Here is a 144,179-nt window from a genome sequence, read left to right as displayed (position 1 = left end):
GATCCAGAAGGAACACCCTATTGATGCACAAAGGAAAGAAAGAATTCAAGTTCAATAAAATGCGCTACAAAAATGTTAAACCAATCACAAATCTCACACTCCAAGTCCAAATTTCTACCAACAATGGCAAGACCAAAGATAAAAACAAAATCCAAAAACACTTGGGATTAGTGGATGAAATTCAGAATTCACATCTCAAAGCTTTCTATGAATGGTGGAAATTATTGAATGCAATACAAACGATGAGCACGTGTTGTACTCTCTTACCACATTCATAGACAAATCCATTGAGTTGTTTGAGCAATATCTACATGGTCATTTCACTACATGTATGCCATTAAAAGAAGCCTTTTGGATGATGTTCCAAAACAAGTTTAGCAAGGAATTGCTGAGATATGTGGTGCCTTGGGCACAAGATAGGGCAAGGTATGATTAGAAGATGGAAGCAACACTAGGCTACCACATGTATGAGGAGGCTTTATCTTGCATGTGAGCAAGAATCTCAAAGCTCTCATCAAAAAGCTCATGAGGTCATTTCTTGCATAGTCAGGAAGATAATGAATGTTGGACTATGGTGGAGTACATTGTATAGCATGTAACCAACATTGCAAAAGATGTGGCATGGTGGACTATGGTGGAGTACATTGTGTAGCATGTAACCAAGCATTGCAAAGGATGTGGTATATGACAACAAGTGGGCATACCATAGGTTGAATATCAATGGCACTTAATTGCACATACCTGTGGGAACCCATTCAAAAGCAATAACTAAATTTTGTAGAAATCAAAAGTCACCACACATCTAGGAGGAAACAAGTCAATCAGAGTGGCAAATGTCTATATCACCAAATGGACAAAAGGAGGGAAAACATACAAAGAAGAACAAGAATTTTGTACAAAAATGTCCTACATAGTCAAGATGCCCTATTGAAATCATATTATACCAAGGCATTCAATCGGATGATAAAAATAATGAGGAATGAGTTTCTAATTTAGCATAGGAAGTCTATCACTTCCTATCCAAGGGGACATGGTGAAGAAATAATTTACTTAAGGACGTCCTTGTAGTAAGACAAGAATGAAAATTTCAATGACTAGCATCATAAGCTAAAGTCATGCTATGATCCTATCGGTCAATATTCAAGGTTACCACAAGGCCCACGCCTTCCAACTAGCATTCAATTAAAGAGGTGGTAGTTGATAATGTATATCAAATAAAAAGCTTAAGTAAAAAAAGATCAGCATATTACGGAATATGATACTACACCTACACGCAATAGATTTCTTCCCCTTTTTTAAAGTGTAAGAACTTGTTGAAAAAGTATGCTATTGCATTTTTTTATAATATGGAGTTTTTTATTGAGACCCAAAACAAACATTTTTAGTCTTTAAACCAAAACTAGCGATACAAGCTTTTTATCAAAGCACGCTAACTTTTCTGAAATAGTTCTAGCTATGAGACAAAGTCAAACATGTGCCAAGGTTTCATGCATATATTCTTTGCATATTTTACTAGGTGTGGATACTTTAAACTGTCATAATGCATTTAACTAAAACAATAAAAGTGAGTTTTCTATGCATTTAAGCAAGGTCTTTTAAAGGAAAAAAAGATATTTTAATATATTATAATAAGAGCATTTTTACATGAAGCACCTATTAAATTCAACCTCAACCTGAGGGAATATTCAAGTGATCATCAAAGCAAAAAACTATAGAGATAGTGTGCCCATGACTACCAAAGTCCAAAGGGGATAGGTAATGGGCACACACTCTCTATGTTTTTTGCACACTAAACTCAGTAGGCATAGGGATAGGTAACAAGTTAGGAGCATTAACCCAACTAAATTCCTTAGCATAGTTCAAGGCTGTACTACGCTGCCAATGGATATTGTGATCCCAGAGTGCCAATCTTCCTTTATTAAGTCTACAACCTGATTTGACAATCTAAAATGTCTTCTGATCTCAGTCCAAGTCATCCATCTAAGTCGATCACTTACCCATAATGGGCCCCAAGATTGTAAACTATTTTTGAACTAGAGACTAGCTATGGTAGACTTAACACTGGATAGAGGGGAATTTCTATGAATTACAAAATCCCAAATGGAATCTAGACTTGCAAAGGCCCCTTTACGAGAAAAAACAAGATGACATTTAGCTGTCTCAAAAGCAATCCAAAGTCATTTCCACAACTGGCTTCCTTTAGTCGAGCAAGGTTCAAAACACCAAACTACAAATTGAGTTGGATAATTCTTCCATTTCAAGGCCCTTAAGGTCTAACATGCTGAAAGTTCCTAGCCAGTAACTGACCCCAATCCAAGTGACGATGCGGTAACATTTTTAAAGATCCAAGTAGCATCTAATTTTTTTGTAGCCTCCTTAATATTGATGACCCCTAAGCCTCCCTCTTTTTTGGGTCTAATGCAAAAATCCCATCTTACCTTGGAGAATTTTTTGTTGCCACCCTAAAGGAAAGATCTACAATTACTGATGAATTTGTCTAGACCATCTTAGAAGGGTTCCAGTAAGATAAATAGAAAATCACTATAGGATAAATAATGTGGTTCAAGACCATTTTCCTTCCTGTAAGGTTGGCTTGAAACCCTCTCCCTCTGTCAAATTTCTTACTAAAGCTCTCCAAAACCCACTCCCACCTATCTTTCATAGAAATGCTAATCATGGGAATGCCTTGTAATCTAAAAATATTCTCTTAAGGGATTCTTTAATAGCCTAGCTAGTTAAGTACGTCTTGGATTTCACCAAACAAAGTGGCATAACCTAGTTTTAGATGATTTTTTTGGGATCTTGAGGCTTTTGTAGAAAATACCAAGGCATCGAGAACTCCCTTAACATCTTGAGGGGTGCCTTAGAGAATCAACTACAATAGCAAAAAGCAGAGGTGCAATTGGGCATCCTTGTCTTATTGAATCCTCAAGAGAAAAGGTTTGTCATAACCCCATTTACACACTTTTGCTAAAGTATTTGTCAGAAGAATGTAGGAGACAAAGATTGTCCCTAAGCCCATATCTTGTAGTGACTTTACAAGGAAATCCCAATCAAGCCTATTATAGGCCTTATCAAAATTCACCTTTAAAAAATAGATATCTTGACTTGTTTCTTTAGAATATTCACACCCTTCCCATAAATTAACAATAGCCTCCAAAAGGTGCCTCCCCTTAATGAACCCCTTTTGTTTTTTTAAGATCCATGAGTCCATTCATCCTTGGATCCTTAAAGCAAGTGCTTTGGCAAAGGTTTTCTTAGCTACAATTCAACATTTTGAGAGGTCTCTAGTTCTTGATAATATCCTTTATGTCTTCTTTAGGTGTGTCCCTCCATTTATTTGAGTAGTAAGTTGTTTGTTCTAAATACATTCCCACCAAATTTTAAGCAACTTGGGGCCAACAACTTCTCATAAAACCTTATAGAATTCAATAGGTAGGTTATCCTTACCAAGATTTTTCCACCTTTTATAGCAAAGACTACCTCTTTGAGCTCTTTAAGGGCAAAGGGGCTTCTAGAAAAAAAATTGCATAAATTTTTTCCTGAGCTTTTGGCATGTCCTTTTGGCTAGACTAAGATCCTTAGTAGCCTGAATGTTGTCTAAGAGGAGAGCCTGAATGTTGTCCAGATCTTGAAAGTGTTGTCTAATAAAATAAAGGTTTTTTTCTTCATTACTACCAAAAGATTTATCATCCTTGGCACACAAAGGAATCTCTTCATTGTCTCTCCTTTGATAAGCTTAAAATTTTCTTTTGTCGGTCTATCCATTGTACATGATCACCATCCACTAAAATATCTTAGCATCTTGTATCCTAATATGCTCTAATCTCTTGAGCTCCTTCTTAGTCTACAAAAGGGCATTTACATTTCCTTGTCTAGCCTACAAGTCAAGATCTTCAATGGTGCATGCAACTTTGTCCATTCTCTGTGCTCTAATTTTGGATCTATTCTTCCTTGCATTTTTAATAAGTTTCCTCTACTACTTTTTGCCAACTCTCTGTAGCAGACGTTCTTGCATCCCAAGTAGGTTCCACACTACAAGAAGTTGCCTCTAAATGTTATTTAAAGAAAAGATAGAGGGGTCAACTTTAAACCAAGAGGCAGACTTCCTTCTTGTCCCAAAATTGCAAGCCAAAAGCAATGCTTTATGATCTAAAATAGCAAGGGAAGAAAAGGTATGAGTAGTGATCTTAGTCTTACACAACAAATCCTGTAACACATATGCTCTATCTAGTCTTACTTCCCTCCTTAAATTCCCAATTTGTCTATTTGACCATGTAAAGAGAGTGTAAAGATCCCTTGAGTGTTAGGCTTAACCAAATGCAAAGTGTCCTTAATTGCTTCCCAACTCAAGAGTTCTAGTCCTCTAATAATATTACCTTTGCCAAGCCATTTATCTAATTTGGACTCTACCACTTAAAATCACCAAGAATAAAGGCATTCCCATTTGGAATATTTAAAGCATCCTAGGATCTCTTTCTGTCTTGAGATCCAGAAGGAACACAAACTGAAACAACTATGAAATGTGTCCCCTTTCCTGAGCTTTTAAGTGCAATCCATCTGTTCTCATTGTCAACCATCTCCCACTTTGTTTATAGTGAGATAGGATCCCAATAGCAGTACCCCGTTTACCTTTAATGTGCATCATAAAAAACCATTCTCTTCTCTTATCCATGAATTTGAGTATAGAAGCAAGGGTTTGGTTTACAACTTTTACCTTTTGCAAAGACAAAAAAGTTGAAGATACAGAATTCTCTCTAAGCCAACTGGTAATGATATCCCCTCTGGAGGGATCAATCAGCCCACACACGTTACCATTCTTTTTAGACCCCCTTTTTGGTACTAGGGTATTAGCCTCTGCCGTACTATCCTTAGCATTTGACAATCTCCTCTTATTGTGCATCACAGCAAGAGCTTTATTATGATCCTTTTCAACATGGTGTATGGCAGGCATTTCTTCCTCTAAATTCTCATCATTACCTCAACTTGCATGTCATCAATTTATTTATCTCTCTTCAAACTGTCTAGACTAGCCTTCATCCAACTCATCATTTGGTTTTTCTTTTATCAGCACATCTGTCTCAATATCATCAAGTGTATCAAAATAATTCTTTGAAATAATGGGGAGATCTCCTTTAGGACCTCTATTTGCAAGGCTCAATAAACGCTAGGAGTTTATATTAGCCTCTTGGTTTTTAAGAGGGTGAGCTGTCTCTTTAGTTTCAACAACGTAGGCACCTGGTAGTAGAAGGATTACTAGGAGGACATTTATTCTTTGCCTCCTTTTGAGGGAAATTTTTGACACTGTGACTTAATAAGCCACACAAAAAACAATAAAAGTTCTTATAGAAAAGTTGTTGCTCTCTAAAAATATCACTCCTTCTATTTAAAATAACTGAAGTACTTGGGAGCTCTTCAGCGAAGTCCAGATGCACACAAACTTGTGGATTCCCTTGATTTGAGAGTGAAAGAGGAAGGTAACATCATTCCACCCACACGAGAAGTATGGTGTAGAGTTGCTTATCTAGGCTAAAATTGGGCATCCACCTCTCTTGATATAACAGCTGACTACAGATCGTCTAGAGTCTCTGATGTAATACTCTTGCAGTCATGTCCACTTTTTTCAAAGAGGAATACCAAGTAACTCCTATCAGAGGAACCTCACATTTGTAATAGTAACACCTTTCTTGAACTACTTATTCCTTACCCAAGCTTCCAAAATATCAATAGGTGGGCATGCACTGGGAAGGAATCCTACAAGTGCATGCGTGTCAACTCGATAGATTCATCCAAATGCTCCTTATCAATAATAGCTACTATTTTCTAGATTCAGATGTCTCTCCTGTAGCACCTTAGCTCTCTCCAAAAAGTTGGCATGTATCTTCTTGTGCTCTGCTTCCTCTCTTTGTTAAATGCTAGATTGCCCCACTAGCTCCCTCCGTGGGTGTTAGGACATTCTCTAAACTACCCTTTTTGATTGGCTATGGAGTCTTCTACTCCCGCCTTTGTTCCTTGAATTGTGATATTTTAGGATGCTCCGAATCATCATCAGATTTTCCTATATGTATCAAGAGGGCCTAGACTTAAAGCTTTGGGATTCTTGATGTGCTAGGGCCTACTGAATGACCAACTACAAGATAGCCCATCCACCCGTTGGTGACTTCCTGGTAAGAGCACCAGCTTATGATGAGGGGGGACCCTCTTCCACCAGCTCCTCTTTGAAATTGAAGTAAGGCTCCTCTTTTAGCACCAACAGCATGCATGAAGTTTCTAGGTCCATGAGGCTTAGAAAAGCCAAAAGCCTATGCCAAGCACTAAGAGGAGTTGTCACCTTGGGAAGGCAGTCTGATGGAAAAGTAGATAAGTCCTTTTGTGTTCCAAATTAAAAGGTACATATAGAAGATGTAGAGTCCTGTGCAAATCCTTGCGAGGTATAAAGGTCACATCAAGATCTAATTCTATCTTTTCATGAGTACTGGATCCATCTAAGATTGCATGATTGACATTTGAGGCAAAGAAGGGAGAATATGGGCTATCCCATCCGATTCCTCCTCCAGCCCTCACCTCTCACTCCATTCCCTATCTTGCATTATAGATTTCATAGCAAGACTTTCTTAAAAAATGTTTTATTAGAGCTATAATGGAGATTATTAGCTACTACGAAGCATCATGATAGCATATAGATTCATTTCTATAGACATGCATATTGATTGCCTATGCTTTTTCAGGATCTATATAGGATGCATGCCTATTTTGATTGCCCAATGGAAGCTCTTGATATTGAAAGGATGGGTTTAATGTGTAGCACAATACTTTGTGTAGAATGCTTATTTGTATATTAGGAAGTAGAATAGATGTATGCAAATTCAAATAATAGAAAGTGCATTATTTATTAAGAGGCTTCAACAGTGATTAGGCAAAAGATGTGTTCCATTCATTGCTTCATCATCTGTGTAAGACAGTACAACTAGCATTGTCATACTCAACACACTCGTATCCTTGTCTATATTTGCACCCTCAGACAACTAGCCATGTGCATCACCCACTCAATATAATACCTATCAACTATCAACACTCTATCAATCATCAACCCTTGCACAACTTGCAAAACTAGTAGACTAATATTACCACTCGTTCTTTTAATACTCTCTCTCCTTGTAGGAATACTTAATGTGTACCCCATGCTAAGCATTTTCCCTTTGATGAATCCCAACCATCACTAAAGAATCTCCTAGAGAGTAATTATTGTTGAAAGTATTGGCATGACTTTGACTGCCTCGTTCGTAGTGCTCCATCTTTATCACCTTCAATTATTCATTGTATGCCACTCCAAATAATTTAAATGTCATCCCATGGCTTGCTTCACCCCTCATTTTCTTCATCTACTTCTTTGCTTTGTTGTGGGAGGGGAGAGAGACATGACTTGACTAACTATATATACTAGATTACTTGTAAAGAATGAATATAAACAAACCCTTTAGGATTAGCATTGGGTTTTTTTTTCATTTTTCCATTTTATCACTCTCATGTATTAGTGCTTATAAAACATGATGTTGAGATGAATATTCAACACCTTCTCGCAAGATCAACATCATGAAGTAGGCCTTCTCTTAAGATTAAAATTATGGGTTTGAAGTAGGACTTATTATTATTGTTTTGGATGTCCCTTGAATGGGAATTTCCTAATCCTCTGAGTCAAACCAAGAGCCTGTCGATGCTTCTCAAAAAGCTATTTTCCAATTGGTTTGGTAAAATTATCTCCAAATATTATATTTTCTTGCAATGTGAATTTTAATACGCTTTTCTTTTTCTTTTGTCGATCTCAAGTTCTATTCCATATGTGTAGCTATAATCTTGCATTATTGCATGTGCTTCAATAGAGTGTGCACATATTTGTATTGACTCATGAAGGTGTTTTTTGAAATCTCTTCAGAATTATATGCCTATACAATACTTCATGACTTCAAGGTCCTTCATGCCTAACTCTTATATTAGATCTTACTTCAGTTTGCTAGTGAATTATTCATTCCTTCCTATGACTATTAGATCATTGACATACAATAGTGTAATGGTGATATTTCCCCTAGAATTTTGTGGTAGAGGGTATGATTTGCATGAGACTTCTTGTATCCAAGGATAGCTAAAATTGTCAATTCTACTATACCAGTTTTTGGTTGCTTGTTTCAAACTATAGAGACTCTTCTTTAGTCTGCATACTTAATTTGATTTCCATTTTCAACACATCTTGAGATTGGTGCATGTAAACCTCTTATCAAAATATCCATTCAAAAATGCATTCTTAACATGTAGTTGAAACATATTGCATTTGCTAAATGGATTCCAATGAAACCAAATATTTGATAGAATCCATTTTAGCTATTGGATCATAGGTTTCTTCATAGTCTTATCCATACTGTTATGCAAATCCTTTTGCAAAGCAAGTCTTACTTTATATCTCAATGCTACCATCTAGATTGCACTTAAGCTTGTAAAGTCATTTGTTTGGAATTGCCTTCTTTCTTGGTAACAGAATATGCAATGCATCCAAAAACTCTAAGATGGTCAATTTTTGGCTTGTAACTAGTTATAATAGTGTTTTACCATGTACAAGTTCCGTAAGTAGATTGTTCAACAAGACTTCTACCCAATACTAAGTTGAAATATATTTTTCATTAAGCATTGCTCCCACTCTTATTTGCTGTAGTATTATGTAAATTATTTTTGGATTCATGATCCTTGCAAAATCGATATATTATGTAGACATATATTCACCTCCTCTATTTGATTAGAGGATATATGCATGTTTGGTTTTCTACTATGGCTTAGTTCCTGAAATTTGTCGAAGACTTTTAACTTGATTTAAAAAAATAGACCCAATGGATCAATGCACGATTGGGTGTAGCCAATCATGGAACTATTTTAGGGGCAATTTTGAGGCCGCATCATAACACGCTAGTGGGCGAGATTCTAAATTTCGGGCAAACTCATGCTCGCTAAAGTTTTTCCAATCATAACAATTGCCACACTAGCGTAATAATGAGAGGAAATCTATCAAAACTTGCTATTCAGAACACCACACAGCTCGACACTTGTCACTACATGAGCAATTCTACCCTCCTTCACACAGTCTCTGTGCTACATCTTTGTGCATCAGACAGTCCTCAGTCTGTTCTATCATCTACTCACAACTCACCACTTGTCATCTACCTTTGTAGCTCGCCACCTATCATCCCTGTAGCTCGCGACCTGTCATCTACTTGGCAGCTCACCACATGTCATCTATGCGCATCTTTTCCATGTTGATCTAGATTTGCAGCCATTGTGCTGAGAAGGTGGTGACATTGGCTTGGAGCTACCATCGCGCTAGTTCTTGGAATTATTTTAGTGGTGGTTGTAGCTACTCCTAAACCAAAGAAAATGTATTTACCTTAATTGGCTTGGTCACACGAGAGCTGCATTAGAGTCCCATTATTGTTCATATATTTTGCATTGAGGAGTTTCCTTTCATGTCGATATGGCCCTTGAGGGGTCCCTTTTAGAGCAAGGGCCATATAGACATGCCACATATGTCCAATGTCATGTCGATTTATTCCATGCCCTAAGGGGACCCCTCAAGGGCCATATAAACAATTGCATTTTTAAATAGCTTAATTTATGTTCCAAATGTGCTATCGGGTAGGTTTAAAACTAGCCGTGTGGTTGGAATAACATGTTGTTATAGTATAATGAGAGTGCAATTAATAGCTAAAACCTGTGGCTAAAAGTTAATCTTTAACCAAGGAAAATGTATTTCCTTATGCAAACACCACACTAGTTTTATTTTAGTGCAAGCTGCAGTTAATCCTAAACCAAAGAAAATGTATTTCCTTGCAACCACCACACTAGTTCTTGGAACTATTTTAGTGCTACTTACAACAATTAATCCTAAATCCAAGGAAAATGTATTTCCTTGTGCACTAATTGCTTGTTCAATGACTACAACCCACAAAACGATCACTACTAAACCAACAAAATGGCCACTATCAGGCAACGATAGCTACCAGTAATGACTGTGATAATAGTATTATTTATATTTAAGTCGAAAGAAAAGAGATGACATTTGATGAGGTTAACAACTCTGACATTGCTGAGAGCATAAATTGAACAAGGGAGATTACATCCAAAGACAGTTTTTAACTACTCAGGAATTAGTAAGAGCCTCATCAAGCAATTACTACTAAGAGCCTCATTAATCAAAAATTGAACAAAAGCGATTACATTTATATCCAAAGGCAGGTTATAATAGGTCAACAATTCTAGAGAGCCTCATCGAGAAAAAATTGAACAAAAGAGATTACACCTACATCGAAAGATAGTTAATAAGAACGCAACAATGCTGAGAGCCTCATTGAGCAAAGATTGATCAAAAGAGATTATAACCAAAGATAATTTTCACGATAATAAAGTTGAAACAAAAATTGAACAAAAGAGATTATATCCAAAGATAATTTTTACCATAGTAAAGTTGAAACAAAAGATCACATTTGGTGAGGATAACCACTCATCCATTGGTGAGAGCCCAAAAGATTACATTCGGCAAGGATAACCTCTCAACCATTGCTGAGAGCCTCATTGAGTAAAAGTTGCAAAGAGGATATTTATACAACTCAATATTGCCAAGAGACTGAGACTTGTTAATAGATAACAATACATTACTGTATTCACAGAAGCCAGCTTGCTGCATTTGAATTTTTGGGGAGTCAATGGAGGAGATGATGGAGAGGCAAATGGAGAGGCTAAAGACTATGCAAACAATTGCAGGAGTTAAAATCTAGGGCCCAGGCCATCAAAAATACAAGAGAACTTTGCCCTAAAATTCCTTAGCCCTTCATCAGCATCTCTAGGAAATCCATAGAACACAGCCACAAAGAGGCCAGCTGCATGCATGCCATCCAAGGTGACTACCTAGAGTTGTTGGGGGAGGTGATGGAGACTGCAAAGACTATGCACAAGAGTAGGCATTTCAATTCCTATCAAATGCAACACAATGACTTATATGATAGAAACCATACAAGATTGGATCACGTTGAATCGAGGGGGGGTAATATTATTGTCTTTGGTTCCTAGCAAGGTGATGATGAAGAGGTGAACAGAATGGGTGAACACTAGTGGAGTGGATGAGCAAATGAGACCTAGTGGAGGGAACATGGAGCAAAGTTGTAGAGCAGGGGTGGATGAGAGCTAGAAGAGGAAGCATGCAACAAAGTAGTAGAGAAGGGGTGCACAAGAGCTAGAAGCACAGAGCATGGAGGGAAGTAGCCGTATAGCATTCTCCATGCTCGAGGCCACTATAAAATAGTAACAGTGGTGCTCTACTTAATCATCCAAATAATAATGAGCGACCTTAAATTAATCAAAACTCAAGCCACCGTAGTGGCTTGAGGATTAACTACACATATGCAAACCCGGTGGTGCCATCCAAATAATCATGATCCATCTTCAGAACTTCTATCAACTTGGTGAAGTTGGAGAGATAATGCAAATTGAGCTTTAAAAGATTGTGTAAGGAGCTCTTGTATGTCATGATTTCAAGATTAGGGGAGGAATGACATGTCATTATTTTAAGACTGGGGAAGGAAAGATTGTGTGAGTGGGATAAAAGATTGTGTGATAAGCTCTCCACTTTGCAGAGTGGGAGAAAAGATAGTGTGAGAGATGCTCTTGACTATATAGAGATGGAGGAGCAAGATGACACATTTGGGAGCTCGGTGTGTCCAAGGGAATCCATTGTGAGAGGGGGATAGAAGTCGCAATAGAGAAAGATCGAGAGGTAAGTATGAAGGGGGTCAAAAATGGCGGAGTGATTATAGTCTAGATGAAACAATGAAGACAAAATAGTGAAAGGAGTAAAAAATGGTGAATGAAATGGAATAGTGGAGGCTTAAGTAGAGTAAAGTCCATCACAGTGGCTGGCTCAAGCAAGGGCCACCGCGGTGGCTGGATGAGGTTCGAATTGGTGGCTAAACCATAAGTCTTTTTTGCAAAAAAATTGACTGCTTGAATTTTGGATGGCTTGCATGCAATTAAGTAGAGTGTAGGTAATTACTGGCCATCATGGTGGCCCATGATGCCAGCTTTGTTAGGCATGGTAGCTCCTTCATGATTATTTGGATGGGTAATTTTATTGGCCACTCAAATTTTTATTAATCTAATGTGGCTCATGGTAGCAATGAGATGGCACCACCGGGCTTGCATGCAATTGAATTACCACTTAATTACTAGTCACTAGTATGGTGACTCCTTCATGTGGCACCACTAGGCTTGCATGCGATCTAAGGGTGTCTACAGACTACGACTGCCCATGCCCACCCATGGTGTATTGAATGCATTTGCAACATGGGTGGGAACATCTTGCCCATCCATGATCCATGGGTTGCGCCCAAGGTGCACTAGTTTGTAAACACCCTTATTAGTGACCAGCATGGTGGCTCCTTCATGATTATTTGGATGCAATTAATTACCAATTGGTTACCAATCACCAGTATGGTGGCTCCTTCATCATTATTTGGACGGGATTGTATGCGATTTTATCTCCCCATTCAAAAGTGATGTTTTTTATTACTTTTAATGTAATCAATTACCAGTCACACCATGGTGCATGGTGGCATGAGATTAAATAGTAGATCATGATTATATAATTGGATGGGCTTGCATGTGATTATTTTTAGGGGGGGAAAATCAATCTTATTTAGTTAATTGCTAGTCACCGCGGTGCCCTCACCTTTAATGAGAAGGCCAAATTTTACTCTAGCCTTCCAAACTTTAGAAATGACTGGCTTATTTTGAAGCCCAAATTTTTTTAAGACCTTCTCATGAAGCTTTGCATGGCAAAGAAGTCAAGATTAACATCAATGAAAGCTTGGAGGCACTATGCATTCTTGGAGGCAATACGCAAGCACAATTCTTGGAGAAGTTGTGGAAGAGAAAGGATATTTTAGGTGTATACCTTAGCACTCAAATTATTTCTAATGGTGGAGTAAAGGTTATAAGCTAGCCAATAGATATTCAAGATGTGTTGAAATAGAAAAGGCATTACTTTCTTGATATGAGAGGAACCATGAAGTAGCAGTAGAGCAATTGCATGAACGTACGGTCTCTTTCTCAAAGTCTATCTCTAGGAGTGTGATTACTAACTTATCGAATTACAAGGATGGAAATATAAATTTTCATATTAGACAATCGAAGTTGCTATGTAGCTGATGGGGACTTCCTCAAATCAATTTTTGAGCAATACGATAGGAAGATGACTTTTCTACATATGAAAGCCACCGATGCTGCAAAGATAGCGCTATGTGAGAGAATGCTCAAGGGGGGGTAGAAGCCAAGGTGGAGGAGGCAAAAGCAAAGGCCTTGCAGGCACAAGAGCAAGCTGAGTCCCCTCAAAAAATAGCTAAGATGGAAAGCCATAGAAGAGAAGAAGTAGAGAAGCACATCAAGCTATTGTATCAACATCTTGATGAAGTTAGAATGCATGGGGACAACGTGGAGCAAGAGCTAGCAAGGATGAACTTTTCCTTGAAGACTAGAGTGCTGAAAAGGAGGCTCTTTACCAATGGCTCTACAACATGCGTAAGGCATTGAACATTGATAAAGATGGATTGATGCAAGAGGTGCAAGAGAACTCAAAGCCAAGAAGGATGCAAATCAAGCAGAGAGCAGCCACGTTGGAGAAGACAAAGAGAATGTGGAATTTTAGTGAGATGTGTACAATTCCCCAAAAATTGGAATATAGTAGGGCTCTATGTGAGCTTGCTGCAGCTATTGAAATTTTTAAGAATCAATCCTCTGTCTTGACTAAAATTCAACATAGAGTGGATCTCTTGGAAGAGGCCTATGGAGACACGGCTAAACAATTTCACTTGCTTCAAGCATAGTTGATAGAATCAGATAGGGCTATTGTAGCAAGTGAACAACAAGTGGAGGTGTAAAGGATAACATCGACACCCTTAGGATGAGGCAGGAAGGAAAGAAACAACTACAAGGTCACACTATGGTATTGACAACCCACAATATTTAAATTGTATGACTATCCTCTCGAAATGTAGTAGGGTCATACATGCATGGTCTACCATGGGCACATCATAGACAAGTGCATAATCCAGGGGCCCAAGTGCGGCCACCCTCTACATGTGTTTTGCTTTGGGATTTTTGTGGATGTAACCTTGAAATGCAGAGGACCTGATTGTAATTTGCCACAACTACCTAGGTCGTGGAAACATCAATTGTGCCTACTTGTTGTTGCAGCTATCCGCAGTAGCCCAGCAGTAAGAAAATAGATGCTACAAGAGCATTCACCACTTAGGCTTACATGACAAAAATAAAGGGCCTTGAAGGGGGCTTGAAGGGAAGAACCAACCCCTTGAAAGAAAGTGGCCTGAAGGGAAGAAGCCCAAGCTTGAGCCTTAGGAAGAAGGGTCGATCCTCCCATCAAGGACATAGCCCAAAGAGCCCAAAGCGACATGATGAAGGGAGCTCAAAGCAAAAAGATAAAATGTGGAAGTAGTCCCCAGAAGGAAAGGAGCAAGAAGAACCAATTTTCCCATCAAGGGGCTAAAAGACCTCCAAAGCAAAAAGATGTAGGTAAAAGACCCCAATGTATGAGACGTATCTATTCAATTATTCATGAAACCACTCTTTAATTATTGCCAGAGTTGTCAAAAGTTTATAGCCATTCAAATAAAGTTTCATTCATACAAGAATCTGTTTTAGGATCGCAACTAGCACAATGGTAGTACAGGATAAGTGGCCTCACAAGTTTCCTTTATACAAGTTGTCAAAAGTTTGCAGCCAATCAAATACAAGTTTCCTTTATATAAGCAAGTTGTTTTAGGATAACAACTAGTAGAATGGTAGTACAAGATAAGTGGTCTCACAAGTTTCCTTTATACAAGCTATTTTAGGATTGCAACCAGCATGGTGGTAGTACAGTGGTCACTAGTGCAGTAGTTGGTTACATACAATATATGGGCCCTCAAGAGGTTTCCTTTATGGGCAAGGGCCATATCGACATGTTCCCCTAAAGAGGACCCCTCAAGGGACATATTGACAATTGCATTTATACCAGTTGTTTTAGGATTGCAACCATGCGGTCATTGGTTGCACACGAAACATCATCTATGATTAACTACCACCAGCGCGGTGGTTTCCTTCAATTATTGCAAGATGAATGGCATACAATTCATTCATTTAGGATTTGTGGCTACTAGCCCATTGGTTTTACAAAGATAAGTGGAATACATTTCTCTCATTTGGGATTATTAAAATAAGTGTGGGGTTGTTTGGGATTTACTATTTAGGATATACTAAAACAAACGCGGTGGGTTTGGGATTTACTTAAAACAAGTGCATTAGTTGTAAAATAAGCATGGTGGGGATTTACTACTTGGAATTTACATAAAACAAGCATGGTGGGTTTGGGATTTACTAAAAACAAGCACGATGGTTGTAAAACAAGCAAGGTGGGTTTAGGATTTACTAAACACAAGCCGACTATAAATACATTTTTCATTTTTCTAGGATAAGTGGAATATATTTTCCTTGGTTAACTACACCCACCCAATGAGAATACATTTTCTTGTATTGTTTTAGTCATCCATTACTCCAAGACACCCCATGATGTGCTCATGCATGTCTAAATCCATTTTGAAGACACTCTTGCCCTTCTTTCATCTAAGCACAGCTTGCAGGTAGAATTTAATAGCTCTTGCTAGATGATTGTACACCAATTTTATCCTAGATGATTTTTTATACCATAGATAGCTCCTACTATTACATCCCACTTCTCATAGCTTGTTCCCCAATGATTTCTAAATGCTTCCTCAACCTTGTGCTTGGGTTTGGTACACTGCAACACAAAGTATGGGTCATCCTCCTCGTTCTCCCTAGAGTCAACAAAATTGCAAAGCTATCCCCCACTTCCAAACAACCAGTGAGGTCATCAGAACACTCCCCAAACTGTGGTGAGTCATTGTTTGTCTCTCCATTATTTGTCACTCCATTTTCACGTATAGGGAAAACTTGAGTTTCCTCCCATCTCTTCACAATTGTCATGATCCCTTGTGATGCACACATTGCAGAAACAAGAAAGTTTTCTTGTTTTGAGTAGGTGGTTATTTGAAAAGTCCCATATGTTGTGCAAACTATGAGTTCCTTTAATGTCCTCACAATCATGCCTACTTCTCCTTTGCATTCATTCACTTTCACTTCATGAAACACTCTATGCACTACACTATTCCTAAGGCTTTGTTTACTATATATTGATTGTTCCCCTATAGACAAGTTGGCTATGAGCCATGTTACATCATCATGGGCATCATTGAACTTTTCTTGAGGGCATGTTAATTTGTGTCTAAACAGAGCTCGCTTAAAACACCGCATCCATCATGTTCCCTCTTACCATGGCTAGACCCAAAGAAATTCCACATCATGTTTAGATCGGTTAAGGATTTAATCCTTGAGACAAAGTAGAATCCAAGGACTAATTTAAATTGAGAGGAAGCACCATTTGACCACACCCAATATTGTTTTACATTTTCTTATACATGGGGATCATCATTCTTTAGCCATTCCCAATGCAATAAAAAGCATGCTGCACAAATAAGGTGTCATGTTCCCTATCACCCAAAATGTAGAAATGGTATGTGCGTTGCACTAACCTAGACTTTGAGTTAGCAAGCAAATTGGCATCAGTCGTACAAGATGAAGTATGTGATATGCACTAGAATTATTATCTAATTGTACCACCAGTGAGCACTTTGTATTTCATCTTGTTCTTGAAATGAGTAATTTTTGGCAAAATCTATGACATAGACAATAGTGTCATGGGAAAAACTGGCAAGGAACTTTCTGAACTGCTTATCTTGCCAGCTGGCCATGAAATTGTGAAGAACATATTTTGGGATGGGTTGATCCAAGTGCTCTTATACAATAGTAGCCACCTCTTTTTCTCAAATCCTTTAAGATTAACATGCTCAAATCTCCTCCAATTAATAACATCTTTGACATTGTGCACATAAGCCATTTTTTCTTTGTGCCAGAGGATACCAACATAGCTAATGTTTTCTCTTTACAACTAGTTGATCTAGTCTGTGCCCCCCTTTTACTTTTTTTAGCCATTTCTCATGTTAGAGAGCATTGTCTCTTCCCAATGTGTTGGTAGGGTTGTTACTCTATGAATTTTATGGTGCAGACTTGAGACTGGTATTTACCTAAATGGTGTGATGTTGCCTCGAATGCTCCCACCAATTGTGAGACCACAGCTCATGTTCTTTGCTCCAATGGCAATGATCAAATGCAGGCATCTGAAATTGCTTCTTTCTACTTCTCTACAAGGAGTCTTCTTTCTTCTCATAGTTTCTCCCTCCGCAAACTTTGCAAAAGTGTCTTTTGTTGTTATTTTGATATCGTGCCATTTCTTTCCTCGCCTCACAATCTTTTTCTTGTGCATTGACCAAGCTTTTGAGGATTCCTATCTCACAACCTCTGTCTACTTCTCTTGCAAGCCATGATAAGCTACATCTTGCCATTGACACTATGGAGACGGTCAATGAACTACCACCAAAACAGAGACTAGCTAACTTATGAGGTGAGCAAAGAATAGAAGACAATTTACCCAAGTAAAGAAGATAATGCCAAACCAAAAGAACGAGGTCACATCGAGTTTGGTATCACTGGGATATCAAATCGAGAGGCAGAGACTTATCATTTCGATCAGAGAGCAGGCTTCGGGGACTCGAATTGTGATGTGGAGCTGAGACAGATTTAGACCAGGGAGCACTTTACTCATTTTCCCTTTTGTTCTGTCATTCCTGTTTTGTCAGAAATAGATTAGGCTTTTGTGGTTGTAGCAGTGTTTGCAGTTTACGATGCTATAGCAGGGACAGATTATGCCTGTGCATGTACCTGTGTGTTTCAGTTAGAGTTAGTTTGCAGGAATTTCCCTAGTATAGGGAAAAGTGGGATTTGGATATATGCTTTGCATGGGGAAGGTTATAGGGTGATAGGACGAGGATGTACTTTAATATTCAAAGATTTGCAAGCTGCAAGGTGAAATTTTTCAAAAGTGCATGGGGATAGCAAAATTTTTAGCCGTTGAGATTTCCCCCCTCTAGCAATGCACATCTACAAAATTAGATATACCAGTTGCCCTCAAGCAAGTGCGATGTGGCCCAAATTGCTTCAAATACAAATAGTCCAAAGTGCATGCTATCAGGCTTGATGCTATATATTATGAAATTCAATGACCTTTGACATGCTTATGAGCCATATAGCAAGGAATTGTATGTAAAAAGAACCAATACAAAATTTTAAAGAGTTTTAGATTTATTAAAAGATCTTTGCACATGCACAAATTATACATTTTTAACTTCTTCCATTATAGGGTGAATATAGATACAAATATCACCAACTATCAATGTTTTAAGACCATCATGTAGTAGTCACACTAGTTTGGCTTCTAGTTTTTCAATTGGTTTTGGTTTTCAACAAATCAAGAAGAACTTATGGAGCGTGCCCTTGAATGGGTTTGCATAATTTAGCATAACATTGGAGGCCCCTTAAACCACATCTAATATGCTAAATTAGGTGTGTCCTTTGGTGAGGAGAAGCTCAATTTTGAATGATTACTTGGTTGCATGTATGTACATAACAAAATTTTGATGTTTGTGGTGGATAAATTGTTATATCCTATACTCTTATGGATGCATTCTTCACATGCAACATACCACTTTAATGCTTTAAGGTCTCATTCCAAATCTTTATTCCGTATTTTTGGTCTCATGTTCAAGATCAATATGTGTACTACAACCTTGAGACAAATTTTATGAATTCCATTGAGCAATGCATAAGTTATGGGTCAAGCAAGAAACCTATATACAAAAAATTCCCTTAACCTCACCAAAAATGACCACCCAAGCAATTATCAACCCCAATTTTATCTCCTATGCTCACAAATGAATGTACATAATAAAGTGATCCATTTACAGTTTTGGTTTATGCATAACCCATACATCAAAGTGTGTCAAGTCAAGAGTATCTCTTGCTCTTGTTGTCCTTCCATCAAGTTGGTTCTTGCTTGCTTTTCCAAACAACATGCTTCACAAATCTTTCCAAGAAATTTGAGTCTCAAAAATCCAATTACCATGTTCTTATGTCTGAGTTGTGTTAAACTTTCAAAGTTAATATGGTCGAAAATGAAACATGATGTCTAGTCTACTGTTACCTGTGGCAAATCACGCAAGAGTTGTAGTAGATATTCCAACATGAGGTTGAATCTTGTCGCATGCAATTTTTTTCCCAAATAGATATTCTTAGGCTAAAAAATGAAGTGTGAAAGAGCATGATATGTGAGAATAATTAAAACATGAATACCTTTATGTGGCTTTGAAACTTGTGCTATACCTCTTATAGATGGTTACAAAGCCCCCAAAAAACATAATGGCCTATTGTATGAGCTTCAATCAACTCTTTTCACTCTCTTTGTCATTTAGAAATACTCACAATTGCTCAAAAAATAACACATAAGCTCAAAAAACGAAATTTCTCTCACAAAACTCTCATAGTAGCATATAGCTTCATTTACACTCACAATGAGGCTCCAAAAGAAGTTCTCATAAGCTCTTATTGAGATCTAATACCATGATAAAATATGAAGATGGAGTTGGAAGTATATAAGAATCAACTCACACACTAACAGGAAACATGTAGCAGTAGGGAGGGACACCACTTAACTAACTATATAGTAGTTTAGTTGTAAGGAATGAGTATATACAAATCCTTTAAAGTTAGGGTTTATAATGCTTTTTTCTTTTCAGCACTCTTATATATGAGTACTTATCACATTATAATACAAAATGTTTCAAGATGTATCTTCAACAAACCCCAGGGTCATTATCTTGAGGAAGGCCTACTTCATGATGTTGCTTTTATTAGGGAAGGTGTTGGAGATTCATGTTAATATCATGTGTTATAATCTGAATAAGCATTAGTAATCTAGTGTATATTTAGTGAAGTGGTGTCCCTCCCTACTCCTCCACATTTCATGATAGATGTGTGAGTTGGTTCTTTTATGCTTCCAACTCCATCTTCATATTTTATCATCCCTTTGGTTTGGGGGTTTCCATTTTCCAAGTGAAAACCCTCGAGCCACAAGCGGAAAAAAGGTGGGAGGGGTGAAAATATATAGTCTCAAGTCATTTTTGGGGAGCAAAAAAATCCAAACTTTTTCAAGGAATATGTAAGTACATATGAAATGTTGATGAATAGAGATAGATATAAATATACCTTTATATAATGTCCAAGTGGTGACTTATTTTGTGACTTTCTAATATCCTTTTTTTTCTTTCACCATTGGATAGATCATGAAATTTTGAGCAAATATCCTCTTTATAGTTCCTCAGGCTAAGCTAAGAAAAATATATAACCCCTTTTTAATATACCCTCCAAGTGTATTCTACCAGAGCAATATAGTTTAAAGAGCTTGCCCCAACCCTATTCTGCCAGCATAATACCCTTGGAGGACCTACAAAAATAAGGGGTCATAATTTTTGCTCCTTGTGAGGAGCTATAAATAAAAAAAAAAGACCAGAATTTCATGATCTATGCAATGTTGGGCTTAAAATTATAGTTTTGAAAGGTATAAATTGGGAATTTTAAGATGTAGCTAAGAGTTACAACTTCTCCCTAATTCATATTATGGTAGGAAGGAGTTCAATAGGGACCACATTTCCTTAAAAGTAGTTAGGTTTGGAGAATTGGGAATATTTTGGAAATTTTTAAAGGTTGCATGATGGCAACTGAAATAAAGATAAAAAATTTTGCACAAAAGTGTAAAAAGAGCACAATGGAAAAAAGCATGTACAAAGTTGTACAACTTGAATGTCACTTCCCCCTCTTAAATTGCAATTGGCAAAGACCAAGCTGATGTTGAAAGTGTGCAAACATATCAAGGGAAAGTGGCCTAGTGAAGATATCTGTGACATGCTCTTGTGTCGGACAATGTACTAAGTCAATTTCTTCATTGTGAACTTTCTTGTAGATGAAGTGATAATGCACTTCAATGTGGTTTTTTTTGCATGAAACACTAGGTTCTTTGCCAATTGGATGCTGCCCATATTATTTGAAAAGAGCATAGTAGGGTCTCCAAAAAGGATCTCATTCTCTGAAAGAAGCCATTTGAACCAAATTGCTTCACATGCTACATTGGTGGATTCTCTATGCTCTGCTTTGGTGGAAGACAATGCCACTATTGGTTGCTTCTTGCTTTGCCAAGACAAGGCTATGGAGCCAAGATTGAACAATATCTACTAGTGGATCTTCTGTCATTTACACTTCCTTCCCAATCACCATTTGTGTATCCATGGAAGTGTAAGTCGGATGACCTCGCATAGTGTAGTCCACGATCCCATGTACCCTGAAGGTATCTAAGTACTCTCTTTGTTGCAACAAGGAGGTGAGTCTTCTTGGGATTCTACATGAATTGACAAAGCACACCAACTACATATGAGATGTTAGGTCTGGTGATGGTCAAGTAGATCAACCTGCCAATGAGTTGCCTGTATTGAAGAGGATCTAAAGCTGGAGAAGTGTCAAGTGGTGACAAGTTGATATTGCATTCCATAGGAGTAGGGAGTGGCTTGTAGTCATGTAGGTGAAACTGCTTAAGTACCTTCTGAGCGTACTTGCCCTGAGAAAGTGTAATTCTTGCATCATTTCTCCATATTTCTATCTATCATGGAGTTCTCCCATTTTCTTCATGTCAGACTCTGAGGTAAGCTGACTGTTTGCTTATGAGATGAGATGTCCATTGGAGCCAGCGATTATCAAGTCATCAACATAAAGCACTACAAGAAGGATGTCTTTCGTGGTCTTTTTTATGTAAAGAGATGGATCTGAATTTGATGGGTTGAAAACTAGATGTCAGAAAGTGATGATGAATCCTTACATTCCACGAGGAGCTTGTTCCAAATCATAGAGTTATTTTTTTAACTTGCAAACCTTATGTTCCATCCCGCTAAGAGCATATCCTAGAGGTTGTACCATGTAGATTTTCTCATCAGAAAACCATTGAGGAAGGCATTCTTCACATCCATCTGATGGATGGGCCAATCAAAGTGGGTTGCAAGAGTTATGGATGTCTTGATGGTAGTCATTTTTGCAATTAGTGCAAAGGTCTCCTCATAATCTATACCATACTCTTGGGCATATCCTTTGGCTACCAACTTGGTCTTGTATTTGTAAGCCTCACCATCTAAGTTGAGTTTGACTTGGTAAACCCATTTATATCCTGTGGGATTCTTTTGTGCAGGAAGATCTGTCAACGTCCAAGTTTGATTCTTGATAAGAGTATTATACTCTTCATCCATTGCATGTTGCCACTCAAGGACTTGCACTGCATCTTTGAAGGAGGTTGGCTCATCAAATTCCATCACATTGGCCATGAATGCATAGTTGCTCTTATAGATCAACCTCTGAGGTGCCTTTTGATCATGAAGAGATCTTATGAGATTGGAAGTAGAACTCTTAGGGATCTCAATAATGATTGGGGTAGTGGCTGGGTCCACTTTGTCAAGGACCTTCTCTTTGCCTTTACTCTGAGAATGGTCACTATGGACTGCATACTATCTGACTCTGTAGGCAAAGAAATCTAATGTACCATTGGCACTACTAGAGGAGGTAGAGTAGAAACTATAGTCCATCTGTCAAAGTATGATGAAGCCTTATCAATGATAACATCGCTGGATATATAACTTCTCCTTGACTAGATCATGGAGCCGGTATGCCTTCGACTATGTAGCATATCCAAGGAAAAAGCACTTAATTGACTTGACATCAAGTTTAGTCCTAAGTGCATTGGGAACATGAGGATAAGAAACAGAGCCAAATAATTTCATGTGAACAATAGATGGCTTAGATCTTGTGAATGCCTTTTCTAGTGTCATGTTTTGCAATGAAGCAGTGGGGCTCTTGTTCATCAAGTACATAACTGTATCACATGCCTCGGCCCTTGAATACTATCTCAAAAATTTCTTCTTATAAAGCATGCATCTAGATGACTCTACAATCACCTTGTCCTTTTGTTCAACAACCCCATTTTGCTAAGGGGTATATTGAAATTGAGCTGATGTGTGATGCCATCATGTTTGCAAAAGGCATTGAACTCTATGGACTTGTATTCACCTCCATTGTCACAACAGAGGACCTTTAGGTACTTGCTAGTCTACTTTTCTACCAAGGCTTTGAAGTCTTTAAAAGTGTTGAATGCAGCATACTTTTATTTCAAGAAGTAGATCCAAGTATTCCATGAGTAATCATCTATGAATGTGATGAAGTACAAAGCTTATGAAAGTGATGAAGTACAAAGCCTTGCCAAGAGATTGTGTAGAAGTCAAACCCCATAGATTAGAATGCATGATTTGAAGGACAGCGGTACTTTGAGTTAATGATGTTGGAAAGGGCTGTTTGTGTTACTTACCCATGTAGCAAGCCTCACATACATCTTAGTACAACTGTGGAATCCCTTGTACCATGTTTGTATTTTTTAGGGATATAAGGCTTCTAAAGTTGAGGTGGCCATACCTCTTGTGCCATAATGTACTCAAATAGGCATCCGGACTCTAATGATGAGCTACTAAGGCTCTCTGGATCAGAATGGCAAAAGAAATCTTGAGCATTCTTCCAATCTTAACACCCTAAGCAATGATGGATCCAAGACTCGTGAGCTCCCTCACGGTGCATCCATACTTGTTGAAGACGACTTCCATATTACTTTCAATCATATGTCCACCTTGCAGTAGCCAAAGAATCATGGCACCAAGGGGAGGTGTTGAGAGTTGTGGTGCCATGAGCACATGTAGAGCAAAGGTATGAGTAAAGGGCAAGCTGCCACATGGCATGGAGGAGATATCCCACATGTGAGCAAGCATATGGATGTAAGCACCCTCACCTATAAAAGGGAGGTTCATTTGAAGTAATATCAATCAAGCACTTTGCACTATCTCAAGATTCTCTTTATGAGTCCAAGCTAATCTATCTTGGAACCTAATTGGCTTAAGGTACATGTCATGAGCACTCTCTTCATCATGTTTGCACTTAGGTTGCATCCTCCTTAGATTAGTGTTGTGTTAGGATGTTGTCTCAGTGCCAAGGAGAGTACAATCCTCACTTTGTCAGTTCCTTGTACATTAGGAGGTGCTCATGTCTAAATTTTATAGATATATTGTATAGACATTGTCTATTGTGCTTGCTATTTGTCTGAATATCAAGCTTATGTTGCATATTTTGCTAGGCCAAAAAATTTATGCAATCACAAACAAGAATTGCATGCTAAAGTAACTTAAGGATTTAATCATATTAAACTAATATTTCACAATCATAATATTGACTTTCAACACACATATAGGGATTTTTTCAAATGTGATGATTTTATGCTTTTGTAAAATTGTCTATTTGGATATGGATATATGGATTGAACTATGGCTTTACAAGACGGTGTGCAAATGGTGAACCTAACCTACTTCCATCTCTAGAGTTCACTCCCATACAAGGACCGTAATAACTTATTTTGATTGTGGTCCCTTATAGTGTGAATGTTGTCTCATTGCATAATGATGTGAAAGTGGTGACCCTAACCCTACTTCCAACTTTAGAGTTCACTCCCATGTAGGGTTTGTTTGCTTGCACTCCCCTATAGTGAAAAGCTTGTCTCTTTACTTATGTCACAATTGAGTTAGGTCAAGTAATCATTTTAAGAAGGGATTTTAAAATGTTAGGGTCTCATGCTTGCTCCTTACTTTAGGTCTTGTTGGTTGTATTCAGTATTCTACATAAATGGAAAGGCATGTTACAACATAGTAACTACATTTTAGAGGCTAGTAATGCAATGGAAGGCATACTAAGGGAGTTTAATATCGTACAATGGGGGTCAATGTAATTTGTATTTAGAGACTCTTGGGGCCAAGATTGAGGGGCATGATGTGTTGATTGGAGCCTAGTATAATGGTGAGAGAGTTCTGGCCTCTCTATTTTGAAGACAAGATTACAATTCAAGGGACAAAGAGACTTGTTGGATTTTCAACATTTCCAATATTTAATACGTACAAATTTACTTACATCAAGGCTTGTACCAAATTGCACATGCTTATTTTCCTTATGAAGCAAAGAACTCAAGATTTGAAATTTGTATTGAATTTTTAATGCCAAGGTTGTAATATGATGACGAATGGCTAGTGGTGTCATTGAAGTGGAAAATGATACCAAAACCTTAAGAATGGAAAATTCAACTAAAAGAATAAATATATTCACAAAAACATACTTTAAGGATTCTATACCTCCAATGGAGACGGGTTTTAGGGGGGCATTAATGTGTGAGCATGCAATCCACAACATTCCTTGTAGGTTGTGGGTTATACAAATTATATGATATCCATGTGGTGAAAGGGCATGCTATGATTATGATGTTGTTTTGGGGGCTTAATATAAGTGTGGTGAGTGGCATCAACTTTCAAAAAATATATGTGGTCTAACTATTTGAAGTACATAATTGCGGATGGAAGCCCCATGCACTTGGTAATATAGCAATATGGTATATAGTCCATGAGGCTACAAGCGCAAGGGAGATTGTGGGTATCAAACTTGATATAATCACAAGGTAGATTACATGCCTTGTCCATAGTTTAGTATGTACAAAATCATTGCTAGTTAGAGATAAGTTTTTTGTCTTCCACGTGTACTAAAGGAAACCTCCTCTTCACAAATGACATGAGAGAGTAGACTATCATTATATATTCTTATGGGTCATCAACCATGTGGGTAGCCTACACATATAAACAAATTACAATAGGCATTTGTGTATTGAATGTCATACTATAAAGCACCATATCTCATAGTTCATGTTGATGTTTTGGTTTTAGTTATACTTTTACTACTATATGAAAATATTTATTATCCTAATTGGTGTTTGAATTTATGATGTGAAGAAGCCCAACAATTGATATCCATCTCCCTCTAGAATGAAGCTGGCTATTGACTCAAATGGACATGATTGAGAGCTTCCAAGGAGTTACCATGGAACCATGCCTTCTATCACACCATGGAGAGTGCATTGACATCTATGACAAAAGAACAAAGTCACTCCAAGTGATAGTTATATGGATCCACATAAACAAATCCTAGTGTTGATGGCCTACAAGGTCCCAATGAAGACAATGAATCACTAGTGCCTACAAATGCAAACTACAATGGATATAGAGCTTGGCTATAAGGCCAAGGCAATGTCACACGTAAGAACAAGGATATGGACTCTTAGATCTCTTGTGTGAAATGTGATGGAATTTGTTTATTGTTTGTGTGAGTTCTAAGTGTCTCTATAGACTCTTAGTAGATCTCTTGTGTGAAATGTGATTTTTGTTCTTGTTTGTGTGAGTTATATGATTAGAGATTAAAAGATCTCTTGACTGAATAGTTGTTTTTTGTAACTTAATAGAGTTCTTAGGATCTCATTTGAGTTCTTAAGATTCCTAAGATAGGCTAATTATTGAATAGTCCTTATAGAGTTCTAAGGATCTCATTTTTGAATTCTTAAGATCTCCAAGATAAGCTAAATTGTGCAATGTGAATAATGATTTTTGTAGTTTCATAGAGTTCATAAGATCTCATTTTTGAGTTCTTAAGATCTCTAAGATAGGTTATGTAAATTATGTTTTTCTGTAGTTTGATAGACTTCTTAGGATTTTGTTTTTTTTAGTTCTTAAAATCTCCATTAGCTTATGTCTTTGAATTTGACATTCTTACACTTAATATTGAAAGAAAACATTCTTCTTTCAATACTATGTGAATGAATATTTTGCAAGCTTGTGAATATATGGTAAATACTTAAATTTTAGATAATCATAACTTGCATTCTTACACTTATTATTGAGAGTATTTTATTCTCTCAATATTATGTGAACGAATGTGCTGTATATTTATAAAATTGGAGCTCTTGAACTTAGTTTTGGAATAATATATATGTATTCTTTCATTTTTATGTGGATGAACTTTTAACTAGTGCATTCTTACACTTACTCTTTAGATAATATATTTCTTGTCTGAATTGGATGTGAATGAATGCGTAAGTATTTGCAATCCTAAGTAGAGTTCTTATACTTGTAATTGAAAGAATAAATATGTATTCTTTCAATTGTATGTGGATGAACTTTCAAGTAATAATATTCTTACACTTATTTTGAATGAATATTCTATATTCTTTCAAAAGTATGTGAATGAATAGATATATTTAAAGTAATAGCATTCTTGCACTTACTTTTGAATGAATATTCTCTATTCTTTTAATAGTATGTGAATGAATGGATACATGTTTAAAATTTTAATATTCTTTAAGTGTATTTTTTATATTCTTCCAATAGTGTACTTTGAATGTATGTGTGATAATTTACATTCTTATATTTTCTTAAAAGAATACATATAGTTTTTAAATTGGTTGTACAATCTTTTATCAAATTGATTTCTTACATGTGCGTTTTAATATGTATGCTTTATGAATAGATAATGAATTAAAGTATAACAATTTCTATTATTATCCTTGAAACTTATGATTTGTATTTATGTTTTGTTTGTTACTCTTAAGTATGGCACGCGGTAAAATCTAGTCATATTGTATGGAAATACAAAAAGTGCATGCCTCAATCTTGTACTTACAGTGTAAATCTTGTGGGCATAAGTTTACTGCTAGCAGCTCTACTTGCATCAAGCAACATTTCTTAGGGATTGGCATGAATGTTGAAGCTTGTACATGTCCTCCATCCAATGTATTTCCCTTATGCAAGTCATTAGAAAATTTAAAGGGAGCAGCTACTCCTAATTTAATAAGAAGTGTTGGAAGTGTTTCTGTGGTGAGTACTTAGGTTGATGAAAATGAGGAAGTGGGAGAGCCTTCTAATATGGGAGATGCTATGGATATCTATTAACAAGTGGATCATATGTGCATCATGATGCCTTGAATATGAGTCAAGTTAAAAAGAGAAAAAAGGCAGGACAAACATTCAGAAAGGATGGCTTGCAAAGGCAACAAGTGCTTGAAGAGCATTTGAGATGAATGAAAGCATTCATAAAGAATGGTATTGTATTCAATGTTATGAGACGAGACATTTCGTAATATGTTAAAGTCATGCACAAGGCCACGATTTGTCTTGCTAGATTATAATAAAATGAGAATGGTCCATCTTGACAAAGTTAAAAAAACAATGGCGAAATGCATTTAAAAAAAGATTCTAGGTTTTATTCAAATATATGGATGTATTCTTGCTTTTGGTGGGTGGATGAGCAAGCAAATTAGGCCCTTGATAAATGTACTATGCATTAACCCAAAGGGAACAATGTTTTAAGAGAGTATTGATACTTCTCTAAAAGAAAACCTTACATGTATAAAGTGTATGAAAGAGCAATTGCTAAGATTAGTGGTAGCAAAAGTGTATGAAAGAGCAATTCCTACGATTAGTGGTAGCAATAATGTTACTACATTAGTAACAAATAATGCATCAATTATAATATTGTAGGTGAGATGATCAAGAAAAAGTATCCCATGTTAACATGGGTGCCATGTGTGCTCAGCAATTCCTAAGATTAGTGGTAGCAATAATGTTACTACATTAGTAACAAATAATGCATCAATTATAATATTGTAGGTGAGATGATCAAGAAAAAGTATCCCATGTTAACATGGGTGCCATGTGTGCTCATACTCTCAACTTGTTTTTTTGAAAGATATTGGGCAATTGTCATTTGTACAACGAGTGCTATAGGATGCTAATGAGCTAGTTAATTTCATAAAATTCCATAAGTACCTAGATGCTATATTTAGAGAGTACTCAGCGAAGCAACTATAGCAATTCTATCCAACTACATTTGCCACATATTTTTTTGTGCTCGCAAATTGTTGAAAAGTTACGACTGGCTTTACTCAAGACTATTGCAGACAAACGATGGGCAAATTGGCTAGAGAAAAAGAGACAGTACACAATCTTGACAACAAATGTGCACACCTTGTATAGCCAGGTGCATTTTGGAGGATCATTGAAGTAGAGCCATTTGTGCTCGTGTTAAGGATGGTTGATGCAGGTGCCTTTGTTATGGGTAAAGTGTACTGGAAAATGTCCGAAGCAATTCAGTTGGTTAAAGATTCCATGCGCTACTCAGCCAAGGAGAAGCAAGAGCTCGTATAGTTAGCCAATAAGCGATGGAAGCAAAGGCACACCTCTTTGCATGGAGATGCATTTGTACTACATCCACAATATCAGATGCATGCCCAATCTCAAAATCCGGAAGTCATAAATAACTTTTGAGCTGTTTGTAGAAAGTTGCTCCAAGGAGAACAAGGTAAATTAGCCTACCAGCAAAAAGAAAAATACATGGACTGTGAAGGTTCACTTGGATATCCTTGGCATCTTGATGCTATCAAGGCCACCGCTGCATGTACTTGGTGGAAGGAATATGGTGGAGAGAAGTTAGAGTTGCAGCATGTTGCCACATGGGTGCTCTCTGTTGCTGCATCATCTAATGCATGTGAGCTGAATTGGAGTGCATACAATTTCATCCATCTAAAGAGACGCAATCGATAAAAACCATAAGAAACTCGTGGACATTGAAAGGGTTTATTGCAGCTAGGGCAACAAGTGGATCAAATGCTTTGAGAATTGGTGATGAATGATTAACTATGGAGGTTGTTGTTGCTAAGGGCGCCTTCAGTGGAGAAAGAGGGTGAGTTTGAGCTACTCAGTGACAATAGTGACATGGAAGAGACTAGTGATATTGTACCTCTGCTAACTGCAATTTAGAATACAATGCCCATGTACATGTGAAGGGTTGGTGGATTCAAGAATTTTGGTGCATGCGAGGTGATGGGTATGAAAATATGCTCGTTTTGATGCATGCGAGGGGATGGAAACAAGAATATGTTAAGTAACTAAAGAGTGCATATGCTCGTATGCATCTTGACTTTGTACATATCTTGTGTTACCATGCATACGAATATGATAATTTATTAAAGAGTGTATTGTTTGTATCAAATTTTATTGCATATGAGGGGATGGATATGAGAATATGTTGAGTGATAGTGCATATGCTCTTATCCATCTTGTCACTCCATGTACCTTGTATTGCAATGCCTTCTTTGACTCAAATTTGACTATGTATTATGTACTGTTTTACTTAGTTGATGCCAATTTTTGATTAACTATGGTTATGCCATGCCATTTTTCAAGAGTTGGAGATCTATAATTGCTTATTGCATCATGCATGATCAAGAGAGATACAGTTAGAGAAAGTATACGAATTTAAAACTTATACACATTTGAAACTTAAATATAATGTTGCAGTTTCATGTTCCCATAGAGAACTTGGGATTTCAAAGAGTGCCATGAAAATAGTAAACGTCACATTACATCTATTTGAAATAACTTTATATTCAACATGATATTTACATTACAACCAAAAAGTCAATACAATGGTTAAAGATCTCAATACAATGTTTCTCAAAGAACATGCTTCTTAAGGTGCATCCGTAAAATTGGGATTGCATCTTGGCTATCTACAGTGCATTGGGTGCTAGCTAGTACATCTTGGCTTTCTAAGTTCATCAACGAAGTAACATTGAACGAGTTAAATGCCTTGTCTGTGTTTATATATCCAAAAACCACTCTGTATCTGGCAAGCCCAGCTTCCAACCTCTGGACATCTGCACATAGGGTCTCTATCTCTTTGTCCTAGTCTATAATTTGAGCCTACATATATTCGAAGATAACGCTTTATTGATGGAGAGGTAGGCCAGTTGTGGCTAGGTTGATAAGATCATCGTGTGCTTGTGGAGTTAGCACATGAGGTCTTTACAACACTGCTACTCTATTCTTAGATCTTGCCCTCTTTTGCTGAGCTAGTCGTTCCTGTCCTGTTCCTGATGGATGGTGTTTATTGGTCCAATCAATACGTTAGTGCAATATGTCATGGACATACACCTATTGAATAAAGTGTACAAGAATGTGCTAATTGTTGGGCATGTTCCCTTCTACCTTAATAAAGAATTGCAATAGAATCTGAGCAAGCGTTTTGTGTCTCAGCACAAGCTTCGGTTGCATGTACATGTTGTATGCATTTCCGGATCAAATAAACAATGTGTTTCTTATGAACTTAGATGGGAAAAGGTTGACCACTTCGTGAAGGCCAAGTGTGCCCCTTGTCATGGTATTGTCATCCATGGGTCCCACTGTGAACCATCCAAGAGACTCCTAGCTTGATTGGAAGCAACCCTAAACATTTGTGCAGATGCAAGCTACATCATACAACTCTCGATAGAGAGATGAGTGCCAGACTAAGCATTTGTGCAGACGCAAGCTACATCATGCAACTCTCAATAAAGAGCTTAGTGCTAGCTTGAGATTGGAAGAGTCTGAGTGCATCACACAACTCTCATAAGAGAGATGATTGCTAGACTGAGATTAAAACAATATCTAAACATCAGACTCAAACTGCATCACACAACTCTAAACTGAGTTACAAACCTATCTAAACATCACCCGTGTTTCAAGGGTAAACTCAATATCAAGGCATCGTGATAGGATTGCTTATTCCTTGCTACCAAAGATGTCACCTAAAACTAAAAGTTTGGTGTTAGTAGTGATGGCCATATTGCATGCGAGGAGTATTCTATACTATGCATAACATAGTGTGCCTACTACTTAGGAGGTGTGATGATGAAGAATAAGTGCAAAATTTTCATGTGGAATTAGTGGTTCATGTTGTTCAACTAAAAAGGCCAAGCAATTGCAATTGCTTGGATCAAATCTCTAGAGTGCCATGACCTTGGTTGTAGCCAATTAACCCAAAAAAAGGTGAAAGCATATGCTAAAAGACATGTGTGAAGGGGGAAGGGAAAGAGGAGGAGCACATGAACATGTTATTGGGTTGCAACACCCCCATCAAGGAGATTAATTTTGTCAGAAGATAAGGTTGAAGTACATGGGTTAAGTCGTGACACCAAGGACACCTTTAATTGTGACCTAAGCACTACAATCCCAAGGCTCCTCTCATTGTAAATTTCCATTTGTGTGCATGAAGGGTAAGAGTATAATATAAATAAGAATTGTGTGTGTGTGTATTGAGGGGGGGGTAGACTATTGCTCTCACTCTAAAGTCTACCCCTCTATGTGACTCTTTAGGTGAGTGAAGAACGAGGGATAACTAAGTGAGGGGCTTCTTGTGTAGGCCTCTAAGCCCCTCTATAAGTGTTTGTCTATATGAAATACGTGGATTGTTGAGGTTGATCCTCTTCAAAATCTTTGCCTAAGCTAGTCCCTTAGTTAGCTCTTTAATCGATCACCATTGTGCATATACTTGCTTTATGTGATTGTAGTGTGAGTAAAGGTCAAGAGAGTGTGAGAGATTCTTGGAAGGGTGGGGATGGCTATTGAGATTGAGAGGAATATCGTCTCAGAGAGAGAGAGAGAGAGAGAGGGGGGGGGGGGGCGGGGGTAATTTCATGGACACAATTCCAAGGAGCCAAATATGACTCACCCTAAGTTGATCCGAGGATCAAAACACACAACATACACATCGACTAGATCACAACACAAACCAACAAGTTTGCTCTAATGATGAGCAGCATAAATGATGGTCATGAGTACACAATGGGAGACGAGGGATTTTACTTCGTGAAAACAATTCCAAGGAGCCAGATATGACTTAAAATCGATTTGAGGATGGAATACACAATACACACAACGACAAGATCACAAGAGAGAGGTGCATGTGTATATACATATACCCTTACATAAGCATGTACATGCATGATGTGCACATTGTACGTGAAACCTGTGTGCTTGTGCATGCGCGCGCGCACACACACACACACACTTTGCACATGCTAATAACAAGATATCCTAGGCTAGCCAATGGGGTTCTAACTTGGTGATTGTGTGTGTGAGAGAGAGATTTCACAAAAAAAAAAGTGTCTGTGTGCGCGTGCGTGAGAGGCCAAGTGCAGGTGGCACCGGGAGAGGAAAAAAAAAGGTATCCTCTAAAAGCAACACATAGTTCTTTCACTCTGTGTGTGTGTGTATTGATCATCTTGTGGCTATAGGATCACTTCATGGCTTGGAATTGGATGCTCATCGCAGCATGGTTGCTCAAGCTTATGCTGATGATTCTTTCTTTACCCCTAAGAATACGCCCCATGATCTTGGTGCCTTGATGCAGGCCCTCTCCTGTTTATGGTTTGGTAGCTAGTCTTCATGTTAATTTTTAGAAGTCTAAGCTGCTCCCTTTGCATTCCAAAGATTGGCATAGTCTATTATGGCCCGGGGATATCATTTCACCCACTCAGTTTGTTCGTCATCTTGGTTACCCTTTGGGGTGGGAACTCACTCGCTGACAACAAACTGATTGGGTTTTGGCTAAGCTTCCGAAAAAGCTCGAGTATTGGAAATTAGCAACCTGGCCTTTGCATGTTCGTCTTCGAATAGTGCAGTCCATCCTTGTGGCATATATTCAATTTTACTTGCCATTGATCGTGTTCACTAAGGCAGATCTTACATCTTTCATGTCTATATTTATGGAAATCTTCTGGCGATCCCAACATGGCAAAAAAAGTCTCAGGTTGCTTTCGATGCAACACATTTGTTCTCCCAAGATGCATGGTGGATTGAACATCACGGATATTCATGTGCATATTCTTACCCATAGGGGGAAAATGTTACTGCAATTTCTGCAAGGTGATTAGCCTTGGGCTCTTATGATTAGGACTCTGGTCACTCATATCAGTATTTCTGCGTTTGGTCATTGGCAACTCGATCATTGGGATTTCTTTTTTGGCTGCATTGATGGCACTTTGCTTAGCTGCCCTTTTGTCTCTTGCTTGCTTCTTGATTGGAAGCATGTTCTTTCTCATTTGGAATGGAATGGATGGCAATCTTTGCTTGGGAATTCTTTGAGAGCTGAAAGCATTCACTGGTCGAAAGTCTTTCAGCCTCCCTTGGCTTTACAGGAACCTCGACGTTCCTACTTTGTCTCGTTTAAAGGCATCGCCTAGGTTGCTGATGTTATAGATGATGCTGGTACTGTGCTCCCCTTTTCTCTAGCAGCCACTACATATGGATTGGGCTCTCATTATCGTCCTTTGTGGCGACAAATTACTTCTATGCTTTCGCCTTTTGTTCCGATTCCTCCTTTGGAACTCCAGGACCGGTTGGAAGATTGGACTTTGACTTCTCTAGGGTCCTCTTCTCGTCCTTTGAGGCTATCTCAGATTACTGTACCTGCATTGTATAAAATCCTTTTGCCTCAACCTTGGGTTTCAGAGAGAGGTGATTCTGTTTGGCGAATGCATCGCCCAGCCAAGTGGTGGAGAAAAAGATTACAGCAACTTTGGGCCTATAAAGTACCGCTTCGGCAACATGTTTTCTTTTGGTGAGTTCTTTTGGGAGTGTTTCCATCTGGACAGCTATTAGCTCATCGACACATTGCTCTTGCACTTTGCCATAGATGTTTTGCTTCTTCGGAGACTGTGCCTCACTTGTTTTGGCATTGTTCGTGCTCTCGTGAGTTTTTTGATCTGCTTCAACAGTGCCTGCGAGCGAGATTCCCATCTGTTCTGTTTGAGAAGTTCTTCTGGCTATTTGGGTTTCATCCATCCAGACTGGAGTTTTATCTTTTCTCCGTTTGGGTTCGCTACTGGACACTATGGACTTTATGGACATTTAGGAATTGTAAAGTCTTTGGTGATCCTATTTTCTCTCTGTTTGGCTTTTTTAGGCGTTCTCTGCAGCAATCTTTCTTTGATTGCTTGTAGACCTGCTCCATAGATCATGAGGTCATTTTGGCATATACTGAAATTTTCACTGGATGTAATTGTAGCACCTTATTTTGAGGTTGCTACTCATATAATATAATCAATCAAAGATTTCACAAAAAAAAAAAAAGCGTGTGTGTGTGTGTGTGTGTGTGTCTCTCTCTCTCTCTCTCCCTCCCTCCTTTTATATCTATACTGTGTCCCTCTAACAAACGTCTTACACAACACGCTGTTTATTGAACTTGCATCATTCCTTGAATCGATCCACCGATCCCTCCATCCTAGCAAGGAGCTGTCTCATGTCTTCCTGACCCCGAACTCCATGGCGTCTTGGTTTCGCGCAGCAGAAGGTACGATCAGCAGCGCATTGGAAAAGACAGCAGAGTGAAATTGTAACTTACAACTGAGATCTATATGATCTAACTGTACATTTTTTTCATTTGTACAATCTTGCTGCATAACTCCGACGATCTCGCATTCATGAAACTGTGAGAATTCGAAGCAGAATTTACGCTTATTTGCAATCTTAGAAGAGCTGAATAACGGATACCCGTTATACAAGGGCAGTATCTTATGGAAGCTCAGCAACGCCGGCCACTTTCCAAGGGGCAGGCTTTCTAAGCCAAATGTGCATTCCTCCCTCATACTGCCTGTTGGAGGAAAGACATGGCCCGTCCAGCGTCTTTTTTGTACGAACCACTATCCGGTCATCTTACAAGCACGTATATATGTCTTCAACGTGATGATTCATGGAGGCACCCCATGCTATCGAGCGTCAGTTAGATGGTCGCTGCCACTTGGAGGGTGACTTCATGGACCAGCTACCGCTGTGTGGGTCAGGTGGAGTGTGGACGAAACAGAGTGCGTACCAAGTGATACATACCGTGCCATCTTAAATCAAAACCTAGAGTATGAGATGCGGATGTTTGGACCAGATTTGAAGGATGCCTTTGGCATGGGGTAGCCGATGGAGTACATTCTTCGAGCAGTGGATTTTGGCGTATTCTGGAGAATGATGACCATCGCCACACGAGGAAAGTGTGGGAGAATAAGCCCTCACACGAGGAGAGCAAAGGAGGGAGTCACATGGGCAGCACGCTGCACATTGGCTGCTATTTGGGCAGCATGCATGGATCCTTCATGGGTTTATCCTTATTGTATTAATTAAAGAGCTACCCATTAGGGCCGATCTGTCCTATGGACAGACATGGTGTTCAGCCATCACCGTCTCCCTCCTGTACTCATTCTTATAATGCCCCGCATTTTGACACTTGCCCCTTTTATAGGTCTTGGTTCCACTGCTTGGACCTTGAGCACTGTGGCTAGCATTGCCATCATTACCTCTCCTTGCATTCGAGTTATGAGCATTTTTTACGAAACTTGCCTGTTCCTTTTCCAATTCCATATGAGCAGAGGTCATTGCCTGGACCGCCCTTCATGTGTTGCATAAATTAATCTTCTTGATAGAACAAGCGAAGCATTTCCTGCATTGTAGGCATCTTGACATTAGCTGCCACTTTGTATGATGGTTCCAAACAGTTCGAAGTGATTGGCATAATATCTTTGTCTTTTGTTTTGCATAGACAGGTTCATGGCTTGTTTGAGCTTGATGAGAGTGATGTTAGAAACTAGATGGTCATCTCTTTGTGAGCCCCAATATGAGGAGAGCATGGGGGAGGTGGACCAAGGGCTGCCACATGGGCGGCACATTTGGCTGTTGTGTGGGCAGCAAACTTACCCAAAACAAAGAAGATAGAGGACTACCATATGAACTGCACATTGGCTGTCATGTGGGCAGCATATATTCACAGAGAAAAGGAGGCTGCCACATGGGCAGCACATAGGCTGCCATTTTGAGCAGGTGTATGGCCAGGATTGGGCCTGGAAAAGACCCCAACAAGGTGGCCACTGGCAGACTGCCACACGGCCAGGCAGGACCATCAGGGCGGCCAAAAGGCTCCATGTGGGGCTGAAGCCACAGACTAGCAGGTCGACTCACAAGACTGGGCGAGTTGGCCTGTCTGGGTCAGGTATTTCGGAAGGCCTTTGGGCCTATAAAAGCAGCATTTGGAGCAGCAAAGAAAGGGGCTGAGAGATGCAGACAAAGAGCTCAAAGGAGTCATCATCTTAGGCTGTCTACCAGGTCAGCCTTCACGGCTGACCAAGTCGGGTCGATTGACCTGACCAAGCAGGTCGGTCATTCCTTGAGGTAGCATCCTTTTCAGTCCATTCATTAGATGAATGCTGATCAGTGATCAGTTCGCGTCATCTCTCAGCCCCATTGGGACATAGCCATAGTTTTAGCAGCTCCTGGCTCTGGGCATCACTGAGGTTCTTCGAGAGGCATTTATATACATAGTTCCAGATTCCAGGAGGGTGAGAGGGCTTTTACCCTCAGCAGTTATCACTCCAGCAGGAGGCAGGTGTATACCGGCTCTCTCACAGCAGTCATGCAGACAGTAGTTCCTAGGGGCACATGTGAGTATTTTGGAGTTTCCGGGCTTTCAGTTTTGGTTGCCTAGCCTCAGTGACTTCGTCATCACCCCAGCAGTTCATGGAGTATCACCAACAGCTCTATGTGGGTGGTTCTTCCACATGGGGAGCAGTTGGTAGCCAATTTCATACCACTAGCCTTCCGGAGCGCAGTGCCTCCGCATCAACAGCCCAGCAGTCCTCAGCAATTCATGAGGACAGCATGCAGCGCATATTTCAGGAGCCTATCAGAATGCCATACCACCCCTTGATCAGGAGTTTGCAGTAGTTGCGTGGTGGGATGATTTGGCCACAGCAGTTCGGTTTCCAGTCCTTCATGGCATACCTGTCATTTGGAGTTTTTATTGAGCGACTGTGTTATCATATCAGAGCATTTTTTCTTCAGCCTTTTGGACCAATGCCAAATCAGTCCCAGTGCCAAACTGTTATCCCCATTTCTTTGGGAGGACAGTCAAGTTTTGAGCAACAGTTGGTGGTCATCATGATCACATTCACTTGGTAGATTCACTCAATCCTTTAGCAACTACCATCATCCAGAATTTAAGCAGGAGGGAATGTCACATGCACCTTTGCACGAGTGCATTGTGACACATAGTCAGACCCAAGATATTTTGTTGTATGCTGTGACCCCTTGAGCAGGAGGGAATGTCACATGTACCCCTACACGGGTGCATTGTGACACATATGCCATGACCCTTTTGTGAGCCCAAGTCCAAGGACAAGTCAGGCACAAGCCACGTGGGTCCATTCTTATTTCCCAAATTTGCAGGCCACCGTGGAGCAGTTCGGGTCGCCAGGGCAAAACGTTGCGAGGTATCCACCTAGCAACAAGTTCAGAAGAGGGGAATGTCCGATGCACCAGTGCCAGACACAATTGGCAGTGACAACTGGTGACATAGTCACCATCTCGCACCATCCCAATGCAGCTTATTCGCAGGGTTTTTGGGGCATTCCAAGAGCCCATTGGCAGGCCCACCAGGTCACCAAGGATCAGCCTTTGTGGCTGACCAAGTCGTGTCAATTGACCCGACCAAGGGTCTAGTTAGTCAAACCACCAGCCAGTCGGCTGGTTTTCCAGTCCTATAAGGGGCTATTTACCCCTCTGTTGGGCAGCCTCCAGCAACATTTCCAGCCCTTGTCCAGCCCTCAGCCCACCCCCAAGTGCGCCGTACAGCAGTCCATCAGCGGTACCAAATCGCAATCCAAGGGGAGGTTTTCTACAGCACTTCAGCCGGGAGTTGGCCAGCACAAGCAATGAGGTTCGGGGTTCTTTTTCAGCAGTGTAGCTCCATCTCCCACAGTCAGAGTTAGGGGAGTCTTATCGGCTCAGTTTTGTATGCCGATTTGGCACTCATGTACAACAGTAGTCAGTGCATTTATGCCAGCATTATAAATAAAGCAGTGTACTATAGTTAGGAAGATCTTTGGTGTCTCTCATGCTTGAGTCCTCCTTTGCATTTCCGCATAGTGGAGGTCAAAGTTCCAAGGCAAACACTACCTTACCTGTGGCTGTCTGGGAGGAGCAGCCTGAAGGTGTGTTTGTGGCGCACGATGACCAGGTCCCCATAACTTTCTAGGGAGCATGCAGGCCAAGTGTTTCAGAAGTGCCATAAAGATAGGAGAACAGTGATTTGTGTTTACGGAGGTCCACATCTAGCTAGCACTTTGCTGGTAGAGTGTGGCACACTGAACATATCTATTTTGTATTGTGTCCATCTTGGACAGAAATATATATTTGCTGGTTCTACATCTCTCTAGAGCATTATCCACTTACTTGCCGCACATGTTCTTGGGATTAGGCTTTTGATATATTGTTTTGCTCTAACAAGTGAGTCACTCTTGTATCTCATCCTCAAAGAGTGAAGCTATCCTTTGACTTGCAAAACCCTTTTTGCATTGTTCACCTCGAAGTTCTTTCTTAATATTTACAAAGCTTTTGTTGAAGTCTTTGCACTCGTTATATGGTTAATGACAAAAAATCTGATATTTGTAGTTAATATTATCTCGCCCTAGATTGGCCAATGAAATGGTGCCTTATGTATAGGGCTTTGACACTGTCCTGGTCGGCCAGTAGGGCAGCAAAAGCCCAGTTGGCTAGCAGGCTGGCAAGCCAATCAATCAGATTGGCAGATGTGGATCTGATGGGCCATTAGGGCAGCAAGGTAAAAAACGCTTTGTGCCCTCGATATAGCCATCGTTGGGGGGCCAAGAGGCATTAAGTCAAGCCATTTTGCAGGGTGCATTTTAGACACAACAGAGGTCAGAAAGCTTCAACATTGCATGACTCATGCTTGCTTTGGAACATGTCTTGGACTGGTCTTACTATCTTTGACTGATTTGCCCTCTCCCTCCTTCATCCATTCTCATAATGCCCCATTTTGACACTTGCCTTTTGTAGGTCTTGGTTCCACTGCTTGAACCTTGAGCATTGTGGCTTGCATTGCGACCATTACCTGTCCTTTGCATGCGAGTTTTGAGCTTATGAAACTTTCTTTACAAAGCTTGTCTGTACCTTTACCACGTCCATTGGATGCAAGAGCTTGATCATTGCCTTGACCACCCTTCATGTGTTGCATGAGTTAATCTTCTTGATAGAGCAAGGGAAGCATCGTAGGCATCTTGACATAAGGGGCCATGTGGAAGTAGAGATGAACCCTTTGTATGATGGTTCCAAACACTTTGAAGTGATTAGCATAAGATCCTTTCCTTTGTTTTCACACGGATGGGTTCATGATTTGTTTGAGCTTGATGAGAGTGAGTCACCCTGCTATGCTCAGAGATGGAAGACACCTGAGCAGATAAAGGTCCGCCAGCTGATGAAGAACTATCTGTGGGTACTGCAGAAGAATAGTCCACCATGCTGTGCTCTAGGATGGAAGACCCTTGAGCGGATGATGGACTCACATTGGTAATTGTGGATGAGGAGAGGAACTGTGAGCAGGCCATGAGAAACTGTTGGTGCTGTAAAAGCATCTGCTCTCGATCTCGCCTGCGCTGGACCTCGTATGCTGCCAAGTGAACACAATGTCTGGATCAATGTGCGGCCGCCTCAAAGCATTCTTGTTTCACCAGAAGCCATAAAACGGTCCGATGTCGTTGCATCCTTCTTTGTCTTCTTTTGTTGCTCGGGCTGCTGAGAAAAGAGCCGAATCTGCTCAAGGAGATGATCTTGCTCCTTGAATTCTTGCCTAAGAGCTGCTCTATTGGATGGGTCCATGATGGAAGATTGGTAGACCCATCAATTGCTGCAACAATGACTGCCAGAGGAAAATAAATTTCCCCGCTAATTTTGGTTCGCAAGGTGTAAAATTCATACGAGTGAAGACGGGAATGCGCCATGAAGGGATGGAGGGAGAGGCTAATGGAGTATGGTACTACCACTAGTCCAAGGTAGGGACAAAATACAAAATTAGAAAATATCCTAAGCATGCTCCCTCCTCTGCCAACTGAATCCCCATTACTAAGCTTTGCTGCCAAGACTCCCCCCAACCTTATTCAGATCAGAAGGAACCATACCGCTCTGATACCAATGTAACATGTGGGTACTAGCTGTTCGAAAATCAGATGAACATACAAGGAAGAACTCAAGCATGTAAGACACCAGACATCTACCTAACTATAGTACACTGCTTTATTTATACATGATTGCCCAATCGGCATGCTGAGACCAACTACGACATGCAGGAGATGCAGTTATGCTGCAGATATGGGGCACCCAACCCGCCCATAGGATGGCTGAAAGGGGCAGTTAGAGGCTGGGAGTTGGATGCTGAAATGAGGGGCAAGCCCCCCTTTATATAGGGGCTGGAAAGGCCCATTTTGGCCGACCCAACCAGCGAACTGGCCAACCAGCCAGTCGGCTGGTTGGCTGGGCTGGTCGGCTGTTTGCTCAGCCCTAGGGGCCAACCTGGAGGGGATTGAGTGTGCCTATAAAAGGTGCCTCCCCAGCCCACTTTCCATGCGTGCTGCTGCCCTTTGCTCAGCCCTAGGGGCCAACCTGGAGGGGGTTGAGGGTGCCTATATAAGGTGCCTCCCCCAGCCCACTTTCCATGCGTGCTGCTGCCCTTTGGAAGCCCCAAAATCTGCCAAATCTGCTGCATAGGGAGCTGCAATTGGCTGACAAGGCAGCCAGTTCTGCCCCCTTTGCTTGACCCTGGTGCATGTGACATTAAATATTAAGGAACAACTTTGAGCAATGCAAGTAGAGTTTTGCGAGTCAAAGGAAACATGAGATATCGACAGTAGCTACATGCAGTGCCTCAGAGTCTTCCACCGATGGGGGTAGTGCAGCCATTTCTATAGCCAACTCTCAGGGGTCTTCCATCCTTGGGGCCAGCTCAGCTCGGTCAGCATGTGCAGATGATGAGCCTATTGGGTCTAACACCCATGGGGATCATCCAGCTTCAGCAGCTTATTCTCTTGGGGTTCCCACCCGAGGGGATCATTCAGCTCGTACAGTTACGTCGGTCTTTTACTCGTCCATCAGCTTTATCATTTCCAGTTAGTTCTTCTGGGTCTTGCACCCTGGGAGCTCAGTCAGCTGGATCAGCTTTAGCAGGGGAGCAGATGCTTCTCATAGCTATGAGTGATGGGTCTTCCATCCTTGGAGACAGCTCAGACCGATCAGCAATTGCCATAGATGAGCCTCTTGCGTCCACCACTCCCCACTATTAGTTCTCTTGGGGCTTCCACCCAAGGGGACACCACAGATGCAGCAGATAGGTGTGATGGGTCTTCCACCCTTGGAGCTCAGTTGGCCACATCAGTTTTAGTCAGCATGACTCACATTTCACCTTCTCATCTGGAGTGTTTAGGACTAGTGGACCTAGTTTCTAGTCCTATTGGCTTGATGCTCAGCAGGAGAGGGCGTCTTAGGAGTTTGCAAGACCAATGTTAACGCCTAGCAGGAGGGAGTATCCTCATAGCTGGAGTAGCAGGTGTAGGTATCAACAGTACGGAGGTTGACGAGTCGTCCGCAGTCCGTGAGGATAGTAATGAAGTTCTCTCTGCAGTTCCCCTCCCTCAGTTCTTTAGGGAGGCAGCAGTTGTAATACTAGTCAGTAGAGAGGTTGACGACGCCTTCCCATTATCGCATACAGTGTCCTCTCCATCTGATCGCGAGCCACCAACAGTAGCAGTGACTAGTGTCTACACTGGCAGTTCCCTTGGTGATGACAGCAGTTTGGTCGATTCATCATAGGTGTGCTCACCAGCCTTTGTTGGTATGCATTTAAATTTTACAAGATTATGCCCACACTTGCTAGCACTAGCACTACGTGCGGGGATTCTCCAAATAAGCCCACCTCATGGGAACAATAAGGGCTTGATGGTCACCACTTTTGTTTCCATGCTCATCGTGGAGCAACACTTGGATGATTTCTATGCAGTATTTTAGGTCTCAGAGTATATACAGTAGTTCTGGAAACTCAAAACAATATACATGCGTATGCCAAAAGACAAATGTTCCTACTTAGCTTAGCACAAAGTCTTCTGTAGCATCTAAGTCAAGTTTACAAACTAAAATTTACTTATCTAAGCTTCCAGAGAAAGGACTTTATGAACAATCTATTCCATCATACATTCTAAAATTTATGTTACTCACCTTGATTATCATTTTCAGGAAAGCATGGAAGGGCACCTTTAATAATGAATTGCAATATTAGTAACAATTCATATTTACATTTTTCTTTTCCTGTCGTATAGAGGATCATGTATGGACCTCATCATAGCAAAAGCATTGCTTTTTCGTAGTCCTCATAATGGTTACAAGCTGGGTCAACGTAGCTCTCTCCCCCCCGCGCCCCCCCTCTCTTCAAACAGCAGAAAGGAACCTTCTATTAATGCTTGAGAGAAAAGCCAACATACAAATCAGCTATCTGTGTGGTGCTGATCGTGGAAGAAAGTATAAGAAAAAATGTTGACTGTTGTCCAACCTGTTTCTAGTGAGCCCAGCTCAAAGCCAGGGAATCTCAAAAGCAGGGGCTAACAACCGAGGTGGATACCTTGATCCGTGAATGTGTAGAATACATCTGCATGCCAAGCCTTGCAGAAGCGTGCATGCCTGTCAGTGGTTATCTGAGAACCCATCGTCCCTCGCTTCCATATGGCACACAAGGTATAGACAATATCCTACCAATGGCATCAAGGGTGGCTGCTGAAGGTACCTACAAGCCTCCCATCACAAAACTACAACAATTGATCCAGATGTTTCACGCAATAATACTGGGCACCGTCGCCCAAAACAGTCCTCGGGTGAGGGTACAGGCCGCTTGTTGCAGTAAGGAGGAATTGCATCCTGCACTCAATCTGAAAGACCCTCTGTCCTACAATCCTGTTGGCTCGCAAAACCATCTCTATAAAAAAGGCTAGCAACCAGGCTGTCATGCCCTAGGTGAAGTCTTGTTGCATCCTCTATGTCCGAGACACGATCTAGACAGCCCCCTGCTAGATCCTTTGTGCTGCAGGACAGCTCTACAGGCAGTGTGAATATCGTCTCAAGGTCCCTATCTGCACAATACTGGCAACTCCCACCCACTCGCCACAAGCCAATGGGCAGTTCCTTGTGGCCACAATCTTCCGTAGATGGAGGCTAGTCCACAGGCAAGATCAAAATCTGATAATGACCTCTTGGGGAACCTGCTGCTCTACCCAATGGCAGTCTCTCGAAGGGGTCCACGTGGCTGCATCTAGTTGTAGACGATGGCTGATGCATATGGTGTAAGAGGAGAAGGGCACCTCTGTAACCCTCTTTGAGTGCCCTGCTCTAGACCCACTCACCCGAATTCAACTAACCTCTCATAGGGGGCAAGCCACCACCGAGACTGGTCCAGCCCCAAAGTTAATAATGTTGGATCAAAGACAACTCACTACCCTGATCTGTGGCATATACAGACCCCATCCAACTTTGGGCTAGCTCATTGGTCCAAAACAGTGTCTCCTTGTAGAGGGCATTTAATTTGCCTCTTTCCACACCTTAGTATCAAATAGAAAGTACTTCTAGTATCAATTAAAAAATACTTTTTTTGTAGTGTATGTTCTACCATCTATGTGCATAATACATTGTAAGTTGTAGTTTGTACATAACATCTTTGGGCTCCAACCTTTGGAGTTTGATGTGCATCTTTGGCACCATCTCTCTTCTCATAAGTCACATCAAGGATCTCAAGAGCATGCACAAGCTCCTCTTCACCATCTAGCAAGTCCACATTCGTGATGAGCTTGGTTGTCCTAGAATCTCATTTTGCATAATTCCTTGTGCTCGGGATTCCACTTCGCATTGCACCTGAAGCATAAATTGGCCCTCTTCCAACTGTCCATGATGGCCGTAGTATATGCCTTTTGAAGTCTGATTTTCTGATCTATGGTTTCCTGGCTGCAAATTCGGCACCTGGTAGGAGATACAGCTTGTCATAAGGCGTTCTCCTCCCTGATACTCTCGGATTCGTGGGATATAGCTTGACACAAGACATTCTACAACCTGCCTACTGTCAAAGACTTGGGAAATAGGGCTGTTCCCCCTTCCTCTCATGTCATTCGAGCATTCTGGGCATTTCTCATAGTCAATGCGTTTCCATAAGTGTTGCCCCTAGATTGCTATTATTTACTTGCATACTTAGGCTCAAACACCCCAACAAGCTTGGCAGCTCGCTCTAATAGTTTGAGGCTCATGGGCCCTCACATCAGATGCCAAGGAAGGGAATAAATCAAGGCCATGGTTGACACGTACGATCACGTTTGATGCGTACCGTTCGATATTAGTGCGGTACTAAACGAACTAAAAAATCTTAGGCGTACGTCCGTCCGATGGTATGTTCAATACCCAAAAAAAAAGACTAAGATTTTAGAGTTTTGGAGTACGTACTTGTACAAGCTTTAAAACTTGTACAAACATGTAATATAGGTGCTTGATGGAGATAAAGAGGGAGAGAGATGAAGATGCTTGATGCAGCTTGAGCCTCATCACTTGTTGGAGATGGAGAAGGGAGAGTCGAGACTCAGAGTCGGAGGTAGATGCTTAGTGTGAGATCATAGTGAGGAGAGAGGGGGTTTATATGGAACCTTGCCATTTGGGAGGCCCAAAATCAGTTTGGCAGAACCACCACGAATAACAAAACCAGTCATCCAAAACAATTGAACGCAAATTTATTTAAAAAAAAAATTAAAAAAAAAGAACATAACGTACGGATCGTACGGAATAGAACGGAACGTTCCGTACGTTGAACGAGGGCAACCATGATGACGGCAACTTTCCTGGTCAGTGTTCTGTATGTCCTGATGATTGGGTAGAGAATCAAACCAGCTTGATCTCAAGCTGTATAGGAGGACTGTTACAGATAACGTTTCAGTCTTCTTTGTGAACATTCTCTTTTTGATCTCAATGCTGAGGATATAGCATGCCATTTTATACAGTTGGTGTGTATGTCCTGTGCTATGCCTGCTTGTCGATTCCTGCCTGGCTTCACACAGACTTTTTACAGTATTAAAGAATGCTTTCTGGCTGTCTCTTTGATCACTTTGGCTGGTTGCATTGATGAATATGCAGAATTCCTCTAGAATAGTTTTGCTCAATCATTTAAGTTTACTGAGTGTTTATGCCATCAACCATAATCTGCTTTTATGTGAATCTGTAGAGCTATTTGAGGTGGTTGATCGAAGAGCTAAGCAGGTTACAGATGACCTACTAGTGGGGCAGAGTACTGGTCAGTGCTCAGCGCAGCTGTCTTTGTTATCTAACATTTTTAAAGGCTGGTTCATTTCTTTCTTTTGGTTTATTGTTCCCTAATGTTTGCACTGGGAAGTATTCAATAGATCACTAGTGATACCTATTCGTGTTTCTTTACAGCTACAGATTTAGGTGTTCTCGGGAGAGTACTTGCCACAAGTCCTTTGGCTAAGGTAGCTTTTCTTTTTTTTCTTACAAGTATTTGAAATGCTTGAACTTTTAATGTTTCTTGGGCTCTTAGATAACAATTCTGGTTAGGTATCCATCTGTTTTTCTGACATTGTACCTAAATTTTTTCCATGATTCAGGGACAAAATGGTTCTCTAAAGATTTCAACAGGGTCATCTGTTTCTCCAACGCAAGCCAATGGCATTGGTAGCGATATTTTCAGAACTAGATCTCTTGAAAGTTCCACAGGAATTTCTGATAGGATAGATGCAATGGTTTCAGCCAAGGATGAGATCGATTTGGCATTAAAAAATTCAAACCATGATTCATTACCACCCTTTGAAGGCAAATCTCCAGACCACTCACTGAATATTGAATCTAGGACCTCTAGTTCTCAAAGTACAACAGCTGTAATTCCTGAATCAAACGTCATGATATTAGGGGATAAAAATGGTATAGATGCAGATGATGCTAGTTCCCACACATTCTTGAATGGGAGCGTGAATCTAAATGATACACTTTTCAACTCTATTGATGGTAACTCTTTAGAATTTGAAGCAGTCAAGACTAGGCTTGTAACAGAAAATGGAGCAGTGACCATGGAACTGGTCACTGAAAACGTCCCCAATCAGCAAAATATTATAGAAAAAAATGCTGAAGAGCCTGTAGAAGACAAGGTACAGGTCTTGGAGAAGGTTGTGGATGTTTTGTCACCCATTTCTGAACGTCAGGGGTCACTTGATGATTTAGGACAAAAGGAAAGTATCAAAGTTGAGGAACAACTTGATGAGGTATATTTTTACCAAATTTAGATTTTTTTTCTGAGATTTTCCGTACTTTAAACAACTGTGCTTGCATTGAAACTTTTGATTTGCAGGCCCAGGGATTACTTAAGACTGCTGTTTCTTCGGGCCAGTCTAAAGAAGCCAGACTAGTGCGGGTATTCGTCAGCACCGTAGATTTTCCTGGTTCATGAGATTGCGAACATCTATATCAATAAATGGACTTTCGCAAGCTCATTAAAGTTATCAATAAAGTTTAGTGTCTGGTGGAGAGTTTCTAGTGCTTCAGTCTATATATTAAGCTACTTTTTAGAAGCTGCATGGGGTTTCAGGGAAGCTACATGTACTTGGTTTTATCATGTGTGTTATTCTTCATTTGGCTGTGTGTAATCTCGGTCACCCCTTTCAAGCTATATTGTCATGCTGCTTAAAGCAGTTGTCTCATTGGAATGCTTCTCATTGTGAGACGATGCTCATATTCCCAAAGGTTTTTGCCTGACAACTGCAGACTAGATATTATTTTGAAGTAAGATTAGAGTCGCTCTTGGACCTGCAATTCTTCTTTACCCAGCTGTAGGAGAGCTGAAAACAAGATGGGGAAAAGCTGTAACATTGAGTCATAGTGAGGAGTTGTAGTTTGTCTTACATTTGCTTGCAGAATTCTCAGTGTAAAGCTGCAGGCTTTTATGTTGAAACTGAATGGGCTGAGAGCTTGCTTCTGACAAAAGGATCTGAATGGGCTGAGAGCTTACTTGTGATTACACTGCGATTTAGGCTTCCGATCGGATTAATTAGAAAGGTTTCCGGGTGTTTGAAAATGTGAAAACATTGGTCTGGCGTTTTGATATTGGAGTCCAAATTAATTAAGTGGAAAGGAAATCATGCTTCTAAATGGTCAAAAATGAAATAAAATCACTTTTTTACAGCTTTAAACTTTCCATCTCAGCTTTAAACTTTTTTGAAAACCCAGACAATTGAAATGCACATGGATGTTTGCCTTGTGCCATAGAGAATGGATGATCATACTAGTAAATATAGATCATAGAGCATATCAATATACAAAATACAAGAAAAGGAGGCCATGCTTGTAGCCTCAGGCCTTTATAGCCTTCAATACAAAATAGGAAAAACTTGACTCGACAGTTATGTACATGATATAGGGAAAACAGAGAGTAAACCCTAAAGATTTGAAGGTGGAATAGTGATAGAGGCCTCCCCCTTGTCATCCTCCTGAGCCTCACCATCATGGTCCTGGGCTTCATCATCATCCTCATGCTTAGGGCATCCTTTGTTGCATCACTGTCATCATTCTCTTCAGGTCAAATCCAATGTGTGGTTCAGGAGTGCACTGCACCCTAAATTCTTAAGCAAACGCAAGTTTGCATTAACAAATACAAGGTCATTTGTCTTTTGAATCCCAAGTGTATTACATAATGGTTGACATCTCAATGGATGGAACACGATTGCCCATCTCAACAGTAGTGGCTTTATTGATGAAAGTAACGACATGATTGAAAATCTTAATGTAAGGTTTCACCCAATCCAACTTTCCAATGTTGTTCAGGATATCATTCAGCCAATGTGCTGTGCAAGGAGTGAAAGTAATGTGAGAGTACTTATCCTCAAGAATCTTCCTTGCTGACCTGTTGGAGTTCTCACCATCGGAAACAAACTAAATAACATTGTGTGCACCCACATACTCAATGGCCTCCATTCACACATTGGCCAATCTCTTGGCCATTCATACATTAGCCAATCTCTTGGGTGACTTTCCCTCCTCTGAATTGCGAACAGCTTTAATGAAATAGCTGGCCCTCTACAGTATGCAATAATGCCTTGAATAGAGTGGCTCCTAGTGTCACTTCATCCATCTTTCATTGATACCACATCTCAGCATATGTCTTTGATGGGACTCAAAGTCTGCTCTATAGTGGGTTTCTCTGTGTTTAAAATTGTTGTGCGCAGGGCCTCACATAAGGGAGGAGTGTATGATGGTCTGAATGCTATAATCTGCTTCAACTATATTAATCAAGTAAGGTAATCAAGTAAGGATTGTGTGCTTGTCCTGTAGGTAGCCACTGCTGCATCTATCTATGCCCTTCTCCCAGGATGCCATGATGCCACAAGGTTGGTGTGTACGAGTCTGGGGGCTTGTGTGGTAGCCCCACCTATAGGTGTGGAAGCTACACTCCCAAACAACGAGGTAGAAGGTCTTGAGGAAATAGAAGCAAGTGTGCTACCATACATGGAAGAACCTGCTGCACTTCGGGTTGGCGGTGCTTGACCTCAAGGATTAGAAATCAGAGATCGCGTTGCAAAATTGTCCAATCTCTCTACAAGTGCCTTCAAATGTGCGAGGTCTGTTGCTGGCATTGAAGGGAAGGGGTGATGCTGTGTCCTCTCGCTGCCAGCATGCACTCGGTCTGCGCCTCCACTCTTTGTTGCCTTACAAAAGCAGCAGGTCCTGCTTCTTCCTTCGCCTTGTCATACTTGGCGAGGAAACGACCTCCTCCTACCAAGGAGACTTACGGTCAGCCTCAACGCCACAAGGAGTAGCCATTGAGTAAAATGAAAGAGAGGAAGAGAGAAAGGAGGGAGCTACAAAAAAATGTAGCAAAAGGGAAGAGAGGGGCTGGAAAATTTGCACCTGAGAGGGAGAGAATTGTGAAAGAGAAAGGGACTGAGGGAGGGGCTGAGAGCCTAGAGAAGGTGCTCTTGCCTCATTTTACAAAAGCTTTTATAATATGCCATATGATACTTTGCCAAAAGGGCAGCTCCTGTTGTGAATCTCTTGAAAAAAGATGCACAACTTTGGTTAGAGAGGGACATGCCTGCTTCGAAGATTTGAAGAATGCCAGTTTGGTATTTGCATGTGCAGAATTTTCTAGACCACTCGAAGATTTGGAGAATGCCAGTTTGGTATTTGCATGTGCGGAATTTTCTAGACCACTGATTTTGGAGATAGATGCCAATGGCAAGGAGGTTGGAGTGGTGGTCATTTATCCCATTTGTATGTGCGAAATGTTGGCAATTCTACATGTACTGTGAAGAAATAGCATCTATCTGTATATGAAGCATGCTTGAGGTCAAGGTTGACACTTGAGCTTGTCATTGATCCAATTTATCTCTTAAGAGTGAAAGGAGGTTGGCCTTAGTGCTGCTCTATGACTTCACATTGGTTAGATATACATGAGAAACCATCATTACCGATGCCTTATCATAGACATGCGCATACATGCTATCTGCTGTCTCTGCTATCCGTACATGGCACACTGGATAGTATATGCAGATTTCTGCGACAGCAGCTATATTTTCAGATTTGCAATGCGCCTAGTGCTAGAATTGTATTGAGTTTGAGTTGTGCAAAGGACTTCTGTGGTTTAAAGAGAGATTATTTAGCTTTGAGCTTCCACATATAGGACATTGGTGTTGCAAGCGATGTATTTGGCTTCCCTGAAAGGACATGGGTGGTACAAAACCTTATGACTGATGTTAAGTAGGGATTTCTTTTGTAAAGGTCTTTAGAGAGAGGTTTTCAAACAAGACCCAAAATGCCTACCCTGTCAGCCTAACAAAGTGAATAACAAGTTCCTAACTGTTTTGTTGCAGATCTATCAATTCCTAAAGGCAAATGAATACACATAACCATGGATTTCTTCACAGGGTTGCTTCTTACAAACAAGGGATGGGATAGTATCTATGTGGTGGTTCATAGGCTCACCAAGTAAGCACATTTTTTTCTCATCAAGACACGATATTCAGCATCTTCAGGTTGTTTGGCCGTAAATAATGATGTGTTTAAGCACCATGGATTCTATAGGAAAATTTCAATGAAAGAATACCAAGTTTTTGGTTTAAGCGCCATGGGCTTCTATAGGATACCGAATCTTTGGTTTAAGTACCATGGGCTTGTATAAGAATGTTTCAGTGAAAGAATACCAAATCCTTGGTTTAAGAACCATGGGCTTCTTTTGGTTTAAGCACCATGGCTTCTATAAGAAATTTTCAGCAAAAGGATACCTAATCCTTGGGCTGCTTTCGACAGGAGTTGTATGCAGCTCTTGGCTCTCTTACCTTTGGACAGATGGCCAGTCTGAGAAAGCGAAGGTAAGGTGGACTTGTACCTATGGCACTTGTGCCATTACGGCTATAAGTCTTTAGGATATGTGGCTTGCAAAATTTTGCTACAATAGCGCCATGGAAGGAGATTTGAGGTCATGTATTGATGAGTTTGTCCATAGTGGACATCGCTGGTAAAATTATCAAGTACTCAATGATCTAGAGAAAGAAAAGCTCCCTGCAATTGACCATAAAGAACACGTGGGATGCTCACACAACCAAAGAAGGATACTGGTGAGAACATGAGGTACTTGGTTGTAAAAGGAGGTTTTGTGCACTGGAGGACCCCAAGCATACGTATGCCTCTTTGAAGGCGAACATCGGAATTAAATTGTCCTAATGGTACTAATACTATTTGTAGTCTTGGAGGGAAATTGCTGAAATCTCATGTGGGCATCCATCCATGGAGAAGGAGGATCCTCTAATTTGAGGGATTGGTTCCTTGGGAATTGAGTCTACACCAAACATCTGTGACCAATGTAATTTAATAAGCTAGTTAGGGGCACTTTTCCCTCTTTAAGAGGTTTTTCCCCCTAACCGCAGTTAGGTCACTAACTATGGTTAGTGACTACTAAGGTTTTGTCACTAGGACAAAACCTTATCTCTCACGCTTTGAGTTGTACTCTTTACACTCTTTTATTGCAACTCAGCTCTCAAGCTCTCACTCTCTTGCTCTCTCTCTCTCTCTCTCCCCAATATCTCACATTTGGTATCAGAGCAGGCTGATCCTGCTCCCTACTCCTTCCTTGTTGAGCTCTTGCCTTCAGTCCAAGCTGCTTGTGCCCGTACAATTCGTGCTTCTGCTGCTTCATCCTGCCGTCCGTACCTGCTCGAAGTTTGACCCGTACCTGCTCGAAGCAGTCAAACGACTGTCCGTACAGTCCGTACGACTGTACGGAATCCGTACCCTGCGCCACTCGCCTGTACCTGCCCGTACTCAGCCATACCCACCGTACCTGTGCATTCCATACCGGTCGTACCCTCTGCATCGTTGTCCGTACGTTCGCTGTACATTCTGTACAGCTTTTGCGTATAAGTCGTCCGTACCAGCACGTACCTCTTTCGTACTGTACCCGCAGGTGTCGATCTTCCGTACTAGCTCGCCCGTATTGGATCTGTGTTTTCGTACCGCACGTGTGGCGCCGTACATTTGCAGTCCTCCGTACTCGTTGGATGCTGCTTGCCGTACAGTACGTACGGTTGTTCACACATCTTCCGTACATTTCCGTACAAACTGCGGTACAGACGGACTGACAGTTTCGTACTATCTGTCCGTACAGTTTGCAGGTGATCTTAGGCAGGCACATCTTGCAGACAGCCATTGTTTGGCTCAGTTTTTTGGAAGAATTTGGGGCATCCTGTTTGTTGCAGACATTGCAATCAATTTGTAGATTCGGAGCTACACTTGGAGCAAACATTGCAGATTTGGTCTGAAATTTGGGGCTTTCTGCTGAAATTGCAAAATTTGGGGCTTTCTGAGCTTATGCCCCTCTCTGGTTGCAATTTCAAGCTCGAAATTTGGGGCTTTTGATTCTGCAGTACAATTTCTTGAAGAAATTTGGGGATTTTGTAATTACACTGCAATTTCGCAGTGAAATTTGGGGCTTTTGCAGACAGAGCGCAATTCTTACAACATTTGGGGCTTTTGATCAATTTGCCCCTTTCTGGTTGCAATTTCGGGCCTATTTTGAGGCTTTTGTGTTGGGAGAGCAATTTTTGGAGATTTCAGTTCATACTGCCTTTCTTGAAATGTTTTGCAGCACTTTTGGCAGATTCTGGAGAGTTTTTGATGCTTGGACAGATTGCTGACAGTGCAAGTGCAGAAATCTGAGTTGCATTTACAGCCAGTGCTTGGCTGTGTTTTTTGGGAGTTGTGCATTTCATTCCCAGTAAGGGAATTCAGTTTTGTGTCTGCTTAAATCTCTTTCTCAGATATGGCCCAGCAAAATCAGAATGACTTCCAGTTCGGTGGTCTTTCACAGGAAGACAAGTTGGATGGTACCAACTACTCCCTTTGGAGTTTTATGATACGCAATATTCTGATTTCTCGCAATTTATGGGATTATGTGAATGGGGGTGAGATCTGACCAGCAGGTATGGCACCTAATACCCCTCCTCAGCAAGGAGGTGGAAGAGGTCGTGCACAGGGTGCAGCTGCAGAACAAGTTGTTGGTGCAGCTATAGCCACTACTCCAGAGCAGAAGAGATGGGATTCACGGGATGCCTTAGCTTTGTCATGCATCTCTCTTTCAGTGAAAAGATTTATCATTCCGCATATCCGGTCGTGTAAGACCTCGAAGGCAGCGTGGGATATTTTAGAAAGCATGTATGCAGCCCGGAATGATGCAAGGGTATCTTTCTTGAAAAGAGAGTTAAGTAATACACATATGGAAGAGGGTGACTCCATGTCAGTCCACCTCACAAAGCTACATGATCTCAGAGAGCAATTATTGAACATAGATGAGATTATTCCTGATTCAGAGATGATTACTACCACTCTGAACTCTCTTCCTGAGTCTTATCTCAGCTTTCATACCTCGTTGAACTTATCATTGAGGGGGGGTGCAAATCCTCTCACTTTTCATGAGTTGATAGGACTTCTGCTTCAGGAAGAGGAGACCAGGAAAAACTTGGTTTCACGTGCAGGTGAACAAGCCATGCTCTCAAAGTTTAAATAAAAAACAAAGGGACAGGCAAAGACATCAGTAAATCAGCCTTTCAGTGGGTCAAGACAGCCTTCACAAAAGGCTAAAAATGATGCAAGTAAGCCCAAGAAGAAAGGTTTTTGTCATTACTACAAAAAGCCAGGTCATCACATTGCAAAATGCAAGAAAAGGCTTGCAAAAGAGAAGAAAAACAGCTCCGGTATGGCTGTTTCAGATTCAGCTCCTCATGCATCTAACAGTGGGGATGCTGTAGCCAACTTTGTTGGACAGGATTATGCCTTTTTATCTTGCATTTTAGATTCTAGGCTGGCTGCTCCAGATGCTCGGGATAGTACAACCACTTGTAATGATGATACGTATGCATTTTTGACTTGCAGTTATGACTCTTCTAAGGATGCATCTGCTTTCAGTGTCAATGAAACACTGAACACTTGGTATTTTGACAGCGGTGCATCCAAGCATATCACTTCTAGGAAGTGTCTTTTTACTTCCTTGCATCCACCTCCCGTTGGTAAGAAAGTCACTTGTGCCAATAACTCATCATATTCAGTACGTGGTACAGGAGATGTTGAGCTTACTGCCATTGATGGCTCAGTTTTCAGACTTTCAGATGTCTTATATGTGCCTGGTATCACCAAAAATCTTCTTTCAGTGTCCACTCTTAACAGAGCTGGATTTCAGGTCATCTTTGAGGATGACAAATGTGCTGTCCGAGACAAGGAAGATGATTATGCCTTAAGATTATCTGGTACTCTGCTGCGTTGGCTTTTTCAGCTTGATCTTTTTGAGAAAAGAGCAGCCCATGCTCTTGCAGTTTCTACCCCTACTGCTGCCATGCAGAATGCAGAATTATGGCATGCCCGATATGGCCACATGCATTACAACAGCTTGATGACACTTCAAAAGCATTCTATGGTTGATGCATTGCCACCTCTTGAGATACCTCCTCCACATGCCTGTGAAGGGTGTATTTTAGGCAAGATGCATAGATTCCCCTTCAAAAAGGATGGTTCAGTTAAAGCTGTCTGCAAATTCCATCATTGGGTGGTCATCTCTACTTTGTTACCTTTATTGATGATTACTCCAATTTCACTTGGGTCTTTGGGCTGAAGCGCAAATCAGAAGTGTTCATGGTGTTTAAACACTTTTCAGCCATGATTGAAAACAAAATCGGACTCAAGATACAGACATTGCGCACAGATAGAGGTGGGGAATACGTGTCTGCAGATTTTGATGCTTTTCTGAAAAGCAAGGGTATTGTGCATCAGCTCACAGTGAGGCTGACCCCTCAGCAAAATGGCAAAGGTGAGAGGAAAAATAGAACTCTCATGGAAATGGACAGATGTATGCTGAAAAGCAAACACCTGCCTCACAAATTCTGGCTTGAAGGTTTGATGTGTGCCAATTACATTTTAAATCGGGCTCCCACTAAGGCTTTAAAAACAAAAACTCCCTATGAGGTCTGGAATGGGAGAAAGCCTTCAGTGGATCATTTCCGAGTCTTTGGATGCCTTGCTTATGCTCATGTGCCAGTTGAATTCAGGCACAAGTTGTCAGATAAGGCCATTAAGTGCATATTTGTTGGGTACAGTGCAGAAAGTAAGGGGTACCGTCTCTACAATCCTGCTACACGCAAGATCATTGTCAGTAGAGATGTGATATTTGCAGAAAATTCAGCTCATACTCAGGCTGAATTTCAAATGTCTTCTTCAGAGGATGTCTTTGAGGGGTTGCTACCCATTGCCTTGGGTTCCCCTGCTGATATTTCTGATGCAAATCAGAATTTACAGCCACCTCCCGATGCTTTAGTTCCGCCACAGGATGTCTTGCCACCTCCACAGGCAGTGGAACAGGTGGTGCAGCAAGAAATTGCAGACATACATGCAGCAAAAACAGTCCCAAACTGGCTGTTACAGACTCTCAGGGAGAGTAAAATTGATGCTCCATTACCTGGCAGGACTCGCAGTGCAGCAAGGCACATGGAAGGTGCTAATTCAGTGGAATCAGCATATGCAGGTACTCTTCTTGATGAGGAGGAGCCTGCCACATTCGAAGAGGCAAAGGACAATGTGCATTGGATGAATGCCATGCACGATGAGTTGCAGTCCATTGAAAAAAATCAGACTTGGGATGTTGTAGACTTGCCACCAGGTAAACATGCCATTGGCACACGATGGGTTTTCAAGGTCAAACGGAAGCCAGATGGCTCCATTGACAGATACAAGGCAAGGCTGGTTGCTAAAGGCTATGCTCAGAAAAAGGGCATAGATTATGAGGAGACATTCGCTCCTACAACCCGAATGACCACCATCCGATCAGTTATTGCAATGGCTGCACATTTTGAGTGGAATGTTCATCAGTTGGACATAAAAACAACCTTCTTAAATGGAGACTTGCTGGAAGAGGTGTATGTCAAACAACCTCTAGGATTTGAAATTACAGCAAATGCACTTCAGGTATGCAAGCTAAACAAAGCTTTGTATGGGTTGAAACAGGCCCCTCGTGCATGGTATGCCAAGATTCATGCCTTTTTGACCAGCAAGGGGCTGCACAATAGTCCTACTGAGAGCACCCTCTACATCAAGATGGATGGGGGGGAAATTTTAGTCATCCTTCTTTATGTCGATGACTTACTGCTCACAGGGTCCAATGAAGACAAAATTGCAGATTTCAAAGCTGATTTGCAGACCAACTTTGACATGTCAGATTTGGGGCTGCTTCACTTTTATTTGGGGATCCAGTTCTCTCATGAGACACGTGGCACTATTATGTCTCAGTCCAAGTATGTGCAGAAACTCTTGGACAGATTTAACGTGCATGATTGTAAGCCCATAGCCACTCCCATGGAGCCGGGGCTGAAACTCACAATGCATGATGCAGGAGAATTAGTTGATGCCACACTTTACAGTCAGGCTGTTGGATGCCTCATATATCTCTGCAACACTAGACCTGATATTCAGTTTGTAGTATCTCAGGTGAGCAGGTACATGCACAGCCCAAAAACTATGCATTGGCAGGCAGTTAAGCGCATCTTCCGTTATTTGCAGGGCACGAAGTCTTTTGGCTTGCTATTTCCCAGGGAGGGTGACTTGCAGATGCATGCCTACAGTGATTCAGATTGGGCTGGTGATTATGACACTAGGCAGTCCACTAGTGGCAATTGTTCTTTTTGGGTAAATCTTGCATTTCCTGGCTGAGCAAGAAACAATCTACAGTGGCTACCTCATCATGTGAAGCTGAGTACAGGGCAGCTTTCACAGCAACAGTTGAATGTGTCTGGCTGCGACGTCTATTTGCTGATCTTCATCTGTCTTTGGAGGGTCCTTCTCCAATTCTCACTGATAGTCGGAGTGTCATTGCAGTGGCAAAGAATCCAGTGTTTCATGCTCGCACGAAGCACATTGAGGTTCACTATCACTACGTCAGAGAGAAGTTGCATGCAGGAGAGATCAGTATGATCTTTGTGTCCACACATGACAACGTTGCAGATATTTTCACCAAAGCACTACCACGTGAAAAGTTTGAGGCATTTCGTAGTGCCCTGAACTTATATCCGTTTGGTGATTGATCAGCCTTGTACATGACATTGGCACTGCAGGGGGGTGTTAGAATTATAGATATAATTCAGCAGTGACCAATGTAATTTAATAAGCTAGTTAGGGACACTTTTCCCTCTTTAAGAGGTTTTTCCCCCTAACCGCAGTTAGTTCATTAACTATGGTTAGTGACTACTAAGGTTTTGCCACTAGGACAAAACCTTATCTCTCACTCTTTGAGTTGTACTCTTTACACTCTTCTATTGCAACTCAGCTCTCAAGCTTTCAGCTCTGAAGCTCTCACTCTCTTGCTCTCTCTCTCTCTCCCCAATATCTCATAACATCTTAGTATCAAGTGGAAGACCCTACCTGATGCCAATAATTCTTGGCAATCAGAGAGAGTTACGCAAGAACAGCCGCAGCTTCTGGCTAGATAATGGACACATGCCAAAAACCATGAGCTAATAATTTTGAACAAGTCATCAATTGCACATTTGCTGTAACGAAAGTTTTGGAAGTTAGTTAGGGAGGGCTGATGGGGGGACTATGTTTGTCAAACCCTACTCATTTTTCATTAGCTTTTAGTGTGATTAGGGCTGATGGGGGGACTATGTATGTCCACTCCTACTCATTTTTCATTAGCTTTTACTGTGATTTGATTTTTAGTCTGCAAATTCTGTGGCTCTCCTCTCATAAGTGTTTACTCTCTTCCTCCTCTCACTCCCTCGACCAAACACCTCTTCTTCAAATCTTCCCTTAGTGCTTGCTTACACAATCCTATACTATATCCAAAGTTTGCTGTCATGAAATGCTAGGATATTTATTGTGAGCAAAGATGTCTTCATGAGTTTGAGATATGTCTGATCAAAAAATAGATTGGTTGGCTTCTGAATACTTCACAAAATTTGGATTAGCCTATTGATTTCCAACTACAGGTAGATGTTGCCACAACTGATGGCTTGGACAAAGTTCCCAAGAAAGAGCACCATAGTTCTTCCTCACAGACATATCCCACATTCTTCGATCTCACCTCTGTGAACTCCACATTCTCTCGCGGCCCTCCCTCCCTCACCTACGCTCTTCCGACACAGTATTTTGCTGGTTCAAAGTCCTGTCAAGTTTTTTAAATCCAGGAGCTCCACCCCTTTGCGACTGTTCTTCAAACATGGTATTCTGTTGATGCCAAGTCCTATAGGGCTTTTCATTCTTACTAACTCTTCACTGGGGAAAAAAAATGTTTGGATCATTTCAACGTGAGTAGAGCCCCTCCGTCGATGCTGGAACTCCCTTATTGCGTTGTGACAATTGCAAGACGTGTCAGGTCTTTCTTATTTGTTGTTTCATTCAAATCATCACAAGGCCCCTCCGTCGATCCTGAAACTCCCTTATTGGGTTGTGATGTTTCCGAGACTGGTCTGTTTGTAGTTCAGAACATTACAATGCATTGTGATTATAAGGCCTCTCCGTCGTATTAGTGCCCTCCATCCATTCCATGTGATGATTTCAAGACCTCTTGGCTTTTTTAGCACTACCCTGCAGGCAGTGCTCTCCTTACACTTTTCTCAAAAAGTGTCCCTCTAGTTATTTTAGGCCACCTTTTACACTTTTTATTCTAGTGACATCTCTCTCTCTCTCCCCCTCCCTCTTTCGTCCGCCCTTCCCAAATCAACTCTTCCCCCCCCCCCCCCCCCCTCCTCTCTCTCTCTCTCTCTCTCTCTCTTCCCAAATCAACTCGTCTCTCTAAGGGCAGTGCTCACGAGTACTTGTACTTGGTTGTCTTATTCACTTTTTTGTTTGGATCATCACAACACGATTAGGTCCTCTCCATTAGTGTTGGACAAAGTTCCAAAGAAAGAGGGCAGCATAGTTCTTTCATCCCTCAGTTTCACTTGTTGGGTCTTCCTCTAATGAGCTAGTGATTGGCTCTTGCTACTGGCAATACTTGGTGGTGCATCATGGTGGTCTTTCAAGGTGGTCTTTACTAACCATATATGCATAGTGCATCCTCATATAACCATTGTATGTCAACCGATGTCTCACCCTTTTTGATCTCCTCAAGGGTTGTAGATTTGCCACTTGCTTTCTTGCATGTGGTGGCACATACTTTGCAGCATGCTGGTATCTTGTACTTTGAGAAGCTGTAAGACTTAAAAATTTTCTAACTCATAATGGGGAAAGATGGAGGATGCAATGTGAAGAGCCTTCAATATGGAGGGTAATAGGAATAAAAAATCTTGCTCTTCTTGTGAATTGTGTGTTGATCTCCACTATTATAGGGGCACATTTTTGACATGCCAAAGAATTGGCTGCTTCCCATATGGTTTACCAAACTTAGTACCATGCAGATGGCAGTGTGGATGTATACAAGGGCAGCTGGTTACCAGGGCTGGAGAAGGGCACAAATTTTGATGAGACTGTTGCCCTTGTGCTAAAGGTGACAATCATCGGATGGTTTTATCCTTGGCTGATCATTATGGGTGGCAGGTCTACCTGATGGATGTCGAGCAAGTATTTCTTATCGAAGAGTTGAAAGAGGAGGTGTACCTTGGGCATTTTAGTGGGTGTGAGGTTAGGAAGACAAAGTTTGCAACATGAAAAGTCATTTTACGACTTGAAGCATGCCTATTGCACTATGCGTTCAGATGTATTCTCTTACAGAATAATGAGTTTCAGCCCACTCTCTTTTTCCAGGAATAGACATTAAGTTCTGACTTGAAGCACGCTCCACATGCCTATTGCACTATGACTTCAGACGTATTCTCTTACAGAATAGTGACTTTCAGCCCACTCACTTTTTCCAGGAATAGACATTAAGTTAGAATACTCATGTTGTATTGGGGCAGCATTACCAATGATGAGCAGAAAATTGCAGCAGCCAAATAACAATTGAGCCATGCTTTTGAGATGAAAGATTTGAATCTCGTACATTATTTTGTTGGAATGAAAGTTTGGTGGAAAGAGGATAGCATTATCAATGACACAATTTAAAGTGCACGTAAGCAAGGACTCCTTCACTCCTATTGAAATAGGGTTCAATGTCATATTGAGATGACAATGAGATAGTAGATCACAGGTAGTTGGGTTGCAGCGTTATTTGTGATGCGACGACAAGTTATGCTGTGGGGGAAATGAGTTGGAACTAGCAAACCCAAATCAGAAGGCAACCAAGGTGATGAATTCGTTTGAAAGGCACTATGCATTTTCATTTTGATCAAATTCTCATGGTTTTTGCAATTGTGATGGTGCCAGTAATAATTGATAAGAGACAGTCTAAGTATTGGATTATTGTGGCCATACACAGAACCATACTACTCCCAACAGGAGCTATGACCAAGAATTCTGTCTTCTGTGCTGACCAACTATATTGAAGTTGCAGAATGAGGATCTTGAGATTTTTTCTGTCCCATTGAGGACAATGTAGTTGATATCTTCATTAAAGGCTCACCGAAGAAAAGGTTACGAGTTTATGTTTGGGCTTGAAGCGAATGGAACACCATCTCATTGATGGTGATTTGTTAGATATCAATAAGATGTTGGTCTCGCTTTGCTGTAGTGGTTAGGAGGCAGTTATTGATCACTGGCTCTTGCTGTGTTAATTCTATTGGATGATGTCGTTTTTATTGCATTGTATTCCCTATGAAGGAGTAGTACTTGCCAAATTTGAGTTATGTCCTAATCAGGGTTTCCACAGTAGTGTTTGGACACATATGCATATTTATGGTTTCAGCTTTAGTTGGGCTCATTTATGTTGCACTCTTTGATTTCTCTAAAGTACAATCGCCCCATTGTTAGCCATTCATGATTGTTTTACTCATGCACTTCTTGTAGTAAGAAATGATGATGGAAGTATTTCTTACATTGTATTTCAATACTTCAAGCTATCCAGATGCTCAGTGGGAACGCAGTTGTAGAATGCCATGTATTTTGGGAACTATGATTTTATAAAGCTGCTTATGTCTTGAGAGGTATTAGTTCATGCATCAAATAAAAAATTGGGAATTACCGAGTGGCAATGTTATCTTTCCATTTCAAGGAGTTTAGGGAATGAACTTTTATGCCCATATTCTTTGTGCCTTGTCTTTGGGAAGGTCTTAATGCTTGAAGCAAAAATAAACAGTTTTTGTAGAATGGAGTGCAGTTTCAGACTGAGGCTGCTTGTTCCTGCATGGCCCTGCCTATCATAATTGATTTCAGTTGCGACAGAACATAATTTTTGCAAACTTGATTCATGAGATACTTATTTCATTTGCTAATGTTTTATCTTGAAATTTTATGAATGAAGGTATGCGCTGGACTTTCATCCAGACTACAAGAGTACAAAACTGAAAATGCTCAGCTGGAGGCACTGATTCAGAAAGAGGTCAATCCTTGCTCTGGTCCTTCTTACCATCATTAAAGACCTCTTCAAAGCTCAACAGTTTGACTCAAGTTTTGGGTGGGTGTTCGTTTATCAGAGAGAGGAGAATTCTACAATTGAAATGAAAATCCAGCAGATGCAGTTGGAGCTTGCATCAGCCAAGGCAACGACAAGTTCAGTAGAGAGTGAGATGTCTGCTGCATTGGCTTCTAAGAATGCAGAAATAGAAGTACTGATGAGTTCTTTGGAAGCTATGAAAAAACAGGCTACTCTTGCAGAGGGAAAAGTTGCAGCCCTGCAGGTCTGTACTGTCATTGGTTAGCTTTCTCGTCATGATGTTAAGTCTAGTTTATGTAATCCGGAATTTTCATCTGAAATCTGTTCTTTTTGTACTTATCATGTTTCATTGTATGGGCTCACTGTGTGCCTGTTTTATGGGCGTAAGGGGATTTCTGGGGAACATTAGTGCTCATGGGATGATTAAAATTTTCATCAGGCCAATGTGGAAGCCATGGCAAGGAGTCGAGATATGACAGAGAGTGGAATGATTCAGGTTTTGCAGAGTCATCTGTGCAATCAGTTTTTTCTATCTTTTGAGATCGCTTGTAGCAAATATTGCTTTATTTCTGTTGAGGTTGGTGTTGTATTGCATCCTTTTTTCTATAAGAGCTGTTTATCTTGATATGAGCTATATCGATTGTTGTCACACATAGACACTGAGGGATGAATTGGAAGCTGCCGAACGGAGAGCAGAGGAGGAATATATATCTCATAATGCCACACGAAAGGTATCAAAATCATGGCCTTTTTGGGGTGGCTGCGGTCTTTAATACCAATATTATTTTGTTGGAGCCTTGCCAACTTTTGTTCATTCGTCTTAGTCAATAGCTCTTTGCAGGCTGCAGTACAAAGGGAGACAGAGTTGGAGCAACGTGTGGCTGATGTGACATCAGCATTGACGAGGATGCAGGTAGTTCAAGATTTGCTTTCATATCCTGGCATTAGTGCAGACTGCTTGAGAATGGTATCAGGGGAAAATGTAGATTTAGTTATTAATATTGGTTGCAAAATCTGTTAAGGCAGAGGATTGATATGTAGTAACTGCCCCAAGATCAGCAGAGTGGATTGCCTTGAGGTATTAGAAGCAAGGCATTTTCTTGTTTGGTGGTCACAATGTAGTTAAGCTGATCAGAGCATTCTAGGCCAGGAGGCTTTTAGATCCCTTTTTGTTGGTGGTTAAGCTGGGATAAGGCAAGTTGTGGTAAGCCTACCTGCCAGTGGTTTTTGTCACAAGCCATCTCCATTAGAGGCTTAAGCTTTACATCATAAACCTTACTAGATACAGCCTAGTATCTATTGTGATGAGGATCATTGATTAGTACTTTTACATGTTTTCCAAATGAGAGCAATGCTGTGCTTGTTATTTTAGCAAGCTCTCTTGAAGGCAGGTCATATAGTTAGTTTGTTAAAGGTGTGAAGTCCCTGAATTCGATTATTCACAAAGGAAACAGACAACTTAAAACTTACAATAGACACTGCTTAGTTTCTTGTTAGAAGAGAAATCTCCAAGATTGGGAGAAAACCGCATCCAAGCGAGGAGTGGAGAATATTGCCTTGCCACCCTTGTGCTCTATCTCCAAGGTCACAAAGTCAATCACATTCACAATGTTAATCTCAGTCAAAATCACAATCAGAACTTACTCATAGTAAAGATAAGATAATCAGAATGAGAACCTTACTCATAGTAAAGATAAGATAATCACAATCAAAATCCTAGTGAGAAACTGCTTGCTAAGTCCTCCGCCCTGCAAACCTTAGCCTACAAAGGTTTTCTTAGGTTAGACTAACATGGGTTAGTTAGGTTAGGATTAGATTAGCCGGTTGGGTTAGGTTAGTTAGCTCTGCTTAGTTAGATTGGGTTTAGTTAGTTTTGGCTAGGTTAGGTTAAGCTAACCAAGGTTGAGTTATTTAAGACTTGGGTTGTTACACTAACTAGGGGTGACTTTACGCTCACCCCTAGTTAGTTTTGGCTAGCTTATGTTAAGCTAACCAAGGTTGAGTTATTTAAGACTTGGGTTGTTACACTAACTAGGGTTGACTTTATGGTCCCAAGTGTGTCAGTTGTCCTTAGGTTAGAGAAGTGTCTGCCTTAGGTGACTTAGGACCACCCCCCACCCCCCCAAAAAAAGAAGTAGCAAAAAGTCAAAATTTCAGCCTCTTTTTAGGGGTCTTTCACAGCCCCGTTTGGAGCCATTTCGACTCCATTTTGAATCAATTGTCCTCTCGAGCTTCGCCATCGGCCTTTTTAGTGGTTCTATACACACTATACCAAGTGCTCATTATAGCAGAGTTTTCCTTTCTTGCATTCGAGCTTCTCTCTCCTGGACAGCCACCATGGCACCCGAGCGTATCCCTCGGGAACCATCGCTTGATAGTGATGAGGCTGCTTAGCATGAGCAATTGCCTTCCACCAATGGGTGCATCCACTGGTGGTACAGAGATCGCTACAAGTCATCCTCTTGCTCTTGTATCCCGAGAAGCAAAGGCAGTGCAGACACAATTTTTGGATGCCCTTGCTTCTATGCTCTAGGGTGCTTTCCCCCAGATGGGACAGGAGTTCAGCCAACATCTTACCAAGCAATTGCCTTCCACCAATGGGTGCATCCATTGGTGGTACAGAGATCGCTACAAGTCATCCTCTTGCTCTTGTATCCCGAGAAGCAAAGGCAGTGTAGACACAATTTTTGGATGCCCTTGCTTCTATGCTCTAGGGTGCTTTCCCTTAGATGGGACAGGAGTTCAGCCAACATCTTACCATGGCATGGCTATGCAGGATATGGCTCTTGCCCAGATGGGACAACAGCTCGAGCAGCAGATTGGCTAGGCTATGCAAGACAAGGGCAAGCAGCCCGCACCCCAGCAAGGGGACCACTTAGACTGTCAAGATGTTTTTTTTGCTCCACGCAGGGGTTTTATGGCCGATGCCTGTTGTGCCTATGAGCATCACTCTTCTGGACCATTGCATGTACCCCAGCATCAGGATTATTTGGACTTGGATGATGCATTCTCTGTGCCGCAGAGCACCTTCTCAGGCCATCTTTTAGCTCAGAGTTTTCTGCATCTATGCAGGCCGAACCGTCTCTTTTGGGCCAACCCGTTGGTATGCATCCGGTTAGTGCTCCTTTCACAGCACCATCGAGTATGCCTGGAGCTGGTTTTGGTTTATATGGCAGCCCACACCCATGGGAGAGAGGTCAATCCTCTTCTCAGTCCTTTGGCATGCCATCATTTCAGAGAGATGCATTTGGTAGAGAGACCTAGCCAAGGGTTCATGCACCTATCGCTCCACAGTGAGCACATAAAGCCAGACGCAGCCAGTGCATCAGATGGCAGCAGCTACTACGCAACAGGGGGTTAGTGGTGGGCAGCATGCCACTTTTGATGAGATGCTAGCAAATTCCTTGCGTTCATATAAGGCCCTACCTGAGGCCATCAAACTTGAGATGTGTTTCTCCGATCATGTGAACCTCGAGCGTGATGATGCCCACACTTCTAGAGGTTACGCACACAGGAATTATGCAGCCAAGGATGTCAAGGACAAACTCATAGTGCATAATTTTAAAGGGGACACTTGCACACCTAATGAGCTGGAGGAGTGGCTTACGAAGCTGGAAGATGATTTTTGCTCCTACCCAAAGCAGGATGAGGAACGCATAATCTTTTTGGGTATGCACATGTAGGACTATGCACATACTTGGTGGCGGTATATGAGGGATTCACCTCAAAGGCCAACCGTATGGAGGGGTTTTAAAGCAATGATGGTTATTACCTTCGTATCCCCACTCATCTTGGATCAATACTTGGCTGAATTCTATGTATTGCCACAGACTGGTACATGCCAAGAGTATTTGCAAGGCTTTTGGAGACTTTCCTTATTTGTATAGGACTTATTTGTATAGGACGTTTCCGAGAAAGGGAAGTTGCTGCGTTTCATCCAGGGATTGAGTCCTTCCCTGGCTGCAGATGTGAAGGCCATAGCCATCAAACTATTGAGAGGGTAGCCCAGCTTGTAGAAGTGTTTGAGCCCAAATATGCCAGCACGTATAAAATGGCAGCGGGCAGAGCATACGGGACTGCAAATGAGGCTGACAAGAAGCCTAATGTGACTGATTGGCATGATAGGGAATCAACAGCAGCACCATTTCCGAGGTTTCCCATTGTCACAGGTAGCAAAATGCCATATGTTTACAGGACATCTGATGCTAAGCCAGGAGCTAAGCCAAGTGCTGGTAATAATGAAAAAGAAGAATTTAAACAACGCACTAGGGCTATTATGGACAGCAGAAAGCGGGCAAACTTATGCTTCACGTGTGGTGAGAAGTGGACTCTTGAGCATCGGGAAGTTTGCAAAATGCGCAACAGTGGTACTGCAAAACTCAGTATGATTATTGAGATATCGGATGATGATGCTTCTGAGACCTTAGATGCCACTCATGATGATTCAGAGGGTGCACATGTCGTGGAAGAAGCTCAAGATACTGGAGCCACCAAGGGGGTTGATTTCCCCTTTGGTCCCGGTGGTGCTATTGAACATAATATGCATGGTATACAATCAAATGACAATCAGCCCACCTGTGGCATGTGAGGCCGTTGGCCTATAGTCTTCCATGTGAAGCATCAGGTTGCTATGCCTTTTCAGGCGCGAGAGGATGCAAATGGAAATGCTCATGTGGATGAGGAGGAGATCTATTGGGATGCACAGCAAACAATTTATGCTCTCTCTTTTCATGCCTTGTTGGGTGCCAAAAGTGCTGAAACTATCAGATTGAATTGGAAAATTAATAGCAAGACTGTTCACATGCTTGTGCACAGTGGTAGCACTCATAGTTTCATCAATTCTAAGACCTTATGGGCTGAGAGTAGAGGTGGCAAATGGACAGTATTTGATCAGTAAAATTTTGTTGCCAAGATGCAAGGATCAAGCTCTTTGAGGATTATGATTTTGCTGGGGATCTCTTGGCACTGGACTTGGGCCTAATAGATCTGTCTTGGGCTGCGATTGGTTAAAATCAGCATGGATTTAAATGCCCTATCACTCAGCTTTGTGCACAAGGGTAGAACTGTCTTGGGCTGCGATTGGTTTAAATCTTTTGGTAAAATCAGCATGGATTTATATGCCCTATCACTCAGCTTTGTGCACAAGGGTAGAACTGTAGCATTGCATGGCATTGCCACTCCTAAATTGTAAGTCATTTCAGCAAGGCAGTTGGCAAGAGAGCTCAGGAAGGAGCCTGCCCTCTATGCATTGAATGTGTCAGTATCTCAGGGGGGTAGCATTCCTCGTGTTGAGGATTGTGATATGCAGCAATTGCTCTCGGAGTTTGCTGATATGCCATGCCAATTGCCTCCCAAGAGAGATGTGGATCATGCCGTTGTTCTAGAGCCTGGCAGTAAGCCCATAAACAAAGCCCCGTACTGTCTTTCTAAGGTTGAGCTGGAGGAAGCAGTAGTACAGGTGCAGGAATTGCTTGAGAAGGACTTTGTCTTTTAGAGTACTTCTCCTTTTGCCACCCCAGTGCTTCTGGTGAAGAAGAAAGATGGATCATACTGCATGTGCATTGATTACAGGGATCTAAACAAGGCCACTATCAAGAATAGGTTTCCAATGCCCAGGATAGATGAAACCAGCCTCAATAACGTAAAGGGTGGTAGGATCCACTTAATTACAGCATACACAGTAATTTGACAAATAAATATGCACCACATATTAAATCACAGGGGAGCTAGAGCGCTTCTACTCTGAAACAAGGACACCGATTGGCCCCAAATGTTGGCGCCCCTTGTGGTATTTATTTAACATTCATTTAAAGCCAAGCGGATGGCTACAAAGGTCTCTGCAAAGCTGCACCGCATGCAAAACAACGCCCGTAGACTCCCCGTCCAGCCCACCCTGTAATTCCCTGCTCAACTCCAAACGGTGAATGGCATCCAATTACTAGACAACCTCTTGTTCTCCAACCAGCCAGATACGGCTGAACAACTGCAAGACAAAGCCTTCGACAGCCAAACTCTGGTGCAATCAATCGACAAAGCACTCCCAAACATGTTATATTGTGAGTAGACATGGCATTTGGGTGGATCCCGCAAAGGTGAAATGCATCAAAGATTGGCCACAGCCACAAAATCCTACCCAGTTGAGAGGATTTTTAGGTCTGGCTTCCTTCTACAGGTGCTTTATTCACAAATTTACCAAGAACGCACCACCTCTTACTGACCTCTTGAAGAAGGATCGGTGGTCAAAGGAAGCACAACGCAGCTTTGAAGAACTGAAATTTGCTCTCACTCATGCACCTGTGTTGGTATGCCTTGATTTTTCACATCCTTTCATTGTGGAGGCAGATGCCAGTGGCAAAGAATTGGGGGCTGTTTTGAGGCAGAACACGAGGCTGTTTTGAGGCAGAACACGAGCTAATAGCCTTTGAAAGCAAAAAGTTTGATGCCAAAGAACTCAATTACCATGTTTATGACCAGGAGATGTTGGCTATCTTGCATGCTTTCAAGAAATGGCACCACGATCTGTACGGGAGTAAAATTAAGGTGAAAATAGATCGGACACTCAGATTCTTCCTCACCTAGCCAAATTTGTCATATAAGCAGAAGAGGTGGTTGGCGGCAGTTTAATCCTATGATTTTGACATTGAGTACAGAAAAGAAAAGGAGAATGTGGTTGCAAATGCCTTGTCCAGGATGTAGGCTTGCAATTTGTTTGCTATCTCTACCATCTATCAGGAGTGGATTCATGGCATTCAAGAAGAGTATATGCAGAAATTTAAGGCAGCTCCTATATTTTCAGATTTGCAGAAGCCTTCTAGTCAAGGTCATCCAGAATTCAAATTGCATAATGGCCTGTTGTGGTTCCAGGACAAGATTGATTTAGTGCCAGACTCAAAATATAGATAGTTGGTTTTGCAAGAAATGCACTCCTCTCCCATGGCTGTACATGCAGGTGTCACTAAAACATATGAAAGAATCAAGCAGAGCTTTACCTGGGAAGGCATGTGGCGGGATGTGGTTAAATACGTCCCTGAATGCTTGCCTTGCCAACAGAATAAAGTGGACATCAAATTACCCGCAGGTCTCTTGCAGCCATTATCCATTTTAGAAGACAAATGGACACACATAGCAATGGATTTCATCATAGGATTGCCTTCTACAGCGAGGGGATGGGACAGCATCTATGTTGTGGTGGATAGAACGACAAAACAAGCCCATTTCATACCCACTAAGACCCGGTATTCAGCACACAAGTTGCTTGGCAATAAGCATCATGGTTTCCCTCAGGAAATTGTCAGTGACAGAGATGCAAAATTTACGGGTCACTTTTGATAGGAGTTATTTACAGTAGTGGGTACTTTACTCACACCTAGCACTGCATACCATCTTGAGATTGATGGACAGTCGGAAAGCGTGAACAAATGGGTGGAGGAATATTTGAGGCACTTTTGTCATGATACTCAGAAGTCTTGGGATAAATGGTTGGCACTTGCTGAATTTTGCTACAATAGTACCAAGCATCTCTCCATTGGCATGAGCCCGTTTTAGGCAATGTACGGATGCAAGGTCGGGATGCCTTCTTCAATTTTGCTGATATGGCTGTGAAAAATCGGCAAGCACGGAATGACTTGGAGAGGATGGATGTCCTTTTGCAGTTGGCTAAAAAGAATATGCAGGATGCCCAAGCCAAGCAGAAGAAATATGCAGATGAACGCAGGAGATATTTGTCTTTCAAAGAGGGAGATTATGTGCATTTGCGTTTCCATAAGAACCATTATGCCTCGCTGAAGGGTAATACCAACACAAAGCTTGCTAATAGGTATTACTTTCCTTACAGGATCATCGAGAAGGTTGGAGAGGTAGCATATCAGTTGGAGCTACCCAGTACCTCCAAGATCCATGATGTTTTCCGTGTCCTTGCTGAAACCACATGTGGGACAGCATGTCCATGTTCTTCCTGAGTTACCACCTATGGATCAGTAGGGCTTCATCCTCTATGTTCCGGAGCGCATCATGGGTTTCAGAGACCATGTACTCCGAAACAAGGTCTGCATAGAGTATCTTATCAAGTGGCGGGGACTCTCTGAGGATGAAAATTCATGGCAGCCAGAAAGCATTGTCTAGGACCACCCCCATCTCTTACCGGGCTGATTAGTAGTTGTTGTTTGCTGCACTTTTTGGACAGCCATGCTGTGAAATTTCGAGGGCAAAATCATATGGGAAGGGATGTCTGTAATGAGGGGGGAAAAAGGGCAATTTATAGGACCTTTAGAGGCCTCTTAGGTGGGAAATGTGGAGGGACTATATAAGTCCCCATCCACCCCTTATTGTACACTTTTGATGTGACATCTAATCCTATCTACTCCCACCTCTTTCCTCCTACGTGCTGCCTACACTCTCTCTCCCAATCTCTCTCTATCTCTCTTCCCCTCACCCCTTTTTCTCTCTCTTCCTCTCCCTTTACCCCTGTCCCTCCTATGTCTCTTTCCTCCTCCTCCCTTACCTTCTTCCCCGTTTCTGCCATCTTTGGTCCTTCACCAAATGTTCCCCTTTCCCCTTCACTACAAATATAACCTCTTGATCTCTATGCCTAGAAAGCAATGCAGATGATCCATGAAAAGTAGATATGGGAAAGGATGTTTACATGTTCTCAATCTCATGGTCTCACATTTATCTGTGTAAATTTCCCACACACTCATGGTAAGAGGACTATTTAATTACTATTGGTGATTTCAATGATGCAGAGGGCCAGGGAACGGTGAATCAAGCATGGATAGATCATTACCATTTTGTAATTAATGGCCTTCTTGCCAAAGGTAACATCGGTGCCTTAGGGTATTTCAAGTGTCAACTCTATTACTTGACTTTGAAGGCGGGACTTATCTCTTCTTTACTTAATTCTTGAGGATGAAGCATTTAGCCATATGCAACAATCTATCTTTTGGATTTGCCTAAGGCGCTTGAAGATGCCTATCAAGACGGCTAGGCTCTGAGATCATGTAAGATGGCCGTTGTGGCTGTAGTCACATTTTTACTAAAGTCTACCATGCAAGGGTGCAAGATGTTTTTTTGGATACCATCCGAAATTGCGAATATGAAGAGGAAGTTGCTCTATGAGTGCTGCATGACCTTGGGCACTGATGACGACATAAGTGTTGCTTTGCTTGCTAAGTATGTCTTCCTTTTGCTTTTCATAAAAGTTTATGTTTACCTCTTTTTTCTTCTCTTTAATTTTCTCTTTTATTGTCTTTGTAGATTTTTGATCTTTAGAACAACAAAAATTCTAAATTTGTATGATTGGACTTATTCTAGTCTTACAAAGGTATATGTTTATTCATTAGTTCTTTTGGGTGCTTCTCACCCTTATGCATGGGTCAGTTCCAGGAATTAATACGTAACTATTGTTGATTTAGATTCAATAACACACATGACATGAGGGTTTGGGTGGCTTAGAGCACCGTCATCTTAACTAAATATGAGGGAGGCATTGAACTTGAGGGAACAAAGCTTGCTAGGTACGTAAAGGACTTCTTTCACGCAATGAGCCTTGGAAGGACTTCTTTACTTGGAAAATTTAGGGCTGCTCATCCCACAGAGGCGGTGATTGGCTTCCAAGCACAAGAGCGATTTTCACAGATGCTCACATTAGACTCCCATTTTCTCCCCTCTTGGCAACGGTTATCAGAGCTTGCATCAAGATCAGAGTTCCCCCTTAGATTGGATGAGAGAGACAACCACCCATTATTGGAATGAGTGCTTTGTTGAGACTTAGGACGTCCACTTGGCTTCTTGGGATACAGGTATTGGTCTAGATGGGAAAGGGGACCGGCCTCAATAGGGGGTGCTTAGAGAATAGGTACATCATTATCTAGGACCTAAGGAGCACTTGTAGATTTACCCTGTGGATTGACATATGTATCCCTCTTGGCTAGCTTTAGAGGATCGACTAGATAGAGGGTAGAAAGCTTCAATGGTTGGGCTTCTTCTTAGGCACATGTGTTCGTTTCCAGGGTATTCTATTCTTTGGGACTAGCGAGTGAGACATTTTCTTTCTGAAGATCTCATGTTGTATATTGTAGAAACAAACCTGTTGGGTTTAGCTTGGTCACCTCCCCACGTGTGAGCCACCAAATGAGGAGGACATGGGGGAGGTGGACCATAAGCCTAGGAGAAATGCCACGTGGGCAGAGAGAGGGACTGCCATGGGGGCAAATCTGGGTAGGCATGCAGGGCTCCCACATGGGCAGCATGGAAGCCGTCAGAAGACTGTGACTAAGAGCCTGGAGCAGAGGACACACTGCAAGGATAGCCAACAGGGGCTGTCAGGGCCAAGTCAGAGGAATGCAAACAGTGCTGCATACCTGCGCAGCAAGCAGGAGCATTTTGGAGTGGATTGCTAGTTGGGGCAGGTAAAAAATGTGCAGCATACAGGTGTCAGGTGGAGTGCTGCCAGCAGGTCCCAGTGATTGGGCAGACACGTGTCGGGTCAGTCGGCAGACTGGTCGGGCAGGTTTCAGGAGCCTCCAGCCCCATATAAAGAACCCCATCCCTGGGCTCATCTGTCCCTCACAATAGGCTGTCCTCGAGAGCAGCAAGGAGGCCAGCATCTACTGTCCGTGGGCTAGAGATTGCACATCAGTCTGGAGCAGCAAAGAAGTCCACGCAACATGCAGTCCAGCTGCAGATCATCTGAAGGGTGAAGAGCAGTACACTGCAGCATAAAAAAACTGTTCAAGGAGCAAACTGTGCGTTCCTATTATCTGTCCACCGGGGCAGCAAGAACGCATGTTTGCGGGGCATCACTATGCAGCCCACTGAAGCTCTAGGAGAGCACGCAGGCTGAGAGTGTTTTGAAGGTGCCACGAGGAGGTAGGACAACAGTCTTGGAGTCATGGGGGTCCATGTATATGCAGCACCCTGCTGCTAGATGGTGACACACTATGCACACCCTTCATATACGGTCCATTTTTGGGACATTAAATGTCCATTGCTTCTACTCTCGTGAGCATTGTTCAATTTTGTAGGCACATGTATACATTAAGGAAATAAGTGTGATTCGAATTAGCACTGTGTGGTTTTGGGCATATGCTTTCATTATCTTTTGCTGCAGGGAGCATAGGCTATCTGTTTGGGACTATCTTGCTCTATTCATAATTCTTGTTGCAGTATCCTACAAACTTTCATGAATAGATTTTCAAGAGCTGCTCAAGTGCTTTGTGGTTTTTAAGGGGAACACCTTTTGTTGATATGTTCCTGTGACAGATGCAATCTATTCGCACTGAACCCAACAAGTTAATGTGTCTAATCATAGTCTATTTCTGCTGCTTTAGAATTCCAATCAATGTTCATGGCATTTGTGCTTTATGGTTTTTAAGGGGTACACCTTTTATTGATATGTTCCTGTGACAGATGCAATCTATTTCGCACTGAACCCAACAAGTTATTCTGCTGCTTTAGAATTCCAATCAATGTTTGAGTAATTTGTAAATAATGCTATTCATTTTAGAGGTTTGGTTGTATTCAGACATTTTCTGTAGGACTGCAACGTGTTCAAAACATAGTTTGAGGTCAGGTATAAACATATCGGGTATTTGTACTTATCAGTGTTGCTGCAATATGGGTACTCTCAGCACAGTTAGTACCTGGCTGGATTGCTCATTTTCTCAGACTCAATTGCCTGTGCATTATACATGTTTCTATAGCAGGTTTGAGCAATAAACAGTCTTATAATTTTGCCTGACAGTTACTTCTCTCGATAAATTTTGGATATTACAGAGAATAGTAGATGAACGGACTCAAAGAGCAGCTGAATTGGAGCAGAAATTGTCAACAGTGGAAGTAAGATTTCAATAACTTCATCAAATTTGTAATGATGGCTTGTAGTGCAAGCTTGTGGGATGTAAAAGCAAAATTATAACAAGAGGGTAATAGAGCTCCTCAATGTAGATGAATGCATTTGGATAAATAGGTGTATCATCTTGCCTTTGAAACTGTGCTGAATGTCCAGATAGACTGTGCAAGCTTGAATCAAGAAATTCAAGAGATGGAGGCAAGACTTCGCAGGGAGCAGAAGAGGCCACCCGAGGAAGCAGCTCAGGCTCTCCAGGTATGCTTACGGGTGTCAACATCAGTAGCTGTTTAAAGGGCCTCGATACCTGTTCTGACATTCCAAGATTATATGTCTGTCCATTGCAAGGAAGTAAGTGGTTTACATGTACACAAAGTCCATAGACAATAAAAGGCTCTAAATATAAGGGCTTTTCTTCCATCAAAGGACCCTCTCATTGCAAACTTTTATGGAGGAGGGGGAGCCCAACTCCCAGCATACATTGAAGGAGTGCATGCTATGCTCTGTTATTATTCTCTAGATGGAGTGTAGTCAATGCGTTTTGTGTAACATGTCTAGTCAATGTGATGTTTTTCCAAGGGGTTCCCATCACCTTTCTAGGATGCTGCATGCAAAACATGTCATGATTTTCTAAGTTCTTTACTTGTCAAGCTTACACACAAACTCAATTATGTGCCCAAGTAAGAAAGAGGCTAGCCAGGGTTCATGAGAGAAGTGCGGTGGGAGACGTGATTGTCATGAACACCTTTATTTATGCCTACCTTGAATTCATCATAAGTGCTGATAGGACACTTCTTGTGTATTCTTGTTTAGATTAGAAGGCTAGATTTGTCTTCTTTAAGTTAAAGGGTAATATATTCCAATAAAAAATGGCAAATAAACGATTACAGCAAAGGTGGGAGAGTAGTCTCCATCCCACAATCTCCACAAAAACTAAAAAACACAGAGGCGGAGAGAAACACTCGATCCACAACCTCTCAAAACCCAACTTAAAACCACTACTTCTGAAAGAGTGTTCAGAAATGTGAAGCCCCAACCACCTGTAAAATAGGGGACCCGGCTCTCTCCAGCGATGCAAGGTCTACTTGCTTTCCTCCGGTATGAACACACACGCCAAAATACAACTTGAGGGGGCAATAGAGGGTGCTTGGAACATCACACCATTTGGAGGGACAAGAGAGTGCCGAACACTGTCATGTACAAGAGAGGCCACCAAATCACAGACACGGAGCAAAGCGTCGTTACCGCAGGCGCAAACAAACTCCCACAAAGTTCAAGAACCCTTCCAATGCCTTGACAGGAATGGTGGTGCGTTCCAGAGCTGATGGGCAAAAGGGAAGAAGGAAGACCTGCTTCACGTTGACCTCCAACTAGCAGATCCCAGCCATAGGGGAAACTAAGGAGAGAAGGCGGAGGAGAGAGGGGGTGCTGAGCAGGAGACTCAGCACCGCCCCTGCTCGAAGTGCGGCTATGGTGCAGGATTGGAAGCTTTTGAGTGTGTACTCTACTGATCAGGTTGTTGTCTAGAGTTATCCTGTTGGTCCATTGTTGTGAATAATCAAGCAATCTTCCTTGTGGCCCCATGTTAGGTCAACCATAATCTTGGAAGCGTGTGGCTTGGTTACGGCGAGGCCAGAAACCAAGAGGGCTGGATAATGCTTGCATTAATGGGAGTTTAGACTATAGAGGGTTGGGATCTAGGGACAATCCTAGGCTAGGCAACAGAATGGGTGCAATGCGAAGGTCTAAAAGGGCATAGAGGTACTAAGGTCCATTATGGACACGTGGCACTCATAGGCTCCACATGACAAGCACTGTGTTTAGGGGAGGATTCAAGAGGCGGAGCTCTGAATGAAAGGAGGTTGAGACCTCGATGGGAAATTATGGGAGCTAGAGCTCATGAGATGAATCCACGGCTGGATGGTAATGTATTTGTAAGCCCTCTTTGCAAGTTATGTCACACTGGTATCAGAGCAATGTTTCGACTGGAACTATAGTGAATTGAATGAAATCAGTGCTCATAGGCTTCCGCCGATGGATTATTAGTCTTCATCACGCCTCGACTGAGGAAGCAGCAAGAGATTGAGTGGCTGACAACCTAAGGAGCCTGGAAATGAGCATGAAAGGGCACTAAATAGAGCATTGTCTTCTTCCCAGTTTGTGACCAGCAAGTATAGCACCAAGTAATTGCTCGTAAGCTACTTCTGAATAGGGCTGGAAATGATTTGCGACTTGCCTAACCAACTCAATAACAGTGTTCAACATTGTTTGGTTCCACGAGGTCAGTTTTGTGAGACACGAGCAGGCTGCAGTGTTAGGCACGTTCATAATTCAAGGTTGATCACAAATTGTTCTTGATCCAACCAGCAATCTTCATCCTCTTCATCATCAAAGCTGTGAGTTTGTTCCATCTTGCATATCATTGGAGTCACACAATGTCACAGTATTGAATGCTACGCTAGCAGTCAGCTAGATAATTTGGCCCTGTTAGACAATAAGGGGGTTCTAATTGTAGCTACTTTAGTACTTTTCTGTACATTTAGTAGTAACATTAGTTTTTTTATGAGGGCTTGCCACGTGGCACCCTTATTGTAATATCCCATAAGCAATTAGGTGCTCGCCCACTTTTTCTAAAACTATATAAGGGGCTTCAGCTGTACTTTCAGGGCATTCAACACTAATGCAATCACAATTCATTCCAGGAATGTTGGTATTTTTCTAAGCATCAGCTTGTTGGCTGCACATACAAGAACTTCTTCCCCTAGCTCCAAGCTAGCTAGATACATGGGAGCTGCTAAATCCCATGCCCTCTTAAGAGTGATCTATCCTACTTCCCTTTTCTGCCATTTCTGCTATACAGTTTCATAGTTTCCCTAAAACTAGTCACTGTTAGCAGCCTTGGTAGAAGCTATGTTTGAGTTGCTATCAGAGCCCTTTTCAAGGGATTTTGTGGTCAAATATCTATCATCTCACTCTAAAATTTGGAGCACCAGCTCTTGAGGCTTGGGCCTACCTCCCTGCAAAAATTTGTCAGGGACAGGGGTTTTATCTCCAGATTGACACGTGTCAGCCTCTGATTACCTCAAAATTCCAACCTGCTCCAATTTGCGTGATTTCAATATCATTGTGATCAAGCTGACTGATCAGACGCCCTAGAGAATTTCATTGAAATTCTAAGTTTTGAATGTAAATTGCTTAGGTATCAGTGGTGCAAGCAGGATCCTATTTCTGTAGCGATCTTGAGATTTGCTGATCCAAAAGATGATTTACTCACATACAGGGAGTTGCCTCAGCCATTGGAACAATTGTACCAGGTTTGACTCAAATCACAGCTCATTTGCCCCTATTTCTACCTTGAAATCTGTTTCCAGGTGGCGCAATTTAGGGATTCTTTGCTTACAGACCAAGGAATTTGGGGATTTTAATTCCTAACTGCAATTCCTACTCTACTCTATCCTGCTAATGCCTAAAAATTGGAGCATTTGTTGGAGAATTGAGCCCTAATTGAGCCAATTGTGCAAACTGTGCCAATTGTGTAACTGTCACGTGGACAGTGAATCTGCTACTGGTAGCTGGCGTCATTCTGTTCAGATAGTGTTTTCCAAACAGTGGCTCAGATAGTGTTTCTAAATCTCAAACACTGTGTTCTAAACAGGAGCTAAACAATGTTCCAAACAGTGAATTTACTGTTCAAATAGTGTTCTAAAGAGTTACAGACTTTCACTTCCAGTTGATTTGGATTATAAAGATGCCCTCAAGGATGCTTGGAAATTGGGAAAATTTGGTACACAGCTAAGGAAATATGCTTCTAATTCTAGGGAAGTCCAGCCCATAGTAGTCTGCTTGTCATTCTGATAGGAAATGTGGCCCTAAATTCAAGCTACCAAGGGATCTCAGACCCGAAATGGAGTATTATGAAGCTCAAATCAATGGGTCAGGCAGAGGCATTGGCCAGGCCAGTGATCATGATCATGTGCATGAGGAGACAAGTCCTTTAAGATCCTATAACCAATCACGTCCTAAGTCCCCTCACCTCAGGACCAAGCTTGATTTTGTGGGGGTATTTATTCTCTCAGCGTACCCTCAATCCTAGACAAAGAAGGTGGTTGGCTTTTGTACAAGGGTATGACTTTGATATTGAATATAAAAGAGGGAAAGAGAGTGTGGTAGCTGATGCTCTATCTAGATTGTGGTCATGTCAATGCCATGCACTCCCCTCTATCTATAAGGATTGGATTCATGATATCCAGGAAGAGTATTGGGAACATCCTGAGTCTGCTGCTGTTTTTATGGCCCTTCAGTATCCACATTGCATGGACTACCCACAGTCTGCCCTGAAGAATGGACTCCTATGGTACTAGGACAGAGTGTATTTGGTTCCTCATTCCTCCTCTAAGAATCTGATTTTGGCAAAAATGCATTGTTCTCCCATGGCAGGGCACATTGGGCTGGGAAAGACTTATGAGAAGGTGAAACATACTTTTTATTGGAAGGGGTTATGGAAGGATGTAGTGAATCATGTCAAGAGCTGTGAGCATTGTTAGCAAAACAGAACTGAAAACATTGATCCCGCAGGTCTCTTACACCACCCACCCCTTACCTATCCTGAGCATAAGTTGACACACATCAGCATTGGATTTCATTACTGGTCTGCCTACTACAGCAAAGGGATGGAACAATATTTTCATGGTTGTGGATAGGATAACCAAGATAGCCCACTTTATTCCTACCAAAACCACTTATACCTCGTCACAAGTGGCCAATGAATTTGTGGAGAGCATATTCAGGTTGCATGGTTTTCCACAGGAGAAAGTACGTGACAGGGATGAAAGTTTATGAATGGTTTTTGGAAGGATATTTTCTCACAAATAGGAACAAAATTGGCACCTAGCACAACGTACCATCCCAAATCAGATGGCCAAACTGAAGGGTTTAATAAGTGGGTGGAAGAGTACTTGAGGCACTTTTGCTTTGAAATACAGTCCTGGGATAGATGGTTGTGCCTGGCAGAATTCTGTTATAACTCTACAAGGCATACTTCTATTGGCATGTCTCCATTTGAGGCTTTGTATGGATGTCAGGCTCAGTAACCTTATATAATTTGAGACCAAATCCTTCTTAATTAGCATGTATGGATGAAGTGGACAAAATGCAAGCCATTTTACAGTTGGCCAAAGATAGTCTTCTCAAGGAAGAATCTCGAATGAAGGAGTATGCTGATCAGAAAAGAAGGCATGTTGAATTTCAGGAGGGAGGGTGGGTATATCTCAGACTGCACACGCATAGGTATGCCTCACTGAAAGGGAACACCGATACCAAGCTGGCTTACAGATTTTATGGCCCTTACAAAATTCTAAAAAGGGTTGGTGATTTAGCATATCAGTTGGACGTGCCTCCTTCCACCAAGATCCATGATGTATTCCATATATGCTTGCTTAAAAAATATGTGGGAGTAGGTATTACAACTGCAGCAGAAATGCATCCTATGGATGAATTTGGGCAAATAGAGTACATATCAGAAAAGATATTGGGCTTTAGAGACAGAATCCTCTGAAATAAGGTTTGGTGGAGTACTACATTAACATGGCAGCCTACGAACATTTTGCAGGAGTTTCCTTATCTCTTGAGCTAAGTTGGATCTCTTTCTACTGCTCCACATACTCCCCTCCAACCCTTAAGAAGTATAATTAGGCTCTTACTTGAAGCAGGTTTACGGGGTAAGGAAGTTAATCACTATATGTCATTTACTTATCACATCTGACATCCAAGGGAGGTTGCCAATGTCATCCATCAACAAATCAATGAGGGATAATCTGCCATGACATAGTCTCCCATGTTCTTGCATGCTGAGTGTGTTTCAGTGATAATCTGGACCACATTTTCAGTCCTGCCGCCTCTATTGCAGGCTGACTATGCGAATAAATAAAAGCACTTGCAATCATTTATAAAATACAAGTGTAAAGAAGTTTGCAGCATATGGAGGATAGATCTGAAATTGCAGCATGTACATTGTAGACTCTAGAGCCAAGTGAGTTTTTGTACATATTATTTTACCTGCGATTGGAAGGCCTCGTAGGGATACGTTGATGTTTCTTAAAAATGTGATGCCAGAGCGCAACATGAAGCCAAGATATTGATCATTTGTGCTTTCGCACATCAACCCATCCATGTAATACAATGGTACTACCATATGTCCTCCAAGCTCGTCCATAATCATATCCACTTGCCTAGCCAATTGTCTAGTAGGGTCTGAAGAAGCTGGCTGAAGAGGGCAACCTGCTGTGGCTGCCTTTGCATTTGTAGTAACAAATTTCTTATAGGCACCAGTTTGGGCAAGATTGAAAGCAAGATTGCACTGATAAGTTTCTCCTCCGCAATCTCTCCGCAATCTCTGCTTCCTATCATAGCTGAGGGCCCCAACTTTGCTGCAAAGTAGCATTGGGCGAAGGTAGACCGCATGCCTGCTTGGCGAGAGGCTCTCCTATGGTTGACATTGTGAGGCAGGCACCTCACTTACGCTTGTCCGAGAAGGGGTGAAGGTAGAAGGTGTAGAAGAGCTACTAGCCCCTCTCATTGTGCCAACTCCTCCCACGGAAGATGCATTCCTGTAGGGGTAGCACTCTCTCATACAGCGGGAGTTTAACCACAGCCACTGACACCACTACTTGAACTGGTGTCAGCCTCTACATGTGTAACCATAAGTACACCTTGTTACACCTTCAGCTTCTCTCTAGCCACAATAATGTCAGGCCTTCTGTGTGCAGACTGCGCATAACAGGCATGACTTCCCCATGAGCAAGAAAGATATTCTCAGAAACATGAGCACACATCTTAGCCCCTTCCTCCATACCATAGAAGCTAAGCACAATCCGAAGACAGGAAATGCAACTTCCTTGGATAAAAGACAGACCTTGGTTAAGGCAAGTTTGATATACTGCTCTAGGAAGGGTATTCTTGCAGACAATGGATATGTGAAAGATCTTCAAGGATATTAGAGATTATGCATCAACTTTTTATATCGTTGCAGGATTATGGACTTGCATTTAGTGGATCCATGCTAGTGGTAGGAAACTTTTTGGCTTCATGAAGCATCTACATCTATCTATATGTAAGTACGTATGCGTGTCACCACAATGTAAATATCCTAAGTCAAAGTACAGTTGACCATTTATTTGATCATAATTAAAGAGTTTTATATGTGTTAATTATGGTCAAAGAGTTATTTTAATGGTCAAAGATACTTGACTCTAGTCAAGTAAACCTGACTGCGGTCAGAGAGTGTTGACTTCGGTCAACAAGACTTGGCATGCGCCAAGAGGGTTAACCCCGGTTAACCAAGATGTGCCAACTTCGGTTGGAGAGACTTGGCTATAATTAAGGCGCCTTGACCTTTGGTCAAAGCTCTTTAATTATAATCAAGAGTGTTGACTCCGGTCAACCAGAGAATATATATATATTTATTTGTATATATATTTGTTTAGATGTGCACATGTGTTCAGTGGGGACGCCCACCGTGACTAGGATTAGTCCACAGTGTGTTATTTGCATGCAAAGCGCTAACAATTAATGGGTGCCATGGTGGTGCGCTTTAATTAATTGTTGCAGGTACTAGGAAGGATTATTTTTCCTAAGCGTAATGGGAGCCTGACAAGCATCTAGGAAGCGGTTCGGGTGACCGAGAGCTTTGAAGACCCCAGAATGGCCCTTAGTGGCATGTAATAGGATTTAGTTTAGATTTTAGACAAGTGGCATGTTGCCAATTTGAATGGAGCTTGAAGCTCTTGTAAGAGAAGGAATTATTCACGTTTTTGAGGAGAGAGTACCGAACAGCTCTACGCTGAACTTTTGTAACAGATTCTCTTCAAGTAATAAAATACCTTCGGGGGGGTCCAGCCCGACATGTTGTCCTGGGCCCTAGTGTCTCTGTTGAGAGAGGGAGAGAGGGAGAGCCAGTAAGAGTGTCTCTGCTGTCTTTTACGAAGGAGGTTCATATTGAATCAAAGAAAAAATTGCTGTCTGTCAAAGAGCGCGTGGGATTTCAGTCTGGTTTCATCGTCAGTCTGGTTTCAATTGGTATCAGAGCATGGCTTCACAGTTTCCTAAAACTGTGACTATCCAAGAGACAAAGAGAGAGAAAGCATAGACCCACCGTGACCTTGCATAGTACGGGGTAAGCGTGACGTGCAGGCGCAAGTGTACATGAGCAAAGGAGGTAGTCGCCAAATTGACGAGGCCTATTACGACAACGACGCATAGCCTGTTGGCGAAGGCAAAGTGTGGTGATTAAGCGTCTGCAAACAGAAAAGCTGGGCGAGAACTGGAAAGCTTGAGCGAATCTGGTTTCAGTAGCACAAGCGATCAACGCAAGCACTAGTCACGGGATTTTATTCGGAGGTCTCGTCGTGAGATCGCATGGAGCTTCCGATGCTATGCGTCAAGTTGCGAGTATAGATTATCAGTCTGATGTAGATTCGTCATATATGGTCAGGCGTGGAGAAGGTGCAAAGCAGCGGACTCTGTAGACGGAGACTTTTGCCGGATTTCGTATTCGTGCGACGCTGACGGATGTGCGTGACGACCTTGGATTTTGCCAGCCAAGGTTTAACCTTAGGCTTACGTGGCAGCCAGCAGGGCAGATGATGTGGCACAGGAGTACATGTGGCATCCAGATCAGGTAACTGATGTGGCAGACAGCTCAGCAGATGACGTGGCAAGACACGTGGCAGGCTGATGTGGCCAACCAGTGGTTAAGTTTAACTCTGGTTAGTTAACCCTGGCCAGAGGTCTAATTAGCTTCACCCAACCAGACTAGTTTAGTCACTGTAACCAGACTGTGACTAGTCCAGTTAGTCTAGTTGCAGACTAACCAGACCTTCTAAACCAGTCAGTCTGGTTAAAGTAACTAGCTAGTTACTCCATCTGGTTACTGTTCTGTTATTAAAAAAAAAAAAAAAAAAAGAACAGTTGTAGAGACTGTTTCTGCTAGTAATTTTCATCTGTTTGTCAGACTTTTACTGCCAGAAAAGCAGCAGAAAAACAGAGAAAGCAGAGAAAACAGAGAAAGTAGATCTCTACTGTCAGAAAACAGCAGAAAAACAGAGGAATCAGAGATTTGCAGAAAAAGAGTATGCATGCCTTTGAGCAGTAGAAAGAGGGAAAAACAGATGCCTTTTGAAGCCATCTGCAGCAGCCAGAAAAGGGCAATATAGTTGTTGATGCTTTGGCAACTGTGTGGGTTTATGCCTTGAACTGATAGCCAGTACTGGCATAGATTGTGAATGCAAAACACCTCTTGTTGAGGTACATTTTCTGTGGGAAAAGCAAAGGTAGTGTGCATCAGTTACCTGCACAGTGTGAGAAATCTGCAGATCTCAGAATATGGATCAATCACCTATCCAGTGGGATTCACAAGATAGGGATGCACATCCAGGACAGAGAAATGTGCCGCAAACTCAACAAGAATTTGAACAGATGGTACGCACTCGTATACAAGAGCTGGAAAATCTCAAAAGGGATCCCAGGGCTCAGCATTTGTTTCAAGCAGAAGCTATGCCTAATCCAGTATATGACGTGCCAATGCCAGAGGCACACTCTCGTGTACAGCCTGAGAGAGAGATCTCATAGATCTCATAGGAGACGGTCCCATAGTAAAAAGAGATCGAGGCATCATCACCGATCTCCTAGTCCATCACCGTCTACCTCCAGTTCGACTTCTGTATCTTCTTCTTCCTTATCAGATAAACCCTCTAGGAAAAGAAGAAAACACAAGAAGTCTAGGAAGAGAAAGTCTTCCAAAGAGACCAAGGAATTTAAAGAGGGAGGAAAATCTGTCAAGTTTATGACCTACAATGGACAGTATGTTCATACAGACAAAGCATTGCAGTTTATCAGACAGTTTGATGCTGCATTCGGTACAGAAAAATTTTCAGAATCCTCCAAGTTAAGAATGGTCAGTTTACACTTGACAGCAACGGCTAGTGCATGGTGGAGTGCACAGACCACAGATGGGTCAGCCCCAAGGAAGTGGAAGGACTTCAAGAAAGCCTTCTACCAGCAGTTTATGCCTAAACAGTTTAGAGACCATGTTCTTCAAGACTGGGACAGCTTGCACATGGATGCAGGAGATACAGTGGATGGGTACAACCAAAAGTTTTGGGATGCTTATTTGCAGGTTGCACCTTTCAAAAAGATCTCCAAAGGCACCCAAATGAGGAAGTACAGAGCAGGTCTCACTCCAAGAATTCAAGCAGTAGTGAATGCTTTAGGGGCAAAGAATAATCAAGATCTTATGCATTCAGCTTCAATAGCGAGTCTTGTGCCGCTACAAGATCCATCTACAGTGCCATCCTTGCATGCAGGACGTGCTGATAAAAAGAAAACTGATTTTTCAAAATCTGAAAAGAAAGAGTACCCCAAGGTTGAAAAGAAAGGGTTTCAGCCTCAGAAGCCGAGGGGTACTCAGTTTTCAAAGATTTATAAGGGCAAATCTCTATTCACCTCTGAACAGATAGCGGAATTCCGTAGAGACGGGAAATGCTTCAGGTGCGGTAAAGAGGGGCATGTGGCTGCCCAGTGCTCAGAAAAGCCTTCAACATCGAAGGGAAAAGAGGCATAGAAGCCACGAGGACCGCAAAAGCCAATGGCGGGGGGAATTCCTGATATACTGGGTCATGCTTTGAACCCAGAAGAACGAGAATTGCTGCTATCATGGGGCAAAGTTAGAGACCAGCAAGTGCTAATTTTATTTGATCCAGGGGCTACTGATAATTTCATATCAGAGGATCTAGACCTGAGGCTGGGAATAAAGACGGAAGAGTTAGGCAGGGCTTTGGATGCCGATCAAATGTTTTGTGGGAATCCTGTGCTAGTTACTCCCTTGATAGGGAAGCTCCGTCTTCATGTTCAGAGTTATGTGGATCAGGAAGACTTCTTCATTTCTCCACCGAAACATTATGATGTAGTTTTGGGGATGCCTTGGTTTCACCGCAAGGCAGTGAAGTTGACTCTTCCTGAAAGAGCGTTGGAGTTTGTGCATAGGGGGAAAAATCAGCGTTTAATTGCCAGGAATAAAGGGGACACTATCCCCATTGTATCTGATGTTTCATGCGGTAAAGCAATAAAGTCTGCAATTTCTGCGTACATGGTTTTTGTAAAAGAAAAAGAGAATGATATGCATGCTGAAATGAATGATGCAGACAAAGATAAGTTTCAGTTTCTTGTAAACTTTAAAGATTGCTTTTCTGATGTTTTGCCAGGGGAGTTACCCCCAGAGAGACCAGAAGATCATCAGATAGAGTTAATGCCTGGTAGTGAGCCACCAAACAGACCCCCTTATAGAGTCAGTGCGACTCAGAGAGAGGAGATTATGGCTCAGGTACAGGACTTGCTGTCCAAAGGGTTGATTCAGCCCAGCTCGTCTCCTTTTTGTTCCCCTGTACTGTTAGTACAGAAGAAAGATGGTTCATTCCGTATGTGCGTCGATTATCGCGCACTGAACAAAATGACCATCAAGAATAGATTCCCTATTCCGCGCATTGATGATGTCCTGGATCAGTTAAATGGAGCTTCAGTTTTCAGCAGGGTAGACTTAAAGAGTGGCTACCACCAAGTGAGGATACAGCCTCAGGATGTGCACAAGACAGCATTCTGCACTACATTCGGGTTGTATGAATACTTAGTGATGCCTTTTGGGTTGACAAATGCTCCAGCCACATTCAATAGAATGATGGATCGCATCTTCCGGAAGTACATGCATTTTACGGGTACTTTCTTTGATGATATCTTAGTTTTCTCTAAGACAGAGGAAGACCACAGAGAACATCTTGCTATAGTGTTTCAAGAGCTGAGAAATCATCAGCTCTATGCAAACAGCAAGAAAAGTGAGTTCTTCTTGGAAGAAATCCACTATCTGGGGCATATAATATCCAAGAATGGGATACAAATGGATCCAGCGAAGATCCGTGCCATTCAGGAATGGCCAGAGCTGAAAACTGTGCATGAAGTTCGAAGCTTCTTAGGCCTGTGTTCTTACTACAGAAGGTTTATCAGACATTTTGCTGATATCGCAGCTCCATTACATGACCTCACTAAGAAAAATGCAGCCTTCACATGGGGATTATCACAGAAGAAAGCATTCAATACACTCAAGGAGAAGTTGACTATAGAGCCTATTCTGGTAGTCCCGGATCTTTATCAGTCTTTTGATGTGGATTGCGATGCTTGTGGAGAATGTGTTGGGGCTGCATTGCATCAGAATGGTCATGTAGTAGCCTATGAAAGCAGGCGACTTCGGGATGCGGAAAGATATTTAGGAATCTATGAGAAAGAGTTATTGGCTGTAATTCATGCCATCCATACATGGAAACACTATCTTTTGGGTGCAGATTTTACTGTCAAAACAGATCACCAAAGTCTGAGATACTTTTTGACTTAGACCAAGCTTTCCGAGAAGCATATGAAATGGGCAAATATGCTGTCAATGTATCATTTTCAGATCGTCCATACTCCAGGAATTCGGAACAGAGTGGCATATGCCTTGTCCCGAAGACCCCAGGTCAATAATGTAACTATTGCTTATCATCAGGACCTGGAAGGCATGAGGGAACAATATGCTCATGATTCTGATTTTGGTGAAATTTTACAGCAAATGCAAGAGGGGCAATCCACCAGTCACTATTCCCTGAAAGATGGGTATTTAATGAAAGATGATTGCCTATGCATCACCCAGGAGATGAGGAAAAAGATTTTGGGGGAATGCCATGCACCTCCCTATGCTGGACATAGAGGAATTACAACAACAACTCTAGCACTAGAGAGGTATTTCTTTTGGCCAGGAATGCGGAAAGATATACATCAGTTTGTTACTGAATGCCTTACGTGTCAGAAAATGAAGTATGATAGACGGAAGGCACCTGGCCTACTTATGCCTCTTCCCGTGCCTCAGGCACCATGGGAAAGTATTACAATGGACTTTATTTTTGATTTGCCGAGATCAAAGTCAGGGAATGATGGGATTTGGACTATCATAGATAGATTCAGCAAGCAAGCTCATTTCATTCCGGTTCGCAAAACCATAAAGGCAGATCATATGGCTAAGCTGTTCATGGCACAAATTTTTAAACATCATGGTATGCCTAAGTCCATTGTTAGTGATCGAGATCCCAGAATGACCAGTCTATTCTGGAGAGCTTTATTTGATAACATGGGGACGAATCTGAATTTTTCTTCTTCTTTCCATCCCCAGACAGATGGTCAAAGTGAAGTAGCAAATTCTACAATTTTGGATATGCTGAAATGCTACGTGGGTGACCAAAGTTCAGACTGGGAAAAGTACCTACCGTTAGTAGAGTTTGCTTACAACAATACAGTACATAGCTCTACAGGGAAAGCCCCTTTTGAAGTCATATATGGGAAGGTGATTTTGCCACCTATACTGAGGACCAAAGATGAAATATTTGCAGCTGATCAGTTTGTGAGAGACCTCCAGACAGCTTACAGCCAAGTCCGGACAGAAATTGAAAGGTCTCAAGAGAAACATAAAAGAGCTGCAGATAAGCATAGGAGACAGTTAGATCTCAAGGAAGGGGACTGGGTACTTTTGAGGTTTGAAAAAGCTAGGCTCCGCAAGTTTAAAGGCAAACACAAAGTGTATGCAAAATTATCTCCTAGATACTATGGCCCTTTTAGGGTTACAGAAAGAATAAATGAGGTTGCATACAGATTAGCATTGCCAGAGCATTGGAGGATTCACAATGCATTCCATGTGAGTCTTCTAAAGAAATTTCAGGGACCAGAGCCTACAGAACCAGTATCAGAAGATCCACCAGAAGTGGATGAGCTGGAGGAAGTCCTTCAGCCAGAGCAAATTGTGTACCATATTGTACGTAAAGGCCCTCAGGGTAAGGAGTTTTACAGGTATCTTGTAAAATTCAAGAATTATACGGCATTAGATGCCAAGTGGATGGACGAAGATATGTTATCCGATTATCCACAGCTTTTGGATGTTTACAAGGAAGCTTTTCAGTTGAGGTCAACTGAATAGAAGCCGAGGGGATGTCACCACAATGTAAATATCCTAAGTCAAAGTACAATTGACCATTTATTTGATCATAATTAAAGAGTTTTATATGTGTTAATTATGGTCAAAGAGTTATTTAATGGTCATAGATACTTGACTCTAGTCAAGTAAACCTGACTGCGGTCAGAGAGTGTTGACTTCGGTCAACAAGACTTGGCATGCGCCAAGAGGGTTAACCCCGGTTAATCAAGATGTGCCAACTTCGGTTGGAGAGACTTGGCTATAATTAAGGCGCCTTGACCTTTGGTCAAAGCTCTTTAATTATAATCAAGAGTGTTGACTCCGGTCAACCAGAGAATATATATATATTTATTTGTATATATATTTGTTTAGATGTGCACATGTGTTCAGTGGGGACGCCCACCGTGACTAGGATTAGTCCACAGTGTGTTATTTGCATGCAAAGCGCTAACAATTAATGGGTGCCATGGTGGTGCGCTTTAATTAATTGTTGCAGGTACTAGGAAGGATTATTTTTCCTAAGCGTAATGGGAGCCTGACAAGCATCTAGGAAGCGGTTCGGGTGACCGAGAGCTTTGAAGACCCCAGAATGGCCCTTAGTGGCATGTAATAGGATTTAGTTTAGATTTTAGACAAGTGGCATGTTGCTAATTTGAATGGAGCTTGAAGCTCTTGTAAGAGAAGGAATTATTCACGTTTTTGAGGAGAGAGTACCGAACAGCTCTACGCTGAACTTTTGTAACAGATTCTCTTCAAGTAATAAAATACCTTCGGGGGGGTCCAGCCCGACATGTTGTCCTGGGCCCTAGTGTCTCTGTTGAGAGAGGGAGAGAGGGAGAGACAGTAAGAGTGTCTCTGCTGTCTTTTACGAAGGAGGTTCATAGTGAATCAAAGAAAAAATTGCTGTCTGTCAAAGAGCGTGTGGGATTTCAGTCTGGTTTCATCGTCAGTCTGGTTTCAATGCGTATATTTTATACTATATATATGTGTGTGTGTGTTGGGGGGGGTGTGTATAGACACGTTCCATATATATATCGGCGGGTTAATCTATCAGCATACAATGGCTGTATTCTCTGGAGACCACCATATAGGATTCAGGACAGCTAAACAAAATACTTAAAAATTGGAAAACCAAGTTGGCATTGTCTCCTCCAGTCCTTGCTGCCAGTCCTTTAGGCTGATGCATTCTCCAGGTTGACAAATGCCCTCTTGTCCTGTTCCACCATGTGCACTGGCCATTTTAGCCAAGTAGGAGCTGAACAGGCTCTTTTTAATTCCAGAGAAGTGGGAGTATTGAACTTTAAACTTCTATTTGGCTCTTCTCTGGTCCTTTATAACATGTTTGTCGATGAAAGAGTTAAGAATTCGGTTCAGGCTTTGGCTTAGGAGTGAGATAGTGATCTGGCAATTTGGCTATGTACTACTCGTTTTTAAATCATTTAGTGTGAAAGTTTGTGGGAGTTATAATACTTCCGTTGATGTAAACATATATGTACATAAGCAGACATGCATGTGCATAGCTTTGTGTTTGATAGATACTTTTTCCTTTAACACTGGTTGAATATGCAATCGAGGAATGGCTTCAGTGGTGGATACTCCATGGCCACATTGTTCTGATAAAATTTCTTTTTCCTTTAATGAGTTTGCGCAGCTAGTAGACAAGTCATCAGCATTGAGCATTGCTATCATTTTAGTATATTAAAGTAGCAATGATCTTATAACTTGGATGTCCAAAGCTTCAGGCCTGGCGGGAAGATGCTGACCGAGCTCACAGTGCTCAGAGAGAAGCGGAAGGGAGGCTTTCAGCAATGGAGGTGTGTACTGAGTGACAAGAATTGGCCTTTAGTTACAGTACTCTTGCAAATGGCTCTTGTTTTTAGAAGTTACTAGCTTTGATACATAGAAATTGTAAGTGTTAGTCATGATTATTCAGGCCGAGAATCAAAAACTCAGAGTGGAGCTGGCGCGTCTGAAGCGTGATGCTGAAAACTTTTCAAAACAGGTGGTAGTTCACATCCATAATCCTTTCTGGCTTAAAGCTGTTGCTATTTTTATGGATTTAGTGGACCCGATACTGACAAAGAGCTTGCTGTATTGCTTGTCTTTATTTAAAATTTTGTTCCCATTTAGTCATGCTGTTCTTAGAGTGAGAGATGTTTGATTTACAATACTAGCTAGCTCTTGAACAGAAGTACAAGTATTTACTTGAATGAATAGTTTTTCCCTGGTATGAACAGTTTCCACACCTTAATTTGGCTGTGTGTGTCCTCTGTTAAGACTATCTTGTTTGTGATTTTGATCCCCATCCTGATATCTCATTGTTGCTAAGCCATTGGTGCCCGAGTAATGTGAATCATATTTGTCCAACCATGAATGATGCAATAGGTACTTTTTTGCTCAAGTAGAGGGATTACTCACTGTTAATAGCAATCCAGGCTAGGGATTCTATTTCTGTGTCTTGCAGTTTGGTATTGCATTTGAATTGTGTGTGCACCAGGTTCTTTCATGCCTGTTTTGCAGATAGAGCATTGGTATTTTTTACAGAGATGCATGAGAGTGTTAAGAGGGGCTTGCTGGAGGTTGAGGGGCTGTACATGGAAATGTGCGATATTTGGGCTACAAAGTTATCTTGGTTTGTGAGGAGCATGCCAAGGGCTGAGGATTAGGTGGAGTGGCATGCCTATAGTTTACAACCTGCAGTGGATCCTTGGTTGGAAAGGCTGATGAGCTCGCAAAATATGTGTGGATCAAGACTACCCAGGGATCTCTTTATTGCAGTACGTTTTTTCCTCCCACCAGGTCAGACTATTCATTGCTGTACTGTTGGAAGGAAGATTCACAGCCAAAATGGAAGATTTGCAATACAAGTTGTAGGACTTCACGGGTGACTCAGTATCATGCCTAACAGTGAGTGCCCTGAGTTGTCTTATACATATATGGCCATGGGGCAGTGATCACGTCATCTGGGTACCTCTTTCTTTAGTTTGGGGAAGCCTCTAACCTTCTCAATCTACACTGGATGCAGGAGTGTGAGGATTTCTTGTAATGTGGTTGACTAAATTGTCGGGCAATCTTCATTTATCCCATCCATTTCTGATATCTTTGTCCCACCATGTCACGGGGGCGTGAAATTCTAAGTACTTTAATGTACTACAAGACTGTGACAACCTTGGTTTTAAAAGTCTAAGCGTGGGGTTAATAATGTGTAATTAAACGTGGCATGGTGCCTAGCACATAAGCGTAATTAATCCCTAGGCCCAAAGGCATTCCAAGGAATTAAAAGAGTGGTTGTTGGGAAATGATGATGTGGCATTTTTAATGGGCCCCCTAGAGGGCCATGTACCTTCAGTGGCCCCCCTAGAGTTCCAGGTGGCTCTAGTGCCTTCTACATGCTCCTTTGCCATTCCTGGACCTTCCTGGGCCTTCTAAACTTCACAAGTGTGGTTTTCTCTCTCATCTTCTCCCTTTGTTGAGATTTTGGACTGGTTTTTCAGCCTCCTTCAGTGGCCCCCCTAGAGTTCCAGGTGGCTCTAGTGCCTTCTACATGCTCCTTTGCCATTCCTGGACCTTCCTGGGCCTTCTACACTTCACAAGTGTGGTTTTCTCTCTCATCTTCTCCCTTTGTTGAGATTTTGGACTGGTTTTTCAGCCTCCTTCAGCTGAATTCTGTTTTTCTTCATAACTCCTCACCCGTTTGGATTCCTCGGCTTCCGTTTGGCCCGATGGCTTCCCCTCTGCCTCCCCTTCGCAGTGATATGCTTTTCCCTCCATGCGTTTGGTAGAACGGGCAGAGTTGAGCACTTCTTTTGTTGGCCGAATTTGCAAAAGTGGCTTTTTTTGGACCTTTTTGCTTCTACAGCCTCCTGGGCCTCTCCTCTTGCAAAGCTACAGCTTTCTGTTGAATTTCGAGTGGTCCCATGCGTTGGTTGACTGGTTTTTCTCAGTTTTGGAGGACTTTCCGACGATGAAACTTCTCCAAAACCTTCTCAATGCATTCATTTCTGAAGCACGCTTCTTTTGAGCCCAAGAACTCCCACTTCTTCGCGACAGAAGTGCTTCTTTTCGCATTTTTCAGTGGAATTCTTGCTGGTCGGCTCTTGTAAATGCTCTTTCTTCATGCCTTTGCACTCCTCTTTGGCTGAGAATGCAATTGGGCATTGGCCACTATGTCCTCTTGGCGATTGAGAACTTGATTCGAGTTTTCAGGGCTTGGTGAGTTGTGATTTTTCTGCTGCAATTTCTTTTTGCCATAAGCTATTGGTTGGCCTCGTGTGCCGCCTCTTTCTAGGTTCACAGGTGCCCAGGCAGTGCTACATGAGTCATTCTTTGGTTGGGTACTTTGCTGATTTTATTTTGGAGCTTTGAAAAGCTTTGTGAATGCCATTTGGAAGCCACTCAAAGAGAGTGCAGCTGGGGTGCAGTGTGATTGCATTTGGACAGCCAATGGAATTGCACTCGGAAAAGGGAATGCCTTTGGATTGAGCCTATGGGTTAAGTGCACTTATGTGATGGTGTTCTATGCTTGAAAGCCTTGCGAAGGCTCAATGAATTGGGGTTGCGTGCTCAGTTGCAGGGAAGGTCTCCAAGATGCAACTTGTAATTATTTCACTGTGAAATATAAAGAAATACTGAAAGGGGCGCCACGGTGTTTGGGGCCAATCGGGTGCACTTGTCTATGTTTGTTGAGCAGGGGCATTCTAGCCTCCATCCCTTTTTTAGTGGTTTTGTTTGTGAACAAATGGGTAAATGCCAAATGGTGATCATGCAATGGTTAATGGTTGTGATATATGCTTTGTGAGCTGTAAATAAGTGCTGAAGTGATTAAAGGTTTAGTTCCACTGCCCTCTGAGTGATTAGAGGCTGGTTTCATTGGTACCCCTCTCTTGAAACAGCAAACCACAGTTTGCTGCTCCAAAACACAGGAGCGAGCATGAAATATACCATGAAAGAGTATACAAGAAAGTATAGCTATAGTATACAAAGACAGTGAAAATATGCATCCATCCATATACACTGCTATGTGATCTTCGGCGATCAATAGTCAAGATGCGTCAATATCATGAAGTCTCACAGCAGAAATACTGTCAGCTCAGTATCTCGGATGAAACATACAGTGTCATCAAGCGACCTCATGAAATCATGGTGAGCCCGTCTATACTGAGGGAGTGGAGGTGCTACCCTCCTCTCGAATACCAGGTAATGCTCCAGACGCTCGCTCTGTTGAACTACCTGTAGGAGCCTGGTCGGCTCAAACTGGAAAGCATCAAGGTAAAGTTGCAATATCCCAGGTGAATGTGACAGTTCACCTTCCTCTATCTATTTCACATCAAGTGATGGGTAAGTTTGAAATTTTACCAAGTAGCGAGAGATAACTTTACCCTTGAGCTTTCTATCTCTGTGTGCCAGAATTTGCTTTGGGACCAAAAGTTCATCTTGTTCTCCCACTTCAGGCTGTATCTCATCAGGTAAATCCTCGAGAACATCTCCATGATATTGCTTTAACAAGCTCACATGAAAGGCATTATGTATCTTCCAATGCGGAGGTAACTTCAGCTTGTAAGCTACCTTGTTTATCTTTTCAAAAACCTGGAAAAGACCATAGTAACGCATGTTCAGCTTTGTGTACAACCTTTCCTTGCCTTTCTTATTTTTCAGCCTTGCCTTTTGAAAACGCAGCAAAACCCAATCACCTTCTATGAATACCAATTCCGTGCGGTGCTTATCTCCTGCTCTTTTCTACTTATCTTGATTGATCTTCTTGTAAGCCTCTTCAAGGCTTTCCACAAAACGATCAGCTTCGAAGATTTTCTCTTTTGTATGCAAAATGGGAGGTATCTTTTCTCTTTTGTATGCAAAATGGGAGGTATCTTCCTGGCACCTTTCACTATTTCAAAAGGTGCTTTACGTGTGGATGTGTGCACCGTATTGTAAGCATATTGTAATGCTCCCATTTGATGACGAAAAATTCAGCGTAGTGTCCATATTTTCAAACAGTCCTCTCCAAAAGAGGCTGGTCATCCTCAGATCTCTATCACTGATTATGGATTGAGGCATCCCATGATACTTGAAGACATGCTGCAGAAACAATTTGGCCATTTGATCTGCTGTAATTTTCTTTCTTACTGGCACAAAGTGGGCTTGTTTGCTAACCCTGTAAATTATCGTCCACAATCCATCATGTCCAGTAGGAGTACATGGAAGATCAAACACAAAATCCATAGCTATGCTTTGCCATGGTCTATCTGGAATTGGCGAAGGGTGTAACAACCCAGGTACCTTCTGCCTATCAAACTTTACTTTTTGACAAACCATGCATGTTCTCACATATTCTTCTACATCTTTCCTCAAAGATGGCCAATAAAAGTATTGCTCCATTGTTGTAATTGTTGCTGTAATTCCCCGATGTCCTGCATATGGAGGAGCATGACTTTCCATTATGACTTTGTGTCGCATCTGATCAGTGACACAGAGTCGTCCATGCATCAAAATGAAACCCTCTTTCAACATATAGTGATCACGTCTTTGACCATCAGAAAGTTGATCATAAATAGTTGAAAAATCAGCATCATTAACATACCGATCTTTCATCACATCTAACACATTGTTGTAAGCAATGCTCACTCCTGAAACACTGGGTTTCTTGGAGACTGCTTTAGGCTGTGATTTCCTGGAAGTGCATCAGCCACGGCATTTTTCTTACCCGGCACATGTACAATTTGAAAACGAAACATTGAGAGGAAGTTAGCCCATCTCATGTGCTTTTCAGATAATTTTCTTTGCGTAAGAAAATATCTAAGTGACTGATGATCTGTCTGCACATAAAAATTAGCTCCAAGAAGGTAATGTTTCCATGTGGTCAAAGCATGTATCACTACTAACATTTCCTTCTCGTATGTCTGCAAGTACAATTCAGCATCTTTGAGAACTCCACTCTCATATGCAACCACTCTGCCATCTTGCATCAAAGTGACTCCTATGCTGTTCCCACATGCATCACAAGTTACAGCAAAGGGTTTTGCAAGATCTGGCAAGATAATAACGGGTTCAGAACACAACTTTTGCTTCAGCTCTTCAAAAGCTGCATTTTCCTTTGGTCCCCACCGAAACGGTACAGCTTTCTTTTGTAAAGCATGCAAGGGAGAAGCAATTTCTGCAAAGTACTTTATAAACCTCCAATAGTATGAACACAACAACCCAAGGAAGCTTATGACTTCATGCAGATTTTTCAGAATTGGCCAACTCCTTATGGCCTCAACTTTTGCAGGATCCATCTTGACTCCATCCTTTGACACTATATGACGGAGAAAATGAATCTCATGCATAAAGAACTCACTTTTCTTGGTGTTTATTAACAGCTTGTGTCTTTTCAACTCTTGAAACACAATAGTGAGGTGTTTCCTATGCTTTTGCTTATTTTTAGAGAACACAATGATGTCATCGAAGAAAGTGCCCACAAACTTTATGCGTGCTCTAAAAATTATGTCCATCATTCTATTGAAAGTGGCAAGTGCATTAGTCAAACCAAAAGGCATCACAAGGAACTCATATAAGCCAAATGAAGTGCGGAAGGCAGTCTTGTTATCTGATGGTATCCACTTTTAAGGTCAATACGACTGAATATCGAGGAACCTTCCAACCGATCCAATATATCATCAATGCGTGGAATTGGAAAATGGTTCTTAATTGTGACTTTATTCAAAGCCCTATAATCAATACACATTCTCCAACTGCCATCCTTCTTTTGCACAAGCATCACAGGGGAACAGTAAGGAGAATTACTTGGTTGTATTAATTCCTTTTCCAAGAGTTCCTTCACTTGTGACATTATCTCTTCCTGTTGTGGCTTACTGACATGATAGGGAGGTATATTAGGCGGTGAGCTTCTTGGAATTATATCAATTTGATGATCCTTAGGCCTCTTGGGAGGTAATTCTTGAGGAAGTGCATTTGAGAAACAATCTTGAAAAGCAGTCCTCTCTCTATCTAAAGCAGAAAGAGTAGAGCCTTCGTGAACTGGTTGGCTGTCCTCTTTGACAAAAATCAAGTACGCTGAAATATGACGCCTTTTACAAGAAGCTGAAACTACAGGGATGGACTCCCCTTTCAACTTTACATCAAGTACATGATTTTTGCCTCTATGAGTTAAAGAAATCTTCTTGTTTCTCATCTGTACATCAGCCCCCACCCTGTACATCCAAGGCATCCCAAGCAAAGCATCACACTCTGGCAAAGGCAAATTTCATAACTCCTGATATGGTAGGAAGGCTTGGCATCAAGCTCGAGGAAATGGGGCCATCCGGCATGTGTGATATGGCCAACCCTGAACTCAACACACCTGTCACTCCTATCATTGGCAAGTTGAGGATGCATATCCAGGGATATCAGGATGCACCAGTTGATGACGTGGATTTGTTTTTCATATTCTCACTCATCCTTCACATCACCTCCTTCATCCTCTTCATCGCCAAATACTCAGGGTCGTTGCCTTGACCATACATACCGTCCATATATACTCTGGATTCCAGGTGAAGGTTCACGTCGGTATACTCTCTAGATTCCAGGTGAAAGTTCACGTCGGTACCAGTCCATATTTAGAGCTATCCTTACACAGTTGCCTCTCCTGCCTCACTTTCATTTCAGTCATAGACCATCACAAACGTCACTGTCCCCTTGGTTATATCCTACATATTGGCTGGTATATTGAGGAATGCAATTAATTTTTCATTGACACGTGTTGAGGGTTAGGACATGCAAAAGATTCATGAGGCTCGGTTATCAGAGGAGAGAGAGACTTTGGGTGGCAGACCATATTCTCTACTGTAAACAATACTAAGGTCTTGGTCCGATAGTGTGAGTAGATCCATACACACGATTGATAGCCACACGAAACCCTTCAATGTGGCCTGCTAAAGGTTCGTGACATCAATACTGGCTCGTGCATTCCTGTGCAGATGGACAATATGTGTGGTGATGTATGTATCAGAAGGAGGAAAGAAATTTATTAGAAGTCTTTGCAAGGCCAAAGGGTCTATGAGACTAAAAGAAACATGATGGAACGATCCAAGGGTGGAGCTGCTAAGCAGGCATCAACACCCATGATGACTACAAAAAGAAAAAACCATATTCATGATCATCACTGCACCAATACATAAGGAAAAGCTCTTTGAGGGCGAGGCATCAATCTTGAGGAGGTGGCTTTGCTGCGCAAGGCTGCAGTGGTGGCATAAAACTCGTGATGGAGCGTTGGCGGTTGTCAGCATGCGTGGTCTGCTGTGGTTTGCGGGCTATGCCCCTGCAGTGAACTAGCGCCATTGTCACCCCTGTGGGTTGTGTCTCCGGTCTAGTAAGCATGGAGGAAGGTTTCCCAATATGATTGTGCCTCAGTCTACTGGTGAGTCTGTCATATCTCTGGCTCATGTGGCCAAGCATATCTGAGCTGGGTAGGAGAGGGGATTGGATAGGGGTCCGAAAGAATTCCTGAAGAGGCAATGATAGCGACCTCGGATCTTATAGTACACAAGGCATATGAGGGTACAATGCTCCTCTGACTCGATCTCCCAGTGATCACATATAGTGCAGATGAGAGCTTCTCTGGGTATCTCCACCCGACCACTCTCAATACAAAGATGGTGTGATGAAACGTGGAACTGTCCAATCGATATCCTCAAGGAGTGGGGGAGGTGGATCCGTGTGTATCCTAGTGGATCGATGCCCTTTGCCAAAGTCTGAGGCAGTGGTCTCTGTAGAAACTGAGCTTGACAGGAAGCTCTCGAGGTGCCAACCAAGTCTCTTAATGTGTGTAGGTGTAGGTGATCCTCTCGGATGACCTGGTTTATCTCATGTTATGTGAGCGGGATGAAGGGGGCCTCGACACTGTACTAGAAGGGAGGTAACCTGTCTATGTGGAGTCCCAAGCTCTCAAACCCTCTGCATGTGCGTGTATACCAACATCTCTACTCTCCCTCTGCCGCCATTGCCATGGATGAGGACAAGGCAGCCTACGTCGCCCTGTGGTACGAGAGCCATACTGTCTAATGCGATAAAGATACGTAGTAACGTGAAACACCACATCAAGCTGTAGTGGGGATGCTCCGAATTCAGGCAGGGAAAAATACTTTTGGGTTCAGAACTTTTTTTTTTGAATTTCACATAATGATGTTGCACTTCTAACTCTTCAAATGAAGTTAACGGAATTCTTGAGTTATCTTTACCTGGTGGTATGGTTCTCACTCCTTGCTACATGCTCCTTATAACATTTTTTGCCTGCCATGATAGGTCTTGTGTGAGTCCTTACGGATGATTTCTGTTTGCATTGAGATTTTCTATACTGCTGGGACCCCCTTGGATAGTTTTGTATTTGTATTCTTGATAAGAAAAAGGCTTTACATTTTTCATATTTACACTTACGGTACAGTACTTTTAATATCTACTTTTAGATTATATTAGCAAGGAGAGACATTACCACGTCATCCTCCCGTATCTTGAGGCAGGCCTAGCTCCTCAGCTCGGACTTTTGTATTGTACAATTATCGGACACAAAGCGGACTCCTCTATGTAACATGTGTCATATGTGTTTATTTATGAAGGCTGTTAACATGGTAGATGTTACACTAAGATGACACAGGTGAGTCATCTCATGATTTAATGTGACAGCCTGTGATGGCATTCTTAAGGTTGTACCTGGCTAGAATCTTATTAATTTTGAAACCATTTGTCAGGCACATGTGGAGCTAGAGAAACGATTCCAAGAGTTGACAGAATTGTTGGTAAGATCATGTACCTCCTGCAAGTCTGAACTTTCTTTAGTAATTTTTAGGTGCTTCTTTCTGCAGTTCACTTTGTAAAAGAAAAACTCTCTCTGCAGTATTCAAAGCAGACACAGCTTGAAGCCATGGCAAGTGAAAAGGCTGCTGCTGTTTTCCAACTCGAGAAGGAATTGAGTAAATCCAGAGAAGCACAGGTTTTTTTGTTTAGCTCTATATCTTTCATTTATGGTGGTCCTTGTTCCTCAGGTTGGAATATGTTTATTTTACCTGTAGAAAACTATTTTGCAGGTTGCCTCTGCAGCTCTCCAATGATATAAGACACAGGAATATGCCACTGAAAAACAGATTGCATTAGGGGGTGTTGATTTATTCTGGTTTAGGTTAAGGGGATACGTTTCCAACCAGAGCATACAAATAAACATCACTGTCCTGAAGACAAAAACGGCCTTCCAACACCAGAAAGCTATAGTGAACTTGTTAAGACCTTAATACGGTCAAATTGAATCTGAAATCTTTAGAAACTGATTAGAAATCAGTGAGACTCTGAAAGGAGAAGCATTACTACTAGCTTGGCAATGAGCATTGGTTGGCACCGATGAACCAAGCATTTGTACTATCTGGCAAACTCTATTAAAAAAGTGAGCGATAGATTGTCTTCAGAAAAACAGCATTCGAACACCTCAATGAACCTCTCACAATGGCCAGGCTTGATTCAGCGAGGGGAAAGAGCAAGGTACGTGTTGTATTTTTCAGAAGTCTCCCATCTAAGGGCTGGGCTGGAGAGAGCCCCTTTGACACAAATATAAGGGCTGGACCCTTCAGACCAGGAAGAAACCCTGCAAGGAAGAGAAGCCAACCACAAATGAGCTCAACCAAAATGGAAGAGAGCTTTCATAACAAGGTGAGTGCATTGCACTGTTGTCCATGGCTTAGAAGTCCTAATGTACACATACATTTCCATTTTAAATATCTTTCAATTTTCCCTCAAGGAAAATGATTGAAGTGCCCAAAAGAAAAATATAAGAATACCTTGGGTACCTAACGACATCATTATCATCGGCATCTGCAGCCCATGGCATCGACTGTACCCTGGACGGCGGGCCCCCTCAGTACAGCAGGTGCAGCAAACAATTGCTGCAACAGCAGCAGCACCAGCCGTACAGCTGTATGGGCTGCTGTCCAGGGCCATACAGGTGAGCACAGCAGCTTGCAGGCATTCAGCCACGACACATGACAGTCGGACAGGTGGCAGGGCCAGTTGGCCAGATACAGGTCCAGTCGTCGTACATGTGCTCCAGTCTATATAAGGGGGTTCATTCCTCCTATTTTGAGGACCAGACCTGGACCTGGATTTCCTCCTCAGTACCTGCCTTCAGTGCAGCAACAGCAGGGTCATCCAGTGGCAGCCAATGACTTGATCCAGCTGCAGGGAAAGGGAAAAGGGAACAGTGGGCAGATCTCCACCCTTGCCGTTTCCACATTCAAGAAGGATCTCCTTCACTGCAGTTGCATCTGATCTTTACTACAGTTGTAATCTGTCATGATCTGTGACGTATTCCTTTCTCTATTTCTAGACTTATGGATGGTTTGATGAATGGAAACTTGTGGAAGGGTATGCCCTTTCGACGGGACACTTCCTATGAGGCACAACCCTTCACTTCCTATGAGGCACAACCCTTCACAAGAGACATCCTATTGAAGAGACACTCCTATTGTAATGTACCCTCTCATCAAGGGTCACAGCTCCTTATCCTTTCTCAGCTCCGTGGACTCTGCAACCTACTCCTGTCCTCTCACGAGCAGTAACACCACTTTCGGCATCACCAGTGTTACCTCAGACAGGACCTCCTTTACCAGATTTCCACGGGTGGTTCCATCCTGCCTCGCCTGTCCCCTCCAACATGAGCAACCTCAGGGAGCAGCCCGAATCTTCTTCCAGGAATGGTACAAACTAGAGCGCAAGTTCACGCTTTTCTCACAGGGATCCTGACTTGGTCCAGAAAGTTCAACAACTTCAAGATTCTCGCAGTACCACACATACAGAGGATGACGTGACGCAATCAGACGACTATGCGGATTCATTCCCACCGGAGGTAGAAAACACTGAACTACGTGTCCTCTACCGTTTACTACAAGCTTCCAAAACTAAAATAATTGACATCAAACTTCCGGAAGCCTACACTGGTCAACGCAATCGCCGAACAGTTGACTAATGGCTCGCAAAAATGCGCATGTATTTTGATACTGTTGACCTCACTGAAGGCAAAAAGATCGCCTTGGCAGCCTCCCTCCTCAAGGATACAGCTTTTCTATGGTGGCAAAGACGCTTAAAGGACGGCAAAAGTGTGTTAACATGGGAACGTTTTGAACACGTGCTCCGTAAGCAGTTCATACCTGCCAATGCGGACTTCCAAGCACGTTCAAAACTCCGACAGTTGGAGCAAACGGGCTCCCTGTCTTCCTACATCTCTCAGTTCACCACATTGGTGCTAGAGATTGATGGTTTAACTGAGGATGATCGCCTTCATGCTTTCATCTCAGGCCTAAATCCCTCGTTACGCATTGATGTCCTTAAAGTAAACATTACCACCACAGCTGGCACTATTGCTTACGCAGAGCGCATTACAGATTTCCAAAACACAGGGAAGCAGAGTGCTAATCGCACACAGAACTCTCCTATGGCCAAAGGTGCTCGCCCTCAAGATAACACCAGGTTTCGAAAAAACTCCGGTAATCAAGGTCAGCGACAGTCTCAAGATCCCCAGAAGACTCAGAAATCATTTGTTGGATTCCAACAGAAGCACTCCTCCAAGGATCGCGCCTCTTCTTCTTCACAAAGTCATTACCGACATCCCCAACATAAAGGTGCGGCCACTGACAAGAAGAACAACTCCAGCACAAAAGGACTTTGTACCATCTGTACAGGCGACCATAGATGGTTCGATTGTCCCAAGCGACCAAAGCAAAATTCCAATATGGAACCTAGCACTTCCCAAAGAGAAGATGCTACCCCAGCACAAGACAAGAAAGGCTAAGCTGTTCGAATGGCGAATACCATCCACCTGAGCCTTGCCAGCAACCCCGAACCTTCCCTGGCCACTCAAGTACTTCGTGTTCAAGGATCGATTCGTGGAACAACGGTCACTATCCTCATCGACAGTGGCTATTCTCATAATTTCCTAGCTAGTTCTATGGTCGACAAACTTCGGTTGACCACCAGTCCTAGTCTCACGGACTATTAGATTGAACTCGCAAATGGAACTACTTTCTTGTGCAACACCAGGATCAAAAACTTGTCTTTTCGCATCCAACATTATACGGATAAGTTGAACTTCGACATCATGCCTCTTTCTCGGTACGATGTCATACTTGGACAACAGTGGCTCTACGACTATGATCCATCAATCAGTTTTCACAGCCATACTATACAGTTTGTCTACCAGGGAAAACTTATTGAGCTAACTGGTTCTAGGGACTCTCCTTTAACCCCAGTTGCCTCTGCCCTACAAGTAAAGAAGTGGGTTTGTAAACGTCAAGTAAAGACTTCACTTCTGTTGGTTACGGCAATCGAGGAGACACCAACAAATGATCCTCCTGAATACCTCAACCAACCTTTTTTCCAGCCCTATTTCCACAGGAATTGCCAAAGCAGTTACCACCTCGATGACCAGTGGATTACCCAATCGAACTTATTCCCGGCAGTAATCCACCGTCGAAACCTCCTTATCGGGTTTCTTACACTCAAAATGAAGAAATCCAAAGACAGGTGACCGAGCTACTCGACAAAGGTCACATTCGGCCCAGTCGCAGCCCTTTCGGATCTCCTGTACTACTTGTGGAAAAAAAGAATAAGTCAATGCGCCTCTGCATTGACTACCGAGCCCTCAACAAGCTCACTATAAAAAACAAGTATCCATTGCCTCGCATCGATGACCTCTTTGATCAACTTCTACATGCAACATAATTCTCAAAGATTGATCTTCGTTCAGGTTATCATCAAATTCGCATACGAGAAGGCGATGAGTACAAGACAGCTTTTCGAACAAAGTATGGACACTATGAATGTTTGGTCATGCCTTTTGGGTTAAACAATGCCCCGGCCACGTTCATGACACTCATGAATGACATCTTCAGGCCTTTCCTCGATAAGTTCGTCATCGTTTACCTCGATGACATCCTCGTTTTCAGCAGATCCCTACATGAGCACAAACAACATCTTCACCAAGTTTTTGAAGTTCTCCGCGCAAATTCTCTCTACATCAACATTGAGAAGAGTGAGTTCTTCAAGACCCAACTCGAATATTTGGGACATGTTATTTCTGCTCAAGGCATCTCTGTGGATCCTAAGAAGGTCGAGGTAATCCGAAACTGGCCTACTCCTAAGAATGTTCATGATGTCCGCTCTTTTCTCGGATTGGCAAACTTCTACTATACAAAGGTGTATCAGTTTTCGAAAATCGTAGCTCCTATGTCCGAGTTATTGAAAAGCACATTAATTTTTCAGTGGCTTCCCGAAACAGAGTATAGTTTCCAACAACTCAAGCAAGCACTCACTACCACACCAGTTATGGCTATTGCTGACCCAAACCTTCCATTTGAGGTCATGACCGACGCTTCCGACATCGCTACTGGAGCAGTCTTGATGCAAGAAGGCAGAGTTATTGCTTTTGACAGCCATAAACATTCTTATATCCAAACCCGATACCCGGTTTATGATAAGGAGTTTCTTGCCGTTGTACATGCTTATCGCTCTTGGAAACATTATCTCATGGGAGCCGACTCTGTGGTCAAGACAGACCATCACTCTTTAAAGTATATCTTTACTCAGCCAGTCATGAACGCTCGACAAGCACGCTGGGTTGAGTTTCTGGCCAACTTTCACATGACCATTGAGTACATTCCAGGACTACGCAATGTAGTTGCAGATGCTCTCAGTAGGTTACCTCTAGCATCAGCTATGGTAATCTCTACATTATCTGTGGATGTTCCGAATTCATTCAAAGGAAAGTATTTCAATGATAAAGACTTTGGCACAGCAGTACAGGTTCTTTCAAAAGATCAACCTTCCACTTCTGAACAAAAGATTTTCTCTTCCTATTCTTATACGGACGACCTTCTGTATTATCAAGATCGCGTCTGTGTACCACATGACAAGGATGTTCGACGTCTTTTGTTAAAAGAGCATCATGTAGTTCCTTATACTGTCCATCCAGGCATCAATAAGACTTATCGGTTACTCAGTGCAACATACTACTAGCCTCAGATGAAAAGCGACGTCATCAAAATGGTTACATCTTGCTTATCTTGTCAACAAATGAAAGCAAGCCGACGACTTCCAACAGGACTTCTTCAGCCTCTTTCAGTTCCAACTGAAAGGTGGGAAAGTATTTCCATGGATTTCATTACAACACTACCACGATCCTCCAGAGATAACACTCAGATTATGGTAATTGTTGATCGATTGTCCAAAATGGCACACTTTGTTGCTTGCAAAAGCAGTGCACAGGCTCCGGACATAGCCAAACTCTTCATACAACACATCTTCCGACACCATGGATTGCCCAAGAATATCATATCCGACAGAGATCCTAAGTTTACCAGTCACTTTTGGATTTCACTGTTCGAATCTTTGGGTACAACTCTACTGTTCAGTTCAGCCTACCACCCAGAATCAGATGGCCAGACTGAAAGAGTCAACCAAGTTCTGGAAGAAATGCTTCGACATTATATTCAGTCACGCCTAGCAGCTTGGGAAGAGTATCTACCACTCCTTGAGTTTGCTTATAATAACTCTTTCCATAGTGCCATCAGCATGACTCCATTCCAAGCAGCTTATGGACACACTCCGATTGTACCAACGAATTTTGTACTTCAACATCGAGTGGCCCTAGCTGATCAACTGGTTCAAGAAATGCAAGACATTCTACTCCAAGTCAGGGATCATATGCGAAAAGCGCAAGAGCGGTATCAACGGTCTGCCAACAAACATAGACGTCACCTGGAATTTGACACTGGTGACATGGTGCTATTATTTGTAGCCCCACATCGCTATAAGACGGTTAAGTCTGTGTTTCCTACGTTGCGACCAAGATACTATGGACCTTTCTGGATTGTCAAGAAAAATTCAACTTTAAGTTACAAATTGGAATTACCACCATCATGGGGTAAAATCCATCCAACATTTCATATTTCTTGGCTAAAGATGTACATTCCAGGCGATGAAGCAGTTCCTCCTGCAGGTGATTATGTCCCAGAAATTGAAGACGATTATGTTCTCCTTATTCCTGAGCGTATTCTGGACCATCGACAGCGAGAGACTCGACATCGACTTATCACAGAATTTCTTGTTCTTTGGCAAGATCTGGACGACTCCGACGCTACTTGGCAATCTGATGAAGACTTGCAGCAGTACCCTGACATTTTACAGCAGTATTTTCAGAATTTACCGTGATATTTTCTACATCAGTTCATTCTCTCCACCAGGGTCTTATTTTGAGTGGGAGGGGATGTCACCATCTGTGACGTATTCCTTTCTCTATTTCTAGACTTATGGATGGTTTGATGAATGGACACTTGTGGAAGGGTATGCCCTTTCGACGGGACACTTCCTATGAGGCACAACCCTTCACTTCCTATGAGGCACAACCCTTCACAAGAGACATCCTATTGAAGAGACACTCCTATTGTAATGTACCCTCTCATCAAGGGTCACACCCTTCACAAGGGGTACACACCTCTTCATGCACATACCCTTTGGAGTACACACCTTTTCATGTGTGACTCTTCACTCTCTATATTAGAGAGGCCCAATTGTATGGATGACACACAACATCTACCCTACAGACATTCAAGCAATACAATTATTCCTTGTTCTCTGCTATTTCAGTCTCCTTTCTGTTCCTTAGCACATTTCTAAATATAGTAAATCTAGGATTTCTTACAGTGGTATCAGAGCAAAATTCGCTCCTGCCTGTAGGAAATGCCCCCCACCTTCTAGCGCCGATCTGATACATCTTTTCCGCTAGAAGGATAATCGGCCTTTTGGCTCAACAATAGAGTAAATATCTCTTTGGAGGGGGGCGTGCCACATCAATAGCACCTGTTTTGTGTGCTTTTTCACAGCTCTATTCAGCAGTTTGTAGGACAGAGAGTGCATTAGACTTCTCCCTATTACATCAGTATTAGAACTTCAGCTTTTCCCTAGGATAGAGAGGTTCAGTCAGGGATAGTTTATGGTGCAGACATGATTTGGCAGACATATCATGAGTTCCAGCAAGCCTTCGAACTGCAGTATGCAGGAGGACACGGGCTTCACAGACCCACTACCAGTTCTCTACACTCACAGCACCTCCGCCTACAGAGGCTCCGGTGATGGCTTCTGCCATGATGGCGATGATGCAGGCCATGATGCAGATGCAAATGCAGCAATCTGACAATTACTTACATGCATGCTCCAGCTTCAAGAGATGCAAGAGGATAGAGAGCGCCACCGTCAAGTCCAAGCAGCAAAGCAGGCCCACAAGCACACTGATCTAGGAGCCATGTCAGAGGCTTGAGAGGCCAAAGAGAGCTAAGTCACGAGGCTCAGGAGGTGAGGCAAGGGAGAGGGTTCATCGCCCCACCAAATCGTCATTTCCCAAGAAGTTCAAGTTCTTACGGTACAATTTCAAAATCATACCTTTCGTGTCGATCCCCTAGCTCAACTGATTTGAGAGTTACTTCTCGGTGGTGCCCATGGGAGACAACAAGCTGTGCATCCTTGCATCAATGCACTTTACAGGCAAGGCGGTCACTTGGTGGCACAAGTGGGGAAATGATTTTTGTGATGCAGATTACGAGTTGCCTCATTATTCGTGGACGGATTCCTGAAGGATATCGAGACACGCTTCCTGCCACTTTAGTATTTGGGTTGTTTGTAGAGTCAATTCTTTGAACTCCCCACATTCTAATTTTTACAGGTGACAGGTCTTCAAAAAGGCAAATGTACGAGGTAATGGTCAACTGCAGGATAAACATACCAAATTCAAGAGGTTAAGCAGCTGAGGAGATTGTGAATGGGTTATCTCAAAAGATGCCAACAATGAAAAACAAAGTAGAGACAGGATATGCCAAAGTACACAGCATGGAACAGAAAATAGAGAAGGAAATATCTGAACTAAAAGTGCAGGCAGAGGTAGGGCAAAAGCAGGTCCAAAAACAGAAGACACCATCAAACCCTATTGATGACCTGGGAAAAATCCCTCAACATCAGAACTGTGAGGGTGGACCGTGGAAGAGGGTGAGAATGAAGACATTGAAAAGGTCCTCACAAGTCTTCCAAAAAGACCATGCACATATCTGGAACAAAATGGCAAGAACCATTTAGACTAGGGAGGAAAGGAAAAAGCCAAGACAAATAGTAGTTAAATTCCAGGATGTACAGTCCCGCCTCAAAGTACTCAATCATAAGCATTATTTCAAGGGGCACTCTATTTGAACAAATTAAAATCTTACAAGGAGTCAGTATGCAACATAAACTCAAAGAGCTTGAAGTCATTAGAAACGTTAAACAGGAAGGAAAGAATGCCTACATGAAGGATGGGAAAGCTGTCCTTGCAGAAAAGAGCAAAAGGGGAGCGAAGCTTAAATAGGGACTTGAGACCCCCAGGATCAAAGTATGAATGTGGGAGGGTGGACTTTGGACAAGGTCATTGCATTGGAAGATGAAATAGCAGAGACAAACATACTTACAGTATTGGAGACATGGGAACGTAAGGGAATGGATCTCCTAAGAGATTTTTGAAAGCATCGATATGGAACACAAAACCACATATTGGAGGAAGAGGTTTTGGTGGGATAGCATGCTACATCAGCTTGACATTGGAAAAGACAGCCAAGGTCATAAAAGAAGACCCACATATACAATAAAGGTAGTTGGAGATAGTAGCAAAAGAGGGAAATATCAGGCTGGCAGCATGCTACTTCACACCCCCACAAGCACCCATATACAAACACAACAGCCATTTATCACAGGAAGACCCTTATATGCATTTGGGGAAGGACATAGCTTCTAGAGAACATGCTATTATTCTGGCAGGGGATCTCAATCACTCTCACAAAGCAGTACCTTGGTGATTGTTGAAAAATGTAGGCGAAGTCTAAGGAGTTGTTAGATTTTGTGCATTTGTAGTCTCAACCAGGACAATATTGCAACATAATGAAAAACAGTTTGCAATAACATGATATTTTGCTATGCATCTTCTGTGAAGTCATAGACTCAGCCAGGACAATATTGGAACATGATGAAAAGCAGTTTGTAATAATGAGCTGAAACCAGTTTTTGTTTTTCTCTGTGCAGGCCGAAGCTGAGCAGCACAAAAGAATACGGCACTCGATCTCCGGTTGGGACGATGAAAGTGACATGAAGCCTTTAGTGTGAGTTCTTAATGCTATCTTTATTGGGAACCAATTTTGTTATTTGATTAATATGTCATTATTCAAGTGAAGGCAAGGTTTCAAATGCTATACAAAGGCTGTAGGGGAGGGAATTGCCACTTAGTGATGACAAAGCAATTTCATAATACTAGGCCATTTTGATGTCTTACTTTGAGGCATGTCTAGCTGCTATTTGCTGAGCCTTTTGATAACACAGGTCTTTGGGATTGCAACAACGGCATCTTGTGGGTCCAAGTTTCCGGGTAATTCTTAAGGTCCTTCTCATTTGTGTTCATACTATACTTAAATTGTGTGATCATTGTTGAGCTCAAAAGGCTGAAGTGCTTGGCATATGGTACACTCTATATAGAGCTGTTCTGATTTGAAATTTGTGGTGTCCATTCTTTCTATCAGAAAGCAGCTAAGCTTTTAGATTCAGGTGCTGTCACAGCTGGCAGATTTTTGTGGCGTCGGCCTTTGGCCCGTCTTGCTGTGTTACTTTACTTGGTAACTCACACTCCTGATTTCACCTCCTGTGAATTAAATTGCAAATTCTTTTGGTTTGAACATCTTTTACAGCAGTGTTGATAACTGGATTTCTGAAATATTTGGTGAGCTTGCTGTAGGTATGTGTACATGTATTCTTGCTGTATTTGCTGCATCGACTTCAGGTAAGTGCATCCGTGTCTTGCAAAAGCATAAGCTTTATTTGGATAAAATATTAAGCAGATTCTTTACCTTCACCGCAAAATAAGAACTGATGGAGCATGGAATTCACAACTTTACAGGAGCAAGTTGATAATTCAATGTCTTCTAAGGAGGAAATTGAAGCAGCAGCTGCTGCAGGACTTGTAAAAGTTGGCATGCGTACATGAGGTCTACCAAAAAGCTAGTATCGAAGTTCACTTACACAAAAGCAAACTACTGTACAGATTTGTCATGTTTAATCAAATGAAACTGATTGTGTAACAGCTCCTCAAGGCATAGCTGTGGTGGCACTTCTCAAGTCTGCCCTGTCAGCTTTGGGTATTCCTGCCAGCTGGTCACGGTGGACGTGAGAAATAATGATTATCTAGTCCTAGAAGAGCCTGTGAGGTCGAATGCCTTTTCATGATAGTATTATTTGAAATATCAGTGCTAAGGGTATCTTGTGAGGAGATTGCCTTCATGTACAATGCTTAACCTGATATTTTCGATAATCACTTATGCTTATTTCAAAAATCTTGTAAAATGTCATGTGGAGTTTCACATTAGTTTTGAATCGGACGTCGTTAGTTTAGCAACTTCACTCGCCATGTATCAGCATAAACTGCAATGGCACCATTATTCATTGTGCAAATTGGGTAATATAGAGGATTGATCTGGGAGCGTGGTTCTTACTATGGCTTTCTAACGTCCACATGCATGTCTTGTGGGTCTCTTATATGTTATGTAATAAGGGGCTTCTTGGTGTCGTCCATGTCCTTTCTTGACATCGTGTTACTTTTTCTCGACTTACTTTTGCCAATCATCTCTTCCAATGTTTGTCAATTGTCCATTGTTGTCATCAACTGTGTTGTGACTCTGTATTGCTTTCTCTTCATCCAACTATTTGTGGAGTATCCTTTGAGGCTTGCTTAATTTGGTTGTATATTTTGTTGGAATCTTGTTCGTATTGCTGACAGTAAGGCTCATTGATGGAGTCTTAATTCAATTTGGTAGCAGTATTCACTCTTGAAAGCTTACCCAAATTGTTGTTAATGGTACTCATTGCTTGAGTTTTATCCATTTTGATGATGGTGCTTCTTGTAGAAGTTTTATCCAATCCGGTATTCAAGTGGTGTTGCTTAAAGATCTCTTGCCCATTTGAAATTGTTGAATCTATGACATACGCATCCTTTGAGCCTTATCCATTCAATAAATTTCAAGATAGTGGTTGCTTCTCTTCTTGAAGTAAGACTTTCACTCTTCACTTTTGTTGAATAGGACTGTGTTGACGTTCACCTATTGTTGATGTTCGCACCAGTAGCTGGCCATCAGTATTCTGTATTGTAATGCTTTTGAAATGCTCTTGCTACTTTGATACTTTTTGACTAGAATGGTCTTCTTGATGATTAAAACATGTTATGACTTGTATTTTCTTTTGAATTGTTGCGTCTTCTTTGTTCAATAGATCGCTCCCCCTTAATTTTGAGTTGGTTGTCTTACCATCTTGTCTTTGCATTTGCCATTGGTAGGCATGTCTTCTATTGTTTGAAGATTTCCATCTTCTTGTAGATTTTTTTGTCACTATTCTTTTTATAAGTTCTCTCGATGATGTCATCTTGTTCTTGTAGGTGTTGCCACTTTGTTTACATCGATGTCTCTTTGGTTAATAATCTCTCCCTTAAGCTGTGCTTGACTGATAATCTCTTGGCTATGTCACCTTGATCATGTTGAGGGTGCTTATCAATCAACTAGCTGATATTGAGCTGATATTAAAGACGAAATGATGCTTTGTTCGTGTGGTCGTTGAACAGCCTTGCCAAACGGTGCAGAGTTGAGAAACGTGGTTCTCATAAATTCAATGAGAACGTACAATGCATTGCTACACAAGGCAGTACGATTAAGAAGGGGGTCACCAATGAGTACAAAAGAAAGAAAAAGGTAGTCTTTATGAATGTGGGTATCAAAGAGTGAGAAGACGAGTTGGTTGTCAAAAAAGGCTCAACAAAGATCGGAAAAGAGAAGCTAAAAAAGCTTTTCAAAGAGATGGCAATAAGGGAGCTCTAGAAAAAGAATAAAAAGTTGCTGGGCATATTAGCAATGAATGTCGTTTAAGACGATACTAGAACACATGCAAACGGGCCGTAGAGATCCACTAGGTAGAAAGGGAGGGCAAAAGGCTCTATCAAAGACATAGGCTTAAGAATGCCAAACCTACATGTTTCATTTGCGAAAAGGTCATTTGAAGGAATGTAGAGTGTGGAAAAAGCAACTAGATACGTTGCGATGAGTAAGCAAAATCAGGCCTAGTTTCGACGCACATAAAAGCGAATGTGATCATAAGGTCGCAAGAAAAGGACCAAAAGAATCAATAGAAGCTAGAAAGAGCCAAGAATTCATTAGAAAGACGAGAAGATGGCGATTGAGATCACCAAGGCATTGAAGCAAAAAGAGCCTTTGGTAGAGCTAAGCAAAGAACTTGAATGTTATTAGTAGACGAATTTGAATCAAAACACAAAAAGAAAGAGAGAACCATTAACGTCAGCAAAAGACCTCATGGGTCTATGAGACAAAGTACAAACAACCAAAAAATGACTTACTACCTCTAGATAATCTAAGAGTCTAGGGAGTGGACAAAGCCAGCTATGCAAGTGAAGTACAATAAGGTTTGTTTATGAGAATTGGATGCCCAGTTGAAATCATGTCAAATCAACAAATTTACTTCATCAACTCAATAATATAAATGATGATGAACGAATTGCTAATTCAGCATAAGAAGTCAACGAATTATTAGTCAATGGCGAATGGTCAAGTAGAGGCTACGGAAAAGGTGCTTAGAACTATTCTCTAGAAGGCTATGAATAAACACAAATCATAAGCTCTAAACTACGCTATGGGGCTATCATATAGCCTTTAAGGTCACCATGAAGCCCATGCCCTTCCAATTGGCTATAATCTTGAGGCCATTGAAATTTCTCATGCCCAGCCTAAGGTTAGCAGCATAGCACATGAATGGTCAAGAGGAAGCCTTGTAGAAAAGGCTAAACTAATTAACAAAGATGGATGAATTTCAATTGAGAGCAGTCTAGTCACAAAGCATTATCCAAAGGAGGAGGAAGGCATGGCTCAAAGGCACATGAATCGAATTTCAAAAGTACATAGGTGAAAATCCTCGTTCTCATTCATGAACCTTTATATGAATGGTAGTGATATTGCAATGTGATACAAAGGAGGAATATAGCCAAGGATAATCTTGTATCCCACGATGTTCGTTGACAAAGCAGTGAAGTGCTTTGACTAGTGTCTAGATGGTCATTTCAGGAGATGGACTACATTGAGTGAAGCCTTCCTAAAAGGCTTTCAACACAAGCTCAGGAAGGAAGATGTGATGATGAAGCTCAATGGAATCAAGCAGAAAGGTAGGAAACTGGTATATGACTTTGGGTTCTTTGTTTAATAATCCCTCCCTTAAGCTATGCTTATTTTATGGTTCCTTAGGTTAGGCTAATGGTTGCCTCTATTTCTTATATAGGCTTTATAGAGGAAATTCTAAAGCTTTTAGTTTTAAAATTCTCTTTACTCGTTTTTTTTCAAACTAGGGTCGTTTTGATTTGATCGTGAGGCATTTCACTTGGCCTATGTGCATCTTTCTCCCTTTGCACCCTATTCTTCTATTATGCTTATTTTTTCTTCATACACTTATGTTTATTTTTAAATAAAAAATCCATAGGCTTTCTTTTCGAGCTTTTGATTAAATGGATCCATCTCATTAACTCCAATATTGATGAGGTTGTTGATGTATGTGATAATGATAGATTCTATTAGGCAGTTATGATAGGTAATGTCTCACTTTCTCTTTCTCTTTCTCTCTTCTTGGCTATGCTTTGCATTTGTCATCCTTCACACACTCTCTCTTTATCGAATTCCATGTTTAAGAATCTTTGATGCTATCGAGCATCAACATTTTGGCACTGTAGATGGGACATGCATGTATAGGGCGATTGTTATGAGAAGATCTCATGTTGAAAGGTTCCCCTAAGAGCTCATGTATTTATAGTATCAACCCAAAAGGACTCAAAGAAATGAACCCGTTATTGAAACCCTACGCTCATGGAATGTGATTGTGTAGGATTCATGCAAGCCATGTGGGTAACTTAGGGCTTGAGTAGCAATAGCCTTTGTGGTAGGTCTTACTACCTTGTATATTTGACAATATAATTTTGGTCACTCATAGGAGCAATTAGAGGCTATCGGGATGCTATCTCCCCCTTGAAGGTGGTGTCAATCCCTAAAAGACCAAAGCACAAAAAGGGTACACAAAAATCAATAATCTTTTCAACGTCATCTTTGCCCAAGTCTCAAAATTTAGCTTGGGTAGATATGGAAGCAAAAAAGGAAAGCCCTTGACTAAGCCAACAAATTCCCCGCTTCCAATGCTTCTAATCCATCTTGTTTGGGCTTCCCAGCAGACAATATCGGTTTCAAGTGTTTTAGATGACCAATAGAGTAGCTCCTCATATTGACCGCCGGACAAGGACCAAGTTGGAATTGAAGCATGTGGTGTCCCCTAGCAAGACATGCTTCCATGCCCCAAAATGTCAACTGGCCATATAGCTCATCTCATCTGAGCCCACAAGCTCAATATATGTGAATAAGCATTAAGTTTACATTGCAGGCATTTGGAATCTATTGAAAAATTTATATTATGGTATCTTGCATCCTTTAGCCCAAAGACTATGCCAAACCTAAGGGCATCTGTCACAATTAGCTTAAGGTGTGCTAGTAATAACGAAATGGATGTCTTAACTTTTAGTTGTTTGTCCATTCAATCCACCAATCATGATGATTCAGTGCAGTGTTGGAAAAGTAAGCTGTTGCGTTAGCTTTGGACCCGAGCTAGTGGTGAAATCCACAAGTCATGATGCTTGAAAGTAATGTTACTAGTGAGAAACTTAATGAAGAACAACTTTGATAAACACTTTCTCGGATCTCTTAAGTCCAAACTCCACCAATAGACTATGAGAAAAAAAATTCTCTTGGTGATGCATCGGCGAGCATAAGGGATTGATCCCATCAATCCTTTGGTCTTTGATGGTGAATTATTAGAGGGGCACATCTGCTTGTGACCTACACTAGGGGATTCGAATGTGGGCAGCCAGCTGAGGTGGGCAAACAACTTCCGGTTGCACCAAAGTCCGAGTTGGGATGATGTAATAAGGGCTTGTTTTGACACAGGCAAGTGAGGTGTGGACACATGGGTGGCAAAAGGACACGGTTCCCAAGGCATAGCTCTAGTGGTACTTCCCAAGTCTGTCTTGTCAGCTTTGGGTATTCCTGCCAGGTGGTCAAGGTGGGAGTGAGAAATAATGATTATCTAGTTCCAGAAGAGTCTGTGAGGTCGAATGCCTTTTCATGATAGTGTTATTTAAAATATCAGTGCTAAATGTTTTGCATATCATGATTTGATAATGTCCGTGCTGAAGTCTTTAATTATTCTAGTGTATTTTATGGTGATTCCCTATCTTTGTTGGTGATGCACTTAACTAGAGGCATGCTTAATTTGGTTGTATATAAAGAGGAAGAAGAAGACGAGTTGGTTGTCATACAACACTCAATGAACATAGGAAAAGAGAAAGATAAAAAAGCTTCAAAGAGATGGCGATAAAAGGAGCTCCAGAAAAAGGAGGAGTTTGGTCCATCGAGTGCAAAGTGGATAGACATACTAGCAATGAATATTAGTCAAGACAATACTAGAACCACACCCAAAAAGTGACTCACTACATCTGGATAACTAGAGAACCAAGGGAGTGCACAAAGCTAGCTCCTCCCCCTGAGTTATTATAGGGCATAACTACATTCTCATACTACTATAAGGTGGCCTTTATAACATCCATTTAAGACTGGAAGTCTTTAACAGAGAGTGTGGTATGTAATCAAGCATCCCTAAAGGAGAGACGAGTCGAAAAGTGATGATGAAATGGAAAACAGTCGAGGGGAGCATAACAAAATCACTTGTAGCATGAGAGAAATTTCATGAATTGAATGTAACGATTTCAATAGGTTAACTATTGGAAATCGCTTCCTACTACATATTAGATTTCATAGGCCCATTCAAGGTTGCCACACATCTAATAGGGAATAAGTACATCATATGGCAATCGCCTAGGCCACTAAATGGGTCAAAGCAAAGGCCTTAAGGGATAATCCAAGTGAAGTACAATAAGGTTTGTTCGTGAGAAAATCAAGTGTAGTTTTGGATGCCCAATTGAAATCATTTCAAATCAACAAATCACTTCATTAACTTAATGATACAATTATGACCAAGGAATTCTTGATTCAGCATAAGAAGTCAACGGCTTATTAGTCAAGAGTGAATGGTCAAGTAGAGGCTACGGACAACGTGCTTAAAACCATTTGTTAGAAGGCCATGAATGAACACTAAAATCATAAGCTCTAAACTACACTATGGTGCTACCACATAGCCTTTATGGTCTCCATGAAGCCATGCCCTTCCAATTGGCATTTAGTCTTGAGGCCATTGCATTGATGGAATTTCTCATGGCTAGCCTAAGGGTAGTAATATAGCACATGAATGACCGGTCAAGAGGAAGCCCTATAGAAAAGGCTAAACGAATCAACAAAGATGGATGAATTTCAATAAGAGCAGCCTAATCGCAAAGCATAATTCAAAGAGGAGGAAGGCATGGCACAATTGCCATATCAATCAAGTATCAAAGTATGGATGTGGCATTGTGCGAAGCCTTCCTTAAAAGGTTTCAACACAAGCTGGGAGATGACATATGAAGCTTTGCATTTTCACACTCTTTATTGACATGTTTAACAATCTTTGAGGATCAACATTTTGCCACTGTGGGTGGGACATGCATGTGGATTGTTGTGAGAAGATCTCATGTTGAAAGGTTCCCTTGAGAGCTCGTGCATTTGCATTATCAACACAAAAGGACTCAAATAGATGAACCAATTATCGAAAGCCTATGCTCATGAAATGTGACTGTGTAGGATTCATGTGGGTAACTTAGGGCTTGGGTGGTAGGAGCCTTTGTAGTAGGTCTTACCACCTAGTTTATGGACAACATAATTTTGGCCACTCATAGGAGCAAATAGAGGCCTTGGGAGGCTTTCCCCCCAATGAAGGTGGTGAGTGGTGTTAGTCACGAGCCATTTGATTGCAACAAAAGGATGATGCTACAAACACCAATCATGTGTGAAAGTCCGTCCCGAGGCTTCTACTTTTTGCCAAACTTGAATGGACAAGGACATTTTTTAAAATGAAAATAAAATAAACTATTGGCTTTTTATTCAACGTGGTCAATCCCTAAAAAGACCCAAAGTAAAAAAAGGGTACACAGGAATTTATAATCTACTCAACATCATCTTTGCCCAACTCTTGACATTTAGCTTTGGTAGATGTGGAAGCATAAAAAAGAAGGCCTTTGACTAAGCCAACAATTTTCTTGCTTCCAATGCTTCTAATCCATGACTAATCCAATTTTCTTGACTAAGCCAACAATTTTCTTGCTTCCAATGCTTCTAATTTATCTTTGTTTGGGCTTCGCAAAGAAAATATTTGTTTCATGTGTTCTAGATGACCAATAGATTAGCTCCTCTATTGACAGCCAGACAAGGATCAAGTTGGAGTTGAAGCATGTGGTGTCCCCTAGCGAGGCAAGCTTCCATGTCCCAAAATGTCAACTGACGAACATATAGCTCATCTCATCTGAGACCACAAGCTTGCTAATAGACAAGCACAAGTTTATATTGTGGAATCTATTGAATTTTTTTTACCTGTTTTACCTTGCATCTTTTGGCCCAAAGGAGTATAATGGTTTAGCCAACCCAAGGGCATCTGTCACAACTAGCTTAAGGTGTGCTAGTAACGGAGTGGCTGTCTTAAATTTCAGTTGTTTGTCCATTCAATCCATGAGTGAATGAAGTGTCGGAAGTGTAAGCTGTTGGGACCCAACCGGGTGGTGGAATCTACAAGTCATGTTGCCTTGAGAGCAATGTTACTAGTGAGCAACTGAATGAAGGGAAACTTTGACAAACACCAGCACAAGGAATTGATCATATCAAGCCTTTGGCTTTGATGCTCAATTACAAGAGGGTCAGCATCCGGTCTTGATTCACACACAGACACAGAGGGATCGTGGCCTACGTTGACTGGCAGCAAGGGATTTGTCTGTGGGCAGGGAGCTCAAGCGGGCAGACAGAGCCAATGAACATTTTTTTATAAAATTTTTTGCGTTGTATCATACGAGGTCACGAATACTCAGGAAGGGCAGATACACACCCACAAGTGGTAGGGGCTTGGTCTGTTGGCAAAGCATGTAGAGTTGCACCAAAAGTCTGAGTTGGGCTGATATAAGGAATTACCCAGAAGAGAGTCAGAGATGGACAAGGGCATGCAGCAGACAGAGCTTGAGCTTCTCGAGTGGGCGGCGTCAATGGGCATCACAGATTCTGCCTCACACAACATACGGCGTTCGCACCCGTCTTGCCTTGGTTATTCCCTCGTTATCTCCACTTTTCCAAGCGCCGGCGGGTGCGCTCCACAACCCAGTTTCTCAATTGATGTTTTTCTGAGTCATAGCGTAGCTCCATGTGTGAGAGGTGGTGTGGTGTCTGTGTTGGTACTTCACAGGAGAGGGCTTGCAGCTGTCCGCGATCTCAAGAAGGGAGAATTGATCCTTGTGGTTCCAAAGGAGGCACTGCTAAACGTAGAAAATGCGAAAGAGGATGCTGACTTTGCAGATGCTTGGCGGCATCACCAGACTTTGTCGTCCGTACAGGTTTTCCGATGTTTTGTCTTATGTTCTAGGAGGGTAGTCACTCATAGTTCGAATTCTCGTCTAGAGACAGAGTGTGCGTTCCTTGCAAATCGATAACGTAGAGTTTTTTACAATGAATGTCGCATCTTTGAACGGCTGGAGGAACAATTTGCCCCCCCAAAGAGAGAGAAACATTCGAATGATGCCATATGTTGTATGAATGATGCAGATTTTGACGGCATATTTGTTGAAAGAACTAGGGAAAGGTAGAGCATCAAGATGGTATGCCTATCTGAGGAGCCTTCCACGATTTTATCACACATTGGCACACTATTCTGAGTTTGAAACCCAAGCCTTGCAGGTACAAATGTCACAAATGATTAGTCCAAATGAGCTTAGGAACATCACTACTGAAAGAGCTAAAGTATCTTTACTTCCTAAGTCAAATCGTCCTCTTCGCGCAAATAATTTTCCAGCACCTTTGGACATTGATGGCATTTCTCTACTGAAATGTTGGCGCAGGTGGAGGATGCTGTATGGATTGCAGAGCGTGCCGTTGAGAAAGCAAGAAAGGATTGGGAACAAACGCGGCCTCTACTCCAGATGTTAGGATTGAAAATTAACTTAACTACCTTTAAGGCATGGTTGTGGGCATCTGCCACCGTGAGTGAGTGCTTAAGTGGGACGGTGTGATGGATCATAATGCTTGCCTTTTTCTTTTGTTCCATGAAAAAGACTTCTATTAAGTATGAAAAATACCTACGTGAGCAAGCTCAAAGCGGAAATACATCATGCTGGGCATGAGGAAAAACTCCCCTACAATAGGGAACAGAAAACTGAAAATGACCTGGAAAGAAACCAAGGTTGAGGCTGAAAGTGCCACCTCAACCTTGCTGTAGTCTCTAAGAAAAAGGGGAACCCCTCCATTCCCTAAGAAATATAACCCTCCTGGCTAAGGCTACTCGGGAAGACCCTTGTATGCCCCCCCAACTGGCTATGAATGGTGTCAATCCAAATAGTTGCCAGAGTGTGCGACGGATGGACCTGTGATCCGTCTAAGGCCTCTGTGCATCTGGCCCTCCAAATCTGTCGAGCAGTGATCACAGGGTCCGTTACGACCTGATCCTCCTTGCAAATATCAGGGGTGGTGAATTATTATTGATTTTATGGTGTCCATATTTTGAAAGTTGAAGTCCAACAAATACAAGAATAAGGTGATACAATAACTAATCCTCCATGCAGTCTATACAATATTGTCACACAGACTACAATCATATGAATAAAGGTGTCGATATCTTTCGATCTTACATCCAACTTGGATTTCCTTGTCCCTCGCACCAATAACATGTATCAAAAGAGAGGAATGTTGTAAGAATTCAGATTGAAAACAACAGTGTGTGGATGGGGAGGCGGCGCGCTTCCTTCCCCAAAGAGTCATAATCCGAGGGAATGGGCCCTTCTTAGGGTGCCGAGATAACACCGAGAATATTAACGTCGAGAATAAGTCTCGTGAATGGATAAGATACTAGCATATTACTTAGATGCAATAGTTGTAATCGTAGTCAAACGCTCGTGACATCACCACGATTAACTCCTAATACTTTCTTTGCTCCAGCTTTTGCTACAAATAAATTGGAACCATGAAGGTGAGAAAGTAGCTTGGGGCCAACTCTCTCAATCTTCACTTGTGTAGAGTACTAAAGAAACATGATGAAAGGTCCAAACATTTCACATCTTAATATGCCTGTTCCACACCCTAAGTCCATCACAACAGCACCTTTCAACAGTAGGGAATTTCTTGTGATTGCCACCTGGTATGTCGTTGTTCGAATCTACATAGCTTTCCCATTGTTACATGACTTGAAATTAAATATTGTAAAGAACAAGCTAAAGAATGCAAAGACAATGAGATCAATCTTGTCGGTGGAAATTGACATTCACACTAGGCCCAAGTTTAAATTAAACTTCTCTTGGAGAGTGAAAAGTTTGCCTATAATTTTTTTATGACTCACATCATTGGAGCCTATTGTAAAGAAAAGTAAACTTTCCCCTAGGCTGCCTGTCGTAAAGAAAAACATCCACTGAACGTTCATACTAGCGTTATACGCTATGTGATATATAAAAATATTGCTATACAATGTAAGCTGCTATTGTTCGTTGAATACAACATGAAACTGGTAGCTAGCAAAATTACTTGAAGCCTCATGAGAGAGACTTTCACCTTACATGATTTTAGAACTTTCGCTTTCTTTCATCGGAATTCCTTCTAGGCTGCCTACTTAAATAGGGAATGTACAACAAAGGAGAAAAACAGGAATGTCAAGGCTAAGGCCTGATGTACCTTCGTTTGAATGTGTGCAGTCAATAAAGTTATGGCGGATTGAACAGCTGTGTGGAGGTAGGGGTTAGTGTCCAATGCTATCTTCCTGCGCTGTGGCCATCCTAGAACAGGTTTCTTTTCGCTGAAAGTGAGAATTGTAGAAGTTTCAAGAACCTTGACCATACTCAACACTTGATTGGATTGTGCTGACACAAAGCTTGATGTCGAAGATGATCACTTCAAGACATTCGAGAAACTATGCTTTCCCTTGCCTTAGCTGCTCGCTAATACAATGTACTTCAAAAGTTACCAAAAAGAGCACATACATGCAACGACATAGAGAACTACAACGACCCCTCCATAATCGTCTTTTTGAGAGACATAGATGAATCGAAATACCAACCAACAATTGCTTTGATAAGGACATTTAGATGCAAACCTTAAGTTGGCGTCACAATCTTTCTCTAAATCCATGTATTAGCTTCTAGCATCTGTAGTATAACAGCATCCGCTTCAATTGTATCATTGGTTCTGTCAAGGTTGTCGATGGGTACAATCATCCACTCTTTATCGTTCCAAAAAATTTGTCCATTGCATTTGTAGTTGCTCAAGAACCACTCTTTGTTTACTATTGCGGCCTCTGAATCAGTCCTTGCAGCAATTAAAACCAACAAAGACAGGCTTGTCTCCAAGATAGCTGCGTATTGAAATTACATGCTGCAACGTAAGCCAACTCAAACTTAAATAGTTCAGCAATGAGCTCATAGAATTGTGCACAGATGGTGATCATAATAGCTCGAGCCATCAAAGTCGTTGTTTTGGCGGCCTTCTGAACTGACGAGGGTGAAGGTTGCGCACGAATTGGAACCCAATGAAGTGCAGCGGGTGCCACTAGGGGATGTGAGGCACTGGAGGCAAGAGGAGGTGGTATTAAAGGGGTACTTTGTCGAGGAAGAGTGCTTTGACGCGGAGGAGTCGTACCTCCATCTTGTGAAGGAGCTGTAACACCACCTTGTCGAGGCCAGGGAGCAGGCGCAGGAACTGTACCACCTCCCTGTTGAGGTTGAAGGGAAGTTGTTGTACCAGAAGGCTTTTTGTGCCTTTTCTTCTTCCTGGGTCAATCCCTGGCAAAATGCCCAAGGGTCTTCTCTCACTCTAGCTTGCAACCAATGTGCGACTCCTCGACTCCCTATGGAAGCTTTCCAAGCACTATGTCTTCTATTATTTGATACAATTCAAACTGCTTTTGCAAGTTCTGATGCCTTCGCCTTTTTAGACTTCAAAGTCCTACCTAGTAAACGTCTAAAAAACCAGTCGAACATCTCATGCAATGCATTGCCATGAGTGACACCACCACCATGTCTTGAGTTCTTGAAGTAGGCTGCCTTGGCTCTTTAGTGCGACTTCTCCATGCCTTGTGTATTCCAAATGGATAAAGGGTCCCAATTCTATAAAAACCATGGTCCGTGTGCATAGAGAATATGTTGCAAACATGACAAGCATCATTTCAGAAACAAACAATTTTAATAAAGCAAGTGCTAAATATTATGATGGTGACAAGATTACCATGTAATGCATAATGTGCGACTCTCCCCATGCTTTTATCATTAATTGCATAAACTCTTTCACAGCCATCTTGAACCTTTCATAATACATCTGGTCAATTTGAACTTGGCAAATCAATTTTATCAATGCATCTACCTTTGTACATACTTTAGCTCTCAAAGTTGCCACTTGAGGATGAGAAGCCTTATTGGTCGTGCATTCACTCAATGCTTTCCAGTATTCCCAACTCAAGTTGCTTTGAGACTCTGAAGCATGATACGATCATCCGAAAGGTTAGGGTCCTCCGTAAGGATCCTAACTCTAGGGACCTGTCAGTGTTGGTTGCCTCTACAGCGGTCAAGGGCAACCTAGGGAGAGAGGAGGATCTCAGTGATCAAACCGAAGTGCTATCCAATCACATGAAGAAGGCGAAAAGCGAAAACACATCCTTATCCTTCTCCACAGAGTCGAAGAAGCACCAAAGAAAATCTTCTTGTGTCCTAGGTGTAGAAAACAACCTAGGAGCACAGTGCTCGCAACCTCTGGAGAGTCAAACACAACCTGGAAAAGACCTCGTCCCAAAAGGCGAACTTCTTCAAGTTGAGGGGTGAAGCATCGCAAACATCCAGTCTCTAGCTTATGACTTGGAAGGGTGAGACCCATAGATGCGTGCGATTAAAGTGGTCGAGCATTCAAGCTCTAAATCATTCTTGAGCTGTTGCAACTTGTCTTTTGAAAATGTGATTGTTTTGCGGCCGATGGAGGCGGAGTAGGATTAGCTGAGTGGGGATCCATCGCCAATCGAGATGAGTAGGCCTATTCGAACACAAGAAAGTATGAGAAGTGCAGCGGAAATGAACCGGGGGGGGCGGGGGAGAGAGAGAGAGAGTCTCTTAATGTCCACGGGAGACCAACAAGTCTATGGGACAGCAAAAAACCATCTAGTACATCTGCTTTAGGGAGGGCACATGGCAGCTCCCAAGGAGTGCAAAAGCAACCCCAATTATTTAGAATACCTACATAATAGTCTGAAAGAGTAATCAGTTTAAGACTGAGAGTCTTTTGGTTTGGATTTAAACTCTTTGATTAGTGCTATGCCTTCATGATAAACTGCCCATTTTCCATCCTTCCTAGCAGCCCTGACTTTAGCTAATTCCGTTGCCTTGTTCTCCAATTGAGCTCATGTAAGTTCCTCAGCTATCCATATCTTGGTCCCTTTCAACTTGTAAGATTGTCAAAGAAGCTTGATCCGTAAATCTCGCGACTTAAGTGTAAGAATAGCATGTCCTTTGGAGTGCCGGATATTAGTTGCCCCGTCATCATCATCATCATCATCATTATCATCATCAACCTTCCATTCAATATTAGGCATGGCTGCTTTGGCATGTGCTAAAGTCTCATTGAAAGCGTCATCATCTTTGAACCATCCTTCAGGGGGCCCCCCCACTCTAATCTTCAATGCATTATCACGAGTGGCTTCGTGTTCTTTGATCTCTTCATGGATATTAGTCTTGTTTGCCTTTGTGTCGAACTCCTCAAACACTTCTTTCTTGATTGATTGTACTTCCGTATGGACCATATCTTTGATTGTAGAGACTAGTTGAGGAGGAGGAGAATTCTTACATGAGTTCACAACCTCAGCAATTACTGCTTCCTTGCTAGGTCCCTCTAAAACTTGAAGTCGAGCTTTTACTTTTGCCAGCCCAAGCCTTAACTCTCTGACTGCTTGCTGCAAATAATAAATCTGTTCATGTTGTCCAATGATCGGTCATTTGGACCCTTCTTGCTGGTAATTTCGTGCATACGGAGAGGTTGTCATGGCTGCAACTGTAGAGTATTGAGTCCTGATAGTTGAGGTTGATGGAGTTGAGGGGTATTTGGAGGAGAGGGTAGGCCATTCCATATTGGCTATTTCTTTAGAACTCCCTAGCTGAACCTAACCCCCGAGTTGGGCTGGGGGGTTAGCCCAACTCGGGGTTAGAGACACTAGGAGCTTGCTGCGAGAAAGTACGGGCTGGTACGATGGACTGGTACGGGATGTACGGAAAGGGTACGGAGGCGAGCTGTACGGGGGGTTTCGGGACTGTACGGAGAAGCTACGACGAGCTGTACGAGATTGTACGGAGAAAGTACTGCGAGCTGTACAGTGGGGTTACGGCGCTGTACGGCGAGCTGTACAGAGGGGTTACGGCGGCTGTACGGAGGGGTTACGGCGGGCTGTACTGAGAGAGAAGCCTGGCCTGTAGAGAGAGAAAGGGCTGTTGTAGAGAGAAGTATGGAAAGGGGGAAGAGGGAGAGGAAGAGAGAGGTTGGGAGAGAAGCGAGCAGGAAAGAGAGAGAGAGAGAGAGAGAGAGAGAGAACACGTCTCACACACACAGGAGAGAAAGGGATAAGAAAACTGCAAGTGATCTCTAGAGAAAACCCTGCTACAATTGGGGGAAAACCTCTGCAAACATAGGCTGCTCGAGAGCTCAACCAGACAGCTCAACAACCACGACAAAAAAGCACAAGGGGTGGAAGGACTGCTCGACAACCCTGCTCCTGAGGTGCTACACTGAGCTGGCTCTGCTGCTCCACCAGAAAATGAACTGAACTGCAGTGCTATGCTGCTCCTCCAGATGATGCAGAACAAGTGGAATGGGGGGCCTATATATAGGCAGCCCATAGAGGAGGGCCGACCCACCACTAGGCCTTCCCATGGTCCAAGAGGGCTCAACACCCCCACAAAATAGGGGGCTGTATCCAGCGAGGGTGCAGGTCGGCCCACCCACTGCTCCACAGCCCACAAAAAGGGCCATAAGAGGCGCCTAACTCCTGCAAAATGAGACGTACCTGCCCACACAGCCCTGCACCTTACCGGGGAACCTCCATGGCCTGTGTGGCAACACATGAGGCACTGGAAACCCACACTAATCTACTCACGGGGGCGGGCACACCCAACAACACAGGCCCTCACTCATCTACCCTAGCCTCAATCACTGGGCGGGCACACCCACAAGCAAGGCTTCCTCTCTCTAGGTGACATCAGGAGATGTTGACCTCTAACAGAAGGCTTCGTCTGCTCCAGGAATGCTGTGGGAAGGGAGCGAAGAAGGGCAGGAAGCATAGAGAGGAGGAGAAGGGGTCAGAGGTGGGAAGGAGGAAGCAGGCAGGGAGGAGGGAGGCAAGAAAGGGGGGAGAGGCAGGCTGAAGGGGCGGGGGAGAGGGCAGGAAGAGGGGTGGAAGGGGGAGGCGGGCGGAGAGGCGTGGAAGGGGAGGGAAGAGGGGTGAGAAAGGGCGGGGGGGGGAGGGCGGGCTGAGGGATTAGGGAGGGGGAGGGGGGAGAGGGCTGAGGTGCAGAGAGGCGGAGGGAGCAGCTTGGAGCGGGGAGGAGCAGCAGCCAAATCTGAATGCTTGCCTATTTGAATGACATCAGCAAAGTTAATAGTGGCATACCACAAACGATTCACCTTGAGATGTAAATCACAGTGTAATATACTATATATAAACTGCATAACCTTTGTATGCTGTTGAAGCTCAATGCGATGCTATTCTTATCTTGGGTTTTCGTGGCTATTATCTCCCAGTGATAAAAAAATGAAGAGGGCAATTACAGTGGGAACAGTTTGTATCTAGCTTCTTTAATCCTGTAGGGTGACAGTCCCTCAAGTGGCATGGTTGACAAAGTCCATTAACATAGTCTACCCACATACCAGCGTAATTTGCTCCTAAGCTTGAGATACAAGCTCATTATTCCAGCACCTGTAATAAGACTTCTAAGCTTGAGTTACAAGCGCTTTAGCCACAGCAGTACGCATCTGCATCTCAAATTCTGATTGGTTACTCGTTGACTGTTTTGCTCTAGTGTCAAACTTGCACCTTGACATTAGGCTTATCACAGTTGAATGAAAACACACACACACACAGAGGTGATCGTAGCATAGAAATTGAAGGGCTACTTAATCGGCATCCACCAGCTACGAAAGAAGGTCTTTCACTTATTACTAGATTTAAAATAGTAGGGTAGTGGAAAATACAGATATGAAATGTAAACAAACATAAAATGGATTAAGTTCTGCCTTTGCAACGAAATTGAAGGTTGGCTTGAAGCTACCATCATTCACACGACTGAATTGTTGTGCTCAGTAAGTGACGAGTGGGTGGATGCATGTGAACTACATAGCTTCATGCATTCACACACTTGCACATGGCGCCAATCATCTCTAATGCAGAAGTGTAGACACTAATCGTACAAAACATGAGAGAGTAGGGAGAAAGAACATGGTTTTCTTTTATGGAATGATACCACTCTTTATGTCACCTTGCTGCGTGGATATGCCTGGAGAAGTTAGGAGAGTGGTGTCTGTAATTGCGCTGCAAGGCTCCCCATAGCTGTGATGGATCCTGACTTTCTTTCGCACTGCCCACGCAATTTAACATGCAAGTGTATATTCTGCAGACTGATGTTGATTGCTACAGCTGAGAATTCGGGATTGGGCTTTCACCCAGTTAGCTGAAATTTGTGGCTTCTCTACCTTTCTCCGACCTTTACCTGACTGTCTTAGCAGTAAAGGATTTTGATGTAGATTTCAGAAACTGAGGGAGAATGATGTATTGTTGTCCTAGGATTAACGTTTCACACACATTTCATGTATGCGCTTTTTTCGTTTACTAGCATCTGCTCATTAGTTTAGTAAATTTTCTTGATTTTCTAACCTGAAGTGACTTACTATTTGTGTTTGTTTAGGTGTCTTCTCGTACATTGCATGTGCCATGGGACAATGCAGGTACTCTCTGTCCTGTTGGGGACTTTTTTAATTATGCTCCTCCTGGTGCTCCCTTCAAGGATGCTGAAACTTGTTCCCAAGACACAGAACATAAGAGAGATTTTCCAGAAGTACAATTGCAAGCAGAAACAGGAGCTAGTTCAACAAGACACACATCAGGAGATCCATTGGAAAAGCGTGGACGAGAGGCCCGTAATTACAATGAGGAGAGCAGTCAACCTAGAGGTGGTCTGAATTTCACAGATAGGCTTACAGACGGGGGTTACGATGTGAGTGTTGGGGCTTACTGCTTTTATTCTCGAGAAGACTACAAGAAGGGGGATCAGGTGTGATTTACAGGCCCATGCACTTTCATTGTCCACTAGTGTAAATTCTGTAAATTTGTGTCTCTGATATTAATGATGTCTTTACAGGTCCTGTTGTGCTATGGCTTGTACAGTAACTTGGAGCTTCTTGAGCACTATGGCTTTGTGCTCCCCCAAAATCCTAACGACAAGGTCTACATGAACTTGGATGCGTTCAAAGATTTCGCTCAAGAGTTGGGGTTGACACAGTCACTCAAGCTGGGTCCCCATTCTAGTATGCATGTCCAGGTGGATGGGACACCATCTTTTTGTCTCCTTGCAGTTTTACGCCTTTGCTGTGCTTCAGCAGGTGTTCGCAAGCATAGAGGCCACCTTGCTTTTTCTGGATTGCAAGTATCTGTAGAGAGCGATATAGCTTCATATCAGAGGCTCAAAGACAGATGCAAACTCTTACTTGCATCATTTCCTACAACCTTAGATGTGGATACTGCTTTAATGCATGTTGTAAATATGTGCGAGTCAATGGATGGGCTTGCTGGATTTCTTGAGCTTCTCGGTTCTGCCACGGAAATAGTTGATCGGGGTTTGGTATGTCAACCTGGGTTCAAACTCTTGGAAGATTCAATCTGTGGCTGGAGAACCCTTTCCGATGGAAGTCGAAAGCAGGTATTAGAGGGAGTCCAAAATTTTATAGCGTTTCATGGGGGGAGCCCCAGTAATGCAAGAACCCAAATTAAAAAAATTGAGGCTGAGCTGCAACTACAGAGGTGGTGGTTGTCAATTATATGGAGACTCTGCCACAAAAAGATTTTACATCGCTGCATCTCATTTTGTGACCTGCAGCTTCAGCTTCTTAGCCAGTGTAAATGAAAATAAAACTGGTGGGACTTTGGCTGCAAAATCCCAGCACTTATATTGAAGGCTTTTAATGCTTGGTTATAGAGAAACATGTCAGAAAATAGGATTCAGGATAGAATTTCTCAGCAGCCCAGAATGCTTGTTTTGTTCGCGGCTATGGGCAAGCTTCATCCATGTCGAGAATAAAGACTTTAACAAGCGGCTTTGCATTTGGATTGTTACACTTGATCGTTTTTAAAAGTTGTTGATTGGCCACGTTTTTTAACTGCGGCAAGTTTCTTTTGATGCTGCATGTTTTTAAAAGTTGTCGATTGGCCACATGCTTAATGGCAGCAAGTTGCTTCTTGATGCTGCATGCTCTGGGCCGAACGGAGACCATAGGTTAGTTGCTCTATTCTGTGCCATGGTTCTAACGTGTGGTCGGTGGCCTATTTCGGGACCGACCTCCAGTCGGTTGTGTTGGGCGGACTAGGTCGGTCACCCAATTGGGTCTTACCGACTACGACTGGTGGCTATATAAGAGCAAGGCCGTGAAGCCCATCATCATCACTGGCTACAACAACCCTGATTTCTTAGCATCCATCATTCAGTAACTAATGGTTCGTGTACAATGTTGAGCGGATACCACTAAACTTTATAGTATAAACTCACTGCACATTTAGCATTCCCTTTTCTCTCTTTATTGTATGTAGGAAATTATAAGATTAAACATATTGTGTGGTTAAAAGATTTTCATAGAATGTTTGAAACGAGCCCTAATTTTGTTAGTACATGCTTTAACATTGATGTTCATGCCAAGATTGCAAGCACATGAATAGAAGGTGACCTCTAGGCATATGAATGACAACATAGGTGCGTTTAGGGGGTTCTAGTAGTATACCCCTCTATAAATGCCATGGTTTGATGGTGAATGTTGCGTTTTTTTACATGGTGTGAGTTCGTTTGGTACAGGCTTAACATTTGTATATTAGTGTCATAAATTTTGACCTAAAGAGATGGAGATCAAAGAGAGATCTTTCATTGAATGTATCAAAAATTGTATGAAAGAAAATGGCAACAAGGCAAGTATTTACAAACTTGTCCTTGGCAATCAAATTCTTCCATGCTTGCTGTCTTGTCTTGAGTGAAATTTGACAAGGCCTCCTCTAAGTAAATGACCAATCAACATCAATAAATACTCACCTAAATCTAATTTCAATATAACCTCATGACCTTAATTGTATTGTAATAAATGGAACGCAATTTCTATACACAATATAGGCATTTACTATATTGTAAGAAGAATCAACAATCCTAATGGTCTCCATAAACTGATCAATCCAATCTTCTTATGGCTTGTCATCAAGGAATGAGCATTGGAAAGAGCTAAAGCCTTGGTGTCTGGTCTATACTTTCAAATTAAACCTAGGTAGTCATCTATTCATAGATGATGTTGTGTGTAAGTAGAGTAAAAATAGAATGTCAATTGATGGAGGACAATCATTAAAGTTAAATCAAAGAAAACCCAAGTCACTTAAAAAATGAAAAGGCTTTGATGCTTCTAGATATGGCATTTCCTCAAAGATGTGATCTTTCATGTAGTTTAATTTTGCTTTAAACATGTTTGCTTAATCATGAATTTGAATGAGACATTTGTAGATTCCAAATTAACTACTTCCTTTTCATATGGGACTAAATAAAATGTCATCATTTACCCACAGTAGCAGCTCCCCGTGGATGAATTTCTCTCTCTTTAACAATAGAAAATGCAAATGTAATTTTGAAGCCTTGAAATGCTTTGGTTGCTCAAGATAGATCTTTGGTTATTTTGTAAAAAACCTCACCCAAGAACATATTAGTGCAAATTTTGCATAGTTACAAAAACAAAAGATTACTAATGAAATCTAGCTATAGATACATATAAAAATGTAGTATCCCAACTCTATTTCACAAATTATAAAGACATCAACTTCATGGCGACATGCTTGCTTGCATGTTATACTAAAGATGGCATAGCATCGGCAATGGGCAAGAAGAAGGATTAAAGAAGTATTTTCCCCCTAATTCCAAGACACCATTTCACAAATTTGATAGCAATCATAAATTACATTTGTAGTATAGTTGTTATCACTTGGCACCTGAGAGTGCATCTCTAAAATGCACATCCCAATGAAGACTTTCTTGGTTGACATATTCATGGATACACAATTGTTGAAATTTAAAAGATATACCTTAACATACTCCTATACTCAATTTTCAATTAGAAGAATACACCTTTTGGAGATATCATATTCGCCTTCTGCATTGTGTTCCATCTATTTAGTCTTGCAATTCTTCTGCAATCATCATTGTCACAAAACTACTGTAGCTTCGAGGGAGCATTCCTAGCAATAGCCTTGCCATCATGGTCAAGCTTGTCCTTTGACCAGCTGCCGCTAGCTAATCCCGCACCACCTTCATCTTGGTGATGTATTCTTGTACCGATTCCCCTTCATCCATAGTCATGCTGATCAACTCTGTCTCGAGGTCCAAGATTCTTGCCTCATTGTCGAGCTCGTACATATCCCTCAAAGTCGTCCAAGTCTCAAAAGAAGTGTCCGCCATCTGAATATGCGACAACACTATGTCCGCCATCATACCCACAATGATAGCCAAGGCTTCCGCATCATGGATATGCCATGCTCTCAGTAAGATAGGGTCTACAGGTGTTGTCACCACCCCTGAGGTTCCTATGGCTCGAGTAGTTACGGTGGTCTGAGGTATGAGCTCCATCCCCGTTGCAATCCCCCACGACTGTGGCTCCGGACCTTCATTTTTCGTAGTGGGTAGTTGGTCCCGTCGAGCATGCTTGTCTCACCAAAGTTTGGGATTTGGTATATATTGGCCATGATAATGAATTGAAATAGGAAACAAAGGGTTTAGAGTGTCGTACAACTATTTGAACCTAAGCCTCCGGTATGGGTACAATCCTTTAGACACAAAGGCTAATTCCTCCAAGCAATGAATCAAGGATGCCCTTCAGCAAGGTCCTTGCCTTCAAACTCCACTTCCCGAGAACTTCCATCAAGGCTCTAATACCATGTTAGAAAAGTGACCTCTCACACATAAGGTATCCCTTAGAGTGTAGTTAGCCTAAGAATTACATGCGGAAGTGCTTTATTATGAAATCAATGCTTCATCAAGTGTGCGTACTTCAAAACATTCATGTACATGTGGAGACTAGAAAATAGATTGTGCTCAGAGACAAATATAGAAGCAACACTTTAGATTTCCATCTGTCCACAAACTAGACAAGATACAATACTAGAAGGTTCTCCTCATAAATGCCTAACATCTACTGGATTTTGAGCTCGTGCGCTCTGCTGAGCATATGTAGACTCTCTATCCAAAGGATCCCTCCACCTCATAGTTTGAAGCCTCAGCCTTAGGTGGGCACCTCCTTGAAGCTTACTCTGTAGCTCTCTAGCCCTCTTCTTTCCTCCTGAATGAGGCCCAAAAGATGTTGGTCTACTGCTCCTTGCTGTCCTTGGAAGGCTAATCTAGGTGATATATTGTGAGGCCAATAGCCTCTCCTTATATAGGCCCTAGGCCTATCCAAAATAACCGACCAGGCATGGGGCTACTGGCTGAACCCCTGCCTCTAAAATTGAACCCAAGAAGGTGTGCCTCAGTTGGCTTGCTGGTTGACTTTATCTCTACTGAAACCGCCCCTGTGGGGTTCACAAAACCCGGGCTCTAGCCCTTACTTTCATGCAAGGCTCAGCCCAGTTGAGTCTGCCATAATATGACTTGGTTGGCTAGCTCCAACTAGCCTAACCAGTCATCAAATAGCTAGCTAACCCATGCTGCTGCTCTGCTGTACCAATTCATCCCATCTTTCAAGGCTTGTTGTAGGCCGTACACTACCCACACTCCCCTACCATGTTGTGCCATCTACCAGGGCTTGTTGTGCCATTTGCCAGAGCATGTTGCAGGCCCTCACCTTGGCCAGACACCTTGTCAAGCTCCTTGCCACAAAGATGCATGTACCTCGGTATAACCCCACCATCTTGTTACTCATCAATAGTCTCTTCTTAGGCCAAATCTAGGGCATGATGCCCTGCCATCTTCCCTACACAAAGGTGCCATTTGATGTAGCCTCTAGAGATCCAAATACTTGATCTCTTTTCTTAATCTGATCCCTACCCCCATGGTAGCCATGATGCTGCCCATGTGGCATTCTCTCAAACCCTAGGTTCACCCTCCCAATGCTCTCCTCATATGGGCGCTTAGAAATGGGGAGGTCACCTATTTATTTCCAACACTCTTGCTTATAGTTGTTCCCTCCATTCCTTTCATCCTCTTCTCCTCTTTCATTCTTCCATCTCAACTTATAGTTGTGCACCCCCTCTATATTCTTTCTCATCCTTCCTGCATACAGATGGATCATTTCATGATTATAGCTCAAGTAGTGCAAGCAATAAGTAGTAACTTAGATTGGATTACTGAGAACCAAGCACATCAAGAGAGGCAAAAAAGAGAATGTGAAATATAACTTAGAAAACCCTAGTGTTTTATTCACACTTATCTTTAGTTGTGTTTGTACAAGGATGAAAGATGTTCTTCTACTTCAACAAAGATTTTGTTTACAATAATCGATGCATTGAATTACTCCTTCTAGTATTTGTTATGGGGATTAAAGGCCACTGTACCTTAGCCTTGGTTATGTACAATACTGAAACACATATATATATGGATGAAATAGAAGATTAGGGTGTTCTGCACCCACCAAAGACTTGTGTCTCTCAAGCTCCCTCTCTCCCTCTCAGCTTTCGTTGTGTCCTCACAACTTGTATCAGAGCTAGGCAGTAGAGCCTGGCGGTAGCGTGAGCAACCCGGTGCAACCTCTAGCCTAGAGAGAGAGTGGTGCATCCCAAAGATCCTTGTTTAGCAGGAGGAGCTGTAGATTTTGGAGCTGCTATAGTAGTTGGAGAGAAAGGGGCAAAATCCTCTTGGGCATTTGTTTTGCTGGGTTGCAAAGTTGAAGGCGCAGGATATAAGCAAATCTTCTCGAACACACATATGTAGTGGCGCAAATATCCGGAGTTAGAGATAGAATTTCAACTTGAAGTCTTCAAGTCGAAATTCATTTCCTGTGAGGAAATGAATTTCGACTCTAACATCTCTGTCATCCGAGTTTTCAATGAAAAGTTACAGCTCCTGCAAAAAGTGACGAAATTCATTTCCTGCGAGGATTTCGTGTGTTGGATCTCCATATCCAGGCCACCATTTGCAGTTCTGACACTCCTAGTGGATCCAAAGTGGTCCAAAACTTCTACTTGAGAAGCTACTTCCAGTTCCGTGAACTTTTGAAGCTGTGGTGAATCTCTATCTACTCCGTCTTCATTTTGCCATTTCCTGTGTGAGTGGGATCTCAACATCCGGGCCTCCATTTGCAGAGCTGTCTGTCCCGTTGGATCAGAGACTACCTGAAACATATGTCTACAAAGTTGCTTGCCATTCCGTGAAGAATCGAGGGAGTTGTGATTCTCTGTGTTTTTCCGTCATCTCTTTGAAGGAAATTTCTCAAAGTTTTCAAGACCTTCTCATTGATTGCCATGTGGCATTTTGGCTAAGGTTAAGTTTCCTCAGGTTCATTTTTGCAAGTAAATGCAAGGGTTGACTTGCTCTTACTGCATCCTTGGATGAGATTTTGGAGTTGTGGTAGAAGAGAGAGATTTGCAGATTGTCTTGCTAAGTTCGATTATGCAGTGAAGCCCATGTTTTGAGACATCCCAGGTTCTATTTTCACTAGCGGTTATTGCCGTAAGGCCATGATTTCTTGGATATACCCTATGCAGATCACTCTGGTTGCAGTCTGAGCCATGTTGTGCGCTCATTTGTGGTTTGCATTGGGTTGTAGTAGATGCTTTATAGGCCATTTAGATGCATTGCGATCCTTGTTGGATGCGCTGATAGGCCCAGATTGCCTTGTGGGATGCTTTATTGATGGATGTTTAGCACACAGATGCTATTTTATGCTGAGGGACAGCTTTGACATATTGTAGTGGATGCACAGGTTGTGCTATGATCTTTTGGATGAGACATTATTGATGCTTATGCCGATGGATGATGTTTATGCTTGAGGCATTTGGCTCTTATTGGCATTATATTTGCCACTGTTTTATCATTGTGGGTTGAGATTTTCTTTTGGGCCAGATTTGCTCATATGAATGCATAGTATATGCACATGAGTCAGATGCATTTTGATGCTTTAAGCCTTGAGTTTTGGTGACATATTGGGTGCACCTAGTATTTGGTGTGATTTCTCTTTTGCAGGTACTAGCATTTGGGATTTTGTTTCATTTGCATCATGGCATCCTCTTCCATGTCTGAAAAGGAGTTTTTCAGCATTAAAAAGTTTGATGGGACAAACTTTTCTTTGTGGAAAGAATAGATAAGGGATGTGCTTATTTAAAAGAAGCAGATTAAACCCTTGGCAGGGATTGAAGCTAAGCCTGCAGATATGTCTGAGGATGATTGGAATGAGTTGGATGTATTAGCAAAGTCTACTATTAGACTTCATCTTGGAGAGTCAGTTTATTTCACAGTAGTAAATGAGCAGACTACAGAAGATTTGTGGAAGAAATTGTGTGCCACTTATGAGAAGGAAACTGCCTCTAATAAAGTTTACCTCATGAAGAGGTTGTTTGAGCTGCAGGTGAAGGAAGGGGTCTCCATTGCTTCTCACTTGAATGAATTCAATATTATTTTCAGCCAGCTTCAGGCTCAGAAGATGAATTTTGATGTGGAGACTAAGGTAATATTTCTCTTATGTTCATTGCCATCCTCATGTGATACCTTCCGTACACCTGTCAGTAACTCTGCACCTGGTGAAATACTAAAGTTTGATGATGTTATGGGTAGCTTGTTGGCTGAGGAGATTAGACGGAAGTCTATGGATGGCAACAAGTAGGATGTAGCCTTAAATGTGCAAAGGGCAGATCAGAGTTTAGGGGGAAGTCCCAAGAAAGAGGGAAGTCTCGTAGCAAATCCAGGGCACGGAACATTAAGTGATACCACTGTGGCAAGAAGGGCCAAATGAAAAAGGATTGCTAAAAGCTGAAAAGAGAGCAAAAGGATAAGAAAAAGAATGCAAATTGGGGTGCAAATAAGAAGAGAGTCCAAGGGAGGACAAAGGAAAAATGAAGATCGAGGAGATTAATGTAGTCACTGATGATAATGACAATGACATTCTCTTCATGTCTAGTCTACCTACAGACTTGCTCACCACTTCAAATGATGCATATTCCTAGGATTGGATTTTGGATTCTGGTGTTTCATTCCATGTTACTCCCCATAGGGAATGGTTCTCCACTTATGACAATGGAAAGACAGGTTGTGTGCATCTTGGAAATAACTATGCATGTGACATAGTGGGAGCAGGTGACATAAAGTTTTCTTTTGCAAATGGGTCTACATTTGTTTTGAAAAATGTGAGACATGTGCCTAAGTTGACCAAGAGTCTTATTTCAGTGGGTCAGCTAGATGATGCTGGTTTTCATACCACTTGTGGCTTTCAAAGTTGGAAAATTTAGAAGGGCTCTATGGTTTTGGCCAGGGGTGCCAAGTGTGGGACTTTGTATCCCTTACATGTATCAGGGGTGTCTGATCATGTTGTTGCAATAACCGAGCAGCCAAGTACTTCTTTGTGGCATTATAGGTTGGGGCACATGAGCCAGAATGGAATGAAACTCTTATGCCATTTGGGTTATGTACCGCATTTGAGTTTTTCTGATTTTGAATTTTGTGAGCACTATCTCTATGGGAAGCAGACTAAATCAGCCCCCATAAAAGAAAAGGAAAGAAAGAGCTTGAAAGGCTTGATTTGGTGCATTCAGACGTATGTTGTCCATGCCTACATAGTCATTAGGCAGGGCTGAATACTATGTGACATTCATTGATGATGCAACTAGGAAAGTGTGGGCTTATGATGCTATAGCTTTGAAGAGCGATGTGTTCCAAGTATTTAAAAAATGGTTGGCTTTGGCTGAAAATCAGTCAGGTAGAATGCTTAAATGCCTACGTATTGATAATGGTGGAGAGTATATCTCTCATGACTTTCAGCATTTCTATGATACATGTGGGATTAAGAGGGAGCTCACGTCCCCTCGTACTCCAGAGCAAAATCCAATTGTAGAACAGATGAACCGCACCATTCAGGAAAGATTGCAATGTATGCTTTCCAATGCAAGTCTTTCTGGTGGTTTTTGGGTTGAGGCAATGAAGACTGCAGTGCATGTGATCAATAGATCAGCTAGCAAGAGTTTGGATGGTGGTATTCTTGAAGAAGCATGGAGTGGCAAGAAGCCCTCTTACTCTCATTTGCATATATTTGGGTGTGAGGCATATGCACATGTGCCAAAAGAGCTTCGGAAGAAGCTAGATCCTATGTCTAGGAAATGCATCTTTTTGGGTTATGGTGAAAGTGGAGAGATGGGTTATCGTCTCTGGGATCCAGAAGCAAAGAAAATCATACGAAGCCATGATGTGGTCTTCAATGAGAAGAAGATGCATGAGACACCCATGAGGGATGTGGAAATGAGGATAATCACTTTCTAGGATGTGAATCTACCCGCATATGTTGATAGACAGCAAGCTCTGCATGCACCGAATGTGCAAGAAATGGTGCCACTAGGTACTCCCACAGGTACACAATCGAGGGCAGATGATGGATCATCTATCGGTGGAAATGATGAGCCAAATGTGTCTAATATGCAGGCGGGACAGCAAGCTGAAATGCCCTTGAGAAGAACTTCTAGAGTGTCTAGACCGCCTAAGAGATTTGTTCCAGGGGTAGACTATGTGATCCTTACTGATTGCAAGGAGCCTTCTTGCTATAGAGAGGCTATGATGCACGAGGATCAGCGCAAGTGGGAGTATGCTATGCAATCAGACATGAGTTCACTCATAAAGAATAAGACTTGGGACTTGGTTTCCTTGCCACATGGAAAGAAAGCATTGCCATATAAATGGTTCTACAAGATGAAGGTCATAGGTGATGATGTGCCTAAGTACAAGGCCCGTTTGGTTGCTAAAGGGTTCAAGCAAGAGAAGGGTGTGGACTTTGATGAGATATTCCCTCCGGTTGTGAAAATGACCACACTTAGATGTGTAGTTGGACTTGTGGCAATAGAGGATGTGGAGCTTATGCAGATGGATGTCAAGACAGCTTTCTTGCATGGGGATTTGCATGAGGAAATTGACATGATATAGCCAGAAGGCATTTGGTTTGCAAGTTGAAAAAGAGTCTCTATGGCCTTAAGCAAGTGCCTAGAGAATGGTATCACAAGTTTGATGCTTTCATTCGATCCTAGGGTTTCAGAAGAAGTGAGATTGATCACTGCCTTTACACTAAAAGGGCTCAAGATAATATACTGATTCTCCTGGCACTTTATGTGGATGATATGTTATTGGCTAGCAAGAACACTTATGAGCTTGATGCATTGAAGGACAAGTTGCATGAGGCCTTTGACATGAAGGATTTGGGACCTGAAGGACATATTCTTGGTATGCACATCATGCATGACTGGAGTAGGAAACTCCTTTGGCTTTCACAGAAGGAGTATGTCACAAAAGTGTTGCAGCATTTCAATATGGAGGGGGGGAAGGTAGTAAGTACTCCATTGCATCCATATGTGAAACTGAGTCAGGCAGATAGTCCCAAATCAGATGAGGAGAGGGCCATGATGGCCAAGGTTCCTTATGCGTCAGCGGTTCGGAGTATGATAGCTACTAGACCAGACATTGCATTTGCAGTGTGAGTTGTTAGCCGGTATATGGCTAATCTAGGAAAGAGGCATTAGGAGGCAGTTAAGTGCATCATGAGGTACATGAAGGGTACCAAGGAGGTGTGTATCTACTTTGGCAGAGGAGAGATGCGTGTATTTGGGTACACAAATTTTGACTATGCAGGGCATGTGGATAGCAGAAGATTCACTTCAATTTATGTGTTCACCTTTGTAGGTGGTGTAGTGTCATGGATGTCTCATGCACAGAAGTGCATTGCTTTGTCTACCATAGAGGCTGAGTATGTTGCAGCGATAGAGGGTTGCAAGGAGGCTATATGGCTTGATTGGCTAGTGAGAGATTTGGGGATTCATATAGGTGTACCAACATTGCATAGTGATTCCATGAGTGCTATTCAGCTAGCACGGAATCCAGTCTTTCATGCAAAGACCAAACACATTGAGGTCAGGTACCATTTTATCAAGGAGGTACTTGAGTACAAGCACATAGAGCTAGTCAAGGTTCATACAGATGATAACCCTATAGATAGCTGACAAAGAGTCTACTTAGTTAGCGGTTTGAGTATTCTCGTGTATTGATGGGCATTGTATAGTATGCTCATTGGTTGTTCTCCCTTAAAGGCAGATTAGCCTTTAAGTGGGAGGTTTTCAGGGTTAAAGGCCACTGTACCTTAACCCCGGTTATCTACAATACTCAACACATATATATATGGATGAAATAGAAGATTAGGGTGTTCTGCACCCACCAAAAACTTGTGTCTCTCAAGCTCCCTCTCTCCCTCTCAGCTTCCATTGTGTCCTCACATTTATCAATAAAATTTTTATCTTCAATAGTATGTGGGAGACATGAGGATACATGGAGAGAGAATGAGGATACATGGGATAAAATGAGCATACAGGAGGATAATTTTGGGATACATGAGGATAAATGGGGCTTATGGTACCTTAAAGATCAACAATGAGGATCAATAAGCGAAGCTCAACAATAGAAATAAGGAGCTATGATGTCCCACAAGCATCCATTTGGACTTATTTGAACATCTTTTCTTCTACTTTAAAAAAATAAATCAATTTCTAGAATGTCAAAAAATATTGTTCTTTGAAATATATGCACAAGATGGATCCTATTAGCAAGATTTAAATAGCTAAATCTTCCTTCTTGCATGAAGCATCCTAATTGTGTTTGTTGACAAGAATCTACATCCAAAAGAATATAAGGGCCTATACGTAAGTATCTCATGAGATCCCATATGGATCCATAGAAATAGATATACTAAGGACCTTATTAAATTTGCATGTATGTGTGCACGCACATGCATGCGCATGTGTCTCACCTTGTATATATCTATCAATGTATATGTGTGTTCATGTATATATGCAATTACATAAATATACATGTACGCTTGTATGCATGCAATGCATATATTTACATAAATATACATGTATGTCTATATAAATTGATAAAAGGAGAAATAAATCTTCCTTCTTGGTCTTTCTTATATGGTAGTCCACATTTCCAAGCTTGAACCTTTCAATGGTTATATTTATAGTGTCGCTTCGTTTTTGAAGAATAGAACTAACATTCTCCTTGAGAAACAACAGGGTCGAGTCTTGGCCCTGTTTTCAAGCATGACAAATGTTATTCTTATTTACCAACCTCGTTTCCAATTTGTTACACATCAAAAGCCACTATTAACTATCTTATTAAGATGAATTTTCATCCAATATTTGCTAGCATGCCATATTAGACCAAACTATGAGCTGCCCATGATGGTTTAGGGTGAGATTCTAATCAGTTAAACTTTGGATATGGCATATGGTAGGGATACTACTGGCTAATTTTGATTTTAGTTCTCAAATTTGATATGTTTGAAGCATGTAATGTAGGTGCTAACCTCTCTGTCTCTGTCTCTCTGTCTCTCTGTCTCTCTGTCTCTCTCTCTCTCTCATTAAAATACCATGGCTAATTTTCACATGAGCTAGATGGTACTTATTTTTCCAAATTTCCCAATCTTCTCTTACATGTACGTATGGAATCAAGTTAAGGTCATACCATATGCAAATGTGGCAAAGAGATGGGGTGGATATTTTACATAGGGATTGGCTTTATATTAGCTAATGGATCTTCAAGTTTGGTGCTTTAATATATAACTTGTGGTAGATTATTACATGAGATGAAATAATTCTAACCAGAGCTGAGTACAATGATCCTGAAGTACTTTTTGGATAAATGGTTCTCATATACATTGTGATATTACCATACAAAAACATATTTTTAAAATCTAGAGATTAAAAAAATTATTTTTTTCAATGAAAGGACTTCTATTAATATGAAAGAAACCCCAAGGGAAAAGGTCAAGGCTAAATTATGTCATGCAAGGCATGACAACAAAACACCCTAAATGGAAAAAAATCATGCTCATCAGATAGAGCTAGCAAAGTACTAGAGAGGCTAAAAGGGGAGGGGTAAAACAATTTGAATTTAGTTACTAAAAAAAAAAAAACATTATTGCTTCTAAGATGTGACAAGATAACAATTAAGAGCATGCAACACAAATCTATCTCACTCAATGTACATTGTTCTAGCATGAACTATTTGGATAATGAAATGTTAGTTCACTCTCTTAAGACACCTGGAAGGGTGGAGTGGATAAGGACATAGGAGGGTAGATGGGATGAGGAAACAAGGAAGGCTGGGGGGGGTTGAGGAAGAAAATGATAGTAGGGGATTCCAAGGAGGAATAGCGGTGTCTAAGAGAGAAAATGAGAATAAAATAAGGGCAAGGTGAGAGGCGCAATCAATAACTAGGTAAAGGAGTCTCCTTCAATGATGGAGAGTAGTTGATGGGATATAATGCCACTATCATGCAATGCTCCAATTGTAAAATTTTCATGATCCCTTCTTCTTGTTTGTCTTTGTTTATTTTTTTATCATCTTCAATAGTGTTCTCACCTTGACAGATGGGTCTTCCATGAAGACTCATGTGTAGCACATCCAAGCACGCTTGTGAAAGAAGACTTACTTATATTCCTTAGGGAAATATCTCAACAAGATAAATGGACCATCGCAGTCATAAAGTGTTCTAAAAAGACTCAACAACACAAAAACCATTCCAATGCCATTTAAATGTTGCAATGTTGCATTTTGGCCTCTACAAGCCACTACCATACTCTCAATATCACTATTTTAGAATAATAAATTGTAAATTGCACTAGCATAATCTAATTTTTTATCTATGTATTGGTGCAATGTTGTGATACAGTTACAATGTTGCACCAATCATAGTCATAAAATACCATAAAAACACCAACAATAGAAAAACCATTCCAATGCCTTTTAAATGTTGCAATGGTGCTTTTGACTTCTACAAGCCACTCAAAATAACCATACTCTCAATATCACAATTTTTGAAGAATTACAATTGATTATGGTGAATTATATAGTACGATAGCACCCTAGCACTTGGATGGATTCATTTCTCAAATGATATTGTGATGTTGAGAGACTCTAACGATCAATCTCTCAATGCAAAAGTGATGTCCATATACCCTGCAAAATCTAATGTTAAAGGTAACTTGACCTCAACAAAGTTTTGATATTGAGTCCCGATTCAAGCAATGTACTTTATTGATGACATGGTTTTAAATCTTCTTGCTTGTGTTCCCTTCGGATACACCTTTCTAGGCCTCTTATAAAAATCTTTACTAGTCTGGGTCCCTTCAACTATTGTAGGGGGCAAGTTGAAGGTAAACTTAGTTAAGCAACTTGAATTGCACTATTGTAGTGAGGGCCTTTTGATGAGCTATCATAATGCCTATCAATTGTAGTTTGAGTTTCAATATTATATTGTGCATGGTTCCAATTTCTCTTCTAAGGTCTTCTTGAGTTGTGACACCTTCTCATTCTATGTAGAATAAGATCTTCTTGCACTGTCACACCTTTTCATCATATGTAGAATCATTTTGAAATATATCTAGAGCCACATTATCATATGGCAACTCAGTTCTAGCATTGAGTTTACACTAGCTTTAATGTTTAGGCACATGTTTGGAGGTTACCAAGGGCTTGTGATGGAGAGTTTTGGCCAAGCTCTTGCCAAGCTCTAGTAAAGGAGCATTAGTGTCTTTTTGTAGATGTTCAAATTGTCTCCTCTTTGCCTTGGAAGGATTGGGGTGCCTAAAGAAGCTGTTTCAAAGTATCCTATCATGGTTCTAGCTTTATTATGCTTTTGGTAGGGATGTCACTTCTTACAGCATGAACCAATGCAAGCTTGAGGATTGGTCAGGATAAGATCGCCGTAAAGACAAAAGTAAAGAATCACAAAGCAATGACAAAGACGACCAAATTAAAGAAAGAAGTATCGGTGTCACAACTCAAAATCAAGGAATTAGAAGATCAACTGGAAGTTGCCAATGTAGAATTGCCAAGTAGGCAGCCATCCCTATGGATTAAGTCAAGGAGATTGGTGGTGTGATTGCCAGTATGACAAGAAAAAGTCTCTTTGTGGTCCTTGCCATATACACATCCCATACAGTGCTGAAAGTCAACACCTTTCTAGTAGTTGAATCCATCAGCTAAAGCATGAATTGCCCTAGTCTCAAGTTTGGAAGAATTGACATGACCAAAGCACCGATGCCATAGTGGATCATGTTGTGCTTTTGCAACAGTAGGAGCAAGGGTGCTCATTGGCATAGGGGGGTATGTAATGGTAGCAATGAGTTCGTACAGACCTCCACTTCTTGTGCCATTGACATAGAGTGTGTTGTTGTAGATCAATGTGCAATTCCCATCCTCGAAACAAACTTCAAAGACGTGGGAATTAGGGCACTAAATTGACATGAGATTCTTTGCGATTTTGGTACGTGAAGAACATTGCAAAGAACACTAATTTTACCTATGGGCAATAATATGTTGATAAGAACACTTGCTTAGGCTTGGTGGTTGGTGGAAGATTTATGAGCTACCAAGCCACTTGAAGGACTTAGAATCAAAGAATTTCACAAACTTATTATTCTACTACCTTCAACTATATCCAACTTAAGTGGGTTATTACAACCAAAATATTGCATCCTAGGTGGTCTTAGTCATCAATCATGTTAGCCAACTACATAATTGGCATAAGTCAGCTTTTGGTAGGACTACCTCTAAATCTCATCCAGGGACTTGCCAAACCCGTGTCTTCACAGTACAAACCTAGGGCAATAATTATAAATAATCAATTTTCTTTTGAGCCAGTGGAGAAAGTGTTACAAAAAATTATATTTTTTATATCGCTTGCTAGGGATATTATTTTATATTATAGTTATGTTGACTATGGCAAAGTATTCCATAGAAGTGCACGGGACACGGGTGGAGGGTCCTAGTGGATGCTTTGCATGGTTTCCAGGCCTATGTAGAATTTCCAGGCTAAATTGTTAGCATTGTGGGTGAATCCATGTTAAGATTAATGTCATTAGTGTGACTAGTGTTATTGCAATTGGACATAATGTGCGGTTGTTAATGTTTGTATACCAAGCATAATTATATAGGGACTAATTGGTGTGGTGATTTATTGATTGCAATTGGACATAATGTGCAGTTGTTAATGTTTGTATGTCAAGTGCAATTATATTGGGACTAGTCGGTGTGGTGATTTATCGATTGATTGTTAACAACTAATACAATCAATGGGCTTGAGTACAGATGATGAGTTGGATAAGGAGGAATGGAGATGGTGAAGATAATTTGAATTGAGCAAAATATCAAATGGTTGTTTAAGGCCATGGGCCAACATTATAAAGTAATGTAAAATCAAACCGTGGGCTAATTTATTTTATTAATTTTGGAATGAGGGAATATTAAGTCTTGAAGCTATGGGATTCTCTTTTGATGTACCATTATTGGTTCTTTCCTTTTTGAAATAAAAAATTATAATATCTACATGGGAATCAACAGCCAACATCTAGAGGGGGCAGATTGGATTGTGTTTAAGCTTTGATAGGTCGGTTGGTCCCACAAACTCTTTGGTTTAGATACACAAAAATCAAAGCTATTACCTATCCAATGACATCAGTTAGGTTAGAAATCTCTAACGATGTTGCACAGAGCAATAGATTTTACAAGTCTCCATAATTTTGCTATTCCAAATGGGATTGTGGTAGATGGTGTGATGGATAAGTGATATTGGAAGCATTTGACTCATTTGATCATAGGGTGCTGATCAGGGATGTCTTTATCGAAGGTATAGAAATATAGTATTATAATATACTGGCGAAATTTTTCATAAATTATTTTTAAAAGTTTCAAAGAATTGGCGAATTATATCTTTTGTTATAATTTTTGTTTCAAAACTTGGCTAAATATTCTAGGGCATTTAAAAAGCTTTCAATTTTCACAAATATACTAAAAACTAGTTATATTGAAAACTCTGTCTTTTCCGTTTTACATAATTTCAAAATACATGAAATAGCTAGGATTTAGGATACTGTAGAGTATGCAAAACATAAAATTGTTTAAGGATAATGAATATCCTTCAAATCCAATGGGGGAAGAAAATTCTCAAAGTCTACTTCAAATAGTCCAAAAAAGCTAATTATAGCCTTTTCTTTTATAGCTTGACTTCCAGAGTGCTAATGCTCTATCATACGGAAAGCTACTAACATCATAAGAACAAGAGTATAATCTCAAGCTAAGATCTAAGTTATCATCTAGCTTATTACGAAGCTTATTCTTCAAGTAACTGAGAGTACTAAAACACCTTTCATCCTCAACTGAGCCAAGAATAAAGGTTTGACATAAATTTGCAAGCTTGAAGTACTCAGAAATGTTATCTTGTAGGAATGTACTGCGAGAGAGCTCGTTCCAAAGCCAAACCATCGAACCTTGCATTTGAACATTTTCCATTAAATTACTTTGTTGGTGCATGACTTCTCCAAAAAGAGAAGACTGTGAATAAAGCTTTCCAAAATCCAACAAACCATTGTACTTTATATTGTCCATGTCAATGTCCCATCCAAAGTGTTTTTTGAGAGCATCCAAATGATTCTTTAGACCTACTTTGATACTTTCATAAGAACCATTGATCTAAAAATGTGGAAATATGATGGTAAATGCTTCCATTAGGTCATTTTGTGGAAATCTACTAATGATCTCATCTACCACTACACTTGCAACTTCATTAAGGGCATTTTTCATTGTTTGTACTTTCTTTAAAATAGCCTCTTTTTTAATGTATTGTAGTCTTTTGTGTCGTTTGTTTTCTCTCGTCATCCTGAAAACCTGATTGTTTGCACGAAGGCAAACATATCCTTCCTGGTCACATGTTAAAAGTG

General features: G+C 41.6%; 2 protein-coding genes across 8 annotated transcripts; both read left to right on the top strand.

The window, feature by feature from the left end:
• The first annotated feature begins 35,015 nt into the window (after positions 1-35,015).
• On the top strand, positions 35,016-109,197 carry LOC147880972 (golgin Putative 1). 6 transcript variants are annotated; one of them, XM_087369714.1, is made up of 21 exons: positions 35,016-35,220; positions 45,994-46,062; positions 46,206-46,258; positions 46,394-47,044; positions 47,131-47,193; positions 61,639-61,716; positions 61,811-62,014; positions 62,210-62,266; positions 62,427-62,501; positions 62,612-62,683; positions 73,543-73,605; positions 73,775-73,873; positions 89,396-89,467; positions 89,587-89,655; positions 98,372-98,419; positions 98,518-98,613; positions 107,757-107,833; positions 108,051-108,096; positions 108,248-108,340; positions 108,460-108,504; positions 108,622-109,197. In XM_087369714.1, exons 1-21 carry the CDS (start codon positions 35,193-35,195, stop codon positions 108,706-108,708), a joined length of 2,145 nt encoding a protein of 714 aa, XP_087225840.1. In that variant the 5' UTR covers positions 35,016-35,192; the 3' UTR covers positions 108,709-109,197. The 6 variants fall into 6 exon arrangements, with proteins under 6 accessions (XP_087225840.1, XP_087225841.1, XP_087225842.1 ...); XM_087369715.1 differs by having other exon boundaries at positions 89,390-89,467; positions 108,285-108,340; XM_087369716.1 differs by having other exon boundaries at positions 89,390-89,467; positions 108,248-108,325; positions 108,450-108,504.
• Positions 109,198-116,580: 7,383 nt separating this feature from the next.
• Positions 116,581-127,280, top strand: SDG40 (SET domain group 40). Of its 2 annotated transcripts, XM_087370293.1 has the most exons (7): positions 116,581-117,080; positions 117,180-117,327; positions 117,536-117,667; positions 117,829-117,969; positions 125,899-125,938; positions 126,026-126,264; positions 126,352-127,280. In XM_087370293.1, exons 1-7 carry the CDS (start codon positions 116,929-116,931, stop codon positions 127,111-127,113), a joined length of 1,614 nt encoding a protein of 537 aa, XP_087226419.1. In that variant the 5' UTR covers positions 116,581-116,928; the 3' UTR covers positions 127,114-127,280. The 2 variants fall into 2 exon arrangements, with proteins under 2 accessions (XP_087226419.1, XP_087226418.1); XM_087370292.1 differs by having other exon boundaries at positions 125,899-126,264.
• The last annotated feature ends 16,899 nt before the right edge of the window (positions 127,281-144,179 follow it).

This window comes from Dipteris shenzhenensis, chromosome 31, assembly GCF_047967505.1.
Source record: "Dipteris shenzhenensis isolate YYH24624 ecotype China chromosome 31, Dip_SZ_1.0, whole genome shotgun sequence".
NCBI lineage: Eukaryota > Viridiplantae > Streptophyta > Polypodiopsida > Gleicheniales > Dipteridaceae > Dipteris > Dipteris shenzhenensis.
Note: the sequence above shows the minus strand (reverse complement) of the source record. Positions and strands in the feature narration are given on the sequence as shown.

Excerpts from the sequence above, each read along its gene's own strand:
- LOC147880972 (XM_087369713.1), top strand. The coding sequence starts at position 35,193 with ATGGCGTCTTGGTTTCGCGCAGCAGAAG. Across the intron at positions 47,194-61,638 it reads AAGAAGCCAGACTAGTGCGG|GTATGCGCTGGACTTTCATC; the intron begins GTATTCGTCAGC and ends TTATGAATGAAG. Across the intron at positions 98,420-98,517 it reads AAGAGTTGACAGAATTGTTG|TATTCAAAGCAGACACAGCT; the intron begins GTAAGATCATGT and ends CTCTCTCTGCAG.
- SDG40 (XM_087370292.1), top strand. The coding sequence starts at position 116,929 with ATGGACAAGGGCATGCAGCAGACAGAGCTTGAGCTTCTCGAGTGGGCG. Across the intron at positions 117,081-117,179 it reads ACTTTTCCAAGCGCCGGCGG|GAGAGGGCTTGCAGCTGTCC; the intron begins GTGCGCTCCACA and ends GGTACTTCACAG. Across the intron at positions 117,970-125,898 it reads GGTTGTGGGCATCTGCCACC|GTGTCTTCTCGTACATTGCA; the intron begins GTGAGTGAGTGC and ends GTGTTTGTTTAG.